Below are 115,811 nucleotides of genomic sequence, written 5' to 3'. Positions count from 1 at the left end.
TACTGTGGGGCTGAGGGGGGAAACACTGCAAGTGGGTATTGTGGGAGGAAGGGGGAAACGATGCAAGTATGTACTGTGGGGGAGAAGGGGGAAACTCTGCAAGTGGGTACTGTGGGGGGGGGAGGGGGGAAACTCTGCAGGTGGGTACTGTGGGGGGGGAGGGGAATCTCTGCAAGTGGGTACTGTGGGAGAGGAAGGGGGAAACTCTGCAAGTGGGTACTGTGGGGAGAGGAAGGGGGAAACACTGCAAGTGGGTACTGTGGGGGGGAATGGGGAAACTGTGAAAGTGGGTAATGTGGGGGGGGGCGAACGGGGAGACTGTGCAATTGGGTACTGTGTGGGGGGAGGGGGAAATTCTGCAAGTGGGACTCTGGGGGGTGGGGAAGGGGGAAACTCTGCAAGTGGGTACTGTGGGGGGAATGGGGCAACACTGCAAGTGGGTATTGTGGGAGGAAGGGAAACTCTGCAAGTGGGTACTGTGGGGGGAGGAAGGGGGAAACTGTGCAAGTGGGTACTGTGGGGGAGCAAGGGGGAATCTCTGCAAGTGGGTACTGTGGGGGGGAGGAAGGGGGAGAAACTGTGCAAGTGGGTACTGTGGGGGGAGACAAGGGGGAAACTGTGCAAGTGGGTACTGTGGGGGGAAGGGGGAAGCTCTGCAAGTGGGTACTGTGGGGGGAGGAAAGGGAAACTCTGCAAGTGGGTACTGTGGGGGGAGGAAGGGGGAAACTCTGCAAGTGGATACCGTGGGGGGGAATGGGGAAACTCTACAAGTGGGTTCTGTGGGGGAAGAAGGGAAACTCTGCAAGTGGGTACTGTGGGGGGAGGAAGGGGGAAACTCTGCAAGTGGGTACTGTGGGGGGGAATGGGGAAACTGTGGCAAGTGGGTACTGTAGGGGGGGGGGATCTGTGCAAGTGGGTACTGTGTGGGGGGAGGGGGAAATTCTGCAAGTGGGTACTGTGGGGTTGGGGGGGGAATGGGGAAATTCTGCAAGTGGGTACTGTGGAGGGAAGGGGGAAACTCTGGCAAGTGGGTATTGTGGGGGGAAGGGGAAACTCTGCAAGTGGGTACGGTGGGGGGGAAGGGGAAACTCTGCAAGTGGGTACTGTGAGGGGTGGGGGAGGGGGAATCTCTGCAAGTGTGGTACTGTGGGAGAGGAAGGGGGAAACTCTGCAAGTGGGTATTGTGGGAGGAAGGGGGAAACTATGCAAGTATGTGCTGTGGGGAGGAAGGCGGAAACTATGCAGTATGTACTGTGGGGGGGAGGAGGAAACTCTGCAAGTGGGTACTGTGGGGGGGATGGGGGGAAACTCTGCAAGTGGGTACTGTGGGAGGGGAACGGGGAAACTCTGCAAGTGGGTACTGTGGGGGGGAATGGGGAAACTGTGAAAGTGGGTACTGTGGGGGGGGGGGACGGGGAGACTGTGCAATTGGGTAACTGTGTGGGGGGAGGGGGAATTCTGCAAGTGGGTACTCTGGGGGGTGGGGAAGGGGAAATTCTGCAAGTGGGTACTGTCGGGGGGGGGAGGGGGAAACTCTGCAGGTGGGTACTGTGGGGGGGGAGGGGGGAATCTCTGCATGTGGGTACTGTGGGGGGGAAGGTTGAAACACTGCAAGTGGGTATTGTGGAGGAAGGGGTGAAACTATGCAAGTATGTACTGTGGGGAGGAAGGGGGAAACTCTGCAAGTGGTATTGTGGGAGGAAGGGGGAAACTATGCAAGTATGTACTGTGGGGGAGAAGGGGGAAACTCTGCAAGTGGGTACTGTGGGGGGGGGGGGGGAAACTCTGCAGGTGGGTACTGTGGGGGGGGGAGGGGGAATCTCTGCAAGTGGGGACTGTGGGGAGAGGAAGGGGGAAACACTGCAAGTGGGTATTGTGGGAGGAAGGGGGAAACTATGCAAGTATGTACTGTGGGGAGGAAGGGGGAAACTCTGCAAAGTGGGTACTGTGGGAGAGGAAGGGGGAAACTCTGCAAGTGGGTACTGTGGGGGGGAAGGGGGAAACACTGCAAGTGGGTATTGTGGGAGGAAGGGGGAAACTATGCAAGTATGTACTGTGGGGGGGATGGGGGAAACTCTGCAAGTGGGTACTGTGGTGGGGGGGAATGGGGAATCTCTGCAAGTGGGTACTGTGGGGGAGGGGAACGGGAACTCTGCAAGTGGGTACTGTGGGGGGAATGGGGAAACTGTGAAAGTGGGTACTGTGGGCGGGGGGGGAGACTGTGCAATTGGGTACTGTGTGGGGGGAGGGGGAAATTCTGCCAAGTGGGTACTCTGGGGGGTGGGGAAGGGGGAAATTCTGCAAGTGGGTACTGTCGGGGGGGGGGAACTCTGCAGGTGGGTACTGTGGGGGGGGGAGGGGGAATCTCTGCATGTGGGTACTGTGGGGAGAGGAAGGGGGAAACTCTGCAAGTGGGTACTGTGGGGGGGGAAGGGGGAAACACTGCAAGTGGGTATTGTGGGAGGAAGGGGGAAACTCTGCAAGTATGTACTGTGGGGAGGAAGGGGAAACTCTGCAAGTGGGTACTGTGGGGTGCGAACGGGGAGAACTCTGCAAGTGGGTACTGTGGGGGAAAAGGGGGAAACTCTGCAGGTGGGTACTGTGGGTGGAAGGGGGAATCTCTGCAAGTGGGTACTGTGGGGGGGGAATGGGAAATCTCTGCAAGTGGGTACTGTGGGGAGAGGAAGGGGGAAACTCTGCAAGTAGATACAGTGGGGGGGGAAGGGGGAAACTCTGCAAGTGGGTACTGTGGAGGGGATGGGGGAAACTCTGCAAGTGGTACTGTGGGGGGGGAATGGGGAATCTCTGCAAGTGGGTACTGTGGGAGGGGAACGGGGAAACTCTGCAAGTGGGTACTGTGGGGGGGAATGGGGAAACTGTGAAAGTGGGTACTGTGGGGGGGGGGGGGGAACGGGGAGACTGTGCAATTGGGTACTGTGTGGGGGAGGGGGAAATTCTGCAAGTGGGTACTGTGGGGAGAGGAAGGGGGGAAACTCTGCAAGTAGATACAGTGGGGGGGGAAGGGGGAAACTCTGCAAGTGGGTACTGTGGAGGGGATGGGGGAAACTCTGCAAGTGGGTACTGTGGGGGGGGAATGGGGAATCTCTGCAAGTGGGTACTGTGGGGAGGGGAACGGGGAAGGAGCTCTGCAAGTGGGTACTGTGGGGGGGAATGGGGAAACTGTGAAAGTGGGTACTGTGGGGGGGGGGGAACGGGGAGACTGTGCAATTGGGTACTGTGTGGGGGGAGGGGGAAATCTGCAAGTGGGTACTCTGGGGGGTGGGGAAGGGGGAAATTCTGCAAGTGGGTACTGTCGGGGGGGGGGAGGGGGAAACTCTGCAGGTGGGTACTGTGGGGGGGGGAGGGGGAAATCTCTGCATGTGGGTACTGTGGGGAGAGGAAGGGGGAAACTCTGCAAGTGGGTACTGTGTGGGGGGGAAGGGGGAAACACTGCAAGTGGGTATTGTGGGAGGAAGGGGGAAACTCTGCAAGTATGTACTGTGGGGAGAAGGGGGAAACTATGCAAGTATGTACTGTGGGGGGGGAGGAGGAAACTCTGCAAGTGGGGTACTGTGGGGGGGATGGGGGAAACTCTGCAAGTGGGTACTGTGGGGGGGAATGGGGAAACTGTGCAAGTGGGTACTGTAGGGGGGGGGGATCTGTGCAAGTGGGTACTGTGTGGGGGGAGGGGGAAATTCTGCAAGTGGGTACTGTGGGGTTGGGGGGGAATGGGGAAATTCTGCAAGTGGGTACTGTGGAGGGAAGGGGGAAACTCTGCAAGTGGGTATTGTGGGGGGAAGGGGGAAACTCTGCAAGTGGGTACGGTGGGGGGGAAGGGGGAACTCTGCAAGTGGGTACTGTGAGGGGTGGGGAGGGGGAATCTCTGCAAGTGGGTACTGTGGGGAGAGGAAGGGGGAAACTCTGCAAGTGGGTACTGTGGGGCTGAGGGGGAAACACTGCAAGTGGGTATTGTGGGAGGAAGGGGGAAACTATGCAAGTATGTGCTGTGGGGGAGGAAGCGGAAACTATGCAAGTATGTACTGTGGGGGGGAGGAGGAAACTCTGCAAGTGGGTACTGTGGGGGGGATGGGGAAACTCTGCAAGTGGGTACTGTGGGGAGGGGAACGGGGAAACTCTGCAAGTGGGTACTGTGGGGGGGAATGGGGAAACTGTGAAAGTGGGGTACTGTGGGGGGGGGGGGGGGAGACTGTGCAATTGGGTACTGTGTGGGGGGAGGGGGAAATTCTGCAAGTGGGTACTCTGGGGGGGGGGAAGGGGGAAATTCTGCAAGTGGGTACTGTCGGGGGGGGAGGGGGAAACTCTGCAGGTGGGTACTGTGGGGGGGGGAGGGGGAATCACTGCATGTGGGTACTGTGGGGGGGAAGGTTGAAACACTGCAAGTGGGTATTGTGGGAGGAAGGGGGAAACTATGCAAGTATGTACTGTGGGGAGGAAGGGGAAACTCTGCAAGTGGGTACTGTGGGGAGAGGAAGGGGGAAACTCTGCAAGTGGGTATTGTGGGAGGAAGGGGGAAACTATGCAAGTATGTACTGTGGGGGAGAAGGGGGAAACTCTGCAAGTGGGTACTGTGGGGGGGGAGGGGGAAACTCTGCAGGTGGGTACTGTGGGGGGGGGAGGGGGAATCTCTGCAAGTGGGTACTGTGGGGAGAGGAAGGGGGAAACACTGCAAGTGGGTATTGTGGGAGGAAGGGGGAAACTATGCAAGTATGTACTGTGGGGAGGAAGGGGAAACTCTGCAAGTGGGTACTGTGGGGAGAGGAAGGGGGAAACTCTGCAAGTGGGTACTGTGGGGGGGAAGGGGGAAACACTGCAAGTGGGTATTGTGGGAGGAAGGGGGAAACTATGCAAGTATGTACTGTGGGGGGGATGGGGGAAACTCTTGCAAGTGGGTACTGTGGTGGGGGGAATGGGGAATCTCTGCAAGTGGGTACTGTGGGGAGGGGAACGGGGGAAACTCTGCAAGTGGGTACTGTGGGGGGGAATGGGGAAACTGTGAAAGTGGGTACTGTGGGGGGGGGAGACTGTGCAATTGGGTACTGTGTGGGGGGAGGGGGAAATTCTGCAAGTGGGTACTCTGGGGGGTGGGGAAGGGGTAAATTCTGCAAGTGGGTACTGTCGGGGGGGGGGGGGGAACTCTGCAGGTGGGTACTGTGGGGGGGGGAGGGGGAATCTCTGCATGTGGGTACTGTGGGGAGAGGAAGGGGGAAACTCTGCAAGTGGGTACTGTGGGGGGAAGGGGGAAACACTGCAAGTGGGTATTGTGGGAGGAAGGGGGAAACTCTGCAAGTATGTACTGTGGGGAGGAAGGGGGAAACTCTGCAATGTGGGGTACTGTGGGGCGAACGGGGGAAACTCTGCAAGTGGGTACTGTGGGGGAAAAGGGGGAAACTCTGGCAGGTGGGTACTGTGGGCGGAAGGGGGGAATCTCTGCAAGTGGGTACTGTGGGGGGGATAGGGGAAACTCTGCAAGTGGGGACTGTGGGGGGGAATGGGGGAATCTCTGCAAGTGGGTACTGTGGGGGGGAATGGGAAATCTCTGCAAGTGGGTACTGTGGGAGAGGAAGGGGGAAACTCTGCAAGTAGATACAGTGGGGGGGGAAGGGGGAAACTCTGCAAGTGGGTACTGTGGAGGGATGGGGGAACTCTGCAAGTGGGTACTGTGGGGGGGGGAATGGGGAATCTCTGCAAGTGGGTACTGAGGGGAGGGGAACGGGGGAAACTCTGCAAGTGGGTACTGTGGGGGGAATGGGGAAACTGTGAAAGTGGGTACTGTGGGGGGGGGGGAACGGGGAGACTGTGCAATTGGGTACTGTGTGGGGGGAGGGGAAATTCTGCAAGTGGGTACTCTGGGGGGTGGGGAAGGGGGAAATTCTGCAAGTGGGGTACTGTCGGGGGGGGGAGGGGAAAACTCTGCAGGTGGGTACTGTGGGGGGGGGAGGGGGAATCTCTGCATGTGGGTACTGTGGGGAGAGGAAGGGGGAAACTCTGCAAGTGGGTACTGTGGGGGGAGGGGGAAACACTGCAAGTGGGTATTGTGGGAGGAAGGGGGAAACTCTGCAAGTATGTACTGTGGGGAGGAAGGGGGAAACTATGCAAGTATGTACTGTGGGGGGAGGAGGAAACTCTGCAAGTGGGTACTGTGGGGGGGATAGGGGAAACTCTGCAAGTGGGTACTGTGGGGGGGAATGGGGAATCTCTGCAAGTGGGTACTGTGGGGAGGGGAACGGGGAAACTCTGCAAGTGGGTACTGTGGGGGGGAATGGGGAATCTCTGCAAGTGGGTACTGTGGGGAGGGGAACGGGGAAACTCTGCAAGTGGGTACTGTGGGGGGAATGGGGAATCTCTGCAAGTGGGTACTGTGGGGAGGGGAACGGGGGAAACTCTGCAAGTGGGTACTGTGGGGGGGGGAGGGGGAAACTCTGCAGGTGGGTACTGTGGGGGGAGAGGGGGAATCTCTGCAAGTGGGTACTGTGGGGAGAGGAAGGGGGAAACACTGCAAGTGGGTACTGTGGGGGGGGAGGGGAAACTCTGCAGGTGGGTACTGGGGGGGGGGGGGAATCTCTGCAAGTGGGTACTGTGGGGAGAGAGGAAGGGGAAACACTGCAAGTGGGTATTGTGGGAGGAAGGGGGAAACTATGCAAGTATGTACTGTGGGGGAGAAGGGGGAAACTCTGCAAGTGGGTACTGTGGGGGGGGGAGGGGGAATCTCTGCAAGTGGGTACTGTGGGGAGAGGAAGGGGGAAACACTGCAAGTGGGTATTGTGGGAGGAAGGGGGAAACTATGCAAGTATGTACTGTGGGGGAGAAGGGGGAAACTCTGCAAGTGGGTACTGTGGGGGGGGGGAGGGGGAAACTCTGCAGTTGGGTACTGTGGGGGGGGGGGAGGGGGAATCTCTGCAAGTGGGTACTGTGGGGAGAGGAAGGGGGAAACACTGCAAGTGGGTACTGTGGGGGGGAAGGTTGAAACACTGCAAGTGGGTATTGTGGGAGGAAGGGGGAAACTATGCAAGTATGTACTGTGGGGAGGAAGGGGGAAACTCTGCAAGTGGGTACTGTGGGGAGAGGAAGGGGGAAACTCTGCAAGTGGGTGTTGTGGGAGGAAGGGGGAAACTATGCAAGTATGTACTGTGGGGGAGAAGGGGGAAACTCTGCAAGTGGGTACTGTGGGGGGGGGGGAGGGGGAAACTCTGCAGGTGGGTACTGTGGGGGGGGAGGGGGAATCTCTGCAAGTGGGTACTGTGGGGAGAGGAAGAGGGAAACACTGCAAGTGGGTATTGTGGGAGGAAGGGGGAAACTATGCAAGTATGTACTGTGGGGAGGAAGGGGGAAACTCTGCAAGTGGGTACTGTGGGGAGAGGAAGGGGGAAACTCTGCAAGTGGGTACTGTGGGGGGGAAGGGGGAAACACTGCAAGTGGGTATTGTGGGAGGAAGGGGGAAACTATGCAAGTATGTACTGTGGGGGGGATGGGGGAAACTCTGCAAGTGGGTACTGTGGTGGGGGGGAATGGGGAATCTCTGCAAGTGGGTATTGTGGGGAGGGGAACGGGGAAACTCTGCAAGTGGGTACTGTGGGGGGGAATGGGGAAACTGTGAAAGTGGGTACTGTGGGGGGGGGGAGACTGTGCAATTGGGTACTGTGTGGGGGGAGGGGGAAATTCTGCAAGTGGGTACTCTGGGGGGTGGGGAAGGGGGAAATTCTGCAAGTGGGTACTGTCGGGGGGGGGGAACTCTGCAGGTGGGTACTGTGGGGGGGGGGAGGGGGAATCTCTGCATGTGGGTACTGTGGGGAGAGGAAGGGGGAAACTCTGCAAGTGGGTACTGTGGGGGGGAAGGGGGAAACACTGCAAGTGGGTATTGTGGGAGGAAGGGGGAAACTCTGCAAGTATGTACTGTGGGGAGGAAGGGGGAAACTCTGCAAGTGGGTACTGTGGGGGCGAACGGGGAAACTCTGCAAGTGGGTACTGTGGGGGAAAAGGGGGAAACTCTGCAGGTGGGTACTGTGGGCGGAAGGGGGAATCTCTGCAAGTGGGTACTGTGGGGGGGGAAGGGGGAAACTCTGCAAGTGGGTACTGTGGAGGGGATGGGGGAAACTCTGCAAGTGGGTACTGTGGGGGGGGAATGGGGAATCTCTGCAAGTGGGTACTGTGGGGAGGGGAACGGGGAAACTCTGCAAGTGGGTACTGTGGGGGGGAATGGGGAAACTGTGAAAGTGGGTACTGTGGGGGGGGGGAACGGGGAGACTTTGCAATTGGGTACTGTGTGGGGGGAGGGGGAAATTCTGCAAGTGGGTACTCTGGGGGGTGGGGAAGGGGGAAATTCTGCAAGTGGGTACTGTCGGGGGGGGAGGGGGAAACTCTGCAGGTGGGTACTGTGGGGGGGGGGAGGGGGAATCTCTGCATGTGGGTACTGTGGGGAGAGGAAGGGGGAAACTCTGCAAGTGGGTACTGTGGGGGGGAAGGGGGAAACACTGCAAGTGGGTATTGTGGGAGGAAGGGGGAAACTCTGCAAGTATGTACTGTGGGGAGGAAGGGGGAAACTATGCAAGTATGTACTGTGGGGGGGAGGAGGAAACTCTGCAAGTGGGTACTGTGGGGGGGATGGGGGAAACTCTGCAAGTGGGTACTGTGGGGGGGAATGGGGAAATCTCTGCAAGTGGGTACTGTGGGGAGGGGAACGGGGAAACTCTGCAAGTGGGTACTGTGGGGGGGAATGGGGAAACTGTGAAAGTGGGTACTGTGGGGGGGGGACGGGGAGACTGTGCAATTGGGTACTGTGTGGGGGGAGGGGGAAATTCTGCAAGTGGTTACTCTGGGGGGTGGGAAGGGGGAAATTCTGCAAGTGGGTACTGTCGGGGGGGAGGGGGAAACTCTGCAGGTGGGTACTGTGGGGGGGAGGGGGGAATCTCCGCATGTGGGTACTGTGGGGAGAGGAAGGGGGAAACTCTGCAATTGGGTACTGTGGGGGGGGGAAGGTTGAAACACTGCAAGTGGGTATTGTGGGAGGAAGGGGGAAACTATGCAAGTATGTACTGTGGGGAGGAAGGGGGAAACTCTGCAAGTGGGTACTGTGGGGAGAGGAAGGGGGAAACTCTGCAAGTGGGTATTGTAGGAGGAAGGGGGAAACTATGCAAGTATGTACTGTGGGGGAGAAGGGGAAAACTCTGCAAGTGGGTACTGTGGGGGGAGGAGGGGGAAACTCTGCAGGTGGGTACTGTGGGGGGGGGGGAGGGGGAATCTCTGCAAGTGGGTACTGTGGGGAGAGGAAGGGGGAAACACTGCAAGTGGGTATTGTGGGAGGAAGGGGGGAAACTATGCAAGTATGTACTGTGGGGGAGAAGGGGGGAAACTCTGCAAGTGGGTACTGTGGGGGGGGGAGGGGGGAACTCTGCAGGTGGGTACTGTGGGGGCGGGGAGGGGGAATCTCTGCAAGTGGGTACTGTTGGGGAGAGGAAGGGGGAAACACTGCAAGTGGGTACTGTGGGGGGGAAGGTTGAAACACTGCAAGTGGGTATTGTGGGAGGAAGGGGGGAAACTATGCAAGTATGTACTGTGGGGAGGAAGGGGGAAACTCTGCAAGTGGGTACTGTGGGGAGAGGAAGGGGGAAACTCTGCAAGTGGGTATTGTGGGAGGAAGGGGGAAACTATGCAAGTGGGTACTGTGGGGGGGGGAGGGGGAAACTCTGCAGGTGGGTACTGTGGGGGGGGAGGGGGAATCTCTGCAAGTGGGTACTGTGGGGAGAGGAAGGGGGAAACACTGCAAGTGGGTACTGTGGGGAGAGGAAGGGGGAAACTCTGCAAGTGGGTACTGTGGGGGGGAAGGGGGAAACACTGCAAGTGGGTATTGTGGGAGGAAGGGGGAAACTATGCAAGTATGTACTGTGGGGGGGATGGGGGAAACTCTGCAAGTGGGTACTGTGGTGGGGGGGAATGGGGAATCTCTGCAAGTGGGTACTGTGGGCAGGGGAACGGGGAAACTCTGCAAGTGGGTACTGTGGGGGGGAATGGGGAAACTGTGAAAGTGGGTACTGTGGGGGGGGGGAGACTGTGCAATTGGGTACTGTGTGGGGGGAGGGGGAAATTCTGCAAGTGGGTACTCTGGGGGGTGGGGAAGGGGGAAATTCTGCAAGTGGGTACTGTCGGGGGGGGGGGAAACTCTGCAGGTGGGTACTGTGGGGGGGGGGGGAGGGGGAATCTCTGCATGTGGGTACTGTGGGGAGAGGAAGGGGGAAACTCTGCAAGTGGGTACTGTGGGGGGGAAGGGGGGAAACACTGCAAGTGGGTATTGTGGGAGGAAGGGGGAAACTCTGCAAGTATGTACTGTGGGGAGGAAGGGGGAAACTCTGCAAGTGGGTACTGTGGGGGCGAACGGGGAAACTCTGCAAGTGGGTACTGTGGGGGAAAAGGGGGAAACTCTGCAGGTGGGTACTGTGGGCGGAAGGGGGAATCTCTGCAAGTGGGTACTGTGGGGGGGATAGGGGAAACTCTGCAAGTGGGTACTGTGGGGGGGAATGGGGAATCTCTGCAAGTGGGTACTGTGGGGGGGAATGGGAAATCTCTGCAAGTGGGTACTGTGGGGAGAGGAAGGGGGAAACTCTGCAAGTAGATACAGTGGCGGGGGGGAAGGGGGAAACTCTGCAAGTGGGTACTGTGGAGGGGATGGGGGAAACTCTGCAAGTGGGTACTGTGGGGGGGGGAATGGGGAATCTCTGCAAGTGGGTACTGTGGGGAGGGGAACGGGGAAACTCTGCAAGTGGGTACTGTGGGGGGGAATGGGGAAACTGTGAAAGTGGGTACTGTGGGGGGGGGGAACGGGGAGACTGTGCAATTGGGTACTGTGTGGGGGGAGGGGGAAATTCTGCAAGTGGGTACTCTGGGGGGTGGGGAAGGGGGAAATTCTGCAAGTGGGTACTGTCGGGGGGGGAGGGGGAAACTCTGCAGGTGGGTACTGTGGGGGGGGAGGGGGAATCTCTGCATGTGGGTACTGTGGGGAGAGGAAGGGGGAAACTCTGCAAGTGGGTACTGTGGGGGGGAAGGGGGAAACACTGCAAGTGGGTATTGTGGGAGGAAGGGGGAAACTCTGCAAGTATGTACTGTGGGGAGGAAGGGGGAAACTCTGCAAGTGGGTACTGTGGGGGCGAACGGGGAAACTCTGCAAGTGGGTACTGTGGGGGAAAGGGGGGAAACTCTGCAGGTGGGTACTGTGGGCGGAAGGGGGAATCTCTGCAAGTGGGTACTGTGGGGGGGATAGGGGAAACTCTGCAAGTGGGTACTGTGGGGGGGAATGGGGAATCTCTGCAAGTGGGTACTGTGGGGGGGTATGGGGAATCTCTGCAAGTGAGTACTGTGGGGAGAGGAAGGGGGAAACTCTGCAAGTAGATACAGTGGGGGGGGAAGGGGGAAACTCTGCAAGTGGGTACTGTGGGGGGAGGAAGGGGGAAACTCTGCATGTGGATACTTTGGGGGGGGGAAGGTTGAAACTCTGCAAGTGGGTACTGTGGGGGGAAGGGGGAAACTGCAAGTGGGTACTGTGGGGGGAGGAAGGGGGAAACTCTGCAAGTAGATACAGTGGGGGGGGGAAGGGGGAAACTCTGCAAGTGGGTACTGTGGGGGGAGGAAGGGGGAAACTCTGCATGTGGATACTTTGGGGGGGGGGAAGGTTGAAACTCTGCAAGTGGGTACTGTGGGGGGAAGGGGGAAACTGCAAGTGGGTACTGTGGGGGGAAGGGGGAAACTGCAAGTGGGTACTGTGGGGGGAAGGGGGAAACTGCAAGTGGGTACTGTGGGGGGAAGGGGGAAACTGCAAGTGGGTACTGTGGGGGGAGGAAGGGGGAAACTCTGCAAGTGGGTACTGTGGGGGCGGGGGGGGGGGGAAGTCTGCAATCCAACATCAGGAAACACAGTAAACGGTGTTGTCTTTGCCCCCCTGCCACATGATTGGGGGGGGGGGGGGGGGGGAGGGGGGGATGGTCGCCGTCATTGTGCTAAGTGGTCGCCCACCACGTAATCGAGGTGGCGCATCCGTGACCGTCACAGGAGGGACAGCAAACATGTTGCGTATCCAAAGCACGATAACAAAATCCAGCCCATTGACTCTGCTTCTCTCTCCACAGATGCTGCCGGACCTGCTGAGTATTTCCAGCGCTTTCCGTTTTTGTTTCAGATTTCCAGCATCTGCAGTATTTTGCTTTTTTAATGGCATAAACCCCAGCTTGTGTATAAAACAGTGCATTGCAATCATTCAGCTTACTGCCTAAACTTCTGTATCTTTAGTTTAAATGTAAATACAGCAGTGACCTCAGCCTCGAACAGGTAAGTATCATGTGATATAGCCATATTTCATTTGATGGTAGGAAGTGGGAATCCTATCTGAGCTCCATGATCGTATTGAATGGCAGAGCAGACTCGAGGGGCTGAATGGCCTACTCCTGCTCCTAGTTCTTATGTTCCAGTGTGTAGTGTTACTGCAAAAACAGGCAATGCAGCGCATGGAATAACGGCCAACTCACAGGGTTTCTGCTATAAGAAAAAGACGTTGCATTTCTTTAGTACCTTTCTGAATGTCCCACAGGATGTCCCAAAGTGCTTTACAGCCAATGAAGTATGTTTGAAGAGCAGTCATTGTTGTAATGTAGGAAATGCAGCAAACAGTTTGCACACAGCATACTCCCGCAAACAGCAATGAAATAATGAACAGATAATCTGTTTTATTGATGTTGGTTGAAAGATAAATATTGGTCCCAGGACACTGGGGAGAACTCGTCCTGCTCTTCTTCCAATAGTGCCCTGGCATTGTTTACCTGAGAGGGCAAAAGGAGGCCTTGAGTCATAGAGTTATACAGCACAAAGAAACAGGCCCTTCGGCCCATCATGTCTGTGCTGGCCATCAAGCACCTATCTATTCTAATTCCATTTTCCAGCACTTGGCCCATAGCTTTGTATGCTATGGCGTTTCAAGTGCTCATCTAAATACTTCTTAAATGTTGTGAGGGTTCCTGCCCCCACCACCCCTTCAGGCAGTGTGTTCCTGATTCCAAACATGAGAAAGCTCTGGCTGGTAAAAGTAGGGAAAATCCCAAGATATTTAAAAGTATATCAATGAGAAGAGGATAACCAGGGAAAGAGTAGGACCCGTTAGGGACCAAGGGGGAAATTTGTGGGTGGAGCCAGAGGACATTGGTAGGCTGTTGAACGAATACTTCACATCTCTCTTCACCCAAGAGAAAGAGGATGTAGATATGGAACTTAGAGAGAGAGAGACTGTGAGGTTCTTGAGCAAATTATCATAGGGAGTGACAAAGTATTGGAGGTTTTGGAAGGCTTAAAAGTGGACAAATCTCAGGTCCGGACGATTTGTGTCCCAGGATGCTGTGGGAGCCGAGGGTGGAGATTGCAGGGGCTCTGACCCTAATTTTTAATTCCTCTCTGGCCACGGGGGAGGTGCCAGAGGACTGGAAAACAGCTAATGTGGTCCCACTATTTAAGAAAGGTTGTCGAGATAAGCCAGGGAACTACAGACCAGTGAGTCTCACGTCAGTGGTAGGGAAACTATTGGAGAAAATTCTGAAGGAGAGAATCTATCTCCACTTGGAGAGGCAAAATTTGATTAGGAATAGTCAGCATGGCTTTGTCAGAGGGAGGTCATGCCTAACAAATTTGATTGAATTTTTTGAGCATGTGACCAGGTGTGTAGATGAGGGTACTGCAGTTGATGTAGTTTACATGGATTTCAGAAAAGCCTTTGACAAGGTCCCACATGGGAGACTTATCAAGAAAGCAAATGCACATGGGATACAGTGTAACTTGATAAGGTGGATTCAAAATTGACTTAGCTGCAGCAGACAGAGAGTGATGACAGACGGCTGTTTTAGTGACTGGAAGCCAGTGTCCAGTGGCGTACCACAGGGATCTGTGCTGGGTCCCCTATTGTTCGTCATTTATATAAACGACATAGATGACTATGTGGGGGGTAGGATCAGTAAGTTCGCGGATGACACAAAGATTGGCCGAGTGGTTAACAGTGAGGTGGAGTGTCTTAGGTTACAGGAAGATATAGACGGGATGGTCAAATGGGCAGAAAAGTGGCAGATGGAATTTAACTCTGAAAAGTGTGAGGTGATTCACATTACTCCTTCCAAAGTGTCTCGGAAGTATTCAATGAATGGCCTCACACTGTGAAGTTCTGAGGAACAAAGGGACCTTGGCGTGTTTGTCCATAGATCTCTGAAGGCAGAAGGGCAGGTTAATAGGGTGGTGAAAAAGGCATATGGGACACTTGCCTTTATCAATCGAGGCATAGATTACAAAAGCAGGGAGGTCATGTTGGAGTTGTACAGAACTTTGGTAAGGCCACAGCTGGAGTACTGTGTGCAATTCTGGTCACCACATTATAGGAAGGATGTGATTGCATTGGAGGGGGTGCAGAGGCAATTCACCAGGATGTTGCCTGGGATGGAACATTTAAGCTATGGAGAGAGGTTGGATAGGCTTGGGTTGTTTTTGCTGGAGCAGAGAAGACTGAGGGGTGGCCTGATCGAGGTGTACAAGATTATGAGGAGCATGGACAGGGTGGAGAGGGAGCAGCTGTTCCCCTTAGTTGAAGGGTCAGTTACGAGGTGTCACAAGTTTAAGGTGAGGGGCAGGAGGTTTAAGGGGGATTTGAGGAAGAACTTTTTTACCCAGAGGGTGGTGACGGTCTGGAATGCCCTGCCTGGGAGGGTGGTAGAGGCAGGTTGTCTCACATCCTTTAAAAAGTACCTGGATGAGCACTTGGCACGTCATAACATTCAAGGCTATGGGCCAAGTGCTGGCAAATGGGATTAGGTAGACAGGTCAGGTGTTTTAATGCATCGGTGCAGACTCGATGGGCCGAAGGGCCTCTTCTGCACTGTATTATTCTGTGAACCACCCTCTGGGTGAAAAATCTTTTCCTCAAATCCCCTCTAAACCTCCTGCCCCTTACCTTAAATCTATGCCCTCTGGTTCTTGACCCTTCCGCTAAGGGGCTCATCCAAAAGACGCCCCCTGCCTCAGTGCTGCACTTGGAGAATTGGCCATGGTATAGTGCCTTCTGAGTCAGTGGGGAAACTGCCACTAAACAAACCCAGCTGAGCCACGCATCGTGACGAAGGGGCCACATGTGTCTTTTCCTCTTCACAGACAGCACAGCAAATGAGCCAGCCGCAGTTCAGACACAAGGATACAAGAGACGGGAATATTTTTAAATCCAAAACCTTTGTATTTGGCAAGAGGGGGAAAAAAGCCTCCAGTAGTAACAGAGTTTTCTTTCAAAAAAATGACATGTATAAAAAGCAGAGAGAGATGGAGCAGCAGTTGTTCGTCCCTGCTGTGTGTCAGTGAAGATCAGTAACCCTCTGTACAAAAGAACATCAGAACAGCACCAAAATAAAAAAATAAATTCAAGCCTGCCCAGCAACCCCTGCCCACCCTGCTAAAAAATACAATCAGAAATATTACAGTACAATAGAAAATGGGGGGATCGGGGTTTCTCCCAACGGCCCAGAACCGGCCCCAAAGTCATCCGCAACGCTGAGAGGTGATCAGCACTCGGTACGCTGAGAGTCACATGGTCAGACAGATGTTGGCAAGTCTCTTCCCATATCTCTGCCGCAGCCCAAACTCCCCCTCCCCTCCCCGCTCCGCTCTCACTGGCCCCAATCCCGTGTCCACATTCTAGTCCAGTGTGAACACTCCATGTGAAGCAGTTCGAACCACACATACCCAGCTCACCAGGCACATTTGACAAATCCTCACTATCCCACAGCTTGGCTAACTCCTCCCCCCTCACTCCCTCATGAGGGGGAGGAATGAGGGGCAAGGCAAGGGTGAGGAGGGGGAAACAGTTCCCCAGGGGAAAGGCCGCAAGCCGTGTGGGAGCAGCAAGATGCCACGGTGGAGAGTCCAGTTGAAGCTGGGCTTACTCGCACAACTCCTGCACAGAAACACAGCCTCCCAAACACATCCTGCACCCCCAAAATGAAACAATTTAAATGATTCATTAATCAAATGTAACCAGCAATCTGGAAACTGCATATAAGAGCATAGTGACACTTGCACTGTTCACACACGATCAATACTATTAACAGCGACACAAGTCTGTTCTACAACACCATGTGCACAACTAGTTGTGACACTTGCACTGTTCACATTGGCATGTACACGATTGTAATACTAAAACAGGGCACAGCTTGTGAATATTACGGAATACTGAGAATATTATGGGATACGGGAAGGGCTTTTCCATTATCACCTGTGGTGCAATATGACCTGTGCTCCAGAAGAAGGCTGCTCATATCCAGAGTACTTTCACCTCCAATGACTTGACTGTGGGGGCTCAGAGAGCAGTAGCGGAGGGGGGAGGGGTTCCATTCTACTCCAAGATCAAGATAAACCCCTGCTGACCTTTCACACCCACTTCCTGTTAGTGTTAATGTTGAAGGAAATAAAATTTAAAAAAAATAAACATTTCATCCTGATTCCATCAGGAATAAACCCGAATACTGTACATACTGTTTGACAGCAGACGGAGGCATTAAACATACCACAGACTGCTAATATACATATTACACAGTTAGACATTTCAACCGCACATCATCAGGAATGAACTTGTCCTTTTCCTGAATTATGTAGTGTTGTCCCAGAGGATTGTGTCCAGAACACGACAAAAACACTCCCGCCTGTCCTGGAATCTCAAACATTCCAATTAGTGGCATGGAGCAATATTCCTGCATGCCCGAGGCCGAAACAAATGCAACGATTTTCTCTGCAATTGAGCCAGTCACTGCAAGCATTCCTGCAAAAAAAAATACAGATAACCCCAAGTCAGTACCTGCTCTCTTCTTAGTGGTACCACTCTCACCTCTGCATCACTCACTCATGGGCTCCATCTCCACTCCACAGATTTCAGTACAAAATTCAAGCTATACTCTCAGTGAAGTACTGAGGGAGTGCCGCACTGTCGGAGGGTCAGTACTGAGGGATTGCCGCACTGTCGGGGGGTCAGTACTGAGGGAGTGCCGCACTGTCGGGGGGTCAGTACTGAGGGAGTGCCGCACTGTCGGGGGGTCAGTACTGAGGGAGTGCTGCACTGTCTGAGGGTCAGTACTGAGGGAGTGCTGCACTGTCGGAGGGTCAGTACTGAGGGATTGCTGCACTGTCTGAGGGTCAGTACTGAGGGAGTGCTGCACTGTCTGAGGGTCAGTACTGAGGGAGTGCTGCACTGTCTGAGGGTCAGTACAGAGGGAGTGCTGCACTGTCGGGGGGTCAGTACTGAGGGAGTGCCGCACTGTCGGGGGGTCAGTACTGAGGGAGTGCCGCACTGTCGGAGGGTCAGTACTGAGGGATTGCCGCACTGTTGGAGGGTCAGTACTGAGGGAGTGCTGCACTGTCGGAGGGTCAGTACTGAGGGAGTGCTGCACTGTTAGAGGGTCAGTACTGAGGGATTGCCGCACTGTTGGAGGGTCAGTACTGAGAGAGTGCCGCACTGTCGGAGGGTCAGTACTGAGGGAGTGCTGCACGATCGGAGGGTCAGTACTGAGGGAGTGCTGCACTGTCTGAGGGTCAGTCCTGATGGAGTGCTACACTGTCGGAGGGTCAATACTGAGGGAGTGCTGCACTGTCGGAGGGTCAGTACTGAGGGAGTGCTGCACTGTCAGAGGGTCAGTCCTGAGGGAGTGCTGAACTGTCAGACGGTCAGTACTGAGGGAGTGCTACACTGTCGGAGGGTCAATACTGAGGGAGTGCTGCACTGTCGGAGGGTCAGTACTGAGGGAGTGCTGCACTGTCGGAGGGTCAGTACTGAGGGAGTGCTGCACTGTCTGAGGGTCAGTCCTGATGGAGTGCTACACTGTCGGAGGGTCAATACTGAGGGAGTGCTGCACTGTTGGAGGGTCAGTACTGAGAGAGTGCCGCACTGTCGGAGGGTCAGTACTGAGGGAGTGCTGCACTGTCGGAGGGTCAGTACTGAGGGAGTGCTGCACTGTCTGAGGGTCAGTCCTGATGGAGTGCTACACTGTCGGAGGGTCAATACTGAGGGAGTGCTGCACTGTCGGAGGGTCAATACTGAGGGAGTGCTGCACTGTCGGAGGGTCAGTACTGAGGGAGTGCTGCACTGTCGCAGGAGCAGCAGTTTTGTTGATACAAAATTGGTTGAGGGACGGAAAGCAGAGAGTAGTGCAGATTGACATTTTCAGAGTGGGGGTGGGGAAGTGATTTCCAGGGGTCTATATTAAGACAACTGCTCTTTTTAATATATATGAATGATCTGCACTTGGGTATACAGGGCATAAGTCCAGAGTTTGCAGATGACAGGAAACCCGGAATGTAGTGAGGAGGATGTGACTGACGACAGGTGGACAAAGCATGCTGGTGATATGGCAGGTGAAATATAATGCAATGTGAAGTGATAGATTTTGTTAAGAAGAATGAGAGAAAAGGAAATACTAGCTGAAGGTTACAATTCTGAACTGAATGCAGGATGAGAGAGACCTGGCGGTGCATGTAAACAAATCTTTGCAGCTGACAGAAGAGGTTAAGAAGGCTGTTAAAATAGCATACAAAATCTTTATAAGTAGAGGAATAGAGAAGTTATGCTAAACCATTAAAAAGCCTCAGCTGGAGTACTGCCTCCAATTCAGGGCACTTTAGGAACGGTGTCAAGGCCTTCGATCTAGTGCAGAGATTTAGTAGAATGCTATTGGGGACTTCAGTTATGCAGAGAGCTGAGAAGAATGGGAGCAAAGTGGGAATGTTACTGGATGAGTAATCCAGGGGCTGGGACTAACAGTCCAAAGACATGAATTAAATCCCATACGGCAGCTGGGGAATTTAAATTCAATTAATTGATCTATCTGGAATAAAAGTCTAGTCTCAGTAATGGTGTTCAAGAAACTACAGGATTGTTGGAAAAACCTGTCTGGTTCACTAATGTCCTTTCAGGAAGGAAATCTGCTGTCCTTACCTGGTCTGGCCTACATGTGACTACAGACCCACAGCAATGTGGTTAACTCTTAACTGCCCTCTGAAATGGCCGAGCAAGCCACTCAGTTGTATCTCACTGCTGCGACAAAATACAATAAGAATAAAACCGGAGAGACCACATGTCAACAGCAACAGGAAACGACAGAGACACATCCTGCCCATTTGACCTCCCACACACTAGGAGTAGCACACCCCCTCACACTCAGTGTGACACACTCCCTCACGCTCAGTGTAACAAACCCCTGACGCTCAGTGTAACAAACCCCCTCACGCTCAGTGTAACAAACCCCTGACGCTCAGTGCAACAAACCTCTGAAGCTCAGTGTAACAAACCCCCTCACGCTCAGTGTAACAAACCCCCTCACGCTCAGTGTAACAAACCCCTGACGCTCAGTGTAACAAACCACCTCACACTCAATGTAACAAACCCCTGACGCTCAGTGTAACAAACCCCCTCACGCTCAGTGTAACAAACCCCTGACGCTCAGTGTAACAAACACCCTCACGCTCAATGTAACAAACCCCCTGACGCTCAATGTAACAAACCCCTGACGCTCAGTGTAACAAACCCCCTCACGCTCAATGTAACAAACCCCTGACGCTCAATGTAACAAACCCCTGACGCTCAGTGTAACAAACCACCTCACGCTCAGTGTAACAAACCCCTGACGCTCAGTGTAACAAACCCCCTCACGCTCAATGTAACAAACCCCCTCACGCTCAGTGTAACAAACCCCTGACGCTCAGTGCAACAAACCTCTGAAGCTCAGTGTAACAAACCCCCTCACGCTCAGTGTAACAAACCCCCTCACGCTCAGTGTAACAAACCCCTGACGCTCAGTGTAACAAACCCCTGACGCTCAGTGCAACAAACCTCTGAAGCTCAGTGTAACAAACCCCCTCACGCTCAGTGTAACAAACCCCCTCACGCTCAGTGTAACAAACCCCTGACGCTCAGTGTAACAAACCACCTCACACTCAATGTAACAAACCCCTGACGCTCAGTGTAACAAACCCCCTCACGCTCAGTGTAACAAACCCCTGACGCTCAGTGTAACAAACACCCTCACGCTCAATGTAACAAACCCCCTGACGCTCAATGTAACAAACCCCTGACGCTCAGTGTAACAAACCCCCTCACGCTCAATGTAACAAACCCCTGACGCTCAATGTAACAAACCCCTGACGCTCAGTGTAACAAACCACCTCACGCTCAGTGTAACAAACCCCTGACGCTCAGTGTAACAAACCCCCTCACGCTCAATGTAACAAACCCCCTCACGCTCAGTGTAACAAACCCCTGACGCTCAGTGTAACAAACCCCCTCACGCTCAGTGTAACAAACCCCCTCACGCTCAGTGTGACAAACCCCTGACGCTCAGTGTGACAAACCCCTGACGCTCAGTGTGACAAACCCCTGACGATCAGTGTGACAAACCCCTCACGCTCAGTGTGACAAACCCCCTCACGCTCAGTGTGACAAACCCCTGACGCTCAATGTAACAAACCCCTGACGCTCAATGTAACAAACCCCTGACGCTCAGTGTAACAAACCCCCTCACGCTCAGTGTAACAAACCCGACGCTCAATGTAACAAACCCCTGACGCTCAGTGTAACAAACCCCTCACGCTCAGTGTAACAAACGCCCTCACGCTCAGTGTGACAAACCCCCTCACGCTCAGTGTGACAAACCCCTGACGCTCAGTGTGACAAACCCCTGACGCTCAGTGTAACAAACCCCCTCACGCTCAGTGTAACAAACCCCCTCACGCTCAGTGTAACACACTTCCTCACGCTCAGTGTAACACACCCCCTCACGCTCAGTGTAACACACCCCCTCACGCTCAGTGTAACAAACCCCCTCACGCTCAGTGTAACAAACCCCCTCACGCTCAGTGTAACAAACCCCTGACCTCAGTGTAACAAACCCCCTCACGCTCAATGTAACAAACCACCTCACGCTCAGTGTAACAAACCCCTGACGCTCAGTGTAACAAACCCCTGACGCTCAGTGTAACAAACCCCCTCACGCTCAGTGTAACACACTTCCTCACGCTCAGTGTAACAAACCCCTCACGCTCAGTGTAACAAACCCCTCACGCTCAGTGTAACAAACCACCTCACGCTCAGTGTAACACACTTCCTCACGCTCAGTGTAACAAACCCCTCACGCTCAGTGTAACAAACCCCTCACGCTCAGTGTAACAAACCCCCTCACGCTCAATGTAACAAACCACCTCACGCTCAGTGTAACAAACCCCTGACGCTCAGTGTAACAAACCCCCTCACGCTCAGTGTAACACACTTCCTCACGCTCAGTGTAACAAACCCCTCACGCTCAGTGTAACAAACCCCTGACACTCAGTGTAACAAACCCCTGACGCTCAGTGTAACACACTTCCTCACGCTCAGTGTAACAAACCCCTCACGCTCAGTGTAACAAACCCCCTGACGCTCAGTGTAACAAACCCCTGACGCTCAGTGTAACAAACCACCTCACGCTCAGTGTAACAAACCCCTGACGCTCAGTGTAACAAACCACCTCACGCTCAGTGTAACAAACCCCCTGACGCTCAGTGTAACAAACCCCCTCACGCTCAGTGTAACAAACCCCTGACGCTCAGTGTAACAAACCCCCTCACGCTCAGTGTAACAAACCCCTGACACTCAGTGTAACAAACCCCTGACGCACAGTGTAACAAACCACCTCACGCTCAATGTAACAAACCCCTGACGCTCAGTGTAACAAACCCCTGACGCACAGTGTAACAAACCACCTCACGCTCAATGTAACAAACCCCTGACGCTCAGTGTAACACACTTCCTCACGCTCAGTGTACACACTCCCTCACGCTCAGTGTACACACTCCCTCACGCTCAGTGTACACACTCCCTCACGCTCAGTGTAACAAACCCCTGACCTCAGTGTAACAAACCACCTCACGCTCAATGTAACAAACCCCCTCACGCTCAGTGTAACAAACCCCTGACGCTCAGTGTAACAAACCCCCTCACGCTCAGTGTAACAAACCCCTGACGCTCAATCTAACAAACCCCTGACGCTCAGTGTAACAAACCCCCTCACGCTCAGTGTAACAAACCACCTCACGCTCAATGTAACAAACCCCTGACGCTCAGTGTAACAAACCCCCTCACGCTCAGTGTAACAAACCCCTGACGCTCAGTGTAACAAACCACCTCACACTCAATGTAACAAACCCCTGACGCTCAGTGTAACACACTTCCTCACGCTCAGTGTAACAAACCCCTGACGCTCACACTAACAAACCCCCTCACGCTCAGTGTAACAAACCCCCTCACGCTCAGTGTAACAAACCCCTGACACTCAGTGTAACAAACCCCTCACGCTCAGTGTAACACACTCCCTCACGCTCAGTGTAACAAACCCCTCACGCTCAGTGTAACAAACCCCCTGACGCTCAGTGTAACAAACCCCTGACGCTCACACTAACAAACCCCTGACGCTCACACTAACAAACCCCCTCACACTCAGTGTAACAAACCCCCTCACGCTCAGTGTAACAAACCCCCTGACGCTCAATGTAACAAACCCCCTCACGCTCAATGTAACAAACCCCTGACACTCAGTGTAACAAACCCCCTCACGCTCAGTGTAACAAACCCCTGACGCTCAGTGTAACAAACCCCCTCACGCTCAGTGTAACAAACCCCTGACGCACAGTGTAACAAACCACCTCACGCTCAATGTAACAAACCCCTGACGCTCAGTGTAACACACTTCCTCACGCTCAGTGTACACACTCCCTCACGCTCAGTGTACACACTCCCTCACGCTCAGTGTACACACTCCCTCACGCTCAGTGTACACACTCCCTCACGCTCAGTGTAACAAACCCCTGACCTCAGTGTAACAAACCACCTCACGCTCAATGTAACAAACCCCTGACGCTCAGTGTAACAAACCCCCTCACGCTCAGTGTAACAAACCCCTGACGCTCAGTGTAACAAACCCCCTCACGCTCAGTGTAACAAACCACCTCACGCTCAATGTAACAAACCCCCGACGCTCAGTGTAACAAACCCCCGACGCTCAGTGTACACACTCCCTCACGCTCAGTGTACACACTCCCTCACGCTCAGTGTACACACTCCCTCACGCTCAGTGTACACACTCCCTCACGCTCAGTGTAACAAACCCCTGACCTCAGTGTAACAAACCACCTCATGCTCAATGTAACAAACCCCCTCACGCTCAGTGTAACAAACCCCTGACGCTCAGTGTAACAAACCACCTCACGCTCAATGTAACAAACCCCTGACGCTCAGTGTAACAAACCCCCTCACGCTCAGTGTAACAAACCCCCTCACGCTCAGTGTAACAAACCCCCTGACGCTCAGTGTAACAAACCCCCTCACGCTCAGTGTAACAAAAACCCTCACGCTCTCTCTAACAAAGCCCTCATGCTCTCTCTAACAAAGCCCTCACGCTCAGTGTAACACACTCCCTCACGCTCAGTGTAACACACTCCCTCACGCTCAGTGTACACACTCCCTCACGCTCAGTGTACACACTCCCTCACGCTCAGTGTAACAAACCCCTGACCTCAGTGTAACAAACCACCTCATGCTCAATGTAACAAACCCCCTCACGCTCAGTGTAACAAACCCCTGACGCTCAGTGTAACAAACCACCTCACGCTCAATGTAACAAACCCCTGACGCTCAGTGTAACAAACCCCCTCACGCTCAGTGTAACAAACCCCTCACGCTCAGTGTAACAAACCCCCTGACGCTCAGTGTAACAAACCCCCTCACGCTCAGTGTAACAAAAACCCTCACGCTCTCTCTAACAAAGCCCTCATGCTCTCTCTAACAAAGCCCTCACGCTCAGTGTAACACACTCCCTCACGCTCAGTGTAACACACTCCCTCACGCTCGGTGTAACACACTTCCTCACGCTCGGTGTAACACACTCCCTCACGCTCGGTGTAACACACTCCCTCACGCTCGGTGTAACACACTCCCTCACGTTCGGTGTAACAAACCCCCTCACGTTCGGTGTAACAAACCCCCTCACGCTCGGTGTAACTAACCCCTCACGCTCAGTGTAACACACTTCCTCACGCTCAGTGTAACACACTTCCTCACGCTCGGTGTAACACACTCCCTCACGCTCGATGTAACAAACCCCCTCACGCTCGATGTAACAAACCCCCTCACGCTCAGTGTAACAAACCCCCTCACGCTCAGTGTAACACACTCTCTCACGCTCAGTGTAACACACTCTCTCACGCTCAGTGTAACAAACCCCCTCACGCTCAGTGTAACAAACCCCCTCACGCTCAGTGTAACAAACCCCCTCACGCTCTCTCTAACAAACCCCCTCACGCTCTCTCTAACAAACCCCCTCACGCTCTCTCTAACAAACCCCCTCACGCTCTCTCTAACAAACCCCCTCACGCTCTCTCTAACAAACCCCCTCACGCTCTCTCTAACAAACCCCTCATGCTCGGGGTAACAAACCCCTCACGTTCGGTCTAACAAACCCCCTCACGCTCAGTGTAACAAACCCCCTCACGCTCAGTGTAACAAACCCCTCACGCTCAGTGTAACAAACGCCCTCACGCTCAGTGTAACAAACGCCCTCACGCTCAGTGTAACACACTCCCTCACGCTCAGTGTAACACACTCCCTCACGCTCAATTTAACAAACCCCTCACGCTCAGTGTAACACACTCCCTCACGCTCAGTGTAACAAACCCCCTCACGCTCAATTTAACAAACCCCTCACGCTCAGTGTAACAAATGCCCTCACGCTCAATGTAACAAACCCCTGACGCTCAGTGTAACAAACCCCCTCACGCTCAATTTAACAAACCCCTCACGCTCAGTGTAACAAATGCCCTCACGCTCAGTGTAACAAATGCCCTCACGCTCAATTTAACAAACTCCCTCACGCTCAGTGTAACAAACCCCTCACGCTCAGTGTAACAAACGCCCTCACGCTCAGTGTAACAAACGCCCTCACGCTCAGTGTAACAAACGCCCTCACGCTCAGTGTAACAAACCCCCTCACGCTCAATTTAACAAACCCCTCACGCTCAGTGTAACAAATGCCCTCACGCTCAATTTAACACACTCCCTCACGCTCAGTGTAACACACTCCCTCACGCTCAGTGTAACACACTCCCTCACGCTCAGTATAACAAACGCCCTCACGCTCAGTGTAACACACTCTCTCACGCTCAGTGTAACAAACCCCACGATCACTGTAACAAACCTCCTGACGATCACTGTAACACACCCCCTGACATTCAGTGTAACGCACTCCCTCACGCTCACTCTAATGCATCCCATCAGTCACAGACAGTCACACAAAAGCAAAATACAGCGGATGCTGAATATCTAAAATAAAACAGAAATGCCTGAAACACTCAGCGGCTCTGCTAAAATCTGTGTCTTGAGTTAATGATTCAGGTCCATGTTTTCCTCTCCACAGATGCTGCCAGACCTGAGTCTTTCCAGCATTTTCTGCTTTTACACCCAGTCACACTGGTCTGTCACATCTCCATCACACACCAACAACTTACCCCTCATAGAGGTGTTTCCTTCTTGTAATTAAAGCCACTGGTTGGTCCCTCGAATTGCAGTTTGATGGCTTGTTTTAGGTTTAGCTCAGGATCCAGGGTAGTGATTGCAATCAGTGGCTCCATCATCACTTTCTCCACTGCACTGGTGCTGCTCAGCTTCTGGGGAGAGCCCTTGGGGCTCCTGTGCCCCCTGCACTGGGACATGCTCAGGATCCCGTTCTGCTTTTCCTCAAACTCTGGGAACGCTTTCTGCTTGTCGCGGCACCAAGTGAAGGGCACTATCTCCCGGTCAATGGGAGATTTATTGTTGCCAAGCAACGTGATGAGTGGTGACGCAATCTCCGAGCTCCTCCTGGTACTTTCGGCTTTTGGAATTTGCTCCAAGACACTGGTCAGACCAACTTTCACTGCCGCTCCCTTCTTGACTTTGGGACTAGTCTCTGCCAACTCAATGCCCTGCACTGGGCTAGACAAGGGTGTGGTTCCTCCCCGTCTACTGGGGCTCTTTGCTGCCTCTGATATGGCACTGGTCTGTGAGCTGGCTTTGGGTTTCATCAGCGTTGAGGAGGGTGAGGTGAGGATGGAGCGTCGGCTGCGACTCCGAGGCAGCGAGTGTTGCTGGATCTGCTGAGTGAAGGTCAGGCTATCAATGGGCACCGTCTGGTCAGTGGCCAACGAATGGTAGGTGGACGAGGTCACAATGGATGAGTTTTTGGAGCTCTTTAAGGAGTTGTTGGACATGAGAGACTTGCGATGATCCACGGTGGAGTCTGGCGAGCCGGAGGGGGAGCTTGTTGCTGCCATTTGTTTTCTGTCACTGGTTGTGCGGTTGGAAGAATGTATCTCCGCACCCATCATACTGGGGCTTCCAGAGCTGTTGGAAGTACCAGAGGACACAGTTTTCATGGTGGAGGTGTGTTGCTCTCCTTTCTGTCTGGATGCTGGTGCCACGTAACCATTGAACACTGGAGCACCAAATTTCTCCAACAGCTTCATGATCTTTGTCTGCCCACGTTTGGCGGCCACCCTCATCGGCGTGCGGCCATATTGGTCAGCGTGGTTGGGGTCTGCTCCTTTCTCCAGAAGTATCCTCACCACCTCAGCGTGACCCTCCTGGGAGGCTATGCAGAGTCCAGTGGCTCCCTGGTTACAGGCATGATCAACAGGAGCCCCACTTTCAATCAGAAACTGCACCACAGGGGACTGACCCTGCCAGGCTGCTGAGTGCAGGGCCGAGCGACGGTCATGGTCCAAGGCGTTAACCTCTGCCCCGTACTTGACCAGTAACGTTACCAGCTCAAGGTTACCCTGCCAACTACACACATGCAGCACCGTCCGTCCATCCAAGTCTCGTGACTCCAGATTGACAGCTCCTTGGTCCAGCAGAAACTGCATCATATCCATTTGGTTGTCCAAGGCCAGGAGATAAAGCAAAGGCCGTCCATCTGCGTCCTTTATATCTACAGCTGCCCCTTTACTCAACAGCAGCTTCGCCACCTCCTTGTGGCCTTCGAGAGCTGTGGAACACAAAGCCGTCCGCCCATCGTAGCCCCTGGAGTCCACGGGCGACTTGTATTCCAGCAGGACCTGGACACATTGGCAATGGCCCTCCTGAGCAGCCAGAATGACAGGGATCCTCCCGTCATTGTCCACCTCCGTCACCCTGGCACCCTGCTCAATCAGTGCCAGGCACACGGAGCAGTAACCCTCAAAGCTGGCCATGTGCAGGGGGGTCCAGCCCATGTCATCCCGATGATTCTCATCCAGGCCTCGATCCAGGAGGGTCTGTACTACCTCGGCGTTGCCGTGAGCAGCAGCGATGCTAAGCACCGTCCGGCCCTCACCGTCGATGGTGTCCACGGCTGCACCCCAGAAAAGCAGTGCATTGACCACTGCCACATGGCCCATGGAGGCTGCAGCCAGCAGCGGTGTGCGTCCAGTGGCATCAGCTTCGTCCACGTCTGCGCCGCCTTCCAGGAGCAGGTCCACCACGTCTGCGTGACCTTCGTAGGCAGCCACCAGGAGTGGGGTCAGGCCATCGCGGTCCCGGTGCCCGACCTCTGCCCCCTGCTCGATCAGCAAGCTCACCACGTTGGCGTAGCCGCGGCTGGCGGGGACGCAGAGCGCCGCCACGGAGAGAGCCGAGCGCCCATCTGTATCGCGGTGATTGATATCGGCGCCATGATCCAGCAGTATCTCCACCATGTCCCTGTGACCCATGTAGGCGGCAGCAATCAGTGCAGTCCGTCCATCTGTGTCCACTTTGTTGACTTCAGCCCCGTGCCGCAGCAGGGTCAACGCAATGTCCTCATGCCCGCCCCAGGCCGCGGCCCTTAGTGCTGTCCGGTGGTCAGCATCTGTGCTGTCCACCTCAGCCCCCCCAGAGTCCAGCAGAGCGGTCACTGCCTCTGAGTGACCACCCCAGGCTGCTGAACGCAGAGCAGTCCAGCCTTCCTGGTCAGCGTGGTTGATGTTGGCACCGTGTGAGATTAGGCAGTGAAGGACTTTGGTGTGGCCCATCCGAGCAGCCAGGGTCAAGGGAGTCTGTCCCTGGTGGTCCTCAGTCTCCAGATCGGCCTCCCTGGAAAGCAGCAGATTGACCACCTCCAGGTTGCCGCTATAAGCTGCATTGGCCAGCAGTGTTCGTCCACTCGAATCGCGCTGGTGGACACTCGCCCCATTCTCTAGCAGCATCCGGATAGAGTCCTCTCTCTCCAGCGCCCGGTGAATGACCCCTGAGGAGTCTCCGCTCTCCTGGTCAGTGGCATAGGCCCCAGCCTTGACCAGCAGCTGCAGGACCTCTTGTTCCACTGGCAGGATGGAGATGAGGGAGTCTCGGCTCACTGGTGCTCCGCTCCACACCATCCACAGCGCCAGGTGAAAAGGCTCAGTCTGGAGCTGGGAGTGGACGAGATGCCGGGCGTATTCCTGCACCTGAGAGGGAGTCAGCTCCCTGGCGCGGCAGGTCAGGCTCATGGCCAGCATGGCGTGCCCCTGCGCCGAGTTGCACAGGTACTTCTGAGTGCAGTATTTGACATCCAGTAACCACTCAGCAAAGCTCTGGTGGAACAGAATCTTGGTGCCAAACTCCCCGTCCAGCAGCAGTTTGGTCAACATCTCCATCTTGCGCTGGAACTCGCTGGCCGTCAAACCAGTGCCCTTGGTCCAGACGGCTTCAAACAGCTCCCGTGAGGTCAGGGGTCGTTGGGCAGCCAGGATCACATTAAGGATGGGCTGGATTTTGGTGAACTGCTTGCGGGTAAACAGTCGCTGGCATAGCCACAAGTAGAGGCCATTGAGGGTGCCCGGGATATCCCGAATCTCACGCAGCATGATGAAACTATCCAGCACCCCATCCAACACCCGCTCCAGGTAGAGGAAGCAGCCATTGCTCTTGATGTGAAGCTGGTTTAACATCTCTGCCGTCTCACGTGTCAGGTGGTGCCTCAGAGCTTCCTCCTGGTCGAGCCGGCACAGAATGTACTGCTGTACATCTTTCACAATGTGTGACTTCCGGAGATCATCCAAACAAACTTTCCGGAAACCTGCCAGAAAAAAAAAAGACAAAATTAATGATTCACTGCTGGCTCCCGTAGGGAAGTCATGCTAAACTTGTACAGAACATTGGTTAGACTACACTCCGTTATGACCGAGATGGGAGAAGTGAACTGTTTATTCTAGTTCCACTTCTCCACAGGTCACAACATATATTTCAATTTTACCCAATTACCAATATGGTCAATCATAGGCTCTATTTTTATCCCAGAATAAAATACACTAACCAAGTTTCTTCAACAAACAACCAAATTATCAGTTTATTATAAAACAAGAAGCAAAGCGTAAACACACAGATTGAAATATAAAAGTTCCCTTTTTACCTTAGCCCCTCTCTCTCTTACACACACACGCACACACACACACACATAAAATAAAGATATAAAGAAAATAAAGATATGGAAAGGTGTCAGATGTCCTTTATTTTGATTTAGCGTCCCAAATACCCGTAGACGGCTGTCACTGGGATCTTCCTAGAACAGTTCTTGTCAGGCGACGTTGAAGATCAGTTTGGGCAGGCTTTCCAGGAAAAATGCAGCAACAGGGGTTTCAGGCAGTTTCTTACACTCGCTTCTCAGAGCTTTTCAAAGAGATGGAAAAAGTGGCAAGCTTTTCAAAGAGATGGAACAGGCTGAGTTGGGGTTTGTTCCCTTGGCCAGTTTTCTCCAACTATCTTTTTAAACCCTACCCCCCCACCGTCCGAAGTGAAACCAAAAAACAATGTTGAATTAAAGACATCTTGCGTGACAATGGCTAACCTGACCAGAAATCGCGCAAACTTATGAACGGGCTGAAGGCTGTCATTTTTGGCTTGAAAAGTGTCCAGTCTACCTCAGATTACCCTGGAAGGGTAATGTATCCCAAAAATTTGAGCAACGGGTGAAGCTAGCTGTTTCACGCTGTTATTATGCAATAGCAACACGTGTGGTGTTTGCCACGAACAGAATGCTGCAGTCAAGCCAAAAAGATGTTCTGCCTATCACACAAATGAGTAATGTGATAGATGAATTTCAATGAGAGTGTGATAAAGAACAAAGAACAAAGAAAATTACAGCATAGGAACAGGCCCTTCGGCCCTCCAAGCCTACGCCGATCCAAATCCTCTATCTAAACATGTCACCTATTTTCTAAGGGTCTGTATCTCTTTACTTCCTGCCCATTCATGTATCTGTCTAGATACATCCTAAAAGCCGCTATCGTGCCCGCGTCTACCACCTCCGCTGGCAATGCGTTCCAGGCACCCACCACCCTCTGCGTAAAGAACTTTCCACGTATATCCCCCCTAAACTTTTCCCCTCTCACTTTGAACTCGTGTCCCCGTGTAATTGAATCCCCCACTCTGGGAAAAAGCTTCTTGCTATCCAACCTGTCTATACCTCTCATGATTTTGTACACCTCAATCAGGTCCTCCCTCAACCTCCGTCTTTCTAATGAAAATAAGCCTAATCTACTCAACCTCTCTTCATAGCTAGCGCCCTCCATACCAGGCAACATCCTGGTGAACCTCCTCTGCACCCTCTCCAAAGCATCCACATCCTTTTGGTAATGTGGCGACCAGAACTGCACGCAGTATTCCAAATGTGTCCGAACCAAAGTCCTATACAACTGTAACATGACCTGCCAACTCTTGTACTCAATACTCCGTCCGATGAAGGAAAGCATGCCGTATGCCTTCTTGACCACTCTATTGACCTGCGTTGCCACCTTCAGGGAACAATGGACCTGAACACCCAAAACTCTCTGTACATCAATTTTCCCCAGGACTTTTCCATTTACTGTATAGTTCACTCTTGAATTGGATCTTTCAAAATGCATCACCTCTCATTTGCCCTGATTGAACTCCATCTGCCATTTCTCTGCCCAACTCTCCAGTCTATCTATATTCTGCTGTATTCTCTGACAGTCCCCTTCACTATCTGCTACTCCACCAATCTTAGTGTCGTCTGCAAACTTGCTAATCAGACCACCTATACTTTCCTCCAAATCATTTATGTATATCACAAACAACAGTGGTCCCAGCACGGATCCCTGTGGAACGCCACTGGTCACACGTCTCCATTTTGAGAAACTCCCTTCCACTACTACTCTCTGTCTTCTGCTGCCCAGCCAGTTCTTTATCCATCTAGCTAGTACACCTTGGACCCCATGCGACTTCACTTTCTCCATCAGCTTACCATGGGGAACCTTATCAAACGCCTTACTGAAGTCCATGTATACGACATCTACAGCCCTTCCCTCATCAATCAACTTTGTCACTTCCTCAAAGAATTCTATTAAGTTGGTAAGACATGACCTTCCCTGCACAAAACCATGTTGCCTATCACTGATAAGCCCATTTTCTTCCAAATGGGAATAGATCCTATCCCTCAGTATCTTCTCCAGCAGCTTCCCTACCACTGACGTCAGGCTCACCGGTCTATAATTACCTGGATTATCCCTGCTACCCTTCTTAAACAAGGGGACAACATTAGCAATTCTCCAGTCCTCCGGGACCTCACCCGTGTTTAGGGATGTTGCAAAGATATCTGTTAAGGCCCCAACTATTTCCTCTCTCGCTTCCCACAGTAACCTGGGATAGATCCCATCCGGACCTGGGGACTTGTCCACCTTAATGCCTTTTAGAATACCCAACACTTCCTCCCTCCTTATGCCGACTTGACCTCGAGTAATCAAACATCTGTCCCTAAGCTCAATATCCTTCATGTCCCTCTCCTCGGTGAATACCGATGCAAAGTACTCGTTTAGAATCTCACCCATTTTCTCTGACTCCACGCATAACTTTCCTCCTTTGTCCTTGAGTGGGCCAATCCTTTCTCTAGTTACTAGGTATAAGGCCGTACGTCCCAAAGATTGGCGGGTCACATCAAACAACATGTTGCTTCTGCTGTTTACAACGGGCAAGGTACAGGCCGTACGCAACCAGACCGTTTGCAAAACTCAAAACACAGTGTCCAACATTAGATGTGATTCTGCAATTGGACAACATTTGCTAAATAATCCTCAGTGTGCTAAGAATTACACTGACAACCAATTTAAGATTGTCAGTAGGGCTCGCAGTGTGGTGAAATTGCATGTACTGGAAGCTATATATATTAATACACAGGGCCCTATTCTTTGCAGACAGAAAGAACATGTACACACATTGCGCCTGTTTCAGCTAAACAAAATAAGTGACAGCCATTCGCAAGTTCATTCCTCAGGGCAATGCCATGACCAGAGTCAAGCTGCCTGGTTTAAATTTCAAACAAAGCTTGGCAGTTAACTGTCAGTCACCATAAACTGCTGCATTCTCCATGGCAATGCCTCTACCGATCAGAATCCATTTGCCAACCAATCAGCACTCTCTTCTCATACTGTATAAATTTGTTGTTTCCCTTACATTAGTATTCTTGCGATTTGTCCTGATGAGTGCAAGACGAAAAGCTTTGACAAAATGTCTCTATTTTCAACAAAAAACAATGTCACAAGAGTTAAGCATCCTACCCCCTATATATCTTGACCTGTCACTTCTTTGTAAACATCTTTCCCAGAGTCAAAAAACCCCTGCTGGGTAATTATCTGAAGACAGGTGCCTTCCAGTAAAGGCTTGTTTTTAGCGCTCCTTGACTCTTCCAGTAACTGGGGTTTACAATCTCAGTCCAAAAGACCTTTTGATGACCTCTTTTTTAAAAAAAAACACAAAATTCCAGCATCTATGGAATCTTTTTTCAGTTTTAACACCCAAATCCTCATAATTTAACAAAAAAAAGGAAGCACTCGTAACAACCCGGAGTCAGAATCTTACCAAAAAGGGGGTCATTCAGTCACCATGCCTGTGCCTGCTCTTTGAAAGAGTTATCAATTAGTCCCACTCTCCTGCTCTTTCCCCATAACCCAGTAAATCTTCCACCTTCAAGTATTTATCCAATTCCCTTTTGAAAGTTATTATTGAATCTGCTTCCACAGCCCTTTCAGGCAGCGCGTTCCAGATCACAACAACTCACTGCTTAAAATATTCTCCTCATCTCCCCGTCTGGTTCTTTTGCGAATTATCTTAAATCTGTGACCTCTTGCCAGTGGAAACAGTTTCTCCTTATTCATTCATGATTTTGAACGTCTCTATTAAACCTTCCCTTAACCATTCTTACCTGTAAACATTCTGCCGACCACTTTATTTTGTTTTCGAGCTGAGCACACGAGGAGTAACCAAGAGGGGAAGAGCTCGTGATGATTAGACAGAAGTTCTCCGATGGTCCCGCTTTTTCCAGACGGCTTCCAGTCAGCATCTTTAAAGATCTCACCTTCATCAATGGAGTCCACCAGGATCAGCAGATTCTGTGACGGTGGCTGGATGTCCAGTAGAGGCAGGAGAACAGCCCTGCATCAGGCAAAGTGAAAAACACGTCAGTGTAAGTGAACGGTTTTCCTTTTTAATATTAGCCTGTCTGGAATAGTTTTCTTACAGAAACATAGGCTGACACCTCCCCACCAACATATACTTGTACAGTGTCCTACAATATACAAACACTTCACAGAGTAGCAAGGGAAACACGCGTGTGAGCTGGAGGAATAGAAATGAGGAGGGTGACTAAAAGCTTGACTAAAGAAGGAGGGAGGGAACTCTGGTTCAAAAACAAGAAATGCTGGAATCACTCAGCAGGTCTGGCAGCATCTGTGGAAAGAGAAGCAGAGTTGACGTTTCGGGTCAGTGACCCTTCTTCGGAACTGACAAATATTAGAAAAGTCACAGATTATAAACAAGTGAGGTGGGGGTTGGGCAAGAGATAACAAAGGAGAAGGTGCAGATTGGACCGGGCCACATAGCTGACCAAAAGGTCACGGAGCAAAGGCAAACAATATGTTAATGGTGTGTTGAAAGACAAAGCATTAGTACAGATTAGGTGTGAATATACTGAATATTGAACAGCAGCAAGTGCAAACCTGAAGAAAAACAACCTGAAAAAAACAGTGGGTAAGCAAACTGAACAAACTAAGATGAAATGAAATAAATGCAAAAAAAGATTGTAAAAAATGTAAAAAGGAATGTAAAAAAAAAGGAAGAAAAAATAACTAAAAATGACTAAAAATGAAAGTAAAGTGGGGGGCTGTCATGCTCTGAAATTATTGAACTCAATGTTCAGTCCGGCAGGCTGTAGTGTGCCTAATCGGTAAATGAGATGCTGTTCCTCGAGCTTGCGTTGATGTTCACTGGAACACTGCAGCAATCCCAGGACAGAGATGTGAGCATGAGAGCAGGGGGGGAGTGTTGAAATGGCAAGCAACCGGAAGCTCAGGGTCCTGCTTGCGGACTGAGCGGAGATGTTCCACAAAGCAGGGAACTCTGGTTTATGGGCTGAAGGCACGGCCACCAACAGTGAAGACACACGAAATAACGGAGTGAGAGAAATGGAGTGTGTGATAGGACAACGAGGAGGGGGGGGGGGGGGGGGTTCTGGGGCAGGAGGACATTACTGAGATAGGGAGGGGCGAGACCATTGATATGCACAGAAGGAGTCATGATGAATAAACACTGAAATGGAAGAATTAAGATTTTTTTTTAAAATCCAACTGCCAAACAAAATCACAAGAACATGGACACTTATACACAGTAAAAATGGAGTAGTGGCCATGTGACCACTCCTGTGCTGGAAATCCATATGCTCGTCTGCAAGGACGAGGATCGTTCACCTCGTCTGAAATAGCTCTCGAGAAACCCCCTTTGAAATTGAAAGGAGCTAGTGTATATTAAAGACGCTGAACGACATGAATGGATCAACTGAGGATGTTGGAGACAATCTGGCTCAAAGCCAAACCAAGATGAATGAAGGTGCGGAGCAGCAACGTAACAGAATGATTCCCATTCAAACATCAAATGACGGTGTCATGCTAGGCCCCCACCTGCCAAGAATGAGGCACATTAATTTTGTCATGAACATCGATTTTAAACTGTTACTGGAGTGAAGAAAGGACTTGTTAAACAGATCAGATGTGGCTGGAAAAGACATTTGCATATTAACAGACAGTGATTGGAAGGACAAAGCACCATTCCCTGACACATTCAACCCACAATGAACCTTGATCACCAGGTAGTGTGTGCAAGAGGAGCATTCCAGAGACTGCTAAGGTGATACAATCCACGACGTGGTCAGACCAGTTAGTCTCCCTGTGTCAGCGTGAGTTTCCTCCGGGTGCTCCGGTTTCCTCCCACATGCCAAAGACTTGCAGCATGATAGGTAAATTGGCCATTATAAATTGCCCCTAGTACAGGTAGGTGATAGGGACAGGTGGGGATGTGGTAGGAATTTGGAATTAGTGTAGGATTAGTATAAATGGGTGGTTGATGGTCGGCACAGACTCGGTGGGCCGAAGGGCCTGTTTCAGTGCTGTATCTCTGAATAAAAAAAATAAATAAATAAACCTGCTTTGCAACCTGGGTTTTTCTGAATTGTACAAACAGTTTGAACTGAGAAAGACTGTTTGCTCCTGGACTGAGAAGAATCCACTGAAGACACATGAACCCCAAGAGAGATAAGTCTCCTACAGCGAACAAGGTTTAAGAATACTGGGCCCCAACGAAAAGCAAGATCTACCTACAATCAAGGACTCTACAGTGAGCTCGAAGAACCGTAACAAAATCTCTTCAGATATTGCCTCAAACTTTTCCACTTTATTTTTCTTCTGCTCTTTTCTGTCTCTATTTGCACGTGTGTACCGTGTATGCATGCAAGCGTGGGTGCGTCAACCAAATTAGAGTTTAAGATTAATAAATTTCAACTTTTCGTCTTTAAACCTAAGAAAGCCTGTTTGTACTGGTTTCTTTGTCTTATAATTGGAAAGCGGTGAACAAGGATTCACCAAGGGGGAGCTAAAAACATGGTGTGTTTAAAAATTAAGCCCTGTTACAGTAAGAACAGGCGAAAGCTGAAAGGGAACCCTGGACCTCTTTCTCACCAGGTCGTAACAACGGCCATGGTTATTATATCTTGTCCATTTTCTGGTCACAACAGGGGAGAGGGCCATGCATCTCCTAACAGAAGCTCATGCAAGAGATTTTTACCTTAAAAGGTATCTCTCTGGAGAGAGAGAGGGGAGATCAAGCCAACATCACAGAAAGCCTATGAGAAGGATCCAACAAGACAAGAACCCCACTGACCAAGAATAGCCACCACAGCAAAATGACTTTGAGACTAATCATCTGTGAAGGTAACAAACTACACACCACTGGCTTTGGGCTGCATTACAACCACTAGAGCTCCACAATACCTCTGCAAATCCAAGATTGCGAATAATCAGGCCTGCAACTTTAAAAAAAACTTTTCCTCCCGAGAAGACTCAATAATCTTCTGCAAACCACAAACACTTTACCTCACTTGGGACTTTAAACTATCTCTTACCCTTTTCTCTCTATCTATTCTTGTGTATGTATGTGTGGGTGAATGTGTGTGTGAGAGTGGTGTTGCAATCATTTTGTGATTTGTTTAAAAATAAGTAGGTTTTTATTTAAACCTACGAGAAAACTTGTTGTTTGTCTGTTTATTTAACCCTAAAGACACTAAGGGGCTAAAGCGCCAGTTTAACAAAACACGATTGCAGTCAGTTGGGAGGTGAACAGTAGGAACCAGCCATACCCCTTACCAACTGTCCGTAACACCATGGAGCAATTTGAAAACAAGGATGAGATATTAAAATCAAGACGTTGCTTGACTGGTCAGTGAGCATGGGGGTGATAGCGGAACAGGACTTGGTGTGAGTTAGGATGCAGACAGGAGCGTTTTGGATGAGCTTGAGGAGGGTAGAATGTGAGGGGCCGTGCAGGAGAGCATTGGAATAGAGGCATCTGGATGTAACAAAAGCATGGATGAGGGTTTCAGCAGCAGATGAGCTGAGGCAGGGCCGAGTCAGTGATATTACAGAGATAGAAAGAAACAGGTTTTAGTGAATTTGGGGTAAGAGGAGATACAGGGAGCAGTTACACTTTCCAGTTGTGGACAAAGTGTCAGTAACAAACACCTGAAGATTTCACTCCAATTCACACTCCGAGCACAGTTAGAGTTATCCGGGCACTTCACTAATGTGAACCCAGGCACAAATGGGGGTCACACTCAGTTACATACCTCACCTCCAACCAGGACTGTGAGTGACAGGCAGCAATAGTGCTTGTGGGCAAGACAGCTGAGTGTGTAGAGAGGATTGATGGAAAGCTGAACCTTTCTGTGCATTTGCCTGATGTTGGGTACTCAGGGGTTGAGGGAAGACGCAGGTCACTGGCCAGAGCTGTTTAAACAGGTAAATGCCTTAAATACACAGCAAGTATCAGAACCATGTAACACTGGGATGTCTCTGACAGACAGATTTCACATTCCTCACATTCTTGCCTTCTGTGTTTAGCATACACAGAATCAAACTCTGTACACTTGACTCCACCTCTCCCAAAGCAGGTACAACACAAGTTAGGTACATGCAGATTCCCAGGGTCCATGTTTATATGAAGTGGGCGAGGTTGCAGCCCTTGTTTGAATGTTTAAGGCAGCTGCTACTCAAGATTCGACTGCGCTTCAGCCTCACATTCCTTTGGGCACCCTTGCGGAGGGGATGGGGGGGCGGAATGGGAGGAGGATCTCCTCGTCGGTCTGCTCCTGGGCCTGGCCAAGGTGGCGATTCACAGGTCCAGGCAGCGGGCCGTGGCAGGGGGAGGGGGCAGGGGGTTCTTTGCACCCTGATTGCCTGCCCCTCTTCCGAGGTTACGTTCGCACCCGGGTGACCCTGGAGAGGGAGCATGCGGTGTCCGCAGGTTCGCTCAATGCCTTCCGCGACCAATGGGCACCGCAGCAGTCACAGTGCATCATAGATGCTGAGAACGGTATTTTAATTAAGTTATTTTAGGAAACGAAACATAGATAAAAAGGGGACATGGGGAATAAAGGCTATCTCGATAAACAAAGAAAAAACACTCCCATGACAGGTACAGCACAGGGGTTAGATACAGAGTAAAGCACCCTCTACACTGTCCCCATCAAACACTCCCTGGACAGGTACAGCACGGGGTTAGATACAGAATAAAGCTCCCTCGAGATACAGAGTAAAAAAAATGGGGTTGGCTGTTGCCTGACTGGGGGTGCTGAGTGGTTAACAAGCTGCAGCTGACTGTGGCTGTGTGACTGCTGCAAGGAGAAAGATTGAGATTGAAAGTTTTTCCATCTATCTTTATTCTAAAAGAAGAAAACAGGAGGCCAAAAGAACTGACAGCTCATGTGGGGTTGGCTTTTTTGAAGCCCTTTCATTGATTGTTGTGGGGAGGGGGAAGGAAGAGACCAGAAGAACTTGGATGAGGGTCGTTTGTTTGAACAGGGAGATCCACTGTTTAACAGCATTGAATAGGAGCTCCCTCCCCACCCCAACGAGCTAACCTGGGATAGCTGGAGCTGCCCAGGTGAAGAGACTTTCTCTTAACTGTGTAAAGCACATCGGAAGCAGTGTGTGTCTGGGCAGCTACAGCTGTCCCAGGTGAAGACATCGCACCCCCTCCTACCACCAACTGGATGAACAGCGAAGAGACTGCCTGAATTAAGACTTGCAAATAGACTGATTCCTCCTGACCTTCCTCTCGTTCAGCCTCTCTCCCTAGCCATAACCTTCATTCTGTCTTTTTGGGATAATTTTTTGCTGTTATTTGTTAAGCCCCTGGAAAGGACGGCATTACCCCTGAAATAACCAAGAGTGCTGCACTTTCAGCACTCTACGAACTGCTTTGCCTATGCTGGGATGAGGGAGCAGTACCACAGGACATGCACGATGCCAATATCATCACCCTCTATAAGAACAAGGGTGACCGCGGTGACTGCAACAACTACCGTGGAATCTCCCTGCTCAGCATAGTGGGGAAAGTCTTCGCTTGAGTCGCTTTAAACAGGCTCCAGAAGCTGGCTGAGCGCGTCTACCCTGAGGCACAGTGTGGCTTTCGTGCAGAGAGATCGACCATTGACATGCTGTTCTCCCTTCGCCAGCTACAGGAGAAATGCCGTGAACAACAGATGCCCCTCTACATTGCTTTCATTGATCTCACCAAAGCCTTTGACCTCGTCAGCAAACGTGGTCTCTTCAGACAACTAGCAAAGATCCTATGTCAACCAAAGCTACTAAATATCATCACATCATTAACATGACAATATGAAAGGCACAATTCAGCAAAGCGGTGCCTCATCAGACCCCTTTCCTATCCTGAGTGGTGTGAAACAGGGCTGTGTTCTCCCACCTACACTGTTTGGGATCTTCTTCTCCCTGCTGCTCTCACATGTGTTCAAGTCTTCAGAAGAAGGAATTTTCCTCCACAAGATCAGGGGGCAGGTTGTTCAACCTTGCCCGTCTAAGAGTGAAGTCCAAAGTACGGAAAGTCCTCATCAGGGAACTCCTCTTTGCTGACGATGCTGCTTTAACATCTCACACTGAAGAGTGTCTGCAGAGTGTCATCGACAGGTTTGCGACTGCCTGCAATGAATTTGGCCTAACCATCAGCCTCAAGAAAATGAACATCATGGGGCAGGACGTCAGAAATGCTCCATCCATCAATATCGGTGACCACGCTCTGGAAGTGGTTCAAGAGTTCACCTACCTAGGCTCAACTATCACCAGTAACCTGTCTCTCGATGCAGAAATCAACAAGCGCGTGGGAAAGGCTTCCACTGCTATGTCCAGACTAGCCAAGAGAGTGTGGGAAAATGGCGCACTGACACGGAACACAAAAGTCCGAGTGTATCAAGCCTGTGTCCTCAGTACCTTGCTCTACAGCAGCAAGGCCTGGACAACATATGTCAGCCAAGAGCAACGTCTCAATTTTACATTTTTTTTACATTTTTTACAATCTTTTTTTTTTGCATTTATTTCATTTCATCTTAGTTTGTTCAGTTTGCTTACCCACTGTTTTTTTTCAGGTTTGCACTTGCTGCTGTTCAATATTCAGTGTATTAACAGCTAATCTGTACTAATGCTTTGTCTTTCAACACACCATTAACATATTGTTTGCCTTTGCTCCGTGACCTTTTGGTCAGCTATGTGGCCTGGTCCAATCTAGACCTCCTTTGTTATCTCTTGCCCCACCCCCACCTCACTTGCTTATAACCTGTGACTTTTCTAATATTTGTAAGTTCCGAAGAAGGGTCACTGACCCGAAACGTTAACTCTGCTTCTCTTTTCACAGATGCTGCCAGACCTGCTGAGTGGTTCCAGCATTTCTTGTTTTTGTCTCAATTCATTCCATCTTCGCTGCCTCCAGAAAATCCTTGGCATCAGGTGGCAGGACCGTATCTCCAACAGAGAAGTCCTCGAGGCGGCCAATATCCCCAGCATATACACCCTATTGAGTCAGCGGCGCTTGAGATGGCTTGGCCATGTGAGCCGTATGGACATTGATCACAAGTCGTGGGAGTCAGTTGCCAGCGTCCGCCAGAGCTGGTGGGCAGCCATAAAGGTGGTCTAAAATGTGGCGAGTCAAAGAGACTTAGCAGTTGGCAGGCAAAAAGACAGAAGCGCAAGGATAGAGCCAACTGTGTAACAACCCTGACAGCCAATTTTATCTGCAGCACCTGTGGAAGGGTCTGTCACTCATGGACAGATGCAACTGCAACAGGTAGATTGGTGAGGACGAGGTCAACTATGTTTTTCCCTCTTGTTAGTTCCTTCTTGGCCTTTATAGCCACTCCAGGCGCTGCTCCACAAACCACTGACCACCTCCAGGCACTTACCCAATGTCTCTCGAGACAAGGAGGCCAAAGAAGATTTGTTATCCCTTTCTCTCGATTTCCTTTTTTTTTCCTCAACGGTGGGTGTGATTCTTCTACCCCATGGCTTCACAGTCCTCTCCAGTGACGGGGCCTTCCTATGCTGCGGCAGCCGCTCCTGTGGCCCCGTCAGCATTTAAAATATTGATATCAAAGCTTGGGGTGAAGAGTTACACCCACTCTACCATGACTATTGAGGCTTGCGTTAAGGCAATGGCCGAGGTTGTCGGCCCCTCAGCCACTGTGGTAGCCTCAAAGATGTACAGGAAGGCTGTGTTCTTCCTGAAGACAGAGCGGGCGGTGTCCCTTGCCCTGAGTAAGTGGCTCACGGTGGGTGGGACCTTCCTGCCAGTGTACCTTCTGGGGGCCACTGCATAGCGGATAGTGTTGTCGAGCATCCTGCCCTTCATTCCTGATGAGCTCCTCCTCCCCCACCTGCACCAACTGGGGGAGGTGAGGTCGGGGATCACCCCAGTCCCACTCGGTCTTCGGGAGCACAGCTTCCGACTTGTATACTCCTTCCGCCGCCAGCTATTTATGCAGCTGGCGCGGGAGGTGGTCTTGGAGGGCTACTTCAGCGTGTAGTTCCAGGGGATGGCCTACCGCTTCTTCTGGACCTCAGACGGGGTGCGGTGCCAATTCTGCAAGGGGGTGGGGCATGCTCGTAAAAACTGCCCCAACCTCCCAGCCGTCAACTCCACCTCGGCAGCCCAGGGTGGCGCCACTGCACCTCCTCCCACTCCCCCCACACATCCTACAGACACAGCTCAGATCCAGAGGCTTTGGTTTTCACGGCCTCCGGCGGGGTGGAGAGTGCCCGTCTGAGTGGAAGGACGGCGCGGAGCAAAAATAAACACGGACAGGCAGGTCCCCTGGACACCGTGGCACAACCAGAGCCTGAGCTCAGCCCAAGACCCGGTCTCGGGCAACCCACTTGCCCCAGGGCTGGGCTCAGGCCCAGGGTGACTAAAAAAAAAAGGACGGTACAGAGGCGGAGGCCTCTGATGACATGGAGGTCTCTGAGCCTCCGTGCCCAACTGGGAAAAAGAGGAGAAGGCACCCCTCCACAGAGGTAACTCAGGGCCCTGAGGTGCAGGGTCCATCTGTTGGAGGGGAGCTGTCTCCTGGTTCGGGTCCCCAGGTTCCCCCTGCCACCACCATCATCAAGGCTGCAAAGTCTGGGCAGGAGCTCCCTACCCCTCAGGATGGAGGGGAGGGGGAGACCCCTGTACATGAGGCCCCTCCTATAGGAGCAAGTGGAGCCCTGCTTGTGGTGGGGGATCCTGGGGACCCCTCCCATTCTGCCACTGGGTCGGGTGCCCTAAGTGGAGGAGAGGGCAAGGCCCCAAAGGGTCGGCCCTCCCAGCCAAAATCCACCACCAACCAGGAGACACCCGACCCGGTTATAATTGAAAATGCTGGCCCATCTGCTTGGTCTGTGGGCACTGGCGGAGCGGGAGATGGTCTCCTCTCTCCGCCTTCGGTCTCGGCTCCGGCTGGATTTCCGAAGTCGGGAACTTCCATCTCCCCTGGACCGCTCATTGGCCTGGGGACGGAGGTGGAAAAGGGTCCTGAACCGCTGGCGCCCACAGGCTCCAGTTCCACAGGAGAACCTAGAGAGGACTCCTCCGCCATCGATCCTGGGGGTGGGATCGTGACGGAGGTGGGATCAGCTGGCGCGGCCGGGACGTCCGCCCCACAGTGTGTGGTGGATGTGACGGCCGCTGGCAGTGAAGACCCGGATGAGGACTCGGTGTGGGGCACGGAGGATGATCTTCATTCCATCGCCAGTAAGGTGGTGGTGTCCCTCGTGCCTCCCACCGAGTCTCCCCTCATCCCCACGGCGGAACTTCAGGATTTCCTCACGGCATGCAGGGGCTGCCGCAATAAAGTTCAGCTGGCCCTCGGCCGTTGGTTGAATCTGGTGCTGATCATCCGGTCCAACCGTGCCGCCCTCAAGAAAGCGGGGAAGGGCGCAGGCGTGAAACTGGTTGAGAGGCGCCGGTTTAACGCGTTCCTCAATGGGTTGCTGGGGGAGTGGAAGGCCAGGTGCACTTCCGCTCCCTCCTCACAGTGAGCTGTTGGTGACGGGTTTTAAGTACCTTTGACATGAAGATAACCATAGCCATACGCGCGGATCCTGGGGGAAAGCCTGGAGACTAGGGAGATTCCCCACTTGTGGCGCAGGGCGGTCATCATCCTGTTACCGAAGAGGGGCGATCTCCGCCTGCTTAAAAACTGGCGTCCGGTCTCCCTCCTCAGCATAGATTATAAGATCTTTGCCCGGGCTATGTCTACCCGCCTGGGCTCCGTGCTGGCCCACATGATCCACCCCGATCAATCCTACACGGTCCCGAGCCAGTCCATCCAGGACAACATCCACCTGGTCCGGGAACCTGATCCATCTTTCCCAGAGAACTGGTCTGTTAGTCGCCTTTCTCTCCCTCGATCAGGAGAAGGCGTTCGACAGGGTGGATCACGAATACCTTTCTGGGACTCTGCGCACATTCGGACTAGGGCTGCATTTTGTGGCCCAGGTCCGACCTTTATGAGCCGCCGCAGAGTGTCTGGTCAAAGTTAACGGGTCCTTGACGGCGCCCCTTCGCTTTGGGAGAGGAGCGCGTCAGGGATGCCCCATGTCCGGCCAATTGTATACCATCTGCGTGGAACCCTTCCTGTGCCTGCTTCGCAGGAGGTAGACGGGATTGGCTCTGCGCGGGCCAGCCATGCGGGTCGTCCTCTCGGCTTACGCCGACGACGTGCTCCTCGCAATCACAGATCCCGTTGACTTGCGGAGGATGCGTGACTGCCAGCAGACCTTTTCTGCTGCGTCCTCCGCGAGGATCAATTGGGAGAAATGTTTCGGACTCCTGGTGGGTCAGTGGCAGGTGGACTCCCTACCGGAGAAGTTAACACCTTTTGCGTGGAGCACCACGCACTTCCTCTATCTGGGAGTCCACCTTAGCCTCGCTGAGGAAGCCTGGCCGGCAAATTGGCAGGAGTTGGAGGCGAAAGTCACCACTCGGCTGGGGCGCTGGACAGGACTGCTCCGAATGCTTTCCTACAGGGGCCGAGTGCTGGTCATAAACCAACTGGAGGCCTCCATGCTGTGGTACCGGTTGGTCACTTTGGCCCGGGCCCCTACATTCGCCACCAGTCGGGGCGCTCCCTCGCTGGCGGAGGAGAGTGCCTCGGCTCTCCAGGGACAGACTGGTGGGCGGGGGAGTAGCCGAAGCCCCTGGGATGCCCCTCACTGCGGGTGGCGAGGGGTCTCGGGAGTGCGGAGCTCTCCCGGCCGACCTGACCCCCACTCGGCCAGAACTGCTCATCGGACCCAGGCCCCGAAACCCTCCTCAGCAGCCGGTCCCGCACAACCCGAGCCACCTTTCGGAAATGCCCTTCCTGCCATTCCAATCACAAGTCAGGAGTGTGATGGAATACTCTCCACTTGCCTGGATGGGTGCAGCTCCAACACCACTCTGGAAGCTCGACACCATCCAGGACAAAGCAGCCCGCTTGATTGGCACCCCATCTACAAACATTTACTCCCTCCACCACCGACGCACAGTGGCAGTAGTGTGTACCATCTACAAGATGCACTGCAGCAACACACCAAGGCTCCTTAGACAGCACCTTCCAAACCCGTGACCTCTACCAACTAGAAGGACAAGGGCAGCAAATGAATGGGAACACCACCACCTGCAAGTTCCCCTCCAAGTCACACACCATCCTGACTTGGAACTATATGACCGTTCCTTCACTGTCACTGGGTCAAAATCCTGGAACTCCCTTCCTAACAGCACTGTGTCATAGAGTCATACAGCACAGAAACAGGCCCTTCGGCCCACCGCGTCCATGCCGACCATAATGCCTATCTATACTAATCCCACCTGCCTGCATTAATTCCATATCCCTCTATGCCTTGCTCATTCAAGTACCTGTCCAATTGCCTCTTAAATGTTGCTACTGTTCCTGCCTCCACCACCTCCTCTGGCAGCTCATTCTAGATACCCACTATTTTTTGTGTGAAAAATTTACCCCTTTGATCCCCTTTAAACCTCTTCCCTCTCACCTTAAATCTATGTCCTCTAGTTTTAGTCACCCCTACCATGGGAAACAGACTCTGGCTATCTACCTTATCTATGCCTCTCATAATTTTATATACCTCTACCATATCCCCTCTCAGCCTCCTTCGCTCCAGGGAAAACAGACCCAGCCTATCCAATCTCTCTTTATAACTCAAGCCCTCCAAACCAAGCAACATCCTTGTCTCTCTGGTTGATCCTGACTTACACTGTTAATATCTGTGGGTTGTCCAATCTGTCATTGTTAATATCTGTTGGTTATCCAGTCTGACACTGTTTATATGTTTAGTTAATCCAGACTCCTTTGGGCCTCCTTATCTCGAGAGACAATGGATACGCGCCTGGAGGTGGTCAGTGGTTTGTGAAGCAGCGCCTGGAGTGGCTATAAAGGCCAATTCTGGAGTGACAGGCTCTTCCACAGGTGCTGCAGAGAAATTTGTTTGTTGGGGCTGTTGCACAGTTGGCTCTCCCCTTGCGCCTCTGTCTTTTTTCCTGCCAACTACTAGACTGACAATATCTGTAGTTAATCCAGTCTGACACTATTAATATCTGTAGTTAATCCAGTCTGACACTATTAATATCTATGGGTTATCCAGTCTGACACTATTAATATCTATGGGTTATCCAGTCTGACACTATTAATATCTGTGGGTTTTCCAGTCTGACACTATTAATATCTGTGGGTTTTCCAGTCTGACACTATTAATATCTGTGGGTTTTCCAGTCTGACACTATTAATATCTGTGGGTTTTCCAGTCTGACACTATGAATATCTGTAGTTAATCCAGTCTGACACTATTAATATCTGTAGTTAATCCAGTCTGACACTATTAATATCTATGGGTTATCCAGTCTGACACTATTAATATCTATGGGTTATCCAGTCTGACACTATTAATATCAGTGGGTTATCCAGTCTGACACTATTAATATCTGTTGTTTATCCAGTCTGACACTATTAATATCTATGGGTTATCCAGTCTGACACTATTAATATCTGTGGGTTATCCAGTCTGACACTATTAATATCTGTAGTTAATCCAGTCTGACACTATTAATATCTGTGGGTTATCCAGTCTGACACTATTAATATCTGTTGTTTATCCAGTCTGACACTATTAATATCTATGGGTTATCCAGTCTGACACTATTAATATCTATGGGTTATCCAGTCTGACACTATTAATATCTGTGGGTTATCCAGTCTGACACTATTAATATCTGTAGTTAATCCAGTCTGACACTATTAATATCTGTGGGTTATCCAGTCTGACACTATTAATATCTGTTGTTTATCCAGTCTGACACTATTAATATCTATGGGTTATCCAGTCTGACACTATTAATATCTGTGGGTTATCCAGTCTGACACTATTAATATCTGTTGTTTATCCAGTCTGACACTATTAATATCTATGGGTTATCCAGTCTGACACTATTAATATCTGTGGGTTATCCAGTCTGACACTATTAATATCTGTTGTTTATCCAGTCTGACACTATTAATATCTGTAGTTAATCCAGTCTGACACTATTAATATCTGTGGGTTATCCAGTCTGACACTATTAATATCTGTTGTTTATCCAGTCTGACACTATTAATATCTATGGGTTATCCAGTCTGACACTATTAATATCTGTGGGTTATCCAGTCTGACACTATTAATATCTATGGGTTATCCAGTCTGACACTATTAATATCTGTGGGTTATCCAGTCTGACACTATTAATATCTGTTGTTTATCCAGTCTGACACTATTAATATCTATGGGTTATCCAGTCTGACACTATTAATATCTGTGGGTTATCCAGTCTGACACTATTAATATCTGTAGTTAATCCAGTCTGACATTATTAATATCTGTTGGTTATCCAGTCTGACACTATTAATATCTATGGGTTATCCAGTCTGAAACTATTAATATCTGTTGGTTATCCAGTCTGACACTATTAATATCTATGGGTTATCCAGTCTGACACTATTAATATCTATGGGTTATCCAGTCTGACACTATTAATATCTATGGGTTATCCAGTCTGACATCGACAGGTTTGCGTCTGCCTGCAATGAATTTGGCCTAACCATCAGCCTCAAGAAAACGAACATCATGGGGCAGGATGTCAGAAATGCTCCATCCATCAATATTGGCGACCACGCTCTGGAAGTGGTTCAAGAGTTCACCTACCTAGGCTCAACTATCACCAGTAACCTGTCTCTAGATGCAGAAATCAACAAGCGCATGGGTAAGGCTTCCACTGCTATGTTCAGACTGGCCAAGAGAGTGTGGGAAAATGGCGCACTGACACGGAACACAAAAGTCCGAGTGTATCAGGCCTGTGTCCTCAGTACCTTGCTCTACGGCAGCGAGGCCTGGACAACGTATGCCAGCCAAGAGCGACGTCTCAATTCATTCCATCTTCGCTGCCTTCGGAGAATACTTGGCATCAGGTGGCAGGACTATATCTCCAACACAGAAGTCCTTGAAGCGGCCAACATCCCCAGCTTATACACCCTACTGAGTCAGCGGCGCTTGAGATGGCTTGGCCATGTGAGCCGCATGGAAGATGGCAGGATCCCCAAAGACACATTGTACAGCGAGCTCGCCACTGGTATCAGACCCACCGGCCGTCCATGTCTCCGTTATAAAGACGTCTGCAAACGCGACATGAAATCGTGTGACATTGATCACAAGTCGTGGGAGTCAGTTGCCAGCATTCGCCAGAGCTGGCGGGCAGCCATAAAGACAGGGCTAAATTGTGGCGAGTCGAAGAGACTTAGTAGTTGGCAGGAAAAAAGACAGAGGCGCAAGGGGAGAGCCAACTGTGCAACAGCCCCAACAAACAAATTTCTCTGCAGCACCTGTGGAAGAGCCTGTTACTCCAGAATTGGCCTTTATAGCCACTCCAGGCGCTGCTTCACAAACCACTGACCACCTCCAGGCGCGTATCCATTGTCTCTCGAGATAAGGAGGCCCAAAGAAGATCCAGTCTGACACTATTAATATCTGTTGGTTATCCAGTCTGACACTATTAATATCTATGGGTTATCCAGTCTGACACTATTAATATCTGTGTCTTTTCCAGTCTGACACTATTAATATCTGTGTCTTTTCCAGTCTGACACTATTAATATCTATGGGTTATTGTTGGAGAATTTTCTGAGCTTTGCGAATTATTTCTTAACTTTATAAAAATAGAGTAACAGGACGCAGCTTGTAGCTAACCTAACCAATGATCAGGAAATGTAGACAGAGCAACTGACCACAATCATCTGGCTTAGGAAGGGACAGAGCTCATGATGGATTTTGGGGAAGTGAAAGCAGAGTATTCGTTACTGACTCTTCCGTTTTATCATGTTTGTGCAACCTAGCCAGAAGTAACGGCCAAATATAGTACCTGGAGTGTGTACGTTAAATAGGGAACAATAGCTTGTTTTGCTCAAACTAACGCTCTACTGATCTCGGACATTGCAAAGGGCACAGAGCTGCAGGTGGTCTTGTGGTTGTCCTGTGGTTTATGCTTAATTGTGAAACTGCTAGCTCTGCTTCTTTTATACTATATAAGTCCACGGCGATTTGCAATTGGCGGGAGCAGCACTGGACCGCATTTAGGTAAGGTGTGCTACCCCATGATATCATGGAATAAAGTGTTTGATTCTCAACGTCTGAGTCCGGAGAATTTGTTCAACAATTGGGCACAATCTGGATTTTTCTCCAACAGTTTTGGCGTAGTCGGCAGGATCCCTGAGTTCACGGGATCCAAAAGAACCTAGTGAAGAAATAATTGACAGGATCAGGGGTAAGTCAACTTTTCTGTGACCCTGATATCCCAATCACCCAGCCTGAGCCGGAATTAAGAGGACAACTGCGTCCCACGTGAAGGCCAGGAATTAAGTGGGCGAAGGGAACAAAGGGGTCAAGGAAGAATTGGCTGAAACCTGATCAGAAAAGGTCTAAAATTCCGCGAAGGGAAGTTTGAAAAGGAGATAAGTAGAAAATCCAGTAAAATTTGGTGAATTCGGTGTAGTAGTAGTACCAAATTCCGGGAATTTGGTGATCCTAATTTGAGTTTGCACGAGCTGTTCCTCCACCGGGTGGAGTAAAAAGGCTGTGGGACAAAAGGAATTAGGACAACCGTCTGGGACGGTGAACGACTAGGGCTGTAACTAAACAATACCAATTGACCCGACAGGCACGTGATCGTTGCTCCTGAGTACACGAGCCGGAATCTGGCCCTAGAGAGAGAGGCTGTGAGACGGAAGGAGAACGAAAAAGCGTTGACCTGAGGAGACAGGGGTGAGCCGGTTAGCTGATCTTGAGAACTTAACATTAACTGTCTCTGTGTGTGCTTGCGTCTGTCTCTGTCTTGTCTGTGGTTATATTTTTGTATTAGTTCCGTTGTGGTGTTGCGGTTGTTCTTTGTGTTTAATACTGCTTACTCAATAGAGAAAGGAAACAATATCCGAGTGAAGAAGATTCTGAGGAAGCAGAAGAAGCAGAGAGAAAATGGGCTTAACGGCATCCAAGAAGGAAGGGTTGCCCCTGGGGACAAATAATTCGTGTCCTCTGGGGAAAGGCGACCCATGACCTTTTGCCCACTCAAAAGGAACGAAGAAACGTCACGGTAAAATCATTCAATGTAAGAATAAGGTAGGAGACCCCCTGGTTCTGCCAGGGTCACCGGCTGATAAAGTATGGAAAGAAACAGGTGATAGTAGATATGTAATTCTGTTTAGTTCAGATTTATATGGGTGGTCGCACGGAAATTGGCCTTATGGAGGTTCTTTCAAATTTGAAAAGATAGATTATTGGAAAACATGTGTTGAAAGCGGGTGCGGAGATCCAACCTGGGATAATGTCTATATGATCCAGTGTTTAAATAAGTTCAGGGAAATTGCAAAAGGCCATCAACCGCCGAAGAATAAAGAACACCATGCCTCCGCATCAGCACCGCCACCGTATAGCATTGAGTCTCAAGCAGTTCAGTACCCGAAACTTCCCGTCCCTGCCCTGAACGCTGAACCCCCTGATGAAGTAGTGGCCTTTATCGCCACTCGCCCACGACAGAATTCGGCCAATCCGGCCACTGATCCAAATAATGAGGTAAATCAGGAAAATCAGGCCAACACTGAGGTCCTGCCCGAAAATGAAGGCGCGGGACCCCAGCAGGACTCTAGCATCTCCTCCACGACCCATGGCATGAACCTCCGGCCTCGCAATGTCCATCAGACTCCCCTAGAGTGTCCCCGAGTAATGATCGGTGACACAACTTTTGACAAACTGTGGACCCATGTGGAAGTCCGCGGTATGCTCCAAGATGCCCCTAATCCACTAAAACGTCCGACAGGTTTTTATAATTGGTTAGTACAAATTTGCGACATTTACAATTGCCTCCCTCAAGATGTGCACACTTTAATGCATCTGGCCTATGGGACCCAAAAGGCTCCATCACGTTCCCCCGGATACCCTGGTCTGTGGAGGAACCGCGGAGTACTTGGCTTGAAACCACCGCTAAGCCCGTCATTATGGCCGCCGCAAAACAACAAGCGGATTTTGGGGAAGTTACTCAGTGTCTACAAAAGGCCACTGAGACTATGCCCGACTTCCTTGCCCGTTTTAGAGAGACTTGGGAATCATCTGCTGGGATCCCCCTCGCAGATAATAATAAGCTGGCTGTCCAAACACTTGTCAACTGTATGCAGTCTAAACATGCACAGATTTTCAAGTCCAACAACCTTGGTTGGCAAGATCTGGCCTGGAACGAGCTCCTTACTCACCTCACCAATATGGACAGACAGGGTCTTTTTGATAGCAAAAGGGAAAAGGAGGCATACCCCCGACTGACAAAGACATGGAATCAGGGACAGGGACCGCGACGTAAGGGAAAAAGTGAATACAAATGCTTCGCCTGTGGGGGAATGGGTCACAGGGCTCGAGACTGCCCGTCGGGACCCTCTCAGCGGTTGTCGCGACAACCGCAGCGGGAAGCCCAACGGGAAGTCATCCAGGCCACGCCGCAACGGGCCCCCTATACTTTTAATGACCCTTTTCCCTACAACCCCAATGCCTAGGGTTGCCGCATGAGGCAGGTTATGCAGGCCGCCACGATACGACTCTCCCACTCACCTTTGGAAAATCCCATGATGGACGTAGATATGGGGGGTCGTATCGTCTCGGTTTTGGTGGACTCCGGAGCCACCCACACATCTGCACCTCCCTCAGCGGGTCTTCCTCTAAGCTCCAAAACTGTCTGCACTGTGGGTGTCTCTGGAGTGCCCATGGTTGAACCCCTTTCTACCCCCGTGCCCATTGTCATTGGACCGGTAACAGTCCCCGACATTACTATAGTCTCCCCCTCTTGCCCAGTGGCCCTACTCGGTCGCCAAACCCTTTGCAAACTCAACGCCTCCATTCACTGTTCGCCACAGGGCCTCATTTTAGAGATCCCTGACTCTGGTCTCCCCCTCTTGCAGGCAGCTATGACTGTAACCCCGCCTCTTTCCTCTTCTATTCCTTCCCTGTACGCATGGACATTTTCGGGCGACCCTGTACATGCTAATCTTACCTTGTTACTCTCACATCTGGAACGCGCCGCCCCATCTCCCACGATCGGTTTCCTTCGTTGGATAGTATGGACCGGTGGTTTTCTGCGTAAACTACACTGCACTGCCGCTTACCTTGATCATCCTGATCCTTCTTATTCGGTTGTAGTAGACTCCTATCTCAATCTATCTTCTACACTAACCTTAACTGGATTTTATTATGTGGGTGAAGAGGGATTAGCGGCAGAAGTTCTGCTCAATGCCGAGCAGAGGCCGCTATTCGGAAATAACCCTGCCTCTTTTCCCCATGTTTCCATTATTGTCAAAGCCCCGTGGCGCCCCAAGGACTTGGGGCCCATGGTGCACAGACTCCGAAATATGTCTAAGGAATTTGAACCCTTGGACCCAACAGACCCTGACTCTATGCAAATTGCCTGTTTGGGACAGGAAGAATTCTGTGTGTACTGCCCTCCCTCGTCCGGCAAGACGACTTTTATCTTGCAGACCCCGCCGTTTTCCCCCTCCTATGACAACCCCTTATTGCTCGACACTGTGCCATCATCTTTATGGGCACGGCACGCCAACCACGCGGGCCTAGTCATCTCGGCCCCACCTCACTCAGTCACTGTGAAACCAGGGGCCATCCTACCGTCTATTAGGCAGTACAATGTGTCACCCAATGCCCAGAAAGGGATAAAACCAGTTATTGACTCCCTTCGAGAACAAGGCATCCTGGTACCTACCACAAGTCCTTGTAACACTCCTATCCTCCCTATTCCTAAGCCAGGAAAACCGGGACGATGGAGATTTGTGCAAGATTTGAGGGCAGTCAATGCCATTGTTATCCCCTGTTCCCCAGTAGTGCCAGACACCAATGCTATCCTTACTAGCCTCCCTGCCTCTGCCACTTGCTTTTCTGTCATCGACCTCTGTTCAGCCTTTTTCTCCATAAAATTGTCACCAGACAGCCAATACCTTTTCGCCTTTACTTACGGTGGCCGCCAATATACATGGACACGGCTTCCCCAAGGGTACACGGAGAGCCCCACTGTATATGCCTCTGCAGTACACCGGACCCTGAAAGACCTCCACCTGCCACGCAAAAGCACCTTGGTTCAGTATGCCGATAATTTGTTAGTGGCCTCCGATTCACCTACTGCCTGTATGCATGACACTGTCACATTGCTCCGCTGTTTGGCTAAAGATGGACATAAGGTCTCTATTGAAAAAATGCAATTGTGCCAAAAGACAGTACAATATTTGGGCTACAAACTTTCACATGGCCTTAGAGCATTGTCACAAGATCGCATCACAGCCATCATTAACCTCTCGCCTCCCACTACAAGAACTGAACTTTTGTCCTTTCTGGGTATGGTAAATTACTGCAGACATTGGATACCAGATTATCGAGTTATTGATGCGCCACTTCGCGAGGCATCCTCGCCGAAACAGCCAACCCAGGTGAACTGGACTTCCGAGATGGAACAGGCTGTTAAGGAACTTAAACGCTCCTTGATTTCAGCACCTGCTCTGGGCATTCCTGACTATACGCAACCATTTCAACTGTATGTTAATGAGAGGGATGGGTATGCATCAGGGATAATAGCACAACTGCATGGGGATCTCCGGCGCCCTGTAGCTTTTTATTCTGTACAATTACCACCTGTTGTAAGGGGAATGACGGCCTGTTTACAAGCTGTGGCGGCTGCCGCTGTAATGGTTGAAAAGTCCACCCCTATAGTACTGGATTATCCTTGTACAGTTTTCGTGCATCATTCGGTTTCCCTGCTGCTAAATTCAGCAGCAACTCAACATTTTACAGCGTCAAGGAGAACTGGCTATGAGGTCGTCTTACTTTCTCGTACTAATCTTACACTTCAGCGTGCCCCTGCGCTAAATCCCGCCACCCTTCTCCCTGTTATTCAGGAATCCCCGACCGCGGACCATGATTGTATACACACCGTCCATGAGGTTGTCACCCCGCGCCCGGATCTTTTTGAAACTCCGTTAGACAACCCAGAGATGATCCTTTTCACAGACGGCTCCTCCTTTCGACCCTCCGATCACCAAATGTTAGCAGGTTATGCGATATGCACACCTTTTGAAACCCTAGAATCTGCTGCCTTGCCAGAAGGCACCTCTGCGCAAGCAGCCGAACTGTTTGCGCTTACCAGAGCCTGTATCCTTGCTGACCGCAAGTCTGTTAATATTTACACAGATTCTAGATATGCTTTTGGAGTGGTTCATGATTTTGGAACTCTCTGGAAACATAGAGGGTTTATTACAACTTCTGGACGACCTTTGCAGCATGTTCGTCTTGTTAACAATCTTCTACAGGCTGTTATGCTCCCCTCTACTATAGCTGTTATGAAGTGAACTGCCCATACCACCGCAGGCGACCCAATCTCCCAAGGAAATGCCCGTGCTGACCAAGCCGCCCGACAAGCAGCTTTATCTCCTATAGTAAAAGTGCTGCAAGCCCCCAATATAGAAAAGGAGCCAGAAAAGAAGAACACGGTTTTAGATCTAATAGCAGGAATAAGGGCTGCACAAGAGAGCGCTCCACAGGCTGAAAAGGACAGTTGAGCGCGCATGGGAGCTAAGGAATCCTCCATTGTTGGACTACTGATGCATCCTGACGGCCAATTCATTTGCCCCAAAGCCCACCTGCATATTCTTGCACTGGCCGCCCATGGGGTCGGCCATGCAGGAAAGGGGGGGATGATACATGCAGTACGACAAGACTGGTACGCACCAGGTTTTCCTGCAGCAGCACAAGATCTAATATCAAGATGCTTGATATGTCTACAAAATAATAGTGCAAAACCTGTAGCCACATATGATCACCTGCCAGTCCCAGACGGACCTTTTAACCAATTACAGATTGATTTTGCACACATGCCAGCTAAACAAGGTTTTAAGTACATGTTGGTAATTGTTGACATGTTCTCCAAATGGGTAGAAGCTTTCCCCACAAGAAAAGATGATGCTAGAACAGATGTCAAATGCCTGATGAAGGATGTCATCCCTAGGTTCGGCATTCCAGGGAACATCAACAGTGATAGAGGCACCCACTTTACTGCAGCAGTAACTGAGAGTGTCAGTAAAGCATTAGGCATTACATGGAAATATCATATCTCATATCAGCCCCAGTCCTCAGGCATGGTGGAACGGATGAATGCTACCCTTAAAACTACTCTGACAAAGATCACGCAGGACACAGGCCTGCCCTGGCCACAGGCCCTACCCTTGGCCTTGTATACAATAAGAAACCAGGTCAACAGAACCACGGGACTCACCCCATTTGAGGTCCTAATGGGAAGACCAATGCCCACGGGGGCAAGACCTCCCAGGTTTCCTGTGAATGTGGCGTTACTCCTGACACAGGAGGCCCTCCTAGACTACGTTAAAGCACTTTGCAAAATGATTACCCGTAACCATGATCTGGTAAAAGAGACCATTCCCTCTCCTAGTGATAACCCAATGCATCCCTTCCAACCTGGGGACTATGTCATGATCAAATCATTGGAAAAGATTTCTCTTGCTCCTAGGTGGAAAGGCCCGTATTTAGTCCTCCTGGTGACCCGGACAGCTGTCAAGGTCGAAGGAAGACCTGAGTGGACGCACGGAACGCGCTGCAAAAGAGCACCATCCCCGGAGAAAACGCCACTCCCGGAAGAACATGATTAAAGGAAAAAGAAGTAAAGGACAACACAAATGGGTTCACAAGATACATTGCAAAAAAGTCTCTTCAGCTTTGGACTCTTAGTTGCGATAACCTACATTGTCATGGTTACCCAGGTCAAAGGATTGAAGGATAATCTTTTCTACCAGGTCCATACCAAATTGCATGGAAATCTGACTGTATGTTACCCCTTGGCCAGATCAGTTGAGGCCCTATTCGTGGCCACCCCTGGTTGGAACCCTCTGAAACTATACACTGCCGAGACATCAGGTCAACCCTGTGAGGGACAGGAGGGCAGATACAGAAGGAGTATGCAGGGAAGATGCGTAGAATTAATAGATCACACTCATCCCAATTGCAGGGGGGTGCAGGGGACAGGGGGGACTAGTTGCTCAAAGAGGGAGGATTTTCCCCTGTGTTTTACGGGACAGGGCTGGGGATGTGCCTATGCCCTCGTCCCTAAGAACGCCACTTGTGTACAGAGACAGTGTGCTCGCCAGCAATGTAAAATACACCGAGGCCGGTTTTCACGTACCTGTGATGAGGAAAGATGTTTTAACGCCACGGCAGGCAGGCAATTTATTTGCGGCCATTGTAATGGAACCCATGTGAGCTCAGACACATGGTCATATCCATTTGATTCACACCAAATGATCGGGTCAAATGGAAGATCAACCGACCCCCGCAACTGGTGGTACATCCAATACACACAGACCAATAACAAAAATATTACATGTTACCGAGCCAAGAGGGGATTCATGTTTCTCCTCAATGGCACTTACACGACGGCAACACCAACTCACCACTCACCGTCCCATGCCCCCGAGAGAGTCACACTCGCAGGAGAATGGCGGCCCGGGCTATCGGTTCAGACTTCTGCGCCGATTGGAAGGATCCAATTACCCTGGGATCATCACTAGGTTACGGATTCCTTAGTGCTCTCTCGCTGGGAGGGTCGGCGGGAGTCGTAGCTGCTAAGAATAGGAATTATCTCATTTGCGGCCTTACTATCCTGGGAAATAGCACGAGAAGGGGTCTGGAAGCCATCAATCGAGAGCTGTCGAATTGCGACTATACACCCAACAGACCCAGCAAGGGGGAGTGTGTACGATCGTGGGTGACAAATGTATTACCAATGTACGGGATGAGTCGTTCAACATCACTGAGGCCATTAACGCCATTAAAGATCAGCTTGATGATTTCAGGCAGGGCCCCAAAGTAGGAGAGGACTGGCTGGACTGGCTGTTAGGCAAGGGGTTGGTGGGAATTTTCAAAACCATTCTCAAGTATCTTCTCCTAGGCCTTGTCTTATTCCTCCATATATATATTGTAATCAGAACTGTCCTGTTCTGCTGCAGGGTCTGCTGTAAGCGCCTTGCACTCAGAACAACGTCACTAGGATTGCCCGACATGGCAGCCCCCATAGCGTCCCAAATGGTTGCAATCCCTATGAAGGAAACCCCTCCTTGGTCTACACTTCCGTTTTACGAGTCTGAGATCCCTTGCTCCGACCCAGCTTGTTATTGCTCCGATATGGAACCCCAGGATCTAAACGACCTCAACGAGTCAGAGCTGTCAGAGGATGACCTTTCCGATTGGCAGTACTCTGAGTACCTGGAATACTACCCTGAGGACTACTACCCTGGGGAGTTCCCCGAGGAGTACCCTCCCGATACCGAACCCCCACCACTGGATAACCCCCCCCAGGCTCTGGCTACATTCCCCCTTTTGCTAATGAGCATGACCTGCTCTTTCGATCTTCTGATTATCCCATGAAGGGGTAGCTGTATAACCTTTTCATATATACTTAAAATGAATTAATGAATGATCAATGTGCTTTATGAAATTATATTATGTTTGTACAATCGATTATGTAACAGTGATGCTTAATTGAGATGGTAAATGTATAAGTGTACCACCTTTTATGTTGTAAACAAGTATTTGAAGCCCCTGCAAAACTTATGCCTTTACAGAGTTCCCGCTGCCCCTTGTGATATAAGCAGGCGACGTATTGAGTGCGACCCCTCCGGGTGTTGAAGGCTGTTTCTAGACAAATAGAGACCATTAAAGGCACCTAGGTGGGATCAAGGGAAGGATTTTTAAAAGGGTTGTTGAAGAGTCAAGAGGGGACTGTGAGAACAGAATTTTAAGAACAGAATTTTATGGGGACATTTAAGCTGAGATTAATCAATCATGTATTGCTCGCTTGGCCTAGCGGCTGGTAGAGCGCGATGGCAGGAAATAAATTATGCTTCAATGACTACTTTAAATACCTCTCCCCTCCACATACGATGATATTGTGTTATCATGGTATGATAAAAGGAGGGATTGTTGGAGAATTTTCTGAGCTTTGCTAATTATTTCTTAACTTTATAAAAATAGAGAAACAGGACGCAGAATGTAGCTAACCTAACCAATGATCAGGAAATGTAGACAGAGCAACTGACCACAATCATCTGGCTTAGGAAGGGACAGAGCTCATGTTGGATTTTGGGGACGTGAAAGCAGAGTGTTCGTTACTGACTCTTCTGTTTTATCATGTTTGTGCAACCTAGCCAGAAGTAACGGCCAAATATAGGACCTGGAGTGTGTACGTTAAATAGGGAACAATAGCTTGTTTTGCTCAAACTAACGCTCTACTGATCTCGGACATTGCAAAGGGCACAGAGCTGCAGGTGGTCTTGTGGTTGTCCTGTGGTTTATGCTTAATTGTGAAACTGCTAGCTCTGCTTCTTTTATACTATATAAGTCCACGGCGATTTGCAATTGGCGGGAGCAGCACTGGACCGCATTTAGGTAAGGTGTGCTACCCCATGATATCATGGAATAAAGTGTTTGATTCTCAACGTCTGAGTCCGGAGAATTTGTTCAACAATTGGGCACAATCCGGATTTTTCTCCAACAGTTATCCAGTCTGACACTAATAATATCTGTAGTTAATCCAGTCTGACACTATTAATATCTGTAGTTAATCCAGTCTGACACTATTAATATCTGTAGTTAATCCAGTCTGACACTAATAATATCTGTGGGTTATCCAGTCTGACACTATTAATATCTGTAGTTAATCCAGTCTGACACTATTAATATCTGTAGTTAATCCAGTCTGACACTATTAATATCTGTAGTTAATCCAGTCTGACACTATTAATATCTGTAGTTAATCCAGTCTGACACTAATAATATCTGTGGGTTATCCAGTCTGACACTAATAATATCTGTAGTTAATCCAGTCTGACACTATTAATATCTGTAGTTAATCCAGGCTGACACTATTAATATCTGTAGTTAATCCAGGCTGACACTAATAATATCTGTGGGTTATCCAGTCTGACACTAATAATATCTGTAGTTAATCCAGTCTGACACTATTAATATCTGTAGTTAATCCAGTCTGACACTATTAATATCTGTAGTTAATCCAGTCTGACACTAATAATATCTGTGGGTTATCCAGTCTGACACTATTAATATCTGTAGTTAATCCAGTCTGACACTAATAATATCTGTGGGTTATCCAGTCTGACACTATTAATATCTGTAGTTAATCCAGTCTGACACTATTAATATCTGTAGTTAATCCAGTCTGACACTAATAATATCTGTGGGTTATCCAGTCTGACACTATTAATATCTGTAGTTAATCCAGTCTGACACTAATAATATCTGTGGGTTATCCAGTCTGACACTATTAATATCTGTAGTTAATCCAGTCTGACACTAATAATATCTGTGGGTTATCCAGTCTGACACTATTAATATCTGTAGTTAATCCAGTCTGACACTATTAATATCTGTAGTTAATCCAGTCTGACACTATTAATATCTGTAGTTAATCCAGTCTGACACTAATAATATCTGTGGGTTATCCAGTCTGACACTATTAATATCTGTAGTTAATCCAGTCTGACACTATTAATATCTGTGGGTTATCCAGTCTGACACTATTAATATCTGTAGTTAATCCAGTCTGACACTATTAATATCTGTGGGTTATCCAGTCTGACACTAATAATATCTGTGGGTTATCCAGTCTGACACTATTAATATCTGTAGAAATCCAGTCTGACACTATTAATATCTATGGGTTATCCAGTCTGACACTAATAATAGCTGTGGGTTATCCAGTCTGACACTGTTAATATCTGTAGTTAATCCAGTCTGACACTATTAATATCTGTAGAAATCCAGTCTGACACTATTAATATCTATGGGTTATCCAGTCTGACACTAATAATATCTGTGGGTTATCCAGTCTGACACTATTAATATCTGTAGTTAATCCAGTCTGACACTATTAATATCTGTAGAAATCCAGTCTGACACTATTAATATCTGTGGGTTATACAGTCTGACACTATTAATATCTGTAGTTAATCCAGTCTGTCACTATTAATATCTGTAGTTAATCCAGTCTGACACTATTAATATCTGTAGTTAATCCAGTCTGACACTGTTAATATCTGTGGCTTATCCAGTCTGACACTATTAATATCTGTAGTTAATACAGTCTGACACTATTAATATCTGTGGGTTATCCAGTCTGACACTAATAATATCTGTAGTTAATACAGTCTGACACTATTAATATCTGTAGTTAATTCAGTCTGACACTATTAATATCTGTAGTTAATACAGTCTGACACTATTAATATCTATGGGTTATCCAGTCTGACACTATTAATATCTGTGGGTTATCCAGTCTGACACTATTAATATCTGTAGTTAATACAGTCTGACACTATTAATATCTATGGGTTATCCAGTCTGACACTATTAATATCTGTGGGTTATCCAGTCTGACACTATTAATATCTGTAGTTAATACAGTCTGACACTATTAATATCTGTAGTTAATTCAGTCTGACACTGTTAATATCCGTGGGTTATCCAGTCTGACACTATTAATATCTGTAGTTAATACAGTCTGACACTATTAATATCTGTAGTTAATACAGTCTGACACTATTAATATCCGTGGGTTATCCAGTCTGACACTGTTAATATCTGTAGTTAATTCAGTCTGACACTGTTAATATCCGTGGGTTATCCAGTCTGACACTATTAATATCTGTAGTTAATACAGTCTGACACTATTAATATCTGTAGTTAATACAGTCTGACACTATTAATATCCGTGGGTTATCCAGTCTGACACTATTAATATCTGTAGTTAATACAGTCTGACACTATTAATATCTGTAGTTAATACAGTCTGACACTATTAATATCCGTGGGTTATCCAGTCTGACACTGTTAATATCTGTGGGTTATCCAGTCTGACACTATTAATATCTGTAGTTAATTCAGTCTGACACTGTTAATATCTGTGGGTTATCCAGTCTGACACTATTAATATCTGTGGGTTATCCAGTCTGACACTATTAATATCTGTGGGTTATCCAGTCTGACACTATTAATATCCGTGGGTTATCCAGTCTGACACTGTTAATATCTGTAGTTAATTCAGTCTGACACTGTTAATATCTGTGGGTTATCCAGTCTGACACTATTAATATCTGTGGGTTATCCAGTCTGACACTATTAATATCTGTGGGTTATCCAGTCTGACACTGTTAATATCCGTGGGTTATCCAGTCTGACACTATTAATATCTGTGGGTTATCCAGTCTGACACTATTAATATCTGTAGTTAATACAGTCTGACACTATTAATATCTGTAGTTAATTCAGTCTGACACTGTTAATATCCGTGGGTTATCCAGTCTGACACTATTAATATCTGTAGTTAATACAGTCTGACACTATTAATATCTGTAGTTAATACAGTCTGACACTATTAATATCCGTGGGTTATCCAGTCTGACACTGTTAATATCTGTAGTTAATTCAGTCTGACACTGTTAATATCCGTGGGTTATCCAGTCTGACACTATTAATATCTGTAGTTAATACAGTCTGACACTATTAATATCTGTAGTTAATACAGTCTGACACTATTAATATCCGTGGGTTATCCAGTCTGACACTATTAATATCTGTAGTTAATACAGTCTGACACTATTAATATCTGTAGTTAATACAGTCTGACACTATTAATATCCGTGGGTTATCCAGTCTGACACTGTTAATATCTGTGGGTTATCCAGTCTGACACTATTAATATCTGTAGTTAATTCAGTCTGACACTGTTAATATCTGTGGGTTATCCAGTCTGACACTATTAATATCTGTGGGTTATCCAGTCTGACACTATTAATATCTGTGGGTTATCCAGTCTGACACTATTAATATCCGTGGGTTATCCAGTCTGACACTGTTAATATCTGTAGTTAATTCAGTCTGACACTGTTAATATCTGTGGGTTATCCAGTCTGACACTATTAATATCTGTGGGTTATCCAGTCTGACACTATTAATATCTGTGGGTTATCCAGTCTGACACTGTTAATATCCGTGGGTTATCCAGTCTGACACTATTAATATCTGTAGTTAATTCAGTCTGACACTGTTAATATCTGTAGTTAATTCAGTCTGACACTGTTAATATCTGTGGGTTATCCAGTCTGACACTATTAATATCTGTGGGTTATCCAGTCTGACACTATTAATATCTGTAGTTAATCCAGTCTGACACTGTTAATATCTGTGGCTTATCCAGTCTGGGTTGAGCACTACCTAGAACTGTACTCCAGGGAGAATGCTGTCACTGAGACTGCCCTCAATGCAGCCCAGCCTCTACCAGTCATGGATGAGCTGGACGAACAGCCAACCAAATCGGAACTCAGTGATGCCATTGATTCTCTAGCCAGTGGAAAAGCCCCTGGGAAGGACAGCATTACCCCTGAAATAATCAAGAGTGCCAAGCCTGCTATACTCTCAGCACTACATGAACTGCTATGCCTGTGCTGGGACGAGGGAGCAGTACCCCAGGACATGCGCGATGCCAACATCATCACCCTCTATAAAAACAAAGGTGACCGCGGTGACTGCACCAACTACCGTGGAATCTCCCTGCTCAGCATAGTGGGGAAAGTCTTTGCTCGAGTCGCTCTGAACAGGCTCCAGAAGCTGGCCGAGCGCGTCTACCCTGAAGCACAGTGTGGCTTTCGTGCAGAGAGATCGACTATTGACATGCTGTTCTCCCTTCGTCAGATACAGGAGAAATGCCGTGAACAACAGATGCCCCTCTACATTGCTTTCATTGATCTCACCAAAGCCTTTGACCTCGTCAGCAGACGTGGTCTCTTCAGACTACTAGACAAGATCGGATGTCCACCAAAGCTACTAAGTATCATCACCTCATTCCATGACAATATGAAAGGCACAATTCAACATGGTGGCTCCTCATCAGAGCCCTTTCCTATCCTGAGTGGTGTGAAACAGGGCTGTGTTCTCGCACCCACACTTTTTGGGATTTTCTTCTCCCTGCTGCTTTCACATGCGTTCAAATCCTCTGAAGAAGGAATTTTCCTCCACACAAGATCAGGGGGCAGGTTGTTCAACCTTGCCCGTCTAAGAGCGAAGTCCAAAGTACGGAAAGTCCTCATCAGAGAACTCCTCTTTGCTGACGATGCTGCTTTAACATCTCACACTGAAGAATGCCTGCAGAGTCTCATCGACAGGTTTGCGTCTGCCTGCAATGAATTTGGCCTAACCATCAGCCTCAAGAAAACGAACATCATGGGGCAGGATGTCAGAAATGCTCCATCCATCAATATTGGCGACCACGCTCTGGAAGTGGTTCAAGAGTTCACCTACCTAGGCTCAACTATCACCAGTAACCTGTCTCTAGATGCAGAAATCAACAAGCGCATGGGTAAGGCTTCCACTGCTATGTCCAGACTGGCCAAGAGAGTGTGGGAAAATGGCGCACTGACACGGAACACAAAAGTCCGAGTGTATCAGGCCTGTGTCCTCAGTACCTTGCTCTACGGCAGCGAGGCCTGGACAACGTATGCCAGCCAAGAGCGACGTCTCAATTCATTCCATCTTCGCTGCCTTCGGAGAATACTTGGCATCAGGTGGCAGGACTATATCTCCAACACAGAAGTCCTTGAAGCGGCCAACACCCCCAGCTTATACACACTACTGAGTCAGCGGCGCTTGAGATGGCTTGGCCATGTGAGCCGCATGGAAGATGGCAGGATCCCCAAAGACACATTGTACAGCGAGCTCGCCACTGGTATCAGACCCACCGGCCGTCCATGTCTCCGTTATAAAGACGTCTGCAAACGTGACATGAAATCGTGTGACATTGATCACAAGTCGTGGGAGTCAGTTGCCAGCATTCGCCAGAGCTGGCGGGCAGCCATAAAGACAGGGCTAAATTGTGGCGAGTCGAAGAGACTTAGTAGTTGGCAGGAAAAAAGACAGAGGCGCAAGGGGAGAGCCAACTGTGCAACAGCCCCAACAAACAAATTTCTCTGCAGCACCTGTGGAAGAGCCTGTCACTCCAGAATTGGCCTTTATAGCCACTCCAGGCGCTGCTTCACAAACCACTGACCACCTCCAGGCGCGTATCCATTGTCTCTCGAGATAAGGAGGCCCAAAAGAAAGTGACCAGAACAACATGCAGTACTCCAACTGTAGTCTAACTAGTGTTTTATACAGCACACAGCATGTGGGAAGATGGTAGCGTAGTGGTAATGTCACAGATCTAGTAATCCAAGGTCCCACATGACAAACTGGTCATGAAAATAAAAGCCCATGGGATCCAAGGCAACGTGGAAAGTTGGATCCAAAATTGGCTCAGAGACAAGAAGCAAAGGGTGTTTTTGTGACTGGAAGGCTGTTTCCAGTGGTGTTCTGCAGGGCAGAATTGTAAATTCTGGGTGGTACTTCTGTCATTCAACATCATAGCCCAGGCTAATTGTCCTGGGGGCACAGGTTCAAACTCCACCATGACAGCTGGTGGAATTTAAATTCAATTAATTAATAAAAATCTGGAATTGAAAGCTAGTCTCAGTAATTGTGCCATGAAACTATCGTCTGTAGAAAAAACCCATCTGATTCACTAATGTCCTTTAGGGGAGGAAAGCTGCCGTTCTTACCTGGTCTGGCCTACATGTGATTCCAGACACACCGCAATGTGGTTGACTCTTAACTGCCCTCTGAAATAGCCTAGCAAACCACTCAACTGAATTCAAGATGGCTCACCACCAACTTCTCAAGGGCAATTAGGGATGGGCAACAAATTCTGGCCCTGCCAGCGACACCTACAACCCTGCCAACTCTTCTATTCTATGCCGCAGCTAATAAAGGCAAGTATCCCATATGCCTTCTTGATCACCTTATCTCCCTGTCCAGCCAACCTCAGGGACCTGTGGACATGCACTCCAATGTCCCTCGGCTCCTCTACACTTCGCCGTATGCTACCATTTATTGTGTATCCCCTTGCTTGTTAGCCTTCCCCAAATGCATTACCTCTTGGCATCAGGTGGCAGGACTATATCTCCAACACAGAAGTCCTTGAAGCGGCCAACACCCCCAGCTTATACACACTACTGAGTCAGCAGCGCTTGAGATGGCTTGGCCATGTGAGCCGCATGGAAGATGGCAGGATCCCCAAAGACACATTGTACAGCGAGCTCGCCACTGGTATCAGACCCACCGGCCGTCCATGTCTCCGTTATAAAGACGTCTGCAAACGCGACATGAAATCGTGTGACATTGATCACAAGTCGTGGGAGTCAGTTGCCAGCATTCGCCAGAGCTGGCGGGCAGCCATAAAGACAGGGCTAAATTGTGGCGAGTCGAAGAGACTTAGTAGTTGGCAGGAAAAAAGACAGAGGCGCAAGGGGAGAGCCAACTGTGCAACAGCCCCAACAAACAAATTTCTCTGCAGCACCTGTGGAAGAGCCTGTCACTCCAGAATTGGCCTTTATAGCCAATTAATCTTTATAGCCAATGGTTATCCAGTCTGACACTATTAATATCTGTAGTTAATCCAGTCTGACACTGTTAATATCTGTGGGTTTCCCAGTCTGACACTATTAATATCTATGGGTTATCCAGTCTGACACTATTAATATCTGTGGGTTATCCAGTCTGACACTGTTAATATCTGTGGGTTATCCAGACTGTCACTATTAATATCTGTGGGGTATCCAGACTGTCACTATTAATATCTGTGGGTTATCCAGACTGTCACTATTAATATCTGTGGGTGTACTTACCCCACATGGACTGCAGAGGTTCAAGAAGGCAGCTCACCACCACCTTCTCAAGGGCAATTAGGGATGGGCAATAAATGCTGTCCTAGCCAGTGACTCCCACATCCCACAAATTAATTTATTTTTTTAAATCGGTGCGGTGGGGTTTCCTGTACGGGCTGCTCCTGCACACTCTCCACTTCCTCCCCCTCGTCAGCCGGCCGGACACACCCTGGCGGTCTGTGTTGCCATCTGGTGGCAAGGGGTAACCCCGGTGGAGGTCTCTCTGCGTAGCAGTCCTCCCCCTTTACATCAGGGACCTGGGATGGAGGGTGTTGCAGAGGGCAGTGCCGTGCAATAGACTTTTAAGTAGGTTCACAGACTCCCTGGCCGCCTGTAATTTCTGCAGCCTGGATCAGTCCGTGTTCAATGTACATACGGAGTGTGCGAGGTTGCAGCCCCTCTTTGCGTATTTAAAGGGGCTGCTCCTCAAGTTTTGGCTGCATTTCAGCCCCACGCTCCTGATCTTTGGGCACCCGGTGCGGAGGGGCGTGGGCCGGGACGAGGATCTCCTCGTCGGTCTGCTCCTGGGCCTGGCCAAGGTGGCAATTCACAGGTCCAGGCTGTCGGGGGGGGAACGTCCTCCCCGAATGCCTGCCCCTCTTCCGCAGTTACCTTCGCGCCCGGGTGTCCCTGGAGAGGGAGCATGCGGTGTCCGCCGGTACGCTTGAGGCCTTCCGCAACCGGTGGGCACCGCAGGGACTGGAGTGCATTGTCGACGCCGAGAATGGCATTTTAATTTGAGTTTTTGGTTTATTTATTAGATTTTAATAAAGTTATTTTAAAAATGTATATAAAGGGGGCCTGAGGAATAAAGGCCCCCTTGACATAACTAACATAAAAGGGGCCTGGGGTATAAAGGCCACCTTAACAAAAAAAGGGGGTTAGATACAAAGTAAAGCTCCCTCTACACTGTCCCCATCAAACACTCCCAGGACAGGTACAGCACGGGGTTAGATACGGAGTAAAGCTCCCTCTACACTGTCCCCATCAAACACTCCCAGGACAGGTACAGCACGGGGTTAGATACAGAGTCAAGCTCCCTCTACACTGTCCCCATCAAACACTCCCAGGACAGGTACAGCACGGGGTTAGATAAGGAGTAAAGCTCCCTCTACACTGTCCCCATCAAACACTCCCAGGACAGGTACAGCACGGGGGTAAGATACAGAGTAAAGCTCCCTCGACACTGTCCCCATCATTCCCCCTCCACTCAGTATTATCTGGTCATTCATCTTATTGCTGTTTGTGGGATCTTTGTGGGTCATGCGAAGCAGGCCCGAAAGAGGAGTTGAGGCCTGGGACAGATCAGCCATGATCTTATTGAATGGTGGGGCAGGCTTGAGGGGCTGAATGGCCTACTGCTGCTCCTATTTCTTATCTTCTTATCATGCTGTGCACAAATCAGCAGAGCCCTTTCCTACATTACGACAGTGACGACACTTAAAAAGTAATTTATTTACACTTTAGAAGTTGCTGACAGGTGTGATAAGGGACTGTAAAGTGTAACAGTCTTTCTATAGAGGAGCAGGGAATAACGGGAATGTAACAAACAAAAGTGAGAGAGGGCAGCGCGTGGTCTGTGTTCCCGTTAATTAATCGTTGAAGCACAAGTCCCAGGACTCAGACCACTCAGTGTGCAACAATCTCGCACACTCACTTGCTCTGAGAGACAGACTGGTTTTTCTGGCCTGACCTGACACGCCCTGACGAGCTGTGACTCAGCAATCAGTCAGTAGCACGGAGGTTACATTCGGTGTTGAGAATCATTTGAACAGTGAAAACTTGTCTTCTGTAAGAGATTGCAGATGAGCTGTGACAGGGATGGGATCAGGTGACGTCTTGGAGCTGGAAACGGACGGTCTTTAGTGACTGCGAGATATATGGTCGGAAGCTCAACCCGGGGTCAAATATGACACCAAGGTTGCAAAGTCTTGAGAGTTTGAGGCATTCTGGGGCAGGTAAAGTCATGTGTTACTGAGGCTTTACCAGGGCAATTGTCCAGTTAGATCCCTGTTTCTGGTTTGGTACTAGAAGCAGCTACACTCCATCACCGAGTTAACACTACCGATGGGAGATGCAGCCTGTAGAATATGGTACGGGCTCACTGTGGAACATAGGAACAGGACAAGGCCATTCAGCCCTTCCAGCCTGCACTGCCATTCAACTAGATCATGGCTGAACTGTATCTCAACTCCATCCATCCATTTTCAACTGACGCCCAGCCTTTGGGAAAAGTGTTCCCGATTTCCACTCCCCTTTGTGTGAAGAAGTGTTTCCTGACATCACCCCTGAACAGCCTGGCTTGAATTTTAAGGTAATTCCCCCTTGTTCGAAAAGTTAGCAACTTCAATAAAAAAAATTGCAAAAACACTCCAAACTGCTCAAAGAGGCTTTTTTGCGTGTTACCTTTTGAAGGTCTCGTCCGGGTTTCTCTCACACTCGCTGGGTTCCAGTGCCGCGTGCACCGACACCTCCCGCAGTTTCTCACAGTAACCATGTAACAACTGGCACCTCTTAATCTGCCTCACCAGGCTCAGGATGAAGGCACTGACCGACAGTGTCCGCACATCCTGAGCCTGACAGAAGTGGTGCCCCACAGCTCTGATGGACAGGTCAAACCTCTGGCCATGCTCGGACACAGGCCACAGCACCTCGCTGCACAGGGCAGTCTTTCCGCTGCCCGGACCCCCAGTGACCAGGACGCCACTGCTACGGCTGCTTGGGCAGGAGTCCAGGCAGTGTTGCAGCTTGCGCAAGGCCCATTCCCGACAGTAGAATCGCTTCCCTTGTAGCAGGCTCTGAGTCATCTCTTAATCCTTTCCACGTTCCCAGTGCTGTAGCTCATGCATGCTGGACTCTGCAACGGGTGTGGCTGTGCCTGTGACCAGTGATTGGAGTAGGAATTCCCTGCGTCTGGCTGGCTCACAGCTGCAGTTTACGCATGTCACTGCATGTGGGAATCTGCAGAGAGAGAGATAGAAAGGAGCACACAAGTCAGAGAGAAAAGTGCTTGAATTTATATAGCACCTGTCACATCCTCAGACGTTCCAAAGCACTTCTCAGCCAATAAAGTCCTTTGCAGTGCAGTGACTGTTGTAATGTAGGCAACACAGCAGCCAATTTGCACACAAGATCCCATGAACAGCAATGTGATAATGACCTGATAATCCGTTTTTCTGAACATTGCTTGAGGGATCAGTATTTGTCAGAGATCAGAATACTGAGGGGAGAACTCTCTCCCCCCCAACCATCCCCCACACTTTTCCTGTAATAGTGGCCATGGGCTATTTTACATCCACCTGAGGGGGCAGACGGGGCCTCGGTTTAACAGCTCATCGGAAAAGACAGCACCTCTGCCAGTGCAGCACTCACTCAGTACTGACCCTCCGATAGTGCAGCACTCCCTCAGTACTGACCCTCTGACAGTGCAGCACTCCCTCAGTACTGACCCTCCGACAGTGCAGCACTCCCTCAGTACCGACCCTCCGACAGTGCAGCACTCCCTCAGTACTGACCCTCCGATAGTGCAGCACTCCCTCAGTACTGACCCTCTGACAGTGCAGCACTCCCTCAGTACTGACCCTCCGATAGTGCAGCACTCCCTCAGTACTGACCCTCTGACAGTGCAGCACTCACTCAGTACTGACCCTCCGATAGTGCAGCACTCCCTCAGTACTGACCCTCTGACAGTGCAGCACTCCCTCAGTACTGACCCTCCGACAGTGCAGCACTCCCTCAGTACCGACCCTCCGACAGTGCAGCACTCCCTCAGTACCGACCCTCTGACAGTGTAGCACTCCCTCAGTACTGACCCTCTGACAGTGCAGCACTCCCTCAGTACTGACCATCCGACAGTGCAGCACTCCCTCAGTACTGACCCTCTGACAGTGCAGCACTCCCTCAGTACTGACCCTCCGACAGTGCAGCACTCCCTCAGTACCGACCCTCCGACAGTGCAGCACTCCCTCAGTACTGACCCTCCGATAGTGCAGCACTCCCTCAGTACTGACCCTCTGACAGTGCAGCACTCCCTCAGTACTGACCCTCCGATAGTGCAGCACTCCCTCAGTACTGACCCTCTGACAGTGCAGCACTCACTCAGTACTGACCCTCTGACAGTGCAGCACTCCCTCAGTACTGACCCTCCGACAGTGCAGCACTCCCTCAGTACCGACCCTCCGACAGTGCAGCACTCCCTCAGTACCGACCCTCTGACAGTGTAGCACTCCCTCAGTACTGACCCTCTGACAGTGCAGCACTCCCTCAGTACTGACCATCCGACAGTGCAGCACTCCCTCAGTACTGACCCTCTGACAGTGCAGCGCTCCCTTAGTACTGACCCTCCGACAGTGCAGCACTCCCTCAGTACTGACCCTCCGACAGTGCAGCGCTCCCTCAGTACTGACCCTCTGACAGTGCTGCAGAAGGGAAGGGGGAGAGTGTGGGAATCAGTCAGTGATCCTGCTCCTACTCCTGATTGTACTGCGGCTAATACAAGACTATGGAAATACTCCAGCCGTAAAGGGTTACTGTTTATTATTGCCACTCCCAGGATTACTCAGACTGAGTCACTGCATTGGAGGATAGACTCTATGAAAATTACCTACAATAACACAAGTCGCCTCTCAATGAACAGATGACACTCATTCGCTTAAATTGCAGTTCGATAACTGTAGCCTTATATATCGATGCTCAGTTTGGGTTCCGCCAGGGCCACTCAGCTCCTGACCTCATTACAGCCTTGGTTCAAACATGGACAAAAGAGCTGAACTCAAGAGGTGAGGTGAGAGTGACTGCCCTTGACATCAAGCATTTCTCCGAGTGTGGCATCAAGTAGCCCTAATAAAACTGAAGTCATTGGGAATCAGGGGAAAACTCTCCACTCGTTGGAGTTATACCTAGCACAAGTTCCCCACCAAACCACACACCAATGTGACTTGGAACTATATCACCGTTCCTTCACTGTCGCTGGGTCAAAATCCTGGAACTCCCTTCCTAACAGCACTGTGGGTCTACCTACCCCAAATGGACTGCAGTGTTTCAAGAAGGCAGCTCACCACCACCTTCTCAAGGGTAATTAGGACTGGGCAATAAATGCTGGCCTGGCCAGTGAATGAGAGAATGAAAAAAAATTCCCCTGCTTCCCCAGTGCCCTCTAGATCTCTCCTGCCTCATGTTCACACTCTCTCCTATTACCCTGTCCTACAATACTGTAAAATATTTCCATAGGCACAAGTCCTTCAAATGAGAAAGTGTTCATGTTCGACACAGCTGAAGAGACAGAGCCCAGAACCCTTACCAGGAGGGCAATGCAGAACAGTATAAAAATAGGATCAGGAGTAGACCACTCGGCCCCTCTAGCCTACTCCAACATTCAATATGATCAGAGCTGATCCTCTACATTAACTTTTATTCTAAAAACAGATGATGAAAGGTCACTGACCCGAGATGTTTGTCGGGATTTTATCTGAGCGACAGGGGTCTCGACATCTGGAAAAAGCGATGATGAGATACCCACGTCACCCTTTCTGTGGGAGGCCCGCCGAATCTGGCACCAATTAGGCACTTAAGTGGATAGTGGTGGGCCTTCCGTGGGATCAAGGACACCGGCAACGGAAGTCCTGCCCAGTCAGAGGAGGGCAGCTCTTTCACAGAGTAGCAACACCACCACCTTCTCAAGGGCAATTAGGGATGGGCAATAAATGCTGGCCTGGCCAGTGACACCCACATCCCATGAATGAATAAATTTTTTTTAAATCACAGCAGAGTTGGCAGCTGCTGCTGGAGAAGTAACTACCTGAGGCAAAGGACAGGCACCGGACCCAGGCCACAGGTAGGTCAGGGAGGGAAGAGTCTCGCAGGGTGGCAGTCGCGGGCAGGGGGGGGGTGAGAGTCAGTAGCACAAGCAGGGAATGGCTCTCAGCGAGCCCCCCCTTCCTGATGCCGGATCACTCGTTCAGGCCTTTAAAACAGGGCCCCCGCCCGCCCCCCCGCTCTCCCCTCCCCTCCCCCCCCCCCGCAGCCCACATAGTTTTCCGTTCTGTGCTTCCCATGACAGGGCCGTCTGCCGCACGACTAATTGCGGCTGCGGTGGGTGAGGCCCTTAATTGGTCATTAACTGCCCACGCAGGGCCTCAATTAGCAGCGGACTGAGAAGGCCATTCACAGGCCTTCCTGCCCCAGATTTAATTCTGGTGGAGGCAGGAATGTGGCCTCCCCCACTACCCAACATCCCACCTGAATTTATTCTCTCCTCACCTCCAAACCTGCTGTGGGAAAGAGTATAAAATTCCCCATGTTAACCCTGTTTCTCTCTCCACAGATGCTGCCTGACCTGCTGAGTGTTTCCAGCGTTTTCTGTTTCTATTTCAGATTTCCAGCATCTGCAGTACTTTGCTTTTGTATCAACTGCACTTTCCCTCAATTCCCTGAGTCCAAAAATCCAATCGATCTCAGTCTTGAATATACTCAATGATGGAGTATCCAAAACCCTCTGAGTGAAGAAGTTTCTCCTCATCTCAGTCCTCAATGATCACTCACTTACCCTGAGACTGTGCCCCTGCATCTAGATTCCCCAAGCAGCGGAAACAACCTCTCAGTGTCTACCCTCTCAAGCCCCTTCAGAATCTTATCTGTTTCAATAAGATCTCCAGAAAGTACAGGCCAATTCTACTCAATCTCTCAAAGAACAGGCCATTCGGCCCTCCAAGCCTCCGCCGATCTTGATGCCTGCCTAAACTAAAACCTTCTGCACTTCCGGGGACTGAATCCCTCTATTCCCATCCTATTCATGTATTTGTCAAGATGCCTCTTAAACGTCGCTATCGTACCTGCTTCCACCACCTCCCCCGGCAGCAAGTTCCAGGCACTCACCACCCTCAGTGTAAAGAACTTGCCTCACACATCCCCTCTAAACTTTGCCCCTCGCACCTTAAACCTATGTCCCCTAATAACTAACTCTTCCACCCTGGGAAAAAGCTTCTGACTATCCACTCTGTCCATGCTGCTCATAACTTTGTAAATCTCTATCAGGTCGCCCCTCCACCTCCGTCGTTCCAGTGAAAACAAACAGAGTTTATCCAACCTCTCCTCATAGCTAATACCCTCCAGACCAGGCAACATCCTGGTAAACCTCTTCTGTACCCACTCCAAAGCCTCCACATCCTTCTGGTAGTGTGACGACCAGAATTGCACGCAATATTCTAAGTGTGGCCTAACTAAAGTTCTGTACAGCTGCAGCATAACTTGCCAATTTTTATACTCTATGCCCCGACCGATGAAGGCAAGCATGCCGTATGCCTTCTTGACTACCTTATCCACCTGCGTTGCCACTTTCAGTGACCTGTGGACCTGTACGCCCAGATCTCTCTGCCTGTCAATACTCCTAAGGGTTCTGCCATTTACTGTATACTTCCCACCTGCAATAGATCTTCCAAAATGCATTACCTCACATTTGTCCGGATTAAACTCCATCTGCCATTTCTCTGCCCAAGTCTCCAACCGATCTATATCCTGCTGTATCCTCTGACAATCCTCATCACTATCCGCAACTCCACCAACCTTTGTGTCGTCTGCAAACTTACTAATCAGACCTGCTACATTTTCCTCCAAATCATTGATATATACTACAAACAGCAAAGGTCCCAGCACTGATCCCTGCGGAACACCACTAGTCACATCCCTCCATTCAGAAAAGCACCCTTCCACTGCTACCCTCTGATCCCGTGTGACTTCACCTTTTGTACCAGTCTGCCATGAGGGACCTTGTCAATGGCTTTACTGAAGTCCAAATAGGTAACATCCACCGCTCTTCCCTCATCAATAGAAATGCAAGTCTTTCTTTCTTTAAAGATACTTTTCTTTTTAAGCTTGATTTTACCCCTTTCTTCTGAAAGATCTGACTCTCACTGGGGTACGGGTCCCACACTCACTGACTCTCCTGCTCGGAAATACAGTAAACAGTTAGGAGGATAGGACACTTCAGGAGGACATAGACTGGTGAAGTGGGCAGACACATGGCAGATGAAATTTAATGCAGTGAAGTGTGAAATTATACATTTTCAAAGAATGAGGAGAGGCAATATAAACTAATTGTTCCAATTTTAAGGAGGTGCAGGAACTGAGAGAACTGGGGGTGTATGTACACAAATCTTTGAAGGGGCAGGACAAGTTGAGAAGGCTGTGAAAAAAACATATGGGATCCTTGGCTTTATTAATAGATGATTAGAATATAAAAGCCAGGAGGTTATATTAAACCTTTATAAAACAGAGATTCTGGGCACCAATTCTGAGAGACTGCAGAAGCTGGGGCTGTTCTTCTTGGAGCAGGGAGGAAAATCATATTCCTGGGAGTGTTTGATGGGGACAGTGTAGAGGGAGCTTTACTCTGTATCTAACCCCATGCTGTACCTGTCCTGGGAGTGTTTGATGGGACAGTGAAGAGGGAGCTTTACTCTGTATCTAACCCCGTGCTGTACCTGTCCTGGGAGTGTTTGATGGGGACAGTGTAGAGGGAGCTTTACTCTGTATCTAACCCCATGCTGTACCTGTCCTGGGAGTGTTTGATGGGACAGTGTAGAGGGAGCTTTACTCTGTATCTAACCCCATGCTGTACCTGTCCTGTGGATTGTTCAAGAAGAATATTAGGGCTTACTGAGCGCGGAGTTTGGAAAGGATGAAGATATTGTAGATTCTAAACACACATAATGGAACTGAGTGATTGTTTAAGCTGGTAGATGGACTTTTGATACTACAATAACAGAGGGACACAATGCTGTATTCAGTACACCAAAATACAGGCCCTGACACCTCTCTCAGTCCAACTCCAGGTCTCTCTGAGTTCCGAGAGAGGATTCACACTCGAAGTATCACCATGGTGTTGCCTGACCTGCTGAGACTTTCCAGCAATTCCTGTTTCTGAGTCCTGACTTCTAATTCCTGCACTTTCAACTAGCTCTGAGTGAGGAATCAGCTGAATGCTTTGTGCATGAATACCTTGTGACAAACTCTCCTCGTAGTATCCCAGGTTACAAACCCCATGCCAACAAAGATCAATGCCCAGTGTAACCAACCCCCTGCCCTAACTGCCCCTCACACAGAGGGCTGGGTGGTCCCACAGCATGAACTGTGCGCTGTGGAATGAGGAATCACTCGGGTGTGCGAGTTTGTCTCCATTTATAAGTGAGCAGCCAGCGCTGGGGCTACTTTCAGTTTGCAGAGAGTTGGATTGAAAAATTCGCCTCCAGAGATTAAAACAATGAATCATATCAAACTTTACAGGCAGCAACCAGCTACCTGCTGATTTACCTGCACACGTAGTGCTGGGTGAGAGGCCTGGCCGATAAATAAAGACAACAGTTCACATCAAACGCAGCCTTACCCTGTGTTAAATCCATGCACTCTCCAGGCTCCGAGCAGGAGCTACCTCCATGCAAACAGTTACAGCTAATAACAGGAAGAGCAGTTCCCGCAGATCACTGTCACAGTTCACACTCGCTCACTGACTTCCCTATTAAACCAATTTTCCTTTTAAAAAAAAATTCCTCTGGTGCCGGTGGGTTTGGCGAGCCTGCAGGAAATGACGGCACAGGCAACAACAATCTCTCTCTCTCTCATTCATCCCAAAACATTCCTGCCATCTGAAGTCTGCTTAATCTGGGAGGGACAGAGGGTTAACCCTATCAGTTCCACAGAGACAGCAGTTCAAACTCCCACTGGCCCCATACCACCACATTCTCACAGGATTGTGCCTCTCCCTCCCACAGTTTAACCCTCTCACTGGAAGAATTTAATCTCCTCACTCTTGCAGATTTAACTCTGTCACTTTTGCATGGATAGAGAATTAACCCTCTGACTCCCGCAGGGTTAACCCTCACACTCTCAGCTTGTGGAGGTGGAGAAAAGGGTGGGACACTGTATCAGTGTATTGGAGTCGAACGTGCAAAACATGAATGGTCACTGCATGTCCACGGTCTCCCTACAATAACAGGGATATGGGGTAAAGGCGGGTATATAGAGTTAGGCCAAATAATAATCATGATCTCACTGAACGCGAACAGGCTCAAGGGGACAATGGCCTCCTCCTGTTCTAATGTTCCTAACAGGGCTCTGAGTGAGGAGCTCAGAATCAAAATATTATTGGTCATTACAGTAATAGTGATGACACTAGACTGTGCAACAGCCCCGACAAACAAATTTCTCTGCAGCACCTGTGGAAGAGCCTGTCACTCTAGAATTGGGCTTTATAGCCACTCCAGGCGCTGCTCCACACACCACTGACCACCTCCAGGCGCTTACCCATTGTCTCGCGAGATAAGGAGGCCAAAGAAGAAGAAGATGACACTGGACTAATTCCCAGAAGAGCACATTGTGAAAATGAATTCAATAAGTCCAGTTACAGTCAAGAAATCTGTGCACCAAAGTAAGTAAACTGGCCGCCAATGATGCCATATTGTTGTACACTAATGTCTGTCAGGGAACACAGGAACAGGAGCCGACCATTCAGCCCCTCAAGCCTGTCCCACCATTCGATGGCTGATCTGTGACCTAACTCCATATTCCCACCTTTGCCCCATATTCCTTAATACCTTTGGTTAACAAAATCTATCAATCTCAGATCCAGGATCAATTGCCTTTTGCGGTGAGTTCCAAACTTCTACCAGCCTGTGTGTGCAGAAGTTTTTCTTCATTTCACTCCTGAAAGGTCTGCCTCTAATTTTTTAGACTCTGTCTGCTAGTCCAAGACTCCTCAGCCAATGGAAATAGCTTCTCTCTATTTACTCTATCTGTTCCTCTTAAAGTCTTGGAAACTTTAATCATAAATCCCCTTAACTTTTTAATCTCCAGGGAACACAATACCAGTTTGTGTAATCTCTCCTCGTAATTTAACCCTTGGAGTCCAGGGATCATTCTGGTAAATCTACACTGCACTCTATCCAAGGCCAATATATCCTTCCTGAGGTGTGAGGCCCAGAACTGCTCACAGTAACTCCAGGTGTGGTCTAACCAGAGCTTTGTAAAGCTGAAGCATGACTTCTACCCCCTTGTATTCTAGTCCTCCAGATAAAAAGGCCAGAATTCTATTAGCCTTTCTCATTATTTTCTGGACCTGTTCATGACATTTGAATGATCTGTGTGCCTGGTCCCCAAGCTTCTTCGGACCTTCCCTGTTCTATCCTTTTCAGGTCCAAACTGGATGATCTCATATTTTCACACTTTAAATCCATTGGCCACAGTTTTAGTCATTCATTTCATCTACTAATATCTTTATAATTTTTTGCACCACCTACACTGCTCACAAAGCCCTCTATCATTGGTAAATTCGAAGATGTAGCTTTCTGACCCATCATCTAAGTCGAACCTGCCACACTTACCTGGTCCGGAGCAGGTGTGACTCCAGGCCCAGACGGCATGGTTGGCCCACTCACCCCAGAGAATGAGTAGGCAAGCTACTGGATCAAGTAGATCTGTTGTTATTCAAAACACTTTCTCAGGGCAACTAGGGACTGTTTTTGCCAGCAAGACAGATCCCAAAATGATTAAAAATGTAATTACCGTACAGCATAAGATCACAGATTCACCTCTATATCAGAGGTTGTGGGTTCCATGCCCACTCCAGAGACTTGTGCCTCTTATCCAGGCTGATGTACACAGTGCAGTAATAAGTAAGCAAGGGTCAGTACTGAGGGAGTGCTGCACTGTCGGAGGGTCAGTACTGAGGGAGCGCTGCACCGTCAGAGGGTCAGGACCGAGGGAGCCTGCAGTGTCGGGGGGTCAGTACTGAGGGAGCTCTGCAGTGTCGGAAGGTCAGAACCGAGGGAACGCTGCAGTATCGGAGGGTCAGTACTGAGGGAGCTCTGCAGTGTCAGGGGGTCAGGACTGAGGGAGCACTGCACCGTCGGAGGGTCAGTACCGAGGAAGCGCTGCAGCGTTGGAAGGTCAGTACCGAGGGAGCGCTGCACTGTTGGAGGGTCAGTACTGAGGGAGCGCTGCACTGTCGGAGGGTCAGTACTGAGGGAGCGCTGCACCGTCAGAGGGTCAGGACCGAGGGAGCGCTGCAGTGTCGGAGGGTCAGTACTGAGGGAGTGCTGCACTGTCAGAGGGTCAGTACTGAGGGAGCTCTGCAGTGTCAGGGGGTCAGGACCAAGGGAGCGCTGCACCGTCGGAGGGTCAGTACCGAGGGAGCGCCGCACCGTCGGAGGGTCAGTACTGAGGGAGCGCTGCAGTGTCGGAGGGTCTGGGCCGAGGGAGCGCTGCAGTGTCGGGGGGTCAGTACTGAGGGAGTGCTGTGCTGTCGGAGAGTCAGGACCTAGGAAGCGCTGCACCGTCGGAGGGTCAGTACTGAGGGAGTGCTGTGCTGTCGGAGAGTCAGGACCTAGGGAGCGCTGCACCGTCGGAGGTTCAGGACCGAGGGAGCGCTGCAGCGTCGGAGGGTCAGTACCGAGGGAGCGCTGCAGCGTCGGAGGGTCAGGACCGAGAGAGCGCTGCAGCGTCGGAGGTTCAGGACCGAGGGAGCGCTGCAGCGTCGGAGGTTCAGGACCGAGGGAGCGCTGCAGCGTCGGAGGTTCAGGACCGAGGGAGCGCTGCAGCATCGGAGGGTCAGGACCGAGGGAACGCTGCACCGTCGGAGGGTCAGGACCGAGGGAGCGCTGCAGTGTCGGAGGGTCAGTACTGAGGGAGTGCTGCACTGTCGGAGGGTCAGTACTGAGGGAGCTCTGCAGTGTCAGGGGGTCAGGACCAAGGGAGCGCTACACCGTCGGAGGGTCAGTACCGAGGGAGCGCCGCACCGTCGGAGGGTCAGTACTGAGGGAGCGCTGCAGTGTCGGAGGGTCTGGGCCGAGGGAGCGCTGCAGTGTCGGGGGGTTAGTACCGAGGGAGTGCTGTGCTGTCGGAGGGTCAGCACCGAGGGAGCGCTGCACCGTCGGAGGGTCAGTACTGAGGGAGCGCTGCAGCGTCGGAGGTTCAGGACCGAGGGAGCACTGCAGCGTCGGAGGTTCAGGACCGAGGGAGCGCTGCAGCGTCGGAGGTTCAGGACCGAGGGAGCACTGCAGCGTCGGAGGTTCAGGACCGAGGGAGCGCTGCAGCGTCGGAGGTTCAGGACCGAGGGAGCGCTGCAGCATCGGAGGGTCAGTACCGAGGGAACGCTGCACCGTCGGAGGGTCAGGACCGAGGGAGCGCTGCAGTGTCGGAGGGTCAGGACCGAGGGAGTGCTGCAGTATCGGAGGGTCAGGACCGAGGGAGCGCTGCACCGTCGGAGGGTCAGGACCGAGGGAGCGCTGCAGTGTCGGTGGGTCAGGACCGAGGGAGCGCTGCAGTGTCGGTGGGTCAGGACCGAGGGAGCGCTGCAGTGTCGGAGGGTCAGGACCGAGGGAGCGCTGCAGTGTCGGAGGGTCAGGACCGAGGGAGCGCTGCAGTGTTGGGGGTCACTACTGAGGGAGCGCTGTGCTGTCGGAGGGTCAGGACCGAGGGAGCGCTGCACCGTCGGAGGGTCAGTACTGAGGGAGTGCTGTGCTGTCGGAGGGTCAGGACCGAGGGAGCGCTGCACCGTCGGAGGGTCAGTACTGAGGGAGCGCTGCAGCGTCGGAGGTTCAGGACCGAGGGAGCACTGCAGCGTCGGAGGTTCAGGACCGAGGGAGCGCTGCAGCGTCGGAGGTTCAGGACCGAGGGAGCGCTGCAGCGTCGGAGGTTCAGGACCGAGGGAGCGCTGCAGCGTCGGAGGTTCAGGACCGAGGGAGCGCTGCAGCATCGGAGGGTCAGTACCGAGGGAACGCTGCACCGTCGGAGGGTCAGGACCGAGGGAGCGCTGCAGTGTCGGAGGGTCAGGACCGAGGGAGTGCTGCAGTATCGGAGGGTCAGGACCGAGGGAGCGCTGCACCGTCGGAGGGTCAGGACCGAGGGAGCGCTGCAGTGTCGGTGGGTCAGGACCGAGGGAGCGCTGCAGTGTCGGTGGGTCAGGACCGAGGGAGCGCTGCAGTGTCGGAGGGTCAGGACCGAGGGAGCGCTGCAGTGTCGGAGGGTCAGGACCGAGGGAGCGCTGCAGTGTTGGGGGTCAGTACTGAGGGAGCGCTGTGCTGTCGGAGGGTCAGGACCGAGGGAGCGCTGCACCGTCGGAGGGTCAGTACTGAGGGAGTGCTGTGCTGTCGGAGGGTCAGGACCGAGGGAGCGCTGCAGCGTCGGAGGTTCAGGACCGAGGGAGCGCTGCAGCGTCGGAGGGTCAGTACCGAGGGAGCGCTGCAGCGTCGGAGGGTCAGGGCCGAGGGAGCGCTGCAGCGTCGGAGGGTCAGGACCGAGGGAGCGCTGCAGTATCGGAGGGTCAGGACTGAGGGAGCTCTGCAGTGTCAGGGGGTCAGGACTGAGGGAGCACTGCACCGTCGGAGGGTCAGTACCGAGGGAGCGCTGCAGCGTCGGAGGGTCAGGACTGAGGGAGTGCTGCACCGTCGGAGGGTCAGTCCCGAGGGAGCGCTGCACAGTCGGCGATGCCGTCTTTCAGGATGAGACATTAAACCGAGGCCCCGTCCTGCCCTCTCAGGTGGATGTAATAGATCCCAGGGTCAGTACTGGAAGAGTGGGTTGGGGTTGTTCTCCTGCTGTCAATATGATTAAAAGCAGATGATGTGATGATGATTACACTGCTGGTTGTGGGATCTTGCTGTGCGGAAATTCACTACAACAGTGACTGCAGTACAACCCGATGTCTTTGTCTGTGAAGCGCTTTGAGTCGTCCTGGGGAAGTTGAAGGCGCTATAGAAATGTAAGTGCGACTATTTCATATTGAGTTTGTTTCCAGGACTCGGTCTCCTCTTCCCCTCCTCCAGCCGCCGCCTCTCTTACCTCAGCGGGTGTGTCCGGCCGGCCTGTCCCCGGGCCGGGTTGGCTGGGAGAGGCCGAGGCTCGGGCCTGCAGTAGGCCACGGTGGAGCTCCGGGGATGCGGACGGCTCGGGCTCCAGCTCCCGGCGGCCGGGGGGCGGGCGCAGGAAGAGGGCGGAGGCCGCAGGGCCCCCGGGGCGGAGCCGGGAGGCGGGGGCGGGACAGGGACAGGCCCCGGAGCCTCGGGCTCGGCTGCGGAGAGTGGCGGCGCTGAGGGAGCTCCGAGCCCGGGGGCGGGGGTTTACAGCCCGGGAACCTGGGGAAGGGGGAGGCCACTCGGCCCCTCGTGTCGGTGGCAGCCCCAGGATGTCATGTCGGTTCCTGCCTCAGGCAGTGTTCCAGATCCAGCACCTCGAGTGAAAACATCTCCTCAAATCCCCTCGAAACCTCCTGCCCCTTCCCCGAAATCTATGCCCCCTGGTTACTGACCCCTCCGCTAAGGGAAAAAGTTCCTTCCTATCAACGCCCTTCATAATTTTGTATACCTCAATCAGGTGCCTCCTCAGCCTTCTCTGCTCTAAGGAAAACAACCCTAGACTATCCAGGAGGTGTAATACCTGCCCATTTACCTCCTCTCTCCTCACTATCCCAGGCCCCAAACACTCCTTTCAGGTGAAGCAGCGATTTACTTGTACTTCTTTCAATGTAGTATACTGTATTCGCTGCTCACAGTGTGGTCTCCTCTACATTGGGGAGACCAAGCGCAGACTGGGTGACCGCTTTGCGGAACATCTCCGCTCAGTCCGCAAGCAGGACCCTGAGCTTCCGGTTGCTTGCCATTTCAACACTCCCCCCTGCTCTCATGCTCACATCTCTGTCCTGGGATTGCTGCAGTGTTCCAGTGAACATCAACGCAAGCTCGAGGAACAGCATCTCATCTACCGATTAGGCACACTACAGCCTGCCGGTCTGAACATTGAGTTCAATAATTTCAGAACATGACGGGCCCCCCATTTTACTTTTATTTTTAGTTATGTTTTCTTCCTTTTTTTTTGCATTCCTTTTTACATTTTTTACAATTTTTTTTGCATTTATTTCATTTCATCTTAGTTTGTTCAGTTTGCTTACCCACTGTTTTTTTCAGGTTTTTTTTCAGGTTGTTTTTCTTCAGGTTTGCACTTGCTGATGTTCAATATTCAGTATATTCACACCTAATCGGTACTAATGCTTTGTCTTTCAACACACTATTAACATATTGTTTGTCTTTGCTCCGTGACCTTTTGGTCAGCTATGTGGCCTGGTCCAATCTGCACCTTCTCCTTTGTTATCTCTTGCCCAACCCCCGCCTCACTTGTTTATAATCTGTGACTTTTCTAATATTTGTCAGTTCCGAAGAAGGGTCACTGACCCGAAACGTTAACTCTGCTTCTCTTTCCACAGATGCTGCCAGACCTGCTGAGTGAATCCAGCATTTCTTGTTTTTGTCCTAGACTATCCAGTCTCTCTTCATAGCTGAAATACTCCAGCCCAGGCAACATCCTGAATCCCCTCTGCCCCCTCTCCTTCCATATTATACAGATCCATCATAACCTCCCTGCTCTTATATTCTGTGCCTCGGCTAATAAAGGCGAGTTTCCCGTATGCCTCCCTAACCATCTTATCTACCTGTGCTGTCACCTTTGTCTATGGGGAGGTGGTGGCGTCACTGCACTAGAAATCCAGAAGCCCAGGCTGATGCTGTGGGGATAGAAACAGAAAGTGCTGGGAATACTCAGCCGGTCTGGCAGCATCGGTAGAGAGAGAAGCAGAGTTAACGGTTCAGGTCAGTGACCCTTCATCAGAGCTGGCAAAAGTTGGAAAAGAGTTAGGTTTTAAGCAAGGGGAGGGGAGTGAGGGAGAGAACAAAGAGGAAGGCGTTTGATCGGGCAGAGGGAGATTAAATAACGAAGCTGTCCTGGGACAAAGGCAAAGAGTGTGTTAATGCTTGTGGTGAAAGACAAAGCATTAGTCCAGACAGGGTGTTAATAGCAGAATAATGAGCAGCTCTGACTACATGAAAAGCAGGCACATGGTTAAACAATAAAATATTTTTAAAAGGCCAGTCATGCTCTGAAGTTATTGAACTCGATGGTCAGTCCACAAGGCTGTAGAGTGCCGAATCGAAAGATCAGGTGCTGCTCCTCCAGCTTGTGTTGATGTCCACTGGAACAGGGCAAGGACAGAGATGTGGGAATGAGAGCAGGGGGTTGTGTTGAAATGGCAAGCAACCGGAAGCTCGGGGTCCTGCTTTCGGACTGAGCAGAGGTATTCTGCAAAGCAGTCACCCAATCTGCGTTTGGTCTCCCCAGTGTAGAGGAGACCGCATTGTGAGCAGCAAATACAGTATACTAAATTGAAAAAAGTACAAATAAATCGCTGCTTCACCTGAAAGGAATGTTTGGGACCTTGGATAGTGAGGAGAGAGGAGGTAAAAGGGCAGGTATTACACATCCTGCGACTGCAGGGGTAGGTGCCGTGCGAAGGGGATGAGGTGTGGGGAGTAATGGAGATGTGGACCAGGGTGTTACGGAGGGAACGATCCCTTTGGAATGCTGATGGGAGGGGCAGATGCGTTTGGTATCGCCACAGGACACAGATTTAAGGTGATTGGCAAAAGAACCAGAGGGGGAGATGAGGAGAATTTTTTAAGCAGTGAGTTGTTGTGATCTGGAACGCACTGCCTGAAAGGGCAGTGGAAGCAGATTCAATAGTAACTTTCAAAAGGGAATTGGATAAATACTTGAAGGAAAAACTTACAGAGCCACATGGAAAGAGCAGGGGGAGTGGGACTAATTGGATAGCTCTTTCAAAGTGCTAGCATAGGCACAATGGGCTGAATGGCCTCCATCTGTGCCCGCTTCTTTTATCTCTTTCAGTGTAGTTGTTTAAGGATTGAAGAGATTGAATTGACAGGGCAATTAGAAACCCGAGCAGCTTGCAGACGGACGTGCGGGAAAGGAGACTGGCACAAGCCTGCATTTCGGGACAGGAGAGGAGGGGAGATTGGCGAGGACAGGTTTTAGGTGAGGGACAATATAGATCAGAGATTCAGCAGCTGTATTTCAGAGATGGAAGAATGGTCTTTCGAGTGAAGAAGTTGGAAGTTCATTTCAGATTGAAACAGAATGTTGAGACTGCATGTCCCTATGTTTAGTCTGAACGGGCAACTTATAGGAACAGCAGGAGAGCATTCAGCACTTTGAGCCTGTTCTGCCATTCAGTCAGATTATGACTGATCTGAATCTCAACTCCATTTACCCACCTTAGTTCCATTCGCTTGATAGCCTTAACCAACATGAACGATTTGCATTTCTACTGCACATTTCAGAAAGTAAGAATGGCCCAAAGCACTTTACATCCAATGAAATTCTTTTCAATTATAGTCACTTTTCAAATAGAGGAAACGTGGCAACCAATTTTTGCACAGCAAGATCCCATAAACAACAATAAGTTAAATGGCCAGATAATCTGTTTTTAGTGATGTTGGTTGAGGAATAAATAATTGCCAGAACATCAGAGAGGATGCCTCTACTCTCCTTCAAACAGCGGCCATGGGATCTCTAATGTCCTACCTGCAAGGGCAGACGGGGCCTCGATTTAATAAAATAAGGCACCTGCAACAATGCAGCATTCCTCAGTACTGCACTGGGAGTGTCAGCCTGCATTATGTACTCAAGTCTCTGAAGTGAAACTTGAGCCCACAATCTTCTGACAAAGATGGGAGTGATACCCACTCAGACACAACTGGTATCTCGGTGTGTGAGACTGGGATGGGCGAATGGCAGAGAATCATAGGAGGACTCCATTTGGCCCATTATGGCTGTGCTATTCGAAGAAGAGCAGTTCAGGCTAATCCCATTTACCAGCTCTTGGTCCGTGGCCCCGTGGGTTACGGAGCCATGCCTGTAGCCAGAGGATTGGAAAATGATGGTCAATTTGGGAATGAGGAGAGGAACTCGGTGTGAGCAGGAAATGCACCTTGTGCGAGTGAGGGGGAGAGTGTGAAACTGCAGAGTACGTGGAATTGGGAGGTTGGAAAGGAACCTAGGAGGAAGCAGAAGGAGAAGGAAGGAGGAATGTCAGGCGACAGGACACAGCTTCCTGGGCTTTGCTCCATGGTTCCAGCCTGCTCTGGTGAGGGAGGCCACTTGATGGCAGTGCATCACTAAACTGCAAACTGCCCGTGACTGACGCCACAGAGGTGGGAGTGAGGCAGGGAAGTGAGGGGAGAAATGGGGGGGCTGGGTTTGTGTGGGAGCAAGGTGGGGGAGGGGAACTAGGGAGGGGGTAACAATGGTGTTGAGGGGTTAAATAGGGACAGGCACAAGCTTAGGATGCTCTAAGTTGTTTGGGTGGAAGCAGGAAGTTACAAACAGAAAGGAGAGCAGGGTCAGGGACACAGTGTGTCGGATTTTCCGTAATCTGTTTCCCTTTGTCTGCAGTGTCTGATCGGAAAGATGGCGGAGGTGACAGTGGAGGAGCGAGCAGTTGGCGCAGTGATCGGATCACTGGTAGCTGATGCCGCAGGTGAGGTTGGATGACACGCCAATGTTGAACCGAGGTCTCTCTCTCTCCGTCTGTCACCCTCCCTCTCCCTCACTCTCCATCTTTCTCCCTGACTCTGTCTCTCTCTCCCTCCCTCTATCTCTCCCTCTGCCTCTCTCCTTCCCTCCCTCTATCTCTCCCTCTGTCTCTCCATCTCTCTCCCCCATCCCTGTCTCTATCCCCCCTCCCTGTCTCTATCCCCCCTCCCTGTCTCTATCCCCCCCTCCCTGTCTCTATCCCCCCCCCCGTCCCTGTCTCACTCCCCCCTGTCCCTGTCTCCCCCCCCCCCCCCACCACCGTCCCTGTCTCTCTCCCCCTGTTCCCGTCTCTACCCCCCCCATCCCTGTCCTTGTCTCTTCCCCCCCCCCGTCCTTGTCTCTTTCCCCCCCCCCGTCCTTGTCTCTTCCCCCACCCCGTCCTTGTCTCTTCCCCCACCCCGTCCTTGTCTCTTCCCCCACCCCGTCCTTGTCTCTTCCCCCACCCCGTCCTTGTCTCTTCCCCCCCCCGTCCTTGTCTCTTCCCCCACCCCGTCCTTGTCTCTTCCCCCCCCCGTCCTTGTCTCTTCCCCCACCCCCCGTCCCTGTCTCCCCCCTTCCCCCGTCCTTGTCTCTTCCCCCCCCCCGATCTTGTCTCTTCCCCCCCCGTCCTTGTCTCTTCCGCCCCCCCCCCGTCCTTGTCTCTTCCCCCTCCATCCCTGTCTCTCCCCCCCCCACCCCGTCCTTGTCTCTTCCCCCCCCCACCCCGTCCTTGTCTCTTCCCCCCACCCCGTCCTTGTCTCTTCCCCCCCCCCCGTCCTTGTCTCTTCCCCCCCCCGTCCTTGTCTCTTCCCCCCCCGTCCTTGTCTCTACCCCCCAGTCCCTGTCTCTCCCCCTCCCCCGTCCTTGTCTCTTCCCCCCCCCCGTCCCTGTCTCCCCCCCTCCCCCATCCTTGTCTCTTCCCCCCCCCCCCCGTCTTGTCTCTTCCCCCCCCCGTCTTGTCTCTTCCCCCCCCCGTCCTTGTCTCTTCCGCCCCCCCCTGTCCTTGTCTCTTCCCCCTCCATCCCTGTCTCTTCCCCCCCCCCCCGTCCTTGTCTCTTCCCCCCCCCCGTCCTTGTCTCTTCCCCCCCCCCGTCCTTGTCTCTCCCCACCCCCCCCGTCTCTCCCCACCCCCCCGTCTCTCCCCACCCCCCCGTCTCTCCCCACCCCCCCGTCTCTCCCCACCCCCCCGTCTCTCCCCACCTCCCCGTCTCTCCCCACCTCCCCGTCTCTCCCCACCTCCCCGTCTCTCCCCACCTCCCCGTCTCTCCCTCCCCCCGTCTCCTCCCCCCCCCCCCGTCCCTGTCTTCCCACCCCCCCGTCCCTGTCTCACCCCCCCGTCCCTGTCTCACCCCCCCATCCCTCTCTCCTCCCCCACTCCCTGTCTCTCCTCCCCCCCCCGTCTCTCCTCCCCCCCCGTCTCTCCTCCCCCCCGTCTCTCCTCCCCACCTCCCCGTCTCTCCTCCCCACCTCCCCGTCTCTCCTCCCCCCCTCCCCGTCTCTCCTCCCCCCCTCCCCGTCTCTCCTCCCCCCCTCCCCGTCTCTCCTCCCCCCCTCCCCGTCTCTCCTCCCCCCCTCCCCGTCTCTCCTCCCCACCTTCCCGTCTCTCCTCCCCCTCTTCCCGTCTCTCCTCCCCCCCCTTCCCTGTCTCCTCCCCCACACCCTGTCTCTCCTCCCCCACTCCCTGTCTCTCCTCCCCCCCTCCCTGTCTCTCCTCCCCCACTCCCTGTCTCTCCTCCCCCCCCTCCCCGTCTCTCCTCCCCCCCTCCCCGTCTCTCCTCCCCCCCCCCCTTCCCTGTGTCCTCCCCCCCTCCCCGTGTCTCCTCCCCCCCTCCCCGTCTCTCCTCCCCCCCTCCCCGTCTCTCCTCCCCCCCTCCCCGTCTCTCCTCCCCCCCTCCCCGTGTCTCCTCCCCCCCTCCCCGTCTCTCCTCCCCCCCTCCCCGTCTCTCCTCCCCCCCTCCCCGTCTCTCCTCCCCCCCCTTCCCTGTCTCCTCCCCCCCTTCCCTGTCTCCTCCCCCCCTTCCCTGTCTCCTCCCCCTTTCCCTGTCTCTCTTCCTCCCCCCCATCCCTGTCTCTCTTCCTCCCCCCCGTCTCTCTTCCTCCCCCCCTTCCTGTCTCTCCTTTCACCCCTCCCTGTCTCTCCTTTCACCCCTCCCTGTCTCTCCTTTCACACCTCCCTGTCTCTCCTCCCCCCCCCTCCCTGTCTCTCCTCCCCCCCCTCCCTGTCTCTCCTCCCCCCCCCTCCCTGTCTCTCCTCCCCCCCCCTCCCTGTCTCTCCTCCCCCCCCTCCCTGTCTCTTCTCCCCCCCCTCCCTGTCTCTCCTCCCCCCCCCCTCCCTGTCTCTCCTCCCCCCCCTCCCTGTCTCTCCTGCCCCCCCTCCCTATCTTTCCTCCCCCCCGTCTCTCCTTCCCACCCCCCTCCATGTCTCTTCTCACCCCCCCTCCCTATCTCTCCTCACACCCCCCCCCCGCACCTCCCTGTCTCTCTCTCCCTCTCCCCCCCCCCCCCCCACCACCTCAGCCTGTCTTCTCTCTTTCCTTGTTGGCCTGTATTTCTGAAGAATGAGAAAATGAATTTTCTGCCATTGGATGAGGCCTGTGTCACATTCAGTCCTGTTCTCTCTCCAGGCCAGCCACTGCACTGGATTTATGATGTGAGCCGTTTGGACCAGATTCTGAAGGGACGTGAGGGCACTCCTGAGTTTGTGGATCCCAGTCAGGGTCTGTTTTATCGCCGGCCCACGGGAGCTCAGAGCGGTTATGGAGATCAGACTCTTGCCTTGCTCAAGGCTCTGGTGGAAGGGAAAGGTGAATGGAACATTCCAAAGGTTGACATCTGGAATGATGGATATGTGTCTGGATAAGCAGCATCCTGTGTGGGATGAGGAGAGTCTCAGAGTGGGAATTATTCATCGCGCATAATAAACTCATCTCTTCTTCATAGATAAACCCACCTTCTCCCCATATCCCGCACCCCCATCCGCCCACCTTCTCCCCATATCCCGCACCCCCATCCGCCCACCTTCTCCCCATATCCCGCACCCCCATCCACACACCTTCTCCCCATATCCCTCACCCCCATCCACACACCTTCTCCCCATATCCCTCACCCCCATCCACACACCTTCTCCCCATATCCCTCACCCCCATCCACACACCTTCTCCCCATATCCCTCACCCCCATCCACACACCTTCTCCCCATATCCCTCACCCCCATCCACACACCTTCTCCCCATATCCCTCACCCCCATCCACACACCTTCTCCCCATATCCCGCACCCCCATCCACACACCTTCTCCCCATATCCCGCACCCCCATCCACACACCTTCTCCCCATATCCCTCACCCCCATCCACACACCTTCTCCCCATATCCCTCACCCCCATCCGCCCACCTTCTCCCCATATCCCTCACCCCCATCCGCCCACCTTCTCCCCATATCCCTCACCCCCATCCACACACCATCTCCCCATATCCCTCACCCCCATCCACACACCTTCTCCCCATATCCCTCACCCCCATCCACACACCTTCTCCCCATATCCCTCACCCCCATCCACACACCATCTCCCCATATCCCTCACCCCCATCCACACACCTTCTCCCCAAATTCCTCACCCCCATCCACACACCTCCCCATATTCCTCACCCCCATCCACACACCTTCTCCCCAAATTCCTCACCCCCATCCACACACCTCCCCATATCCCTCACCCCCATCCACCCACCTTCTCCCCATATCCCTCACCCCCATCCACACACCTTCTCCCCATATCCCTCACCCCCATCCACACACCTTCTCCCCATATCCCTCACCCCCATCCGCCCACCTTCTCCCCATATCCCTCACCCCCATCCGCACACCTTCTCCCCATATCCCTCACCCCCATCCGCACACCTTCTCCCCATATCCCTCACCCCCATCCACACACCATCTCCCCATATCCCTCACCCCCATCTACACACCTTCTCCCCAAATCCCTTCCCCCCCATCCACACACCTTCTCCCCAAATTCTTCACCCCCATCCACACACCTTCTCCCCAAATTCTTCACCCCCATCCACACACCTTCTCCCCAAATTCCTCACCCCCATCCACACACCTTCTCCCCAAATTCCTCACCCCCATCCACACACCTTCTCCCCAAATCCCTCACCCCCATCCACACACCTTCTTCTCAAATTCCTCACCCCCATCCACACACCTTCTCCCCAAATTCCTCACCCCCATCCACACACCTTCTCCCCAAATTCCTCACCCCCATCCACACACCTTCTCCCCATATCCCTCACCCCCATCCACACACCATCTCCCCATATCCCTCACCCCCATCCACACACCTTCTCCCCATATCCCTCGCCCCCATCCATACACCTTCTCCCCATGTCCCTCACCCCCATCCACACACCATCTCCCCATATCACTCACCCCCATCCACACACCTTCTCCCCATATCCCTTGCCCCCATCCACCCACCCTCTCCCCATATCCCTCACCCCCATCCACACACCATCTCCCCATATCCCTCACCCCCATCCACACACCATCTCCCCATATCCCTCACCCCCATCCACACACCTTCTCCCCATATCCCTTGCCCCCATCCACCCACCTTCTCCCCATATCCCTCACCCCCATCCACACACCATCTCCCCATATCCCTCACCCCCATCCACACACAAGGGGGTTGAAGTCATGCTTCAGATTTACAAAGCTCTGGTTAGACCACACTTGGAGTTACTGTGAACAGTTCTGGGCCCCACACCTTAGGAAGGGTATATTGGCTTTGGAAGGAGTACCAGAATGTTACCAGGGCTCCAAGAGTTAGATTATGACTAAGGATTACATAAACAAGGCTTGTATTCCCTGGAATTTTGAAGATTACAGGCTGATTTGATTGAGGGTTTTGGGATTTCAAAATACATTGATAGGGTAAATAGTAGGTTTCTCTGCTGGTGAAGGGTAGGGGGTGTGGGTGTGGGGATTGCGGGGGGTGGGGATTTGGGGGTGGGGGTGGGGATTGGTGGGGGGGTGGGTGGGAAGTCCAGGACAAGGAGACATAACCTTAAAAGCAGAGCCAGCCCATTCAGTAGAGAAGTTAGGAAAGACTTCTTCACACAGGGTGTTGGAAATGTGCAACTCTCTTCCACAAAAAGCAGCAGATGCTGGAGCTTAATTAACCATTTTTAATATGTGATCAGTAGATTTTTGCTAGCCAAGGGTTTTGAGGTATATAGAGTTAAGATAAGTACATGGGGTGGCACAGTGGTGCAGTGGTTAGCACCGCAGCCTCACAGCTCCAGTGACCCGGGTTCAGTTCTGGGTACTGCCTGTGCGGAGTTTGCAAGTTCTCCCTGTGACCGTGCGGGTTTTCACCCTGAGAGAGAGGGGACTGAGAGACACCAGTCAGTGTACAGATATCACCCTGAGAGAGAGGGGACTGAGAGACACCAGTCAGTGTACAGATATCACCCTGAGAGAGAGGGGACTGAGAGACACCAGTCAGTGTACAGATATCACCCTGAGAGAGAGGGGACTGAGAGACACCAGTCAGTGTACAGATATCACCCTGAGAGAGAGAGGACTGAGAAACACCAATCAGTGTACAGATATCACCCTGAGATAGAGAGGACTGAGAAACACCAGTCAGTGTACAGATATCACCCTGAGAGAGAGGGGACTGAGAGACAGCAGTCAGTGTACAGATATCACCCTGAGAGAGAGGGGACTGAGAAACACCAATCAGTGTACAGATATCACCCTGAGAGAGAGGGGACTGAGAAACACCAGTCAGTGTACAGATATCACCCTGAGAGAGAGGGAACTGAGAGACAGCAGTCAGTGTACAGATATCACCCTGAGAGAGAGGGGACTGAGAAACACCAATCAGTGTACAGATATCACCCTGAGAGAGAGGGGACTGAGAGACAGCAGTCAGTGTACAGATATCACCCTGAGAGAGAGGGGACTGAGAAACACCAATCAGTGTACAGATATCACCCTGAGAGAGAGGGGACTGAGAAACACCAATCAGTGTACAGATATCACCCTGAGAGAGAGGGGACTGAGAAACACCAGTCAGTGTACAGATATCACCCTGAGAGAGAGGGAACTGAGAGACAGCAGTCAGTGTACAGATATCACCCTGAGAGAGAGGGGACTGAGAAACACCAATCAGTGTACAGATATCACCCTGAGAGAGAGGGGACTGAGAGACACCAGTCAGTGTACAGATATCACCCTGAGAGAGAGGGGACTGAGAAACACCAATCAGTGTACAGATATCACCCTGAGAGAGAGGGGACTGAGAAACACCAGTCAGTGTACAGATATCACCCTGAGAGAGAGGGGACTGAGAAACACCAATCAGTGTACAGATATCACCCTGAGAGAGAGGGGACTGAGAGACAGCAGTCAGTGTACAGATATCACCCTGAGAGAGAGGGGACTGAGAAACACCAATCAGTGTACAGATATCACCCTGAGAGAGAGGGGACTGAGAGACAGCAGTCAGTGTACAGATATCACCCTGAGAGAGAGGGGACTGAGAGACACCAGTCAGTGTACAGATATCACCCTGAGAGAGAGGGGACTGAGAAACACCAGTCAGTGTACAGATATCACCCTGAGAGAGAGGGAACTGAGAAACACCAATCAGTGTACAGATATCACCCTGAGAGAGAGGGGACTGAGAAACACCAATCAGTGTACAGATATTACCCTGAGAGAGAGGGGACTGAGAAACACCAGTCAGTGTACAGATATCACCCTGAGGGAGAGGGGACTGAGAAACACCAGTCGCCGGGTGCTCCGGGTTCCTCCCACAGCCAAAGACTTGCAGTTTGATAGGTAAATTGGCCATTGTAAATTGCCCCTAGTGTTGGTCGGTGGTAGGAGAATGGTGGGAAGTGGGGATGTGAGAGGGAAAAATGGAATTAATGTAGGATTAGTATAAATGGGTGGTTGATGGTCGGCATGGTCTCGGTGGGCCAAAGGGCCCGTTTCAGTGCTGTATCTCTCTATGACTGTATGGATTTGCAGATCAGACATGATCTCATGGTAGAACAGGCCTGTGGGGCCGAATAGCCTCCTCCTATTCCTATACCTCGGGTAAGACAGGGGCAAACTACATTGGGGTGATGAGGAGGTAATTAGACCCCAGTGAGAAACAGCAGAGGAGGGGAGAAATTTGGAACATAATTAAGTAGCACTGTGGCTTCTCCTTGTGCAGGATTCGATGTGCAATTGTACAGACAACAATTGTACAAAACCTTTGGACCGAACACTGACTACGACCTCAAGGCAAAACCAGGACAGGACCAGGTGCCGACAGGAGGATACAGACATGCTTCCATTAAAGCTTTCCTGACTGCATATGAAGCAACAAAGGAGAAAACGGGACTCTCCCCGGACCCCCAGGTAAACCGCACATGAAGTAAAGGCCCCGATAATTCAGTGAAACACATTGGAATGAGTTGTTAAAATGTCACCATAAAGCAGTATTCCCCAGTTATTGGGTTTTCCCAGTGAGCCGTGTCCCTGTATATAATGGAGTTGTATAACCTTCCAATGCTCACATGGGAATAATGGTTGACTGTTAGAGGTAGCGCTAACATAGGCTGCTTTTGACCTCTTATGGTGTTATGTTTTCATGGGATATGGGCATCTCAGGCAGAATTTGTTGCCCCCCTAATTGCCCTTCAACTGAGTGTCTTGCTAGGCCATTTCAGAGGGCAGTTAATAGTTAACCACATTGCTGTGAGTCTGGAGTCACATGTAGGCCAGACCAGGTAAGGACAGCAGATTTTCTTCTCTAAAGGACAGTAATGAACCACATGGGTTATGTGACAATCATTGATAGTTTCATGGCACCATGACAGTGACTATTTTTCAATTGCAGATTTTTATTAATTACCGTGTGGTAGATAGGGAGGAGGATAGCTGTAGGCTGCAGGAAGATATTGATGGTCTGGTCAGATGGGCAGAAAAGTGGCAAATGGAATTCAACTTGGAGAAGTGTGAGGTGATGCATTTGAGGAGGTCAAACAAGGCAAAGGAATACACGATTAATGGGAAAATACTGAGAGCTGGAGAGGAAGTGAGAGACCTTGGAGTGAATGTCCACAGATCCCTGAAGGTAGCAAGACAGGTCGATAAGGTGGTTAAGAAGGCATATGGAATCCTTTCCTTTATTAGCCGAGGTATAGAATATAAGTGCAGTGAGGTTATGCTGGAACTGTATAAATCATTGGTTAAGCCACAACTTGAGTACTGTGTGCAGTTCTGGTCACCTCATTACAGAAAGGATGTAATTGCACTAGAGAGGGTACTGAGGAGATTTACGAGGATGTTGCCAGGACTGGAAAAATGCAGCTATGAGGAAAGATTGGATAGGCTGGGGTTGTTCACCTTGGAACAGAGAAGGCTGAGGGGAGACCTGATTGAAATATATAAAATTTTGAAGGGCCTGGATAAAGTGGAGGTGAAGGGTTTATTCACTTAGCAGGGAGGTCAGTGACTGGGGGGCATAGATTTAAAGTGATTGTTAGAAAAATTAGAGGGGAAATGAGGAAAAACATTTTCACCCAGAGGGTGGTGATGGTCTGGAACTCACTGCCTGAAAGGGTAGTTGAGGCAGAAACCCTCAACTCATTCAAAAGAAATCTGGATATGCATCTCAAGTGCCGTAATCTGCAGGACTACGGACCAAATGCTGGAAGGTGGGATTAGAATAGGTGTAACATTTTTCAGCCGGTACAGACGCGATGGTCCAAGTGGCCTCTTTCTGTGCCTTAAACTTACTATGATTCTAATGTAATTTAAATTCCACCAGCTGCCATGGTGGGATTCGAACCCATGTCCCCAGAGCATTAGCCTGGCCCTCTAGATTACTAGTCCAGCGACATTGCCACTGCACCAGGGGAGGCGGTGACATAGTGGGGACTTGTGCCAAAAGTGGGAGAGCTGTCCCACAGACCAATCAAGCAACAGCTTGACATAGTCATTCATACTCACCGAATTACACCATACAGCCAATGTCCCAAACTCTTCCATCACCATCCCTGCGTATGTTCTATCCCACTAGCAGGACAGACCCACCAAAGGTGGTGGCACGGTGGTATATAGTTGCCCCGGGAGTCGTCAGCATTGACTGCAGACCCCATGAAATCACATCGCGTCGAGTCAAAAATAGGTAAGGTAACCTCCTGCTGATTACCACTTACTGCCCTCCCTCAACTGATGAATCAATGTTCCTCAATGTTGAAAACCACTTGGAAGAAGCACTGAGGGTGGCAAGGGCACAGAATGTACTCTACGAGGGGGAGTTCAATGACCACAATCCTTGTGGAGACCAAGTCCCGTCTTCACACTGTGGACACCTTCCATTGTGTTGTGTGACACTACCACCATGCTAAATGATTTAGAATGGATCTGACAACTCAAAGTTGGGCATCCATGAGATGCAGTGGGCCCTCAGCAGCAGCAGAATTGTATTCAACCACAATCTGTAACCTCATGGTCTGGCATATCCCCCACTCTCTCATTGCCATCAAAGTAGGGATCACCCCTGGTTCAATGAGGAGTGCAGGAGAGCATGCCAGGAGCAGCACCAGGCATTCGTAAAAATGAGGTGTCAACCTGCTGACACTACAACATGGGACTGCATGCATACTAAACAGTGGAAGCAGCATGCGATAGACAGAGCTAAGCGATCCCACAACCAACGGATCAGATCAAAGCTCTGCAGTCCTACCACCTCCACTTATGAATGGTAGTGGATTAGTAAACAATTAACCGAATATGGAGACACCACAAACAATGATGGTGGAGCCCAATACATCAGTGCAAGAGACAAGGCTGAAACATCTGCAAGAATCTTCAGCCTGAAGCTGTGAGTGGATGATCCATCGCGTCCTCCATTGAGGTTCCCACCATCGAATAGCTAGTCCTCCGCCAATTTGATTCACTGCATATGTGATGTCAAGAAATGACAGTGCATTGAATACAGTTAAAGGCTATGGGCTGAAGACTTGTTTCTCCAGAACTAACCGTGGCCCAACCAAGCTGTTCCAGTACAACTGCAACACTGACAACACTTTCAAGATCAGCAGCGGGGTAAAGCAGGGCTGTGTCCTGGCACCAACTCTCTTTGGCATATTCTGCTCCATGCTGCTATTGCACGCTTTCGGCAACTCGTATGGGGGCATCCACCTACATGACAGAGCTGTCGCCAAGCTGTTCAACTTGGCAAGACTGCACACCAAGACCAAAGTATGTAAAGTCCTAGTCCATGAGTTGCTGTTGCTGATGATGCTGTGCTGACATCCCATAATGAAGTTCACTTACAGCAGCTTGTAGATTGGTTCTCCCTGGCCTGCAAGGAGTTTGGACTGACAATCAGTGTCAGGAAGATCAAAGTTATGGGCCAGGATGCAGAGACTCCACCTTCCATCAACCTCACTTTGAAGATCATCGACAGCTTCACATACCCTGGATCAACAATCACCGGCAATCTGTCCCTTGATGCTGAAATCAGCACCAGGATTGTCAATGCTGCAGCTGTCATTGTCAAAGTTGAGAAGACGAGTGTGGACAACAGCAAACTGACCGAAAATACAAAGCTCCACGTGTACCAGGCTTGTGTTCTCAGCACCCTCCTTTATAGTGGAGAAGCATCAACAACTTATACAAGGCAAGAAAAGCAGCTGAACAGCTTCCACCTCCACTGCCTCAGATGGATATTGAGCATCTCCTGGCAGGACGGAGTGCCAAATACAGAAGTACACCAGCGTGTAGGGATCCCCAGCATGTTTGCCCTCGAGTCAGCGGTGACGCCATTGGCTGCATCATGTGTGCTGAATGGATGATGGCCGCATCCCCGAAGACATGTTCGAAGGCGAGCTTGCTATTGGTACGAAATCAACAGGTCGCCCACATCTGTGATACAAGGATGTCTGCAAGCGAGACCTCAAGTAGACCAGGATTGGAGTCAATGCATGGGAGGTCCTTGCTGCTGACCAGAGATCCTGGAGGATGGCAGTCAGGAAGCGGGTGGAAAAAGCAGAAGACAAAAGAAACGACCAGATGGTGGAAAAGAGAGCCTGGTGGAAGGAAAAACATCAGTCGACCTCAGGCCAAGGATATTCATCTGTGCCAGCTGTGGAAGGGATTGCTACTCACAAGTTGGCCTCTACCGCTACAACAGGTGATGTTCAACTCAGAAGTGACATACACCCCGGGCACAGTCCATCGTCTCCCTAGACGGACAGATGCCTACTACTACAACAACACTGACATCTACCTACATCTAGATCTAGGATATGCCCAATATCCATCTGAGGTGGCTTTTCTTGGCTTGCATAAGTTGTCCATGCTTCGTTACTATAAAGGAGTGTGCTGAGAACACAAGCCTGGTTAATGCGGACCTTTGTATTTTCTGTAAATTTGCTTTTGGTCCACACTTGTCTTCTCAAGAACATGGTTGTGGTTGTTGGAGCCAAGCATTTCAGTCCCAGGACATCACTGTAGGAGTTCCTCAGGGTGGTGTCCTAGGCCCAACCATTTTCAGCTGCTTCATCGATGACCTTCCTTCAGTCATAAGGTCAGAAGTGAGGATGTTTGCTGATGATTGCAGTATTCAGTTCTATTTGCAACTCCTCACATATTGAAGCAGTCCATGCCCGCATGCAGCAGGACCTGGACAACATTCAGGCTTGGGCTGATAAGTGGCAAGTAACATTTGCACTACACAGGTGCCAGTCAATTACCATCTCCAACAGGAGAGAATGTTACCACCTCCTCTTGGCATTCAACAGCATTACCATCAGTGAATTCCCCACCATCAACATCCTGGAGACGCCGTTGACCAGAAACTGAACTGGACCAACCACATAAATACTGTGGCTACAAGAGCAGGTGAGAAACTGGGAATTCTTTGGTGAATGGCTCACCATCTACATGACACAAGTCAGGAGTGTGATCGAATACTCTTCACTTGCCTGGATGAGTGCAGTTCCACACTATCTCGCCACCATCCAGGACAAAGCAGCTCACTTGAGGACCAAGCAGCCCGCTTGATTGGCATCCACCACCTTCAACTAGGATTATAATCCTAGCCCCTTTTTGGGTTATCCCGGATCAGGCATACTCCCCAGATGATCGCTCTCACTTAATGTTGAGAAAGACAGATCTCACAGACACTTGAATGGATCTGAAGAACTAATCTAACTCTCCCCAAAGGAAAGGAACCTGCAGAGAATATTACTGTTCTCCAGATAGCCTTTTCATCAAGTTTTAGCCAGATTATAACAACCCAGATATTATAAGGGTCCGGGCAGCTCTCCTCAATAATGTACCTCCCCACTGAAGAGTGTACAGAGACAGGTTGTCGAGTTTGAGATACAGAAGACTATATGAGACAATATATTTTCTAAATTATATAAAAGTTTATTAAAGAACCGAAGATGCAATTCAGATGTGATGGGAAGTCAATCGCAAAGTTAATAGTTCTAGGAAAAGAAAGTGTCATCTTATTTCTAGTAAAGAATCCAAGTTTTAAGTCTAAATATTGTTACAGTAGAATATTTGAGATAGACATAAATATTTAAAGCAGCATTTACCTTAAATCCCTGAGTAGAAAGCTGCGGAGTTTAGCGAGATACCTCTATACCAATTGGAGGGAGAACTATCATTGCCACAGGAACTCGTACCTTTACTGTGAGAAACGCTGGAAAGAATCCAACAAATCTAAAGATCCACTGTGTGGTTTCAATATTTATAATGTTTCTAAGCTGCTTAACTAGTTTATTTACTAGTTATGGGGGTGTAACTGCTCTTGCAAGTGGTTTCATACCCTTCTATTTCCCAAATAAGGCTGTATAACTGTTAATTTCTGGTTAGGGTTCACAATCTTTGATTTCGAAGAAAGACGAGGCCAGCAGCAAGATGGGAGCCTCTCATGGTGGTCAATTTCCTTAGTCACTTAACTGTGTTTCAAGATTATCATTCAGTTTCTTGGGTTTGGTCAGTTTTGTCAAAATTTCAGTTGACTGGTTTAGGGCTGTCCGCAAAGGACTATCTTATCAACTATTACACTGTGGTAGCTTCCATGAGTGGTTGCAAACTGTGTTATTACTGTGTGATGAAGCTTGTGACTTTTCAGGAGTGAATCCCTCTTATCAGAAGCTGCCTCAATGCTCTAAGATGAGGTAAGCCCTTCAACTCCAAGGCATGTCCAGAGGCATGCCTATGAACTTTTAACCTGTTGAGGAGGACGAACCCTGCTTTTCATTTTTTAATCCATAATTCATAGGAAAATAACTCTTTGAACCTTATAACCCCTTATTATGGCCAGATTCCTTCACAAAATATTCTCTCCCTCCAGCACCGACGCACAGTGGCAGCAGTGTGTACCATATACAAGATGCACTGCAGCAACTCGCCAAGGCTCCTTCGACAGCACCTTCCAAACCTGCGATCTCCATCACCTAGAAGAGCAAGGGAACACCACCACCTGCAAGCTCCCTTCCAAGTCACACACCATTCTTACTTGGAAATATATAATCACTGGGTCCAAATCCTGGAACTCCCTTCCTAACAACACTGTGGGTATACCTACCCCACATGGACTGCAGCGGTTTTAGATGGCAGCTCACCACCACCTTCTCGAGCAATTGGGGATGGGCAATAAATGCTGGTCTTGCGATGCCCACATCCCACGAATGAATAAATAAAAAATAGCCCTGTACATTTTTTTTTCCTTCATATGTTTTTCCAATTCTCTTTTGAAAGTTATTATTGAATCTGCTTCCACTGTCCTTTCAGGCAGCACGTTCCAGATCACAACAACTCCCTACATAAAAAATGTATCTTTGTGCTGTCTCTTGTTCTTTTGGCAATCATCTGTGTCCTCTGGTTACTGACCCTCCTTCCACTGGAAACAGTATCTCCTTATTTACTCTATCAAAACCCTGCATGAATCCCAGCTTCTCCAGTCTCTTCACATAACTGAAGTCCGTCATCCCTGGAACAATTCTGGTAAATCTCCTCTGCACCCTCTCCAAGACCTTGATATCCTTTCTAAAGTGTGGTGCCCAGACTTAAACACAGTACTCCAGTTGGGGCCAAGCCTGTGTTTTCTAAAGGTTTAGCATGACTTCCTTGCTTTTGTACTCTATTCCTCTATTTATAAAACCAAGGATCTTGTATGCTCTTGTAAAGCCTTCTCAAGTTGTCCTGCCACCTTCAAAGATATGTATACATACACCCCCAGCTCTCTCTGTTCCTGCACCCCTGTTAAAATTACACCATTTATTTAATATTGCCTTTCTTCATATTCCCTACAGAAATGCATCACTTCACATTGCCCTTTCACCTGTCACTAGTCTGTCTATGTTCTGCTGAAGTCAGTTACTATCCTCCTCATTTCCCAGTTTCATGTCATCTGCACACTTTGAAATTATGCCCTGTATGGCCAAATCCAGGCCATTAATATGTATTAAAATGTGGTTGGCTGTGAATTGCCAATATTCTTGTTTGACAGATGGACGGTGTGGCAAAGGTTGCACCTCTCGTCGCTCTGTACGCTGGAGACCCCAAACTCCCACAGTACGTGGAAGAGGCAGTACGAATCACACAGGACGACAATCTGGCTGTGAAATGCAGCATCGCAGGTAGGTGTCAGTCCTGGGCTGTCCCCATGTTGTGTTGGTCGTGTTTCTTGCACCAAACCAGGTGCCAATGCACCTCAGGAGCTCCACACTGAACCACAGTTCTGCTTTTCCAATTAAAGATACACTGGGATTGGAATTGTCTGATAGTCAGGGTCACAAAAAAGCACTGCTGCCTCTTTAGGTGCAGGATCTTCCTCCAATGATAGAACCCCCACGTACTCCAATTCCCAGTCAGATAGGTAGGTGGGGGTGAGGGATATGGGGGAAGGTGGGATTGGGGAATATAGGGAGAAAGTGGGTGGGTGGGGGTGAGGGATATGGGGGAAGGTGTGTAGGTAGGATTGGGGAATATGGGGAGAAGGGCGGTGGGAGGGTATGGGGGAAGGTGCATTAATCTGACAGAGAGCAGGGAGGCTTGTTTGCCATAAAGACCTTATGCACTAACAAGGCAAGGGAATATACAATGGATGGTAGGACCCTAGGAAGTACAGAGGGTCAGAGGGACCTTGGTGTACTTGTCCATAGATCAGTGAAGGCAGCCGCACAGGTAGATAAGGTGGTTAGGAAGGCAAATGGGATACTTGCCTTTATTAGCCGGTGCGTAGGATATAAGAACAGGGAGGTTATGTTAGAGCTGTATAAAACGCTAGTTAGGCCACAGCTGGAGTACTGTGTACAGTTCTGAGCACCACACAATAGGAAGGATGTGATTGCACTGGAGAGGGTGCAGAGGAGATTCACCAGGATGTTGCCTGGGCTGGAGCATTTCAGCAATGAAGAGAGTCTGGATAGGCTAGGGTTATTTTCCTTGGAGCAGAGAAGGCTGAGGGGAGACCTGATTGAAGTATACAAAATTATGAGGGGCATTGATAGGGTAGATAGGAAAGAACGCCTTCCCTTAACGGAGAGTTCAATAACCAGGGGGCATAGATTTAAGGTAAGGGGCAGGAGGTTTAGAGGGGATTTGAAAAATGTTTTCACCCAGAGGGTGGTTGGAATCTGGAACACACTGTCTGAAGGGGTGTAGAGGCAGGAACCCTCACAACATTTAAGACGTATTTATATGAGCACTTGAAATACCATAGAATACAAGTCTTCGGGCCAAGTGCAGGAAAATGGGATTAGGTTGTATGGGTGCTTGATGGTTGGCACGGACACGATGGGCTGAAGGGCCTGTTTCTCTGCTCTATAACTCTATGATTTTAATACTGCTTTCTTGGTGCCTCAGACCAAGGCCCTGTTTAAAAGTCCTTGTGTCCCAGTTTCACCTCCACTCTAACCACCTCTCTGACCCTCCGCAGCTGCTGCCGTTCTGGAGGAATTTCTTCTTCGCCCGCAGGAGGAAGGATTCCTGGAGAAGATGAAGGGTCGGCCGGAGCTCAGCATCATTGCCAACAAGTTACCCGAGGTCCTGAAACTGCACGGCACAGCTCACCGTGAAGTGGTGCAAAAGTTTGGCAGCTCGTGTGGTAAATTGGGAGCAGTGGGGTATCAGGGAGGGGGTGGTTTGGGGGGCGGGGTGGGGGGGGGGGTTCGGTGTCAGGATGTGGCTGCATCAGGGAGGGAGAGATGTTAGATTCACCAATAGGAAAGGCTGATCACTCAACACAGGCACTTATTGAAGTTATCACCAACGGGGGGAGGGGGGGGGGGGCATCTGTTTCTAGGACTTGAATTTTTATTTAAAGGGAAAGAAGGGAATTTATTTTTTATTCATTCATGGGATGTGGGCGTCGCTGGCTAGGCCACCATTTATTGCCCATCCCTAATCGCCCTTGAGAAGGTGGTGGTGAGCTGCCTTCTTGAACTGCTGCAGCCCTTAGCATGTAGGTGCACCCACAATGGTGAAGGGAGTGAATGTTGAAGGTGGTGGATTTTTTTTTATCCGTTTGTGGGATGTGGGCATTGCTGGTTAAGCCAGCATTTGTTGCCCGTCCCTAATTGCCTTTGAACTGAGTGGCCATTTCAGAGGCATTTTAAGAATCAACCACATTGCTGTGGATCTGGAGTCACATGTAGGCCAGACCAAGCTGTTCCAGTACAGCTACAACATTGGCATCTACCCGTCAATGTGGAAAATTGCCCAGCTATGTCCTGTCAACAAAAAGCAGAACAAATCCAACCCGGCCAATTACTACCCCATCAGTCTACTCTCAATCATCAGCAAAGTTATGGAAAGTGTCATTGACAGTGCTATCAAACAGCACTTTAAACAACAACAACCTGTTAACCTGCAAGATCCCCTCCAAGACACCATCCTGACTTGGAACTATATCACCGTTCCTTCACTGTCACTGGGTCAAAATCCTGGAACTGCCTTCCTAACAGCACTGTGGGTGTACCAGCACCACACGGACTGCAGTGGTTCAAGAAGGCAGCTCGTCGCCACCTTCTCAAGGGCAATTAGGGAAGGACAATAAATGCTGGCCTAGCCAGCGACGCCCACAACTCATGAAAATAATTTGAAAAATATATAATTAGACACTTATTGAAACTTTGGTGTGGTTGAGTTAGGAGGTCTGTGCTTGTCATGTTTAACACTGTAAATAAATGTAAAATGGAGTAAGATTGGCTGCAGTATCATTGTTCACCTGTTGGCTGTCTGGAATACAATACTGTGTATCTGTAATCCCGAGATCAGTGGATCTGTAATCCCGGGATCAGTGGATCTGTAATCCTGGGATCAGTGGATCCGTAATCCCAAAATCAGTGGATCTGTAATCCCGGGATCAGTGGATCTGTAATCCCGCGGTCAGTGGATCTGTAATCCCGCGGTCAGTGGATCTGTAATCCCAAAATCAGTGGATCTGTAATCCCGGGGTCAGTGGATCTGTGATCCCGAGATCAGTGGATCTGTAATCCCAAAATCAGTGGATCTGTAATCCCGAGGTCAGTGGAACTGTAATCCCGAGATCAATGGATCTGTAATCCCGAGATCAGTGGATCTGTAATCCCGAGGTCAGTGGATCTGTGATCCTGAGATCAGTGGATCTGTAATCCCGGGGTCAGTGGATCTGTGATCCTGAGATCAGTGGATCTGTAATCCCGGGGTCAGTGGATCTGTAATCCCAAAATCAGTGCATCTATAATCCCGACATCAGTCTGTCAGTACTCCTAGATCTCATTGTTTTGCCCCATCATTGATCCAGACTTTATTCTTTCTCTGCACTCCACAGCTATCCCCGGGAACTTGCTGAATTCCCTGCACTGTCTACTGGTGACGCCCAGCCTAAGTGATTACCCTGCCACGATGCGACTCACCATGGCCGCGGGAGGATGCAATTGCAGCCGGCTCAGTTTTGTGGGTGAGTGCAGCACAGCAAGGGTCAGCAGCTGAGGTGGGAGGGGAAAGCAGGAGAGGGAGGAGTGGCTGACTGCAGGAGAATGGGAGACTGGGAGAGGATGGGAATGGCAGAGGGCAAGACTGCGGAGTAAATTCGGTGTATTGGAGGCTGTGGCTCTGGATGAGGAGTAGCTTTGTGTGGGGGAATGGGAATGGGGAGCGGGTATCTTACTGAGTGAGGAACAGGTATACCAGTGAGTGAGGAGCGGGTATATTAGTGAGTGGGGAGCGGGTATATCAGTGAGTGAGGAGCAGGTATATTAGTGAGTGAGGAGCAGGTATATTAGTGAGTTAGGAGTGGGTATATTAGTGAGTGGGGAGCGGGTATATTAGTGAGTGAGGAGCAGGTATATTAATGAGTGAGGAACAGGTACATTAGTGAGTTAGGAGTGGGTATATTAGTGAGTGGGGAGCGGGTATATTAGTGAGTTAGGAGTGGGTATATTAGTGAGTGGGGAGCGGGTATATTAGTGAGTTAGGAGTGGGTATATTAGTGAGTGGGGAGCGGGTATATTAATGAGTGAGGAACAGGTACATTAGTGAGTTAGGAGTGGGTATATTAGTGAGTGGGGAGCGGGTATATTAGTGAGTTAGGAGTGGGTATATTAGTGAGTGGGGAGCGGGTATATTAGTGAGTGGGGAGCGGGTATATTAGTGAGTTAGGAGTGGGTATATTAGTGAGTGGGGAGCGGGTATATTAGTGAGTTAGGAGTGGGTATATTAGTGAGTTAGGAGTGGGTATATCAGTGAGTGGGGAGTGGGTATATTAGTGAGTGGGGAGCGGGTATATTAGTGAGTGGGGAGCGGGTATTTAGCGAGTGGGGAGCGGGTATATCAGTGAGTGAGGAGCAGGTATATTAGTGAGTTAGGAGTGGGTATATTAGTGAGTGGGGAGCGGGTATATTAGTGAGGAGTGGGTATATTAGTGAGTGAGGAGCAAGCAAATTAATGAGTGAGGAACGGGTATATCAGTGAGTGAGGAGCAGGTATATTAATGAGTGAGGAACAGGTATATTAGTGAGTGGGGAGCGGGTATATCAGTGAGTGAGGAACAGGTATATTAGTGAGTGGGGAGCGGGTATATTAGTGAGTGGGGAGCTGGTATATTAGTGAGTGGGGAGCTGGTATATCAGTGAGTGAGGAGCAAGCATATTAGTGAGTGAGGAACAGGTATATTAGTGAGTGGGGAACGGGTATATCAGTGAGTGGGGAGCAGGTATATTAGTGAGTGAGGAACAGGTATATTAGTGAGTGGGGAACGGGTATATCAGTGAGTGGGGAGCAGGTATATTAGTGAGTGAGGAACAGGTATATTAGTGAGTGAGGAGCAGGTATATTAGTGAGTGGGGAACGGGTATATCAGTGAGTGAGGAACAGGTATATTAGTGAGTGGGGAGCAGGTATATCAGTGAGTGAGGAGCAGATATATTAGTGAGTGGGGAACGGGTATATCAGTGAGTGAGCAGCAGGTATATCAGTGAGTGGGGAGCAGGTATATCAGTGAGTGAGGAGCAGGTATATCAGTGAGTGGGGAGCAGGTATATTAGTGAGTGGGGAGCGGGTATATTAGTGAGTGGGGAACGGGTATATCAGTGAGTGGGGAACGGGTATATCAGTGAGTGGGGAGCAGGTATATCAGTGAGTGAGGAGCAGGTATATTAGTGAGTGAGGAGCAGGTATATTAGTGAGTGAGGAACAGGTATATTAGTGAGTGAGGAACAGGTATATTAGTGAGTGAGGAACGGGTATATTAGTGAGTGGGGAACGGGTATATTAGTGAGTGAGGAGCAGGTATATTAGTGAGTGAGGAACAGGTATATTAGTGAGTGAGGAACAGGTATATCAGTGAGTGAGGAACAGGTATATTAGTGAGTGAGGAGCAGGTATATTAGTGAGTGAGGAACAGGTATATTAGTGAGTGAGGAACAGGTATATTAGTGAGTGGGGAGCAGGTATATCAGTGAGTGGGGAGCAGGTATATCAGTGAGTGGGGAGCAGGTATATCAGTGAGTGAGGAACAGGTATATCAGTGAGTGAGGAACAGGTATATTAGTGAGTGAGGAGCAGGTATATTAGTGAGTGAGGAGCAGGTATATTAGTGAGTGAGGAACAGGTATATTAGTGAGTGAGGAACAGGTATATTAGTGAGTGGGGAACGGGTATATCAGTGAGTGGGGAGCAGGTATATCAGTGAGTGAGGAGCAGATATATTAGTGAGTGGGGAACAGGTATATTAGTGAGTGAGGAACAGGTATATTAGTGAGTGAGGAACAGGTATATTAGTGAGTGGGGAACGGGTATATCAGTGAGTGAGGAACAGGTATATTAGTGAGTGGGGTGCAGGTATATCAGTGAGTGAGGAGCAGGTATATTAGTGAGTGGGGAACGGGTATATCAGTGAGTGAGGAGCAGGTATATCAGTGAGTGGGGAGCAGGTATATCAGTGAGTGGGGAGCAGGTATATCAGTGAGTGAGGAGCAGGTATATTAGTGAGTGGGGAACAGGTATATCAGTGAGTGGGGAGCAGGTGTATCAGTGAGTGAGGAACAGGTATATTAGTGAGTGGGGAGCGGGTATATCAGTGAGTGAGGAGCAGGTATATCAGTGAGTGGGGAACGGGTATATCAGTGAGTGGGGAGCAGGTATATCAGTGAGTGAGGAGCAGGTATATTAGTGAGTGGGGAACGGGTATATCAGTGAGTGGGGAGCAGGTATATCAGTGAGTGAGGAGCAGGTATATCAGTGAGTGAGGAGCAGGTATATCAGTGAGTGAGGAGCAGGTATATCAGTGAGTGGGGAACGGGTATATTAGTGAGTGGGGAACGGGTATATCAGTGAGTGGGGAGCAGGTATATCAGTGAGTGAGGAGCAGGTATATTAGTGAGTGGGGAACGGGTATATCAGTGAGTGAGGAGCAGGTATATCAGTGAGTGGGGAACGGGTATATTAGTGAGTGGGGAACGGGTATATTAGTGAGTGGGGAACGGGTATATCAGTGAGTGAGGAGCAGGTATATTAGTGAGTGGGGAGCGGGTATATTAGTGAGTGGGGAGCGGGTATATTAGTGAGTGGGGAACGGGTATATCAGTGAGTGAGGAACAGGTATATCAGTGAGTGAGGAGCAGGTATATTAGTGAGTGAGGAACGGGTATATCAGTGAGTGAGGAACAGGTATATCAGTGAGTGAGGAGCAGGTATATTAGTGAGTGGGGAACGGGTATATCAGTGAGTGAGGAACAGGTATATCAGTGAGTGGGGAGCGGGTATATTAGTGAGTGGGGAACGGGTATATCAGTGAGTGAGGAACAGGTATATCAGTGAGTGAGGAGCAGGTATATTAGTGAGTGGGGAACGGGTATATCAGTGAGTGGGGAGCTGGTATATTAGTGAGTGGGGAACGGGTATATCAGTGAGTGAGGAGCAAGCATATTAATGAGTGAGGAGCAGGTATATTAGTGAGTGAGGAGCAGGTATATTAGTGAGTGGGGAGCGGGTATATTAGTGAGTGGGGAGCGGGTATATTAGTGAGTGGGGAGCTGGTATATTAGTGAGTGGGAAGCTGGTATATTAGTGAGTGGGGAGTGTGTATATTAGTGAGTGGGGAGTGTGTATATTTGTGAGTGGGGAGCTGGTACATTAGTGAGTGGGGAGCGTGTATATTAGTGAGCGTGGAGCGTGTATATTAGTGAGTGGGGAGCGTGTATATTAGTGAGTGGGGAGCGTGTATATTAGTGAGTGGGGAGCTGGTATATTAGTGAGTGGGGAGTTGGTATATTAGTGAGTGGGGAGTGTGTATATTAGTGAGTGGGGAGTGTGTATATTAGTGAGTGGGGAGCTGGTATATTAGTGAGTGGGGAGCGTGTATATTAGTGAGTGGGGAGCGTGTATATTAGTGAGTGGGGAGCTGGTATATTAGTGAGTGGGGAGCGTGTATATTAGTGAGTGGGGAGCGTGTATATTAGTGAGTGGGGAGCGTGTATATTAGTGAGTGGGGAGCTGGTATATTAGTGAGTGGGGAGCTGGTATATTAGTGAGTGGGGAGTGTGTATATTAGTGAGTTGGGAGTGTGTATATTAGTGAGTGGGGAGTGTGTATATTAGTGAGTGGGGAGCTGGTATGTTAGTGAGTGGGGAGTGTGTATATTAGTGAGTGGGGAGCTGGTATATTAGTGAGTGGGGAGCTGGTATATTAGTGAGTGGGGAGCTGGGATATTAGTGAGTGGGGAGCGGGTATATTAGTGAGTGGGGAGCTGGTATATTAGTGAGTGGGGAGCTGGTATATTAGTGAGTGGGGAGCGTGTATATTAGTGAGTGGGGAGCTGGTATATTAGTGAGTGGGGAGTGTGTATATTAGTGAGTGGGGAGTGTGTATATTAGTGAGTGGGGAGCTGGTATATTAGTGAGTGGGGAGTGTGTATATTAGTGAGTGGGGAGCTGGTATATTAGTGAGTGGGGAGCTGGGATTTTAGTGAGTGGGGAGCTGGGATTTTAGTGAGTGGGGAGCTGGGATATTAGTGAGTGGGGAGCGGGTATATTAGTGAGTGGGGAGCTGGTATATTAGTGAGTGGGGAGCTGGGATATTAGTGAGTGGGGAGCGGGTATAATAGTGGTTAATTTTCCTGATGAGCTTTATCTCTTGGTCTGTTCCAGGTGCCTGTGTTGGGGCAGTAGTTGGATCTCGCGGGATTCCCACTGACTGGGTCAGGAAGACCCAGCATGGTGATTCCATTAAGAAACTCTCAGAGGCTCTCGTCGCTCTCCGACTGTCCGTGTGAGGCAAGAATGTCCAAACCCAGTAACAGGTGCATGCGAGCTGCACCATTAGCTTGCTGATCTCACCAGGGGTGGTGCAGAATCACTGGTCCCTCTCTCCCTCCCTCTCTCCCTCCCTCTCTCCCTCCCTCTCTCCCTCCCACTCTCTCTCACTCTCTCCCTCCCTCTCTCCCTCCCTCTCTCCCTCTCTCTCTCCCTCCCTCTCTCCCTCCCTCTCTCCTTCCCTCTCTCCCTCCCTCTCTCCCTCCCTCTCTCCCTCCCTCTCTCCCTCCCACTCTCTCTCACTCTCTCCCTCCCTCTCTCCCTCCCTCTCTCCCTCCCTCTCTCCCTCCCTCTCTCCCTCCCTCTCTCCCTCCCTCTCTCCCTCCCTCTCTCCCTCCCTCTCTCCCTCCCTCTCTCCCTCACTCTCTCCCTCACTCTCTCCCTCTCTCCCTCCCTCTCTCCCTCCCTCTCTCCCTCCCACTCTCTCTCACTCTCTCTCACTCTCACTCTCTCTCACTCTCACTCTCTCTCACTCTCACTCTCACTCTCACTCTCACTCTCACTCTCTCTCTCTCTCCCTCACTCTCACTACCCCCAGTTCTCTTCGTCCCTTTCCATCTCTTTCCCCCTCCCTCTCTATCATCTCCCCCCTCTCTCTTCCCCCTCCCCCTCTCTCCATCCCTGTCTCTTCCCCCCTCTCTCTCTACACCCTCTCTCTTTCTCCCTTTCTCTCCCCCTCCCTCTCTCCCCCCTTCCCCCTCTCTCCTTCAAGTTCACTGACAGGATAAGATGTTGTTTGAAAGTCACCTCTCTCTCTCTCTCTCTCTCTCTCTCTCTCTCTCTCCCTATTACCCCTCCTTCTCTCTCTCCCTCCCTCTCTCTCCCCCCCTCCCTCTCTCCTTTTTCGCTCCCTCTCTCTCCCCCTCTCTTTTCCCTCTCTCCTCCTCTCTCTCTTCCCTTTCTCTCCTCTCTCTCTTCCCTTTCTCTCCTCTGTCTCTCTCTTTCTCTCTCTGTCTCCCCCCCTTCCCTCACTTTCCCTTCCTTCCCCCCCCCCCCCCCCCCCACACCTTTCCTTTTGATCGTGAGCAGCAAATCTCTGAGCTCAGTCAGGGCTCTGGAAATTTGAGAAATAAACAGGCACATTTGACAAACACTGTCTGCCCAAAGGCTTTGCTGATTTGCGAATTACTGATCACAAGACACTGCCTGGGGTCCAGGGATCTGGTTTGGGGGGTCAGGGAGACTCAGTTACCCTGTGGTTGCTCCACCACAGCATCACACGAATCATTCCAACCAACTCGATGCACAGAATAATGAGAGAGATAGATCGCACTAGACAAGTGTTACCAAAGTGCTTCCATTATTTTTTATATTTTTATTTTTTGAGCACCTGTGTTAAAACTGATCATTTTCTCTACACCTTCTCTCTTACTCCCCCTCCCTCTCTCCCCCTTCCCTCTCTACCTCCTTCCCCTCCCTCTCTCTGTCCCTCTCTCTTCCCCCCTCTCCCTCTGTCTACAACCTCTCTCTTTCTCCCCCTCCCCCCGTCTCTCCTCCAAGTTTACTGACAGGTGAAGATGTTGTTTGAAAGCCACCTCTGCTGGAAGCCCCTGTGATTTGGGCTTAGAGAACAGCAGAACCCTTGGTGACTTGGGGAAAAATGGTTACCGAGAAGCCACATGTCAAGGTTTTGGAGGTCAGGAGGTTGACTTTCTGTTTGGGGTTTGAACATTGCTTTCAGTTTTGAGTTGGGGTGTGAACTGTTTGAAGACAGTTGGTGTTTTCCTGCCAATGAAAAAGAAACAAAGTGATTCCTAAAACCGCAGCCGGCCACTAACGTCATCAGACTGCGGCAAGGTGCACACTTGCGAAACGGGCTCATGCTGTCTGTGCGGACGCAGCATTCCACATTGCCAGGACTGGTTGGCGCATATGCAGATGACGTCATCGTGTAACGGGGGAAGCGGGGGGAGAGAGCGGCCGAAGACCTTGGTGGCGGTGGGTGCAGGTGCGCTCTCCTCCTCCCCCACTCCCACTCCCACCCGCTCTCCTCCTCCCCCACTCCCACTCCCACCCGCTCTCCTCCTCCCCCACTCCCACCCGCTCTCCTCCTCCCCCACTCCCACTCCCACCCGCTCTCCTCCTCCCCCACTCCCACCCGCTCTCCTCCTCCCCCACTCCCACCCGCTCTCCTCCTCCCCCACTCCCACTCCCACCCGCTCTCCTCCTCCCCCACTCCCACCCGCTCTCCTCCTCCCCCACTCCCACTCCCACCCGCTCTCCTCCTCCCCCACTCCCACTCGCTGTCCTCCTCCCCCACCCCCACTCCCACCCGCTCTCCTCCTCCCCCACTCCCACCCGCTCTCCTCCTCCCCCACTCCCACCCGCTCTCCTCCTCCCCCACTCCCACCCGCTCTCCTCCTCCCCCACTCCCACCCGTTCTCCTCCTCCCCCACTCCCACTCGCTCTCCTCCTCCCCCACTCCCACTCGCTCTCCTCCTCCCCCACTCCCACCCGCTCTCCTCCTCCCCCACTCCCACCCGCTCTCCTCCTCCCCCACTCCCACCCACTCTCCTCCTCCCCCACTCCCACCCGTTCTCCTCCTCCCCCACTCCCACTCGCTCTCCTCCTCCCCCACTCCCACCCGCTCTCCTCCTCCCCTGCTCTCCCCCCCCCGCCCACTCTCTCCCCCAGCTGACTCTCTCCCCCATCCCCCCCCGTCCGCGCTCTCCCCCCCGTCCGCTCTCTCCCCCCCGTCCGCTCTCTCCCCCCCCCCGTCCGCTCTCCCCCCCCCCCCGTCCGCGCTCTCCCCCCCCCCCGTCCGCTCTCTTCCCCCCCCCCGTCCGCTCTCTTCCCCCCCCCCGTCCGCTCTCTTCCCCCCCCCCCGTCCGCTCTCTTCCCCCCCCCGTCCGCTCTCTTCCCCCCCCCCCGCCCGCTCTCTCCAGCCATTGTGTGCTGCAGTGGGTTTATGTTGCCTTTGTGTGATTATTTGAGCAGCTCCATCATTAGTCCTGATCGTCGCAGTCTGTGATGTTTTCTGGACGAAGTGTTTATCGACAATGCAGCCGGCAGCTGACGTCAACAGACTGCAGCAATCTGTGCACATGAATCTGTGGAATTCACTACCCCAGAGTGCGGTGGATGCTGGGATATTGAGTAAATTCAAGGAGGAGATAAGACAGATTTTTAATTAATAATGGGTTGAAGGGTTATGGAGGACGGGCAGGAAAGTGGAGTTGAGGCTGAAATGAGATCAGCCATGATCGTATTGAATGGCGGAGCAGGCTCGAGGGGCTGAATTACCTACTCCTGCTCCTAGTTCTTATGTTATGCTCTTATGTTCTAAATAGGCGACCCCTTACTTTTAAATATTGACCCCTAAATCTAGGTTCCTCCACAACATCCTTTCCACATCCACCCTGTCAAGACCCGTCAGGATCTTGTATGTTTCAATCAAGTCACCTCTTACTCGACTAAACTCCAGCAGATACAAGCCTGGCCTGTCCAACCTTTCCTTTTTTTATTCGTTCATGGGGTGCAGGCGTCACTGGCTGGGCCAGCATTTATTGCCCATCTCTAATTGCCTTCATAAGACAACCAGGTATTTGTCTAGTAAACCTCTGAACTGCTTCCAACTCATTTACATCCTTCCTTAAATAAGGAGACCAATACTGTACACAGTTCTCCAGATGTGTTCTCACCAATGGCCTGTATAACTGAAGCATAACCTCCCTACTTTTGTAATCAATTCCCCTCGTGATAAATGATAACATTCTATTAGGTTTCCTAATTACTTGCTGTACCTCCATACTAACCTCTTGCGATTCATGCACTAGGACACCCAAAACTCTCTCTATCTCAGAGCTCTGCAATCTCTCACCATTTAGATAATATGCCTCTTTATTCTTCCTGCAAAATGGACAATTTCATATTTTCTCATATTATACTCCATTTGTCAGATCTTTGCCCTATCTATATCCCTTTGTAGCCTATTTATGTCCTCTTCACAACTTACTTTCCTACCTAATCTTGTGTCATCAGCAAATTTAGCAATCATACCTTCGGTCCCTTCATCCAAGTCATTTATATAAATTGTAATAAAGTTGAGGCCCCAGCACAGATCCCTGTGGCACACCACTCGTTACATCTTGCCAACCAGAAAATGACCCATTTATGCCTACTCTGTTTCCTGTTAGCTAGCCAATCTTCTATCCATGCCAATATGTTACCCCCTACATCATGAGCTTTTATTTTCTGCAATAACCTTTGATGCAGCACCTTATCAAATGCCTTCTGGAAATCTAAGTACATTACATCCACTGGTTCCCCTTTATCCACAGCACATTACTTCTTCAAAGAACTCCAATAAATTGGTTAGACAGGATGACAAATCCATGTTGACTCTACCTGATTACATTGAATTTTTCGAAGTGCCCCACTCTTTAATAATAGCTTCTAACATCTTCCCTAAGACTGATGTTAAGCTAACTGGCCTGTAGTTTCCTGCTTTCTGTCTCCCTCCCTTTTTGAATAAAGGAGTTACATTCACTATTTTCCAATCGAATGGAACCTTCCCCGAATTTTGGACAATTAAAACCAACTCACTCTCTATAGGACCAACGATCAATTTGTCAACTCTGTTTAAAATATCTATAGAAACTCTTACTATCTGTTTTTCTATTCCAGCTAGCTTTCTCTCGTACTCTAATTTTTCCCTCCTTATCAACCTTTTAGTCATTCTTTGCTGTTTTTTATATTCTGTCCAATCTTCTGACCTGCCGCCCATCTTTCCACAATTTTATGCTTTTTCTTTAAGTTTGAAGCTATCTTTTAACTTTTTTAGTTAACTACGGATGGTCGTCCTCCCCTTAGAATTATTCTTTCTTGTTGGAATGTAAATATTCACTCCCTCCACCACCGACGCACAGTGGCAGCAGTGAGTACCATCTACAACATACACTACAGCAACGCACCAAGGCTCCTTCGACGGCACCTTCCAAACCCATGACCTCTACCACCTAGAAGGACAAGGGCAGCAGCTGCTTGGGAACACCACCACCTGCAAGTTCCCCTCCAAGTCACACACCATCCTGACTTGGAACTATATCGCCGTTCCTCCACTGTCGCTGGGTCAAAATCCTGGAACTCCCTTCCTAACAGCATTGCTGATGTACTACCCCACATGGTCTGCAGCGGTTCAAGAAGGCAGCTCACCACCACCTTCTCAAGGGCAATTAGGGATGGGTAAGAAATGCTGTCCTGGCCAGCAACACACAAGGACACAAGAAATAGGAGCAGGAGTAGACCATACAGCCCATCGAGCCTGCTCCACCATTCAATATGATCATAACTGATCTTCGGCTTCCATTTCACTTTCCTGCCCACTCCCCATATCCCTTGATTCCCTGAGAGATCAAAAATCTGTCTATCTCAGCCTTAAATGTATTGAATGATGGAGCATCCACAACCCTCGGGGGTAGAGAATTCCAGGATTCACAACCCTTTGAGTGAAATAATTTCTCCTCATCTCAGTCCTAAATGATTGTTCCCTTATCCTGAGACTGTACCCCCGTGTTTTAGATTCCCCAATCACTCGCATTCTAAGAATAGATAAAGAAAATTAGTGAAATTCAGTTTTGCTGTCTGAAGTAAGAGGGTATATGAAGGAGGTCTGAATGGACAGAAGGTGTCGAAGACTTGAGAGAATTTTTATAAAATTTTTTCCTGGGATGTGGCTGTCACATAAATCAAATTAGTTTAACACGATTTGCCCTTGACAAATCGTTCTGGCTTTCCTTAATTAATCCACATTTGTCCAAATGACTGTTAATTTTGTCCCAGATTATCGTTTCTAAAAGCTTTCCCACCACTGAGGTTACACTGACTGGTCTGTAGTTGCTGAGTTTATCCTTGTATCCTTTTTGAACAAGGATGTAACATTTGTAATTCTCCAGTCCTCTGGCAGCACCCCTGTATCTAAGGAGGATTGGAAGATCATGACCAGTGCCTGGGCAATTTCCACCCTTACTTCTCTCAGTATTCTCGGATGCATCTTCATGGGGGAATGTAGAACTGGGGCACAGTCTAAAAATAAGGAGTCTCCAATTTAAGTCAGAGGTGTGGAGGAATTTCTTCTCTCAGAAGGTCATTACTCTTTGGAATTCTCTATCCCAGGGAGCAGTGGAAGCTGGGTCATTGAATATGTTCAAGGCTGAGTTAGATAGCTTCTTTAACTGCAGGGCAGTCAAGGTTTATGGGAACAGGTGGGAAAATGGAGTTGAGGCCACGATCAGATCAGCTTATTCCTGCTCCTATTTCTTATGTTTTTCTCAGTTCTGGTGACTTATCAGCTTTAAGTGCAGCCACCATTTCTAATACCTCCTCTTTATCAATTTTTAGCCCATCCAGTATCTCAATTACCTCTCTCACTATGGCTTTGGCAACATCACCTTCCTTGGTAAAGACAGATGCAAATACTCATTTAATACTTCAGCAGTGCACCCTCCTCGATGTACGGTCCCTGATCGGCCCCACTCCTCCTTTTACCACCCGTTTATTATTTATATGCCTATATAAGACTTTTGGATTCCCTTTTATGTTAGCTGCCAATCTCTTATTGATGAAACAGCTGAAGATGGTTGGGCCTAGGACACTGCTCTGAGGATGTCCTGCTGCAGTCTCCTATACTCAAGGGAATACAAGCCCAGCCTATGCAAGCTGTCAGCATAATTTAACCCTTTTAGCCCTGGTACCATTCAGGTGAATCTGTGCTACAGCCTCTTCAAGACCAATAAGGGGCCGTACCCAGAACTGAAGACTGTTACTCCAGATGGAGTCTGAACAGAATTTTACACAATTATAACATCACTGCCACCCCTTTGTAATGCAGCCCTCAAGATAAAGGCCAACAATCCATTAGGCTTTTGAACAATTTTGTGCTGTGCTCCAGTTTGAGTTTTACGTGGATTATATGAAGGAAGGGGTTGACTGAGGGAGGGAAGTAGATGCAGAGTTTGAGGGCTTAGAGAAGAACAAGCTAGAGGAGAATGAGATGTGGGAGATTTTCAACTCTCCAACTGGCTGAAGCAGAATTTGCAGATTCCATAACAGAAAGAAATATCAGGATCTACCATGTCCACCTGGCGTTTGGGAGACGAGTTAAAAATCTAATGCTTGATTCCAAGCTTGAGAATGCAGGGAAGAGGGACAGTGTGTAGGACTGGGGACTTGAACCTTAGCAAGGACAGGAGACAGACATTCAGAGGGGCACTGAACCTGTGAACATTGATAACACAGAGATACAGAAAGGTTGCAACAGAGAGAGGGAGAGAGCACTTGGAATTACGACACTTCCCTGGACTCCGGCTTCCCTCCATCTCCAGAATCCACATTTTAGCAGCTTTAAGGAGAGTCAATGTTGGCACTTGTTCTTGGAGACAGTGCCTTACTAAGCTCAGCCAGTCTGGACCTGCTGCAGTCAGCTCCTGGTTTGTGTTTAGGCCACATGGCTGACCATCTCAGGGACTGTGCGTCTAAAAGTAAATCACTCAATGTTCCCGCCAATCCTGAGTCTAACAGTAAATCACCGAATGTTCCCGCCAACCCCGAGTCTAACAGTAAATCACTCAATGTTCCCGCCAACCCCGAGTCTAAAAGTAAACCTTATTAACTCACGGTCTTTGACTCACCAGGTCACTGAACCAGCTTGTAGTGTATGACAAACAATCCAGTCCTTGCTTAACAGGGAAGGTTCCAGAGAATTCTCCAGCAAGAAAACATTATCCGTGGTCTTTTCAAAGACATTTCAAAATTCTTCTCAATTTCTGTCCCACCAAAACACTGACTCTCACTGGGGTACGTGTCCCCCTCTCCTGAAGGTGCTGACTCTCACTGGGGTACGTGTCCCCCTCTCCTGAAGGTGCTGACTCTCACTGGGGTACGTGTCCCCCTCTCCTGAAGGTACTGAGTCTCACTGGGGTACGTGTCCCCCTCTCCTGAAGGTACTGAGTCTCACTGGGGTACGTGTCCCCTCCTCTCCTGAAGGTGCTGACTCTCACTGGGGTACGTGTCCCCCTCTCCTGAAGGTACTGAGTCTCACTGGGGTACGTGTCCCCTCCTCTCCTGAAGGTGCTGACTCTCACTGGGGTACGTGTCCCCCTCTCCTGAAGGTGCTGACTCTCACTGGGGTACGGGTCCCCCTCTCCTGAAGGTGCTGACTCTCACTGGGGTACGTGTCCCCCTCTCCTGAA

The 115,811-nt window shown here is 50.5% G+C and overlaps 2 protein-coding genes across 6 annotated transcripts; one reads left to right on the top strand and one right to left on the bottom strand.

The window, feature by feature from the left end:
• Positions 1-15,233: 15,233 nt before the first annotated feature.
• ankrd50l (ankyrin repeat domain 50-like) lies at positions 15,234-80,371 on the bottom strand. 2 transcript variants are annotated; one of them, XM_068032978.1, is made up of 5 exons: positions 80,217-80,371; positions 67,794-68,348; positions 33,273-33,502; positions 25,591-29,135; positions 15,234-16,831 (listed from the first exon to the last, which is right to left on the bottom strand). In XM_068032978.1, the coding sequence occupies exons 2-4, from the start codon at positions 68,192-68,194 to the stop codon at positions 25,594-25,596; spliced, it is 4,173 nt and encodes a 1,390-aa protein (XP_067889079.1). In that variant the 5' UTR covers positions 68,195-68,348; positions 80,217-80,371; the 3' UTR covers positions 15,234-16,831; positions 25,591-25,593. The 2 variants fall into 2 exon arrangements, with proteins under 2 accessions (XP_067889079.1, XP_067889080.1); XM_068032979.1 differs by lacking the exon at positions 80,217-80,371 and adding an exon at positions 74,767-74,868.
• selenoj (selenoprotein J) lies at positions 80,019-108,713 on the top strand. 4 transcript variants are annotated; one of them, XM_068032981.1, is made up of 8 exons: positions 80,019-80,136; positions 84,675-84,759; positions 87,419-87,598; positions 92,025-92,212; positions 99,336-99,465; positions 100,767-100,934; positions 102,642-102,770; positions 107,458-108,713. In XM_068032981.1, the coding sequence occupies exons 2-8, from the start codon at positions 84,690-84,692 to the stop codon at positions 107,580-107,582; spliced, it is 990 nt and encodes a 329-aa protein (XP_067889082.1). In that variant the 5' UTR covers positions 80,019-80,136; positions 84,675-84,689; the 3' UTR covers positions 107,583-108,713. The 4 variants fall into 4 exon arrangements, with proteins under 4 accessions (XP_067889082.1, XP_067889084.1, XP_067889081.1 ...); XM_068032983.1 differs by lacking the exon at positions 80,019-80,136 and adding an exon at positions 80,240-80,297; XM_068032980.1 differs by lacking the exon at positions 80,019-80,136 and adding an exon at positions 82,668-82,835.
• The last annotated feature ends 7,098 nt before the right edge of the window (positions 108,714-115,811 follow it).

This window comes from Heterodontus francisci, chromosome 6 (assembly GCF_036365525.1).
Source record: "Heterodontus francisci isolate sHetFra1 chromosome 6, sHetFra1.hap1, whole genome shotgun sequence".
NCBI lineage: Eukaryota > Metazoa > Chordata > Chondrichthyes > Heterodontiformes > Heterodontidae > Heterodontus > Heterodontus francisci.
This window is presented reverse-complemented; position numbering and strand designations above follow the sequence as displayed.

What these genes read in the sequence shown, in the direction of transcription:
- ankrd50l (XM_068032978.1), bottom strand. Translation starts at nt 68,194, where the DNA reads ATGACTCAGAGCCTGCTACAAGGGAAGCGATTCTACTGTCGGGAATGG. An exon ending in CCGGACGAGACCTTCAAAAG is followed by an intron (nt 33,503 to 67,793) that starts GTAACACGCAAA and finishes TGCCTGATGCAG; the next exon opens with GGCTGTTCTCCTGCCTCTAC. An exon ending in GGTCGGCAGAATGTTTACAG is followed by an intron (nt 29,136 to 33,272) that starts GTAAGAATGGTT and finishes TTTTTCTGGCAG; the next exon opens with GTTTCCGGAAAGTTTGTTTG.
- selenoj (XM_068032980.1), top strand. Translation starts at nt 82,782, where the DNA reads ATGCTGATGGGAGGGGCAGATGCGTTTGGTATCGCCACAGGACACAGA. An exon ending in GGCTCTGGTGGAAGGGAAAG is followed by an intron (nt 87,599 to 92,024) that starts GTGAATGGAACA and finishes CTCCTTGTGCAG; the next exon opens with GATTCGATGTGCAATTGTAC. An exon ending in TGTGAAATGCAGCATCGCAG is followed by an intron (nt 99,466 to 100,766) that starts GTAGGTGTCAGT and finishes GACCCTCCGCAG; the next exon opens with CTGCTGCCGTTCTGGAGGAA.